Source organism: Mastacembelus armatus, chromosome 21 (genome assembly GCF_900324485.2).
Source record: "Mastacembelus armatus chromosome 21, fMasArm1.2, whole genome shotgun sequence".
Classification (NCBI taxonomy): Eukaryota; Metazoa; Chordata; class Actinopteri; order Synbranchiformes; family Mastacembelidae; genus Mastacembelus; species Mastacembelus armatus.
Window position 1 is genome coordinate 6587 of NC_046653.1, and position 121896 is coordinate 128482.

The 121896-nt window shown below is 41.1% G+C and overlaps 5 protein-coding genes across 8 annotated transcripts; all 5 read right to left on the reverse strand.

Moving 5' to 3' along the window:
• Nucleotides 1-20182: 20182 nt before the first annotated feature.
• Nucleotides 20183-40349, reverse strand: LOC113123730 (interferon alpha/beta receptor 1b-like). The gene is made up of 8 exons (XM_026295977.1): nt 40193-40349; nt 34338-34467; nt 32691-32875; nt 31526-31686; nt 23204-23357; nt 22699-22856; nt 22214-22371; nt 20183-22069 (listed from the first exon to the last, which is right to left on the reverse strand). The coding sequence occupies exons 1-8, from the start codon at nt 40248-40250 to the stop codon at nt 21841-21843; spliced, it is 1233 nt and encodes a 410-aa protein (XP_026151762.1). The 5' UTR covers nt 40251-40349; the 3' UTR covers nt 20183-21840.
• Nucleotides 40350-42641: 2292 nt separating this feature from the next.
• On the reverse strand, nt 42642-73209 carry LOC113124075 (interleukin-10 receptor subunit beta-like). Its single transcript, XM_026296545.1, has 7 exons — nt 73053-73209; nt 72397-72520; nt 70783-70973; nt 67176-67330; nt 61215-61365; nt 60423-60568; nt 42642-44096 (listed from the first exon to the last, which is right to left on the reverse strand). The coding sequence occupies exons 1-7, from the start codon at nt 73162-73164 to the stop codon at nt 43908-43910; spliced, it is 1068 nt and encodes a 355-aa protein (XP_026152330.1). The 5' UTR covers nt 73165-73209; the 3' UTR covers nt 42642-43907.
• Nucleotides 73210-74266: 1057 nt separating this feature from the next.
• On the reverse strand, nt 74267-85684 carry LOC113124074 (interferon alpha/beta receptor 2-like). The gene is made up of 7 exons (XM_026296544.1): nt 83816-85684; nt 83286-83418; nt 82442-82617; nt 82112-82272; nt 78658-78820; nt 75688-75809; nt 74267-74949 (listed from the first exon to the last, which is right to left on the reverse strand). Exons 1-7 carry the CDS (start codon nt 84009-84011, stop codon nt 74761-74763), a joined length of 1140 nt encoding a protein of 379 aa, XP_026152329.1. The 5' UTR covers nt 84012-85684; the 3' UTR covers nt 74267-74760.
• A 1297-nt stretch (nt 85685-86981) lies between these two features.
• Nucleotides 86982-101498, reverse strand: LOC113124073 (interferon alpha/beta receptor 2-like). 2 transcript variants are annotated; one of them, XM_026296542.1, is made up of 8 exons: nt 101017-101498; nt 100482-100626; nt 97878-98007; nt 97055-97230; nt 93556-93701; nt 92557-92704; nt 89601-89716; nt 86982-88008 (listed from the first exon to the last, which is right to left on the reverse strand). In XM_026296542.1, the coding sequence occupies exons 2-8, from the start codon at nt 100528-100530 to the stop codon at nt 87310-87312; spliced, it is 1464 nt and encodes a 487-aa protein (XP_026152327.1). In that variant the 5' UTR covers nt 100531-100626; nt 101017-101498; the 3' UTR covers nt 86982-87309. The 2 variants fall into 2 exon arrangements, with proteins under 2 accessions (XP_026152327.1, XP_026152328.1); XM_026296543.1 differs by having other exon boundaries at nt 101005-101498.
• Nucleotides 101499-104903: 3405 nt separating this feature from the next.
• Nucleotides 104904-119741, reverse strand: crfb1 (cytokine receptor family member b1). 3 transcript variants are annotated; one of them, XM_026295499.1, is made up of 8 exons: nt 119656-119741; nt 119210-119310; nt 118788-118908; nt 111037-111209; nt 109726-109889; nt 109019-109103; nt 108461-108591; nt 104904-105940 (listed from the first exon to the last, which is right to left on the reverse strand). In XM_026295499.1, the coding sequence occupies exons 2-8, from the start codon at nt 119256-119258 to the stop codon at nt 105134-105136; spliced, it is 1530 nt and encodes a 509-aa protein (XP_026151284.1). In that variant the 5' UTR covers nt 119259-119310; nt 119656-119741; the 3' UTR covers nt 104904-105133. The 3 variants fall into 3 exon arrangements, with proteins under 3 accessions (XP_026151284.1, XP_026151281.1, XP_026151283.1); XM_026295496.1 differs by having other exon boundaries at nt 109019-109172; XM_026295498.1 differs by having other exon boundaries at nt 109019-109172; nt 111037-111204; nt 119656-119696.
• Between the last annotated feature and the right edge of the window lie 2155 nt (nt 119742-121896).

Here is a 121896-nt window from a genome sequence, read left to right on the forward strand (position 1 = left end):
CTATTAATATATTGCATTTTCTAAACTGAAAAAGATGCTTCCAAAAATATTCACAGAGGCTTCATTTCAACTCATTTACACTCAAAACATGTGAAATGAACACACTGATTTAAACAGCAGACGCGTCTCTATGGCTTCAGTCTCGTTCAATGAACGCTGACTACAGAGCAGAAGGAGCTGCGACTCTTTTCGTTGCACAGTCATAACTACATGAAGCGGTACAGTGGATACGTTAAGTTGATATTCACTTTGGATATTGACTATCATTTGTTGGGCACGGCACACTAGCAATGCAGTCGTCCTGGTCAGGCGGAGAAACTTTCTGTTCCTGTTAAAACAGTCATGATTGAAAACTGCTGGGGCTCCAGCGAAAATTTCAGGGGGACATCCAGAACGCCGTGCCCAGTCCTACCGCACTCTGCTCGGCTTGCACAGGTGCCAATCCCCGCTCTGATCACATTGTCATTTTTGAGTTCTCTGCGCCACTGCTGCAAAACCACATGTTTTGAATTCAAAAAATCCTCATGATAATGATATAATGCATTTTCTAAAAACAATAAGGTGCTGCCAAAAGTATTCACAGAGGCTTCATTTCAACTCATTTACACTCAAAACATGTGAAATGAACACTGATTTAAACAGCAGACGCTTCTCTCGTCCTATAGGAATTCAGTCTCGTTCAATGAACGAGGACAAATACTGCTCTGAAACAGCTGCGACTCGTTTCTTTGCACAGACATAAATACATGAAGCGGTACACTTGATATTCACTTTGGATATGATTAATGGATTTCTAAACTCAATAAGGTGCTGCCAAAAATATTCACAGAGGCTTCATTTCAACTCATTTACACTCAAAACATGTGAAATGAACACATTGATTTAAACAGCAGACGCGTCTCTCGTTGTCCTATATGGCTTCAGTCTCGTTCAATGAACGCTGACTACAGCGCAGAACGAGCTGCGACTTGAGTCGTTGCACAGTCATAACTACATGAAGCGGTACAATGGATACGTTAAGTTGATATTCACTTTGGATGTTGACTATCATTTGTTGGGCACGGCACACTAGCAATGCAGTCGTCCTGGTCAGGCGGAGAAACTTTCTGTTCCTGTTAAAACAGTCATGATTGAAAACTGCTGGGGCTCCAGCGAAAATTTCAGGGGGACATCCAGAACGCCGTGCCCAGTCCTACCGCACTCTGCTCGGCTTGCACAGGTGCCAATCCCCGCTCTGATCACACTGTCATTTTTGAGTTCTCTGCGCCCCTGCTGCAAAACCACTTGTTTTGAATTAAAAAAAGTCCTCATGATAATGATATAATGCATTTCCTAAAAACAATAAGGTGCAGCCAAAAGTATTCACAGAGGCTTCATTTCAACTCATTTACACTCAAAACATGTGAAATGAACACAGATTTAAACAGCAGACGCTTCTCTCGTCCTATAGGACTTCAGTCTCGTTCAATGAACGAGGACAAATACTGCTCTTAAACAGCTGCGACTCGTTTCTTTGCACAGACATAACTACATGAAGCGGTACACTTGATATTCACTTTGGATATGGATTATGGATTTCTAAACTCAATAAGGTGCTGCCAAAAGTATTCACAGAGGCTTCATTTCAACTCATTTACACTCAAAACATGTGAAATGAACACACTGATTTAAACACAAAAAGCTTCTCTCGTCTTCAGTCTCTTTCAAAAAACGATGACAACCACTGCTCAGTAACAGCTGCGATTCCTTTCGTTGCACAGACATAACTACATGAAGCGGTACACTTGATATTCACTTTGGATATGGATTGTCATGCCCATGCCCAAAAATCATTGTCATATTAATATATTGCATTTTCTAAACTGAAAAAGATGCTTCCAAAAATATTCACAGAGGCTTCATTTCAACTCATTTACACTCAAAACATGTGAAATGAACACATTGATTTAAACAGCAGACGCGTCTATCGTTGTCCTATATGGCTTCAGTCTCGTTCAATGAACGCTGACTACAGCGCAGAACGAGCTGCGACTTGATTCGTTGCACAGTCATAACTACATGAAGCGGTACAATGGATACGTTAAGTTGATATTCACTTTGGATATTGACTATCATTTGTTGGGCACGGCACACTAGCAATGCAGTCGTCCTGGTCAGGCGGAGAAACTTTCTGTTCCTGTTAAAACAGTCATGATTGAAAACTGCTGGGGCTCCAGCGAAAATTTCAGGGGGACATCCAGAACGCCGTGCCCAGTCCTACCGCACTCTGCTCGGCTTGCACAGGTGCCAATCCCCGCTCTGATCACATTGTCATTTTTGAATTCTCTGCGCCACTGCTGCAAAACCACATGTTTTGAATTCAAAAAATCCTCATGATAATGATATAATGCATTTTCTAAAAACAATAAGGTGCTGCCAAAAGTATTCACAGAGGCTTCATTTCAACTCATTTACACTCAAAACATGTGAAATGAACACTGATTTAAACAGCAGACGCTTCTCTCGTCCTATAGGACTTCAGTCTCGTTCAATGAACGAGGACAAATACTGCTCTGAAACAGCTGCGACTCGTTTCTTTGCACAGACATAAATACATGAAGCGGTACACTTGATATTCACTTTGGATATGGATTATGGATTTCTAAACTCAATAAGGTGCTGCCAAAAATATTCACAGAGGCTTCATTTCAACTCATTTACACTCAAAACATGTGAAATGAACACATTGATTTAAACAGAAAACGCTTCTCTCGTCTTATATGGCTTCAGTCTCTTTCAAAAAACGATGACAACCACTGCTCAGTAACAGCTGCGATTCCTTTCGTTGCACAGACATAACTACATGAAGCGGTATACTTGATATTCACTTTGGATATGGATTGTCATGCCCATGCCCAAAAATCATTGTCATATTAATATAATGCATTTTCTAAACTCAATAAGATGCTGCCAAAAATATTCACAGAGGCTTCATTTCAACTCATTTACACTCAAAACATGTGAAATGAACACATTGATTTAAACAGCAGACGCGTCTCTCGTTGTCCTATATGGCTTCAGTCTCGTTCAATGAACGCTGACTACAGCGCAGAACGAGCTGCGACTTGATTCGTTGCACAGTCATAGCTACATGAAGCGGTACAATGGATACGTTAAGTTGATATTCACTTTGGATATTGACTATCATTTGTTGGGCACGGTGTTACAGGCCTCAGGCACGAGTGACCTGTTCACAAATAATGTTTGTATGGTATGATCTGTTTAAGACAGTAAGAAGCAGAGTCAGGAGACGTTAGTTGTGTTTGTTCCGCAGGCTGCTCTCAATCTTTATGAACATACATTTCTCATTTCTCTCATACTCAAAACGAGTGATACGTTTACCTCAATTTTACATATGAATGCACCGTATCTAACAAATATACAGTCTGTAAATTAATTACTCTTCAGTAATCATAGTCCAATACTTTATGTGGAAACATATGTGCAGTTCTATACATATTTAGTATCTGCTACCCCAGTGGTAGAAAAACATTTTCAGTAACTCTCGTACTGGTGAATTCAGCCTATTAACAACTTATATTTACATTTTACACAACAAACTATCAATTACTGACCTAAGTTAGAAAATACAAGACTACTGTAGAACTCAACACATAAGAAATATCGTCCACACTGTGTCTTACATGAACATTTACAAAAGATTTCGAAGATTACAAATGTCCAGGAGCCGTACTGAAAAAGACATACAACACTAAGTTCGCCATTTTGATCATCTTACTCACTCGCATGGTCTGCATCTTAAACTTTGTCAAAACCACTCTTTATCACTTGAAACTTTGTGAAACTGTACCAAAAAGTTTTATACGGTCCTTAACAATAAGTTGTACTGGGGTTACATATGCTACTAACCTGTTTAAGACAGTAAGAAGCAGAGTCAGGAGACGTTAGTTGTGTTTGTTCCGCAGGCTGCTCTCAATCTGAGAGGCGGAAGCCTGGCGACTACACTCTATAACGCTCACTTAAGTGGATACTCCCCCTTGTGGTGTAATTTGGTAATTACATTGAAAAACAGTACTCTAATTGCCATTACTAAAACATAAATTCAGCCTTTCTATACACAAATCAAAACAATTGTGACAATACATTTGTGGGTGTCACAAGGGCACACTAGCAATGCAGTCGTCCTGGTCAGGCGGAGAAACTTTCTGTTCCTGTTAAAACAGTCATGATTGAAAACTGCTGGGGCTCCAGCGAAAACTTCAGGGGGACATCCAGAACGCCGTGCTCAGTCCTACCGCACTCTGCTCGGCTTGCACAGGTGCCAATCCCCGCTCTGATCACACTGTCATTTTTGAATTCTCTGCGCCCCTGCTGATAAACCACATGTTTTGAATTCAAAAAATCCTCATGATAATGATATAATGCATTTTCTAAAAACAATAAGGTGCTGCCAAAAGTATTCACAGAGGCTTCATTTCAACTCATTTACACTCAAAACATGTGAAATGAACACACTGATTTAAACAGAAAACGCTTCTCTCGTCTTATATGGCTTCAGTCTCTTTCAATAAACGATGACAACCACTGCTCAGTAACAGCTGCGATTCCTTTCGTTGCACAGACATAAAAACATGAAGCGGTACACTTGATATTCACTTTGGATATGGATTATGGATTTCTAAACTCAATAAGGTGCTGCCAAAAATATTCACAGAGGCTTCATTTCAACTCATTTACACTCAAAACGTGAAATGAACATATTGATTTAAACAGCAGACTCGTCTCTCGTTGTTCTATATGACTTCAGTCTCGTTCAACGAACGATGACAACTACTGCTCTGAAACAGCTGCGACTCGTTTCGTTGCACAGACATGACTACATGAAGCGGTACAGTTTATTCACTTTGGATATGGATTATCATGCCCATGCCCAAAAATCATCGTGGTATTAATATAATGCATTTTCTAAACTCAATAAGGTGCTGCCAAAAATATTCAAAGAGGCTTCATTTCTACTCATTTACACTCAAAACATGTGAAATGAACACATTGATTTAAATAGCAGACGCGTCTCTCGTTGTCCTATATGGCTTCAGTCTCGTTCAATGAACGCTGACTACAGCGCAGAACGAGCTGCGACTTGATTCGTTGCACAGTCATAATTACATGAAGCGGTACAATGGATGCTTCATGTAGTTATGTCTGTGCAAAGAAACGAGTCGCAGCTGTTTCAGAGCAGTAGTTGTCATCGTTCGTTGAACGAGACTGAAGTCATATAGAACAACGAGAGACGAGTCTGCTGTTTAAATCAATATGTTCATTTCACGTTTTGAGTGTAAATGAGTTGAAATGAAGCCTCTGTGAATATTTTTGGCAGCACCTTTTTGAGTTTAGAAATCCATAATCCATATCCAAAGTGAATATCAAGTGTACCGCTTCATGTTTTTATGTCTGTGCAACGAAAGGAATCGCAGCTGTTACTGAGCAGTGGTTGTCATCGTTTATTGAAAGAGACTGAAGCCATATAAGACGAGAGAAGCGTTTTCTGTTTAAATCAGTGTGTTCATTTCACATGTTTTGAGTGTAAATGAGTTGAAATGAAGCCTCTGTGAATACTTTTGGCAGCACCTTATTGTTTTTAGAAAATGCATTATATCATTATCATGAGGATTTTTTGAATTCAAAACATGTGGTTTATCAGCAGGGGCGCAGAGAATTCAAAAATGACAGTGTGATCAGAGCGGGGATTGGCACCTGTGCAAGCCGAGCAGAGTGCGGTAGGACTGAGCACGGCGTTCTGGATGTCCCCCTGAAGTTTTCGCTGGAGCCCCAGCAGTTTTCAATCATGACTGCGTTAACAGGAACAGAAAGTTTCTCCTCCTGACCAGGACGACTGCATTGCTAGTATGCCGTGCCCAAAAATGATAATCCATATCCACAGTGAATATCAACTTAACGTATCCACTGTACCGCTTCATGTAGTTATGACTGTGCAACGAAAAGAGTCGCAGCTGTTTCAGCGCAGTATTTGTCATCGTTCATTGAACCAGACTGAATCCATATAGGATGAGAAACGCGTCTGCTGTTTAAATCACTGTGTTCATTTCACATGTTTTGAGTATAAATGAGTTGAAATGAAGCCTCTTTGAATATTTTTGGCAGCACCTTATTGATTTTAGAAAATGCATAAGTGCATAAAGTGCATAAAATGTAAAGTGCATAAATGCATAAAGTGTATTATCACGATGATTTTTGGGCATGGGCATGGGCATGATAATCCATATCCAAAGTGAATATCATTTTAACCCTTTGGGGTCTGAGGGGGTTTTGGAGGCCTGGACATGTCCTGACATTTGAGCTTTTTTCAGTGTCTTTTAAACATATTAATGTCTAAAGTCTGATAACACTGTAATCAGCACAAAATTGGCTACAATAATATGTGAGCAGCAAGTTTATACATGATTGTGTTTTTGAGAAAAACGTGTTTATGCATGGTTAGTGAAATAAGACCATAAAACACAAACAGAACATTGGTTCACAAGACTTTGGAGACCAGCATGTTGTAGGATAAAGTGCTTACTTCAGAGTGCTGTGAATGTCATCTTGTTCACACATTCACAGTAAACAATACACTGATTTAAATTTTCTAAGACACTTTTTGTTCAGGCCATATGCAAAAGGGTGTGTCTGAGGATGAATAGTCATGTGATTTACCCGAGAACACAAAAGATGCACTGAACGACCAGACAAAGACGTGCATAATTTCAGTCAATGTAGATGGGACGGATTAGTGCAGCACAATACAAGACAATGAGGAGCCAAACGATCCTCATTTGAGTTAAAATCAGTGTTTGTCTCTGTGTGGAATATAAGGAGCGCTTCATCATGTGCGCCATCATCCAAACGCGCCGAAAAAGTGAGTAAATTCTATGATGAAGTTTGACGTTTTATGTCATTTCTCGGGGGCGTGCACATATTTACCTGGTTCACCTGAGATTATTTACATGTGAACAGTGAACAGTGTACAAGGCGGGACCGCATTACCTGTAATGAGGTGAAACAAGAAAAAACGGACTTCTCCTTACGTTCATACGGCTTAAATAAAAAGTGATGATTTGTTTTCGACTTGAATTGTTTCACTTAAAAGAAAACATTTCAAGCTTTCTAGCCATATAATTCTTATTTTTATGAGGCTGAGATTCTGGTTGTTTTATTTACGCGTCTGTGAAGAGAAATGGCAGAGACAGAAAAGTCCGAGAGCGCACCCTGTCGGCTTTCTTTATTTAAAAAAAGCACAAGGTTTTGTTGTTATTATGATGGTATACCACTAAAACTAAAACCCTTTACAGATTTGAATGATATAATTCTTTTATCTGTACGATCAGAATTGACGGAGTAATTTAAGTTTGTTTCGGCCTTATCAGGAAAAGATGCGTCAAAACACACCGGCGCGTGCGTCAACCCCAGAGGCTTAAATTATCTCTTTTGGTGTAAGTGTTGTATTGAATAAAGCCTGTATTTTGATACAAGAGCTGATTGTCTTGTGGCGTGCATTAAAGTATAATAACAACACAAATCATTAAAGCGACTGTACCAGTTAAAAACAAGATTTATTGTAGATACATCCATATTTTCACATGAAGACAGACGTACACATACACACATGCGCAACTGCAATGATCATTTTAATCCAGAAAGAGCCCATTTCTTCATGGGTTAAGCCTAGTTCGTCATACGAACATCCCTCAAACCGGACGGTCATGGTGAAGTTTAGACTGTCGTCCATTTCCATCACGAGCCACATATTGCCTCGCGTACCCTCCTCGCTTTTACTGCCGCCCTCTACGGTTCATGTTGCCTTCAGAAGCGCAAGGCAGCTCTCGTGTACCCACGCCACATTTCCCCAGTACGCTGTCTGCCGGTGAACGTTCGTATCGTTGCGCAGAGCGTATCTCAACCTTTCGTTACCCTCAACGGAGAACAAGCTTTCGCAGTTCAGCACACCCAGAGCATCTGAGAGCTTAGCTTAGAATGTTGTCCGGAAGCCCGACTCCCGAGCGAGCGTCTCCTTCAAGAGCGAGGTGACATCCATGAGTTGTGAACCAGACTCCCTAATCGACGGGATCGGATGTTCATCCGCATCGTCTCTCCCACAGGCTCTTCTCTCTGCCATCATGAGCTATGCGTGCTGCATGGACGGCCAGTGACCATGTACTTTATAGATAGATATAGAGGTTGAGAAGCGTCAGCCAAAAATAAAAAAAAAAATCATGGAAACCACTTACTCATACATCCAACCCCGCCTTCATACATCCAAACCTGCACCTTCGTAGCTGTCAGGTTTCAGCCCATCCGCTCCAAATGCATCTCCCAAATCTCTCTGCTGCTCTTCGGCCCCATTGTCCTCAACCCTCATGGTGCTCCTGTCTTTTTCGAGCTCTCCTCTCGGCTGCTCTTGGGCCCCATCGTCCTCACCTGCCTCTGCGAGCGCAAGCTCGGAACGCTCAAGTTAACTCACACGAATGTCCGCCCTTTCTAGGACCTTCGTACCCAGAGAAACAAAATTTGCAGGCATAGCTGTATCCCAGAAAGCCCTTGAGATTTTTGATCCTGTAGTATAGCCCATTGTGCCACAGGACAAACAGAGGAGGGCCTTTCGCTGAACTATCGCCCGATGTCACGATGAGCTCACAAGCAGCATCACGATTTTGCGTCCCACGACCTCTTCAAATCTGCCAATGTCCAGAGGTGTTACAGGCTCGCTCTCGCCCTCCTCATCCGAAAACCTGCGACAGTTTCGCAGTTCTTCTCTGAGCTGAGAGGCTCGATGATCGTCTAAACCCGAATCAAGCAGCAGCGCCAGAACGGTCTCGAAACGAGGTTTGAGACACGCACAGTTCACGTCGTTCAGATGACGGGCTTTCTTTCGGATCATTTCGTCATCAGCAAGCGTTTCCAGCTTTCGTTTCTGTCCCATGTGTCTAGCTTATACAGCAACTACAGCGCACCTACACACATATACACTAGCTCTCCTCGGTCGTAAGTAGATCTGCTGCAGTTCACTGTGAAAGATACAATAACAGCAACATTAGCAGTACGTTCATCCACTCGAGCATAGGAGTATATCTGATACCATTCAATGCTTTCTTCCGGCTCTACTCTACGAAACCGCGAGGCTCGAGGATATACGAGGGAGATGTACGATCCGACGGTTCTCAAGTGCTTGCAGCGCATGGGATTGGAAACGTAATGCTCGCCGTTCAGGGGCATGAGCTTCATCAACTTCATCCGTATGCCTTGCGAAACGTACGAAGTCCATGGCGCTCTGTTCTCTAGGCCATACCTGGAGTTGCTGGACAAGATAGCGAAATTATGCAAAAGTGCATTCGACTTGCATAGTGGCACGTCCACACGGGACCCCGCGGGTGCGAGTCCACCTTCGAGTGGACTCAGCACGCCACGATGGGCGCTCTGGATGAGGGAGCTGCGGACAGCACCACGAATCCAGACAGCGACCTTTTCTCTGCTCAGTCGAAGCAACGTGCCCCAAGCCTATCCTTACGCAACAACGGACTCATCCGACCAACCCCTGATACATTTCACAGAAATACCAGAAGACATAAATCCCATGAAGGAGTGCGCTCAGATCTATTGTTCCCATCTGCCGGGTACATGCGATAAGAAAGAAAGTGACTATGTTTGTTACATTCATGTAATACAACAGCAATATAACAACAAGCACATGTGTGAAAGTCTTTATTAATGTTTATTTAAGTCTGCTATGTACAAAATATTTCATTTTGCTGTATACAGTACAAAAGATTTCATTCGACAAAAGTTGTCGACAACAGTATGTACAATTTTATTGCTACAGAAGTCAACGGTATGTACAAAACACAGCCCCGTTCGATGCGTTTCGGTTCGCACCAACGACACGGTCCCTGAGAAAGTCTTTCGTTGCAGAGGACAATTCCATCCGCACAAGCGGGCAAACCAAAAAAAAACAAAAAAACAAAAACCACTATGTACAAAAACACAACCTCAATCTAGGCAATTCAGGCAGGGAGGACACAGATTCCTTTGTGCGGACTTTAGCATTAGCCCTCTTGTATCGCATAAAAAGATACATCACGGGGGTCATAACACAATGCATGTTCGCTATGGCCAGGCTGACGTTGATCACCGTGAACGTAGTCACCGGGCACCGGACTCATAGCTGGGTAAAGGATCTCACGATCCAAGGTATCCAACAGATTAAAAAAAACGCTACGGTGAGCAAGGGAATGATCTGAGCTCCTTTTAGTGACTGTGATGTTATCCCCACAGACGAAACCTTGCGTACATGTCTTCTCACCGCATACATTATGGCGCTGTTGCAAAGCACTAGAACGACAACAGGAATAATGAAACACATGCTAGTTCTGACCCACAACCCTGCGATCTTCACACCAGGGCTTGCCATGTTCAAGCACATTGTGATGTTTCCTCCCACCTCGACCTTCGTGTAGAAGTACATGTCGGTGAGACTCGAGAGCAGCGGCACGCAGGCGCACAGCAGGGATACCAGCTTCCTTTTTGTAACCGCGCTGGGAAAGCACGATAATGTTGTTTTGTTGTATGCCACTTTCAGAAACCTCTCCATGTTGATATAGACCATGATAAGTATGCCGTACTGCAAGCTGAACTGCGGAAGAAAACACAGAAGCACATAAGCGTCGGTATAGCACAGCGAATACAGTGCTAAGGAGAACACAAAGCAATCAATACTCACCATCATCATGCCTTTCACTACTTTGCACGCAACGTAGCCAAAGACCCAACCTCTGCTGAAAACGTTCTGAGTGATCCACGCCGGGATGGTGGTCAGCATGACTATGTCACACGGGCCTATGAGGAAAAAGAAATAGTCGAAATGTGACAGAGCGCCTCCCCGCGTAGACCTTGCTTGATCCAGCGAATCGATAGAGGTCGCGTAGTGGCTACTGCGAAACAGCACTCGTATCATGATCCGACCTCAACAGAAGCGATCCGACCAGCATAGAAATGATCCGACCTCCACAGAAACAATCCGACCTCCATACAAACGATCCGACCAGCGTTCCTATTACAATTCCACCCCTAACATCTTCCCAACTGCGCTCCTGGGACTATGTCTGTGCAAAGAACTTAACGTGACTCGCTAGGCTGGAGTGCCGCTAAGGCGTGTGTAAACGCTTGAGCGGGCCGGACATGTTAGATGAAGCCAATGGCGTGAGCTTTAAAAGAGGGAAAGTCAGAGAGCACTCAGTGCACTCACTCAGCACTCACTCTGCTTATTGGGAGCTACACACTCTGGTATCTCAGAGTCAGAATACTGTAACTCCTAAGATCCCCTTCCGCACTACAAAAGGACTAAAATCAAGATGCTTGCCTGGAGTGTTTTTCTTGTTGTGACCGCGACTTTGGTAGCGGCACATTGTTGTGTCTTGCCACATCACAACACTTCTTGTGCAGGGTTTCCCAGGCCTGTGAGCGAGATACCTGACATTGAAACCATGAAGGATGTGAATACAAAGGTGAAACTCCACGACATTAGCAGCTGTAAGTATACAATACCGTTTGTTATGCATGTATCACCCCTCTCTTATTTTTTGCGTTGTTTAGTAATTGGGTGTGTTGTTTCAGGATATAACTACTCCATATTTCTTCTCCTATATCACAGTGCTAAAGGACATCAACAAAACCTACTATGTACTCAAAAAACAAGCAGATGAATGGAATACATACCGAGGGAGAAACGACGCTCCAGCCCTCGTCCTATCCATGGCACCATACTTTTTATGCTCTGTACCAGTTGTTATGAGAATGTCATGATGCACATGTGCAAAATGCTTGTTTTATTGATGTGACAAAGATCTTGTTTTATTGATATGACAACGATCGCTGAGCTACACAATAAAACTCTTACATAGAATGATGTGTATGTTTCTTTATTCGAGGCACGCGGGATTGGCATCGATTCGGGTTTCGTATCTCATGCTTGGGTCGCATCGAAAGGTGAACCACACGTCAAAGTCTTTGTCAGACATGCCCAAGGGGTCATATTGCCGCAATGTTTTTGCGAGGCCATCCCATGCTCGTGGCACCATCCTGGATCTGAGCGAGTAAACTTCAGGCTCTCTAGGTGCCCCACTCCGTGCTACCTCAAGGTACTCGCTGCAGTGATCGTGTACCTTTTGCATGTATACACCGTAGTCGTAATGCAGGTAAGGTAACTTGTACACGTAGTCCGCGATCTTGTGTATCTTGGAGTTCCCGGTCAACTTCAGCGAGGTAGCGTACGCATACCAATTTGAAATCTTGACTTCAAACGTGACAGCGAACCTTGCGTCCAACGCCTCAAAGCCATCTTGGAGTTCAGCACGTTCGTTCTCGGTAAACAGCCTGTCTTCCTCGAAGAGGGTGTGGATTACGCTATGTGGATCATACGGATCACGAAGGGCATTGGCGAATGCGGTCGACAAAGGCATCTTCGTCGAGTACACTTCTACGCACGTAGTAGAGATTTGAGAGATGTCCAGCGCCTTTGCTCAGCCTCCACTTTACTTTGTTATAAGATAGTGACAAACTTTATCAATGAGCACATCGCCCACCCTCCGTCCAACCGGTTTGCGCACAGACAATACGTAGGTAGTGTATTCTCTGGTCGGACAGTGGTGCGGCTTTCGTATTTTCACCCACCCATTTAACTTACAAGTGTGTCTTTCTGACAGAGTTCATTTTTGTGACACTTGAATCTACCTGCAAGTTCACAATTTCGCCTAAGAGCACCATGCCTAGAGCCGGTACAGACGATTAAATATGCAAAAAAAATTCTAAAAATGCTAAGAGAAAACGATGAAAACCCTGATCTCCCGCCAAAGCAATGCCTTGAAGTAAGCTGTTTAACTACATTTATGAAAAACGTTCGCAGGTTGTACGATGCGATCAACGTGCTCAAGGGTATTGGGATTATAGGTCAGGAATACCCATTTGAATGGATTAACTGCACGCTAAAGACGTATTCTAATAATGTATATTGCTGCATCCATTCTCATTCGGGAGCGTTCGACAACACTGTTCTATGGGAGACGTGTGGGGTGCCCTTGTGGAGACAATACGACGTACTGCCTGTGCTGAAAGGAATTGGGATAATAGAGAAGATAAGTTGCAGAACGTACACTACACTACGACACCGAAAGTCAATACTGGAAAACGTATTTGGACAAGATTTGGAGTGAAGACGGATGGAATAACCGACCCTCTGCTAAACGTTCGCAATTATCATATTGCACCTCGGTTGTATCACTCACCAATGGTCATCGTCTTGAGCTCCTCTACCGAAAGGAAAATTGTCTCCGAGGCATGGCGCCTGCGTCAAAGCGTAAATCTCGGGCCTCTCAGGCCTCTCGGAGCATTGACCAGAGCAACGGAGAACTGAGTGAGCAGAACAGAGAGACAACACTCAACGCAGAGCAAGGAGCGAATGCGGTCCTCCAGCCCGACCTGCTACAAGGTAATGCAGTCCCGCCTTGTACACTGTTCACTGTTCACATGTAAATAATCTCAGGTGAACCAGGTAAATATGTGCACACCCCCGAGAAATGACATAAAACATCAAACTTCATCATAGAATTTACTTACTTTTTCAGCGCGTTTGGATGATGGCGCACGTGATGAAGCGCTCCTTATATTCCACACAGAGACAAATAGTTTAGCTCAGAGTAAAAACACTGATTTTAACTCAAATGAGTTTGGCTCCTCATTGTTTTGTATTGTGCTGCACTAATCCCTCCCATCTACATTGACTGAAAGGCTCATTATGCGCGTCTTTGTCTGGTCGTTCAGTGCGTCTTTTATCTTCTCAGGTAAATCACATGACTATTCTTCCTCAGACACACCCACTGTGAATGGCCTTTCTGGACAAAAAGTGTCTTAGAAAATTTAAATCAGTGTATTGTTTACTGTGAATGTGTGAACAAGATGACATTCACAGCACTCTGAAGTAAACACTTTAGCCTACAACATGCTGGTCTCCAAAGTCTTGTGAACCAATGTTCTGTTTGTGTTTTATGGTCTTATTTCAGTGAGTAAAAAAATTGTAGTTTTTCACTAACCATGCACAAACACTTTTTTCTCAAAAACACAATAATGTATAAACTTGCTGCTCACATATTATTGTAGCCAATTTTGTGCTGATTACAGTGTTATCAGACTTTAGACATTAACATGTTTAAAAGACACTGAAAAAAGCACAAATATCAGGGCATGTCAAAATTTGTCCAGGCCCCAAAAACCCCCTCAGACCCCAGAGGGTTAAAGGACTGCAGAGGTTGTCCTATTCACCCTAGCCTGTGTCCTAGTTAGGACTGCCTGGTCATCCAATCCTGGGACATCCAGATTCAGCAAACCTCCATGCACTTTGACTAAGGGAGCCTGGACAGCTGGAACTGGGTTAACTGAGCTTGATGGAGGTAGATTTGGGGGAGGCAGCTCTGGGTACAGCCGTAGCTTTAAGGGTCTCTTCATATTTGGCTTCTTTATGACACATTAAGTCTGAAATAAACGGATTTTATGTGCAACAAGATTATACATTTTTTAAACTCTTCTTTTTCATCTGATTCACTTCATCTCATGGATTTTATTTACTTCATCTCATTGTAGAGGCCAACAACACATCCCCGCAGTACAACACTGCACACACCCAGTGTATAAATGGGTGGGGAAAATTGATAATACACCAATGTCCCCAGCTTCCTGTCCATTGGATACCTCAACTCCTCTGCCCCAACGAGAGAAAAGAGTCCTCCTGGACCCTTCACAACATGACACCATTGAATAATCAAAAATTACTCCAACCATCACCTACAGACCACACTACACCTACACCAGATCACATTACATTGTCTGCTTTATCTCTACACCAGGACCATGACAAAACTATGTGATCTATACAAATAAAACTGAATTGAATTGAATTGAATTGGTCCCCGAACTGGACTCCCTCCGGCCCCTGGCTGCACCTAGAAATTCTGTCCATAAAAGTAATGAACAGAACCGGTGACAAAGGGCAGCCCTGCCAGAGTCCAAAGTGCACTGGGAACCGGTCTGACTTACTACTGGCAATGCGAACCAAGCTCCTGCTCCGTTCGTACAGAGGCTGGATAGTCCTCAGCAAAGGCCCCCCGGACCCCATACTCCTGGAGCACCTCCCACAGGATGTCGCGAGGGACCCAGTCGAATGCCTTCTCCAAGTCCACAAAGCACATGTGACCTGTTTGGGCAAACTCCCATGAGCCCTCAAGCACCATTGAGAGGGTATAGAGCTGGTCCAGTGTTCCATGACCGGAACGGAAACCGCATTGTTCCTCCTGGATCCGAGGTTCGACCACCGGCCGGATCCTTCTCTCCAGCACCCTGGCATAGACCTTCCCCGGGAGGCTGAGAAGTGTGATGCCTCTGTAATTGGAACACACCCTCTGGTCGGTCCCCTTTCTTAAAAAGAGGAACCACCACCCCTGTCTGCCAATCCAGGGGTACTGTCCCCAAACGCCACGCAATGTTGCACAGGCGTGTCAGCCATGACAGCCCAACAACATCCAGAGACTTGAGGTACTTGTGGCGGATCTCATCCACCCCCGGTGATTTGCCACTGAGGAGCTGCCAAACTACCTCAGTGGCTTCGGCTTGGGTGATGGATGGATCAGCCTCCGGATCCCCAGCCCCTGCTTCCCTTATGGAAGACGTTATGACGGGATTGAGGAGATCCTTGAAGTATTCCTTCCACCGTCCGACAATATTCCCAGTCGAGGTCAGCAGCTCTCCACTTCCACTGTAAACAGTGTTGGTGTTGTTGGAGCACTGTTCCCCCTCCTGAGGCGCTGGATGGTTTGCCAGAATCTCTTCTGGGCCGACAGGTAGTCCTTCTCTATGGCCTCACCAATCTCCTCCCTTTTTTTTGCAGCACGCTTGGCCCGGCGGTACCCGTTAGCTGCTTCAGGAGTCCCACAAGCCAACCAAGCTCAGTAGGACTCCTTCTTCAGCTTGATGGCATCCCTTACCTCCGGTGTTCACCACTGGGTTCGGGGATTACCGCCACGACAGGCACCCGAGACCTTATGGCCACAGCTCCTAGTCAACAATGGAGGTGGAAAACATGGTCCATTCAGACTCAATGTCCCCAGCCTCCCCCGGGATCTGGTTGAAGCTCTCTCGGAGGTGGGAGTTAAAGACCACTCTGACAGCGGGTTTGGCCAAACATTCCTTATGGATCCTCCTGCAGCTGGTGGGTCCACAGAAGGGACCTGTACATACAATTGTCAATTTGTATATTGTCATTCCCTATTTACTTGTTCTATTTTTATTCTTGTATTATCTGTTTTTTGTTCTGTCACTGTCATTCTGTTACACTGTGGAAGCTTCTGTCATGAAAACAAATTCCTTGTACATACATGAACAAAAAGTGAAGACCCCATACCTTCAGACAGCAGATGGCGACATTTATCATCAGTAGACTTAAGGGGTCTACAGTTCATGGGTGTACATGTGGCAGTCATGCTGCAGTGGAGCAGATGCCCCTTCTGTTCTGCATGCTGCCAATAAAGCTCATTCTGATTCTGGGGTGGCTGTGGCTCAGGAGGTAGAGCAATTTGACTATGAACCAGAGGGTTCAATCCTTGGCTTCCCTAGCCTACAGGTTGAAGTGTCCTTGGGCCATGACCACAGAGATTAGAGCCACAGGCCTGTCCATGACACTGAACCCCAAGTTGCCCCTGGTGGCTGTTCCACTGGTGTATGAATGTTTGAGCAAGTGGGTGAATGGATAAACAGGGAAGATTTTTTTTTACACTTTTTGCACTGATACGTTATGTTGAAACCTGACAGGAGGTGATTTGATTAACAAAATTACACAGTGCCAGTGTAATAAAGGGCTGTACAGTGGATAAATTGTACCTGTGAGGAGATATCACTGCCTTTACACTGACTGAATGATCATAAAAACAATTTTGTTAGTAAAGATAATTTATCGGCTATTGTCTAATCGTGATTTTATCTGCTTCTCCTGACACAAACAAATGAGCTCCAATCAGCGCTTTTATATGAACTGTATGAATGAGGAAATATAACTGTCTGACAGCTTCTGTAGACTCAACAGGAGGGAGAAGAAAATCTGCCAGTGAGCTGGTTGTACTTCCTTCACCAACTGAGGAAGTTCAACCTGCCACGGGAGCTGCTGCTGAAACAGTTCTACTTTGCCATCCTTCATCCCTACTCTGCACTCCTATAACTGTCTGGTTCAGCTCAGCTATCAAATCTGACCTCAGAAGACTACATCGGATAGTTTGGACTGCTGAGTGAATCACTGGTACAACCCTCATGGTTGTTTCATGGTTGAGTTTAAATGGTTTCTGTTTCTGGAACAGAAAGAGTTTTAAACCCGCTTTTGGAGTACCTCCCTGCTCTTGTAGGGTTGTCTTGGAAATAGGAAAAGAACAGCAAAAAGTGAAGACCCCATACCTTCAGACAGCAGATGGCGACATTTATCATCAGTAGACTTACGGGGTCTACAGTCATGGGTGTACATGTGGCAGTCATGCTGCAGTGGAGCAGATGCCCCTTCTGTTCTGCATGCTTATTAGTCATATAGTATTTCATTGTGTCATTACTGACCTTAAATTTCTGAGCTGCTCACACCCATAGTGTAACATTCCTTTGTCTTTAGCGTACTGTCATGAGTTCAGCATTTACACAGCCCCCGGAAAGGACCAGTACAACCTGTTTATCCATAACCTCCATTCAGCATGCCAGACATTCTTATGCTTTTCATTTTACTTTCTTCATGACTGGCTGGAGGAGAGCATGCCAGCCAGTACAGCAGTTGTGCCCAGAGTGGCAGAGGAGACTATTGCTCATGCAAAGCAAAATATTTAAAGGATCAGTTCACCCATACCATAGATGGCTATTTCTTTTTTTTCCTTTCAGTGGTATGTAGTTTGGATTTCATAGGTAGGTTTTGAGATTTCTGTATAAACAAAAAACTATTTCTTTGAACATTGCATCCTGGACTGCACATTATGATTGGCATTTCCCTCAAAAAAGACGACTTAAGGTAAGATAAAGGATAAAAAAAGATACAATTTATTAAGCCCTGAAAGGAAATTCAGGTAGTCTTGTAGTGAAAGTAACAAATAGCAGTAAAAGTAGCAACATTCTAGTGCATGTTGGTCAGTCATCTGCATTTGGCTAAGGTGTTGTGGAGCCTGATGGCAGTGGGGATGAAAGATCTCCTGTATCCTTCAGTCCTGCAGCTCAATGAGATTGAGTTTTCCACTGCAGCTGCTTCTCTGCTCCATCAGGATATTGTAAAGGGGATGGTCAGTGTATTCCAGGAAGAACTCTACCTTTGTCTGTTGACTGGATAAGAAAGGGGCTTAGATCTTTGCTAATCCACTACCACCTTCTTGTTTTTTGAGATGTTAATTGGGAACCAGGTCTGTGACTCCAGTCACTGAAGGATTTTATTAGGTCTCTGTACTCCTCTTCCTGTACATTCCTGATATATGCAACAATTACAGTATCACTAAAATGCTTCTGCAGGTGGCAACACTCAGAATTGTCTGCTATGTACAGTGTGTACAGGAATGGAGCCAAAACAGTCCCCTGTGGAGCCCTGTGCTGCTTTAAACTCTACCACAGGCACAGTTCCCCAGCCTGATGAACTGCCCCAGCCTTTCTGTCAGATAATCTGTGATCCAGGAAACAAAGGTGGGGTCCAGCCCCATCTCATCTCTTCCCTGAGGATGATTGGTCGATGGTATTGAATGCACTTGAAAAATCCAAGAACATAATCCTCACATAATTTACGGATTCTTCCAGAGATTACAGAAGGCAGAATATTCAATAATATTACATATTACAAACAAGGTTTGTTCCACCAGTGTATGAATGTGTGAGTGAGTGGGTGAATGGACAGTGTAAAAGTGCTTGGGAGTGTTGAAAAGCGCTATACAAGTATAAGACCATTTGAATTCATATTAAGGCAATGGAGGTTGGAAATTTTGCAACAAGAGTCAAAGTCAAACTGGATCAAGAGTCAAAGTCAAACTGGATCAAGCTTGTACAATTTAGAAAATATTTTTCACATTACATTCTGAGTTTTATTTATCCCTATTTTACACATTTCCTTACAATATGTGCCTCAAAATGTAGATTCTGAAAAGGGCAAGACACATTTGTTGTCATAAAGCACATTAATGAGATTAACGGTTTTTAACTTTGCAAAACGCTAAGGATACACAACCCTTCCCCTGTTGGAGCTATTCATAATGTATGTTTGCTCAGTTTTTTTCTGTCTTCGTTGAATGTCATGTCAGAGTAAATGATATGGATAAATTAATCAGTAAGATATTCTCATGAGACGGCAGTATGGGGGGGTCCTCTGTACCTCGTTTCTCTCTCCCTTTTTCCCTGTGTGTTGTCTTGTCCTGTTGATTGTCTACAGGTGCGTCACCCGAGGCCGTGAGCTCCACCTGTCACTCACCTTGACCTGCTTCCATAAAGCCCTGGCTCTTCACAACCTCGGCGCCAGTTCGTCCGTTTACCCACGTGGTAGTGGAAAGTCTGTCTATTGAGATACTTGCCTTTTGTTGCTAATTACTTACCTGGTCTTTTTCACCCTTTTCCAGATTCCCCGCCTCCCGGTTAAAGCCGGCGTTCCGTGATCTGCGGCTGGAACTTTGCACATACTGAAACCCTGCTCGTTCCTGGAGATCCTTCATTTCTCTTTAAGTTCTCCAGTGATTTTGTGTTAAATAAAACCTTTGTTTTTGAATCTGCACTTGGGTCCGGTTCTGATTCCTGACAGATATAATGTAGTTGTCAGTATAAGAGAGGAGCTGTGACTCAGATGCACTTTTTATTACTTTCTGTCCCCCTTTAATACATCAAATTATATAAGTAGGTATTACCCTTGACTGCTAATGACCAGCACAGCCTGTGGAACATAGTTTATTTAGGTTAATTTACATAGAAGCTGTACATCCACTTTTAAATGGAATGGTCCAAGGAAGGAGGGAATATGTTATATCCCTCCTTCCTTGGACACAGTGAAAACACTGATGACAGGAGTTGGACAACAGTACTCGAAAAATGTTCAATTGTTCAAATTAAAATGAAAAATAGAGGGGGAAGCCTGGACTCCCCTGGTCACCAGGAGAAAATACCAGTGCTGTGAAAGCAGACTCCAAACTTTCATTTGCATGCCACACAACTAAGCTTGTTAAATGATCTCTAACCAACTGAAGAAATATTAGCAACAGTTCAGAAAAATATCCAGTACTTTCCTGTGGAACAAAGGCACTGTTGAAACAGCTCCCAGTCAACAGGCTTGCCAACACAATCTTTCATTGTCTTTCATTGGCTGTCACTCAGTTTGTTTAACAGTGGCTCAGGTTAAGGTCCAACCAGTTCCATACAGATGAAAAATATTTCACATTTTCCAACACACTAGTATTACAGTCCAATGGCTATCTGAAGTCTTCTCTATCCTTGCTTTCTGATGCACAAATATTTTACAAATTCTGGAAAAAAAAAAAAAAAAAATAAAAATAAAAATTATATATATATATACATACATACTCAATGGCCTGAGTGTAGAGATTGTTAGAAGCTTTAAGTATCTTGGCACAATATTAGACTTAACTTTCAGAGCAACGCTGTGTAGATATTAAAAAAATGCTCTCAACAGTTGTATCTTCTGAAAAAGCTCAGCAGCCCTACAGTCTGTCCACAGATTTTAGAACTTGTCTATAAATCAAGTGTTGAGAGTGTTTTAACATTCTATTTTCCTGCATCGTACAACTACCTACAGGTCAAAAAACAAACTGAACAGAATAGTTTCAATGACCTCCAAGATTGGCGCGAAGCCCCCCGAACAACTAAGCAAGCTGTACAGAGAGAAGACACTGAGTAAAGCAAAGGTATTGTTGCAGACAGCTCTTATCCTCTCCACAGTCAGTTTGAGATTGTGTACTTTGGTAAGTGCTACAGGGTCCCACTGGCAACTAAGGTAGTTTATTCAGCTGGGATCTGACACATCTACCAGCTGCAGAAATTGGATGGCGTTATTTTTTTTGTTTTTTTTAAACTGTTTTACTGTGTGTTTTAGTATAGTTATATTGATTGTATTTTATGTTCTGTTGTTTGTCTTTTATTAATAAATGTACTGGTGAGCCAAAGGAAAATTTCTACCATGATGGACAATATATGGACAATACAGAATTCTATTCTATGAAGAATAGTGACACCCATTAACAACTGCAATCTAATCAGGTCCTGTAACATATTCATGCTATATCAATTAAGCAGTGTGACACTGAAAGAGTCAAAATCCATTATTTGCCACACAAAGGACACAAAAACACTCTTAGCAACACTGAATCAGATCACAGAGAGTTAAGACAGTGACTGCTGAAGATCAAGTAAGGGGAATTGTTCAGCATATTTAAATCAGTATTTCCTGATTGGTCACATGTGGATATAGCATTTTTAGAGAGAGATGTCAACATCGAAGTCTTCATTATCATAATGCCCACCATCCTTTGTGGAAGGAAACACAGTGTGACACCACAACAGAACAATTTTGTTCATTTGTGAGTCTGTAACTTGTGATTTTCAACAAGTCCCCCCCTCTACAGTAAACACCTTCTTGTTTCAGAGTGAACAATGGAGAAAAGGCACATTGTACATTTTCCACATACCTCTGTCTTCCTTAATATCCTTATTTTATGCACTAGGAAAACAATGTCTTTTCTATGCATGCATTCAGACACACATGTCTACAATGCCCTCATCTGTGATCAGAAGCTGATTCTTTAGCCCAGAAGCCATCTCCTGCATCTTTACTTTCTCCAGGTCAAAGGAAATCTGCCAGATGTCTTTGGGCCCCATAGAAGATTGACTGCTGTTGGGCTGCTGCAGGTGGGACCTGCCCCCTGTGGAATAAATTCCTGAGTCTCCACTGCTGCTGCTGTTTTGTCGACTGTGCCTACCACTGGAAAGATCAAGAGGATATTACGTTTGATAATTTAGTGATTTTTCTGCCATGCTGTATTAATCTTTAAGCTATATAGGTAATGCACTTTGTAAACATGAACAGAACACATAAGCAGATGTAGCACACAAAACTAAAAATGACCTGCTGTCAGGCTCCAGGACTAGTGGGGGGGCTAGCAGGGCCTCAGGGGGTGGGTTGTGGATTTCCAGGACTGGTAGCTCTGGACAGACAGTCACCTTATCACACAGCAGCTCTCCTTCTGCATCCATGGTGAGGAGGCGAGGAGAGTCACAAAGATACTGGAGCAAAGGGTGAGGAGAAGGGACAGAAGAGAGACTAAGATGAGATATCTTGATTGAGCTGAATATTTTGACTTCAGTGGGATTAATAGCTGCAAGTGATTTGATCCCTTGTAAATAACAATGTAGACAAATGCAACATCAAGGTTAGCTATATATGATTTCACAAGCATCATTTTATTCAACTGACCAGAACTGTGTTAATAAAGCCAAGTTTATCAAAACAAACCCTCTGATCTCAGCTATGTGAACAATAAACTGGACATGCCTGACCACAGTTAAAGCTGTAATGAGAAGAGTAAAAACTGGTGTGCTGTGGTTGCATACCTCCTTGAAGTGGGAAGGCAGTTGGATGGAGGGCCACAGAGTTGTCTTGAGTTTCTTGTAGCAACAAAAGGAGCTGTAGAGTAAGAGCAGCACGAACAGGAAGCACAACAGCAAAGAGCCCAGGAAATAAAGAAAGATCTGCCACCATGGAGTATTACCTGTGTAAACAGACACACACATGGATACATGTACATAAATTAAATTACACTTGCTGGATCTATTTTCACCTCGAAAATCAAAGAACTCATTTGGTTAATTAAATAGCAGTCTGGTCACAATTATTCATTTAAAGCTGAATTTTGTACAGCACCATAGAATTCAAGCCACACAGTATGATTTCTAAATGTCAGTAAACAGTAACAGTTATCACTCAGCACAATGTGTCTGTAAACTTAGGGATCAGTGTAGACCCGGCCCACCATCCATACATCCATGTTTTCTCTTATCAGCAGGCAGATGTTTGCTGTCACTCTTTAGAAAAACTTAGGTCTCAGCAATAAATTACCTTCAGTCTGCATACACTGGGGTATGGTGAAGCTGCTGCTCTTGTTATAGAAGTCGTAGCGTGACTGGATACGCACACAGTACCACGTCCAGGCCCTAAGGTTTGGTAAAGTCACAATGTTGGCACTGCTGTCCAACATCTGGGTTCTTAAGGCCTGAAAAACACATTAGAGAGGTGATTTAAACTTGACTATTTACTTTCAGGTATCTAGATAGATAACTTCTTCATCTCCCATGGGGGAAATTCAGACTGCCCAGCAGCATAGAATTTTCACTAAATACAATATTAACAGTTAACTTTTTCAGTTGCTTTTAAACATATGACATAATGACTGACGTCTGATAACACTGTATTTAAAAGTAAATAAATGTAAATAAAAGTAGACCCTTTACAGATTCGAATGATATATTGCCCTTATCTGTACGATAAAAACGGACAGAGTAATTTAAGTTCGTTTTGGCGTTATCAGGAGAAGATGTCACAAACTGCGCCAGCGCGGTCATCAACCCCTGTGGTTTAAAAAGGGGTTGGCTGTGGGGACAAATGGATCTCCTCAACCTCTCAGTTCTTCAGCGCAGTGGAATCACTTTTGTCTTGCAAGCGTATCGTGTTGTGTGTGTTGTATAGTTCGTCTACAGACTAGCTATAATTTAACACACCTAAAAACTAACTAAACTCTAAACAATTCATTAACTGCTACATTCCGGTACAACTCAAGTACCTGTTTTGACCGGTATTTATTGCTATTTCCTGACTTAGCGTCCGTTAGCCTACCGGTTAGCTTAGCTAGCTAGTTAGTTAGCTTAGCTAACATGGCCTCTCCCTCTCTCTCTCTCTTGCTCGGTGTGCCACATGTTTAGTCATTCCTCTGCCTCCTTTAGCGATAATGATACTTGTAATAAGTGTAAGGTTCTATTAGCCTTGGAGACGAGGATCACTGATTTGGAAGCGCGGCTCCGCACCTTTGAACAAAAGCCAGCTAGCCTAGCCCCGTTAGCTGGTGTGGAGCCACCGAGCTCAGGGTCTGTTAGCGGTCCAAGGGCAGCTCCGGAGCAGCCCGGAGAATTAGCCTGGGCGACGGTCCGACGGAAACGTACTCCTAAGCAGAAGCCCACGGCTCATCACCTGCCTGTTCACGTTTCTAATAGATTTTCCCCGCTCAGCGACACACCCGCTGAGAAACCGACTCTGATAATTGGCGATTCCATAGTCAGGAACGTGAAAATAGTGACACCAGCGACCATAGTCAAATGTTTCCTGGGGCCAGAGCGGGCGACATCGAATCAAATCTGAAGCTGCTGGCTAAGGCTAATCGTAAATATGGAAATATTGTTATTCACGTCGGCAGCAATGACACCCGATTACGCCAATCGGAGGTCACTAAAATTAATGTTGAGTCAGTGTGTAATTTTGCTAAATTAATGTCGGACTCCGTAGTTTTCTCTGGACCCCTCCCCAATCTGACCAGCGATGACATGTTTAGCTGCATGTCGTCGTTCCGTCGCTGGCTGTCTAGGTGGTGTCCAGCAAACGATGTGGGCTTCATAGACAATTGGGCCACTTTCTGGGGAAAACCCGGTCTGGTAGCGAGAGATGGCATCCATCCCATTTTGAATGGTGCAGCTCTCATCTCTAGAAATATGGCCGAGTTTATTAGCCGACCTAAAGCCTGACAATCCAGGGTGGGGACCGGGATGCAGAGACTCAGCCTAAAACGCCTCTCTGCAGTTTCCTTAGAGCCGCCGCCCCCCTCAAACCACATAGAGACTGTGTCTGCCCCTCGAACATATAAATCAAATAAATCAGAAGTTAACAGAAGAGGAGTTATTCATAAAAACTTAATAAAAATTAAGACCACTCCTCTTATTGAACAGAAAAACAACTGTCAAATGTGGACTATTAAATATTAGGTCCCTTTAATCTAAATCTTTGTTAGTAAATGATTTGATAACTGATCACCAAATTGACCTACTTTATCTTACTGGATCCTGGCTACAGCAGGATGAATATGTCAGTCTGAATGAATCAACCCCCCTCAGTCATAAAAATTATCATGTTCCTCGAAGCACAGGTCGAGGTGGAGGAGTAGCTGCAATCTTCCACTCAAACTTATTATTAAACTTTCATCCTAGGAACAGTTATAACTCATTTGAGAGCCTCACTCTTAGTCTCTCGCATCCAAACTGGAAAACACAAAAACCAGTTCTATTTGTCACTGTGTACCGTCCACCTGTTCCTTATTCAGAGTTTTTAAATGAATTCCCTGACTTTCTGTTTGATTTAGTGCTTAGATCAGATAAAGTTATTATAGTGGGAGATTTTAACATTCATGTAGATGTTGAAAATAACGGCCTCAGCATTGCATTTAATTCTATATTAGATTCAATTGGTTTCATTCAAAACGTTAATAAACCCACCCACTGTTTCAATCACACCCTTGATCTTGTTCTGACCTATGGCATCGAAATTGAACATCTAATAGTTTTTCCCCCAAATCCTGTTTTGTCAGATCATTCTTTAACCCTCTGGGGTCTGAGGGGGTTTTTGGGGCCTGGACAAATTTTGACATGTCCTGACATTTCTTTTATCTGTACGATCAGAATTTAAGTTTGTTTCGGCCTTATCAGAAAAAGATGCGTCAAAACGCGCCGGCGCGTGCGTCGACCCCAGAGGGTTAATAACTTTTGAATTTAAAATGATGGCTCATGCAGCATTTGGAAGAAAATTCCACTATAGCAGATGTTTATCGGACAACGCTGTTAATAAATTTAAGAAAATGATTCCATCTTTATTTACATCTATGCCAAGTATAAACATAGTGGAGAGCAGCTGCTTCAATCCCACTCCCTACCAAATTGATCATGTTGTTGACAGCGCTGTTGTTGAAACCCTTGATTCTGTAGCCCCTCTGAAAAAGAAGTTACTGAATCAGAGGAGATTAGCCCCATGGTATAATTTACATATTCGTACCTTAAAGCAGGCATCACGAAGGCTGGAAAGGAAGTGGCGTTCCACAAACTTAGAGGAAATTTTTCTAGCCTGGAAAAACAGTCTACTAACATATAAAAAAGCTCTCCGTAAAGCCAGAACTGCATACTATTCATCACTAATAGAGGAGAACAATCCCAGGTTTCTTTTCAGCACTGTAGCCAGGCTGACAAAAAGTCACAGCTCTGTTGAGCCCAGTGTTCCCTTAGCTCTCAGCAGTGATGAATTTATGAGTTTCTTTACAAATAAAATCACAACTATTAGAGATAAAATTCAGCAGATGCTTCCTATACCTGCAATAAATGAATGTTCTACTACAGTAGCTCTTGAATCATCTGTAGGATCTCAGTTATATTTAGACTGCTTCTTTCCCATAGATCTCTCTGAATTTACATCAGTAGTTGCTTCATCGAAATCATCAACGTGTCTCTTAGACCCCATCCCAACTAGACTGCTTAAAGGCACCCTGCCATTAATGAACTCATCTTTATTATACTTGGTAAATTTATCTCTAGTATCAGGCTACGTTCCACAGGCCTTTAAGACTGCAGTAATCAAACCCCTACTCAAAAAGCCTAGTCTTGATCCAGGAGTCTTGGCTAATTATAGACCAATATCCAACCTGCCATTTATTTCTAAAATCCTAGAAAAAGCTGTTGCTAAGCAGCTATCAGACCACTTACACAGGAATGAACTATTTGAAGATTTTCAATCAGGATTTAGAGCACATCATAGTATAGAAACAGCACTGTTGAAAGTTACCAACGATCTTCTCTTAGCCTCAGATAATGGACTTGTTTCTATACTTGTCCTCCTAGACCTTAGTGCAGCATTCGACACCATTGACCACAACATCTTATTACAGAGACTGGAGCATGTGATTGGTATCAGAGGAACAGCGTTAAAGTGGTTCCAATCCTATTTATCGGACAGATTCCAGTTTGTTCATGTCCATGATGAACCTTCCACACAAACAAAAGTTAGTTATGGAGTTCCACAAGGCTCCGTGCTAGGACCGATTCTGTTCACCCTGTACATGCTTCCTGTACACCCTGTACATGCTTCCTAGTCTAATAACACTGTAATCAGCACAAAATTGGCTACAATAATATGTGAGCAGCAAGTTTATACATTATTGTGTTTTTGAGAAAAAAGTGGTTATGCATGGTTAGTGAAAAACTACAATTTTTTACTCACTGAAATAAGACCATAAAACACAAACAGAACATTGGTTCACAAGACTTTGGAGACCAGCATGTTGTAGGCTAAAGTGTTTACTTCAGAGTGCTGTGAATGTCATGTTGTTCACACATTCACAGTAAACAATACACTGATTTAAATTTTCTAAGACACTTTTTGTCCAGAAAGGCCATATGCAAGAGGGTGTGTCTGAGGATGAATAGTCATGTGATTTACCTGAGAACACAAAAGACGCACTGAACGACCAGACAAAGACGCGCATAATGAGCCTTTCAGTCAATGTAGATGGGACGGATTAGTGCAGCACAATACAACACAATGAGGAGCCAAACGATCCTCATTTGAGTTAAAATCAGTGTTTTTACTCTGAGGACAAGCTAAACTATTTGTCTCTGTGTGGAATGTAAGGAGCGCTGCTTCACGTGCGTAACGTGCCATCATCCAAACGCGCCGAAAAAGTGAGTAAATTCTATGATGAAGTTTGATATTTTGTGTCATTTCTCGGGGGCGTGCACATATTTACCTGGTTCACCTGAGATTATTTACATGTGAACAGTGAACAGTGTACAAGGCGGGACCGCATTACCTGTAATGAGGTGAGACGGGAAAAAACGGACTTCTCCTTACGTTCATACGGATTAAATAAAAAGTGATGATTTGTTTTTGACTTGAATTGTTTCACTCAAAAGAAAACATTTCAAGCTTTCTAGCCATATAATTCTTATTTTTATGAGCCAAGTATTCGCTGAGATTCTGGTTGTTTTATTTACGCGTCTGTGAAGAGAAATGGCAGAGACAGAAAAGTCCGAGAGCGTACCCTGTCGGCTTTCTTTATTTAAAAAAAGCACAAGATTTTGTTGTTATTATGATGGTATACCGCTAAAACTAGACCCTTTACAGATTTGAATGATATACTTCTTTTATCTGTACGATCAGAATTGACGGAGTAATTTAAGTTTGTTTCGGCCTTATCAGAAAAAGATACGTCAAAACGAGCCGGCGCGTGCGTCGACCCCAGAGGGTTAAAGACCTCATAGTACCATATTATCCCAATAGAGCACTTCGCTCTCAGAGTTCAGGTCTACTTGTGGTTCCCAGAGTTTCCAAAAGCAGAATGGGAGGCAGAGCCTTTAGCTATCAAGCTCCTCTCCTGTGGAACCAGTTCCCAGCCTGGGTTCAGGAGGCAGACACTCTCTATACTTTTAAGGCTAGACTTAAAACCTTCCTCTTTGACAAAGCATATAGTTAGGGCTGGCTTCAGGCAACCCTGGACCATCCCTTAGTTATGCTGCTATAGGCCTATACTGCCCGAGGACCATCGGTGCACTGAGCTCCCCTACCCTAACCCCCCCCCCCCCTTCCCTTCCCCTCCCCTCTCTTCTCTCCTCCCACCTCATGTATATACCACCATTGAATGTTACTAACCTTGTGCTCTCTCTCTCCCCTAGTTTGTGCTCTCTCCCTCTCTCTCTGTTCTCTCTGTACCTTCTACAGGTGTCCCTGGTCCTGGAGCTGTATATCGCTGATGTGCAGTTACTGGTCCCACCAACCTGCAGTGTCTATTTGTTGTTTATTGTTGCTGTTCTTTTCTCTCTGCTCTATCCACTCACCCCAACCGGTCGAGGCAGATGGCCGCCCAAACTGAGCCTGGTTCTGCTGGAGGTTTTTTCTTCCGTTAAAGGGAGTTTTTCCTCTCCACTGTCGCCAAGTGCTTGCTCATAAGGGAATTGTTGGGTTTTTAGTTTTAGTTTTTGTAAAGTGCCTTGAGATGATTTGTATTGTGATTTGGCGCTATACAAATAAATTGAAAGGAATTGAAAGATGAGCCTCCCACTGCACCTGCTACTCTGTTTAGTCAGTATATCGTGTAGGGGGTGTTTATTATTGTTACAATAAGGGAAAAAAAAATAAAAAATTACAACCACCCCCCCAAAAAACAGAGCTACTTCTTGCCATTCAGATCTGCGCATTTTACACACGCGTACACTAGACTTTATGCCAAACTTTGGATTTGTGATGGGATGTGGTGCAAACTAAATACTGAAGGAATTCTAATGAGCTTTTTTGATGCAGATGTCAAGAGAATAGGTTAGAAGTTTCAAATAGCTTAGGAGCTTTCAGGCTTTCAAAAAGTTGTAGAATTTGGAATATATAAACTTCTGACCCACTGTTATTCTGATATTGCAAATTAAAAGTGAAATAACTCTGCCTCTAGTCAAATGGTGAAATTGCTTAATTACCTGAATGTTGATAATTTCTATGCCATTATTTAAAATAATGAAAATGTCTAAAACTCATTGTATTAATCACCTACTGTAATTCTATGCATTCTAGTTTGCAGTCTGCTTTCTTCTATTCCTTAACAGTATCTTGAAAACTCTTAGCAAAAACTAACAAGTGTTACAAACTGAATTCATGTCTACTCAGCTGTCCATTAGAGTTACTTTACTGGGTGGTGCATTGACATGACCACAAATGTCGAGACAGGCCTACTGGCATTATTGCAATCCCTTACACCGACAGTTTTCTAACATGAATGCTTTGTTGTTTGAAGCACATTAAAATTTTTTTTTGTGTTTGACTGCTGCTGTCAGGTTTGCAGATCAATCAAATTCCAATAATGACTTTACTGCCAGTAAAGTGAACAACAGTCTGCAAAGAACTTTAAGCAAATACAACTGACAAATGTGGCTCAAATATATGCAGTAAAAAAAACAAAAACAAAACACAACATCCTCCCTGCAGTTGGAAATATTTACATCCATCCATCCATCTTCTATACCCGCTTATTCCTTAACTAGGGTCATGGGGATCAGCTGGAGCCTATCCCAGCTCTCTTTCGAATGGAAGGCAGGGGTACACCCTGGACAGGTCACCAGTCCATCACAGGGCCACACACACACACACACTTTAGAGTCACCAATCAACCTGACATGCATGTTTTTGGACTGTGGGAGGAAACCGGAGTAAACCCACGCAAGCATGGGGAGAACATGCAAACTCCACACAGAAAGGCTAGGTTGCGAACCCATGACCTTCTTGTTGTGAGGCAACAGTGCTAACCACTCATCCACAGTACATTCTAAATAGGGCTGCAACAAATCCTCAAGGAAATAGACAAATTACAAAAAATTCTCAAAATTAATTCTTTGCCTCGAGGATTCAGATGACGTGATAATCTCAATAACTACGTCTAATTCTAAGATTTGAATTTCTGTTTTTTTAACTTCCATTTCCTGACTTTCTCTTGAGAGATGAATGAAGGGCATCTTATTTTACAAATGTAATTTCTTTGCTGAGATCAGTGTTTCAATATGTAGATTTACTGCATGAGTTGTTCAGTGGGAGGAGGGGCTGGTTTCAGTGTTTTGCTCAATTACATGTTCCCTTTTTCAACACAAGGGAGTCCAACATTGTTTTGGCAAAGTTACACACCGAGCATTAGCATTATGTTTCTTATGCATTATGTTTCTTATGGACTATCACCCAGGCTTCTGACTAGTTAGCATAGCATTCAGTTCTGTCTTTTGTGTGCATTGAGGCCTCCGCCCAAATCATGGGACATACTAGTCATATCTGCATCAGCTCCATAGAAACCTGCTTCTTCTGTGTCAAACCAGTTTTAAAACAAACCTGCTTGCTGCGTGACATAAAAGCAGCTGGCAGGAAATCATTGCACCAGACAAGAAAACATGTACTGTCTCATGTGAGATTTAGCCGTCTTGTAGAAAAAACAGGAAACACTTCTTCTAGGTGTTTGGGGCAAAACAAAACCACTAGAATAACACGCCGCTGAACATCCAGGTGCTCTGCTAACACGACTGATCATGCAGCCACAGAGTTTTCACCAGGTGTCTTTAGGGACTGAAGAAAAATGGGAAGTGTGGCAAGCAAAACTGCTGGGTATTTTTCCCTGCTGCAACATGCCTGGGAGGATGTGTCTTGTCATTTTTTGACTCAAACATGTGAGAGATAACATGTAACAAAAGGCTTGTAACACACACTGCACCAGGGTAATTTTAGTCAAAAAGAGCTACAACTAAAAGGCTGTTCAACAATAATTTGATGCTGCATATTAGTACAGTGCAATGCAGTGTTTGTCAGCAGGGTGTGGTTCTTGGGTGCATTCTCTACCTGTGTGTCTACAGGGCGTTCCCAGTAAACAATATGGTAGTACAGCTCGTGAAGATGCTCTTTCATGGAGCTGTTTGTGTTGGTCAGTGGATCAGAGATGACAACATCCAAGCTATTTCCAGCAGGAGCAAGATCCACTTTGCTTGGAGGCCCCACAGCAGCTAGGAGCAACAAGAGAGAGACAAGATGTGAAATCCAAGAGGAAAAAATTAGGAGTTGGTCTGGTGATGACTTTTTCTGCTTCTTTCTTCTAGGAGAGGTTTTTAACAAAATTAGTATTTAATAATAATGAATTATTTAAATATATAATTTACTGCAGAAATAAGTGGAATGAGCAAGACTATGACTGAAACAACCATTTGATTAATTGATTAGTCAGGCAACAGAAAATTAATTGGCAACAATTTTGATAATCAAGTAACTTTTTGAGTCACTTTCCAAACTAATATAATAGTGAGGCTACATTTTAACTGAATTTGAACAGTGTTTAAAGCTAGTATATACTGTATGCCACCTCTTCCGACTATTTTGAATGCAGCACCACAGCACTTATCAGAAGCAACACAGCCCATTTGTTCATAATCTATCACTGGTTGCTTGCCCTACAATCATTAAAATTGTATGCCAGGTTAGGCCTTATATATATATATATCATTATCAATATATCATTGTGTAGGTTGCTGTGTAGGGCACATTACAAAATTAGGGTGTACATTTAGAAACTAATTTGAGAGCTATGAACAAATCAATGTTGCTATTGGGGTAAATTATGAACATTGTAATGTTCAATCCCATGTAATTTAAAAAGCTTGGTAAAACTGTGTTCAACCATGACAATATTTGCTTATGCTGCTTGCATGACCTAGGCTGAACTGCACACTGTGGTTTTGATAGTTCAGATTTGCTCAACTTCCACACAGAGTTACCTACACAAATACTATGCACTGCTCTACCAACATATTTCTGGTTGCACACTTTGTTCAGATGATCTTTCATCTCCTCCTCTGTCTCTGTGTCTGTTTTTGATGGGTTGGTGGTGCACCACATACTACATAGGCGCATGACTAAAATATCTTTCAAGTAAACTGTATGAGCATTTGACTCATTTTCTTCCTTATTGTACTCTCTCAATGTCACTCATCTGTCTCTCATCCAATTCTCTCACCATCTTGATCAGGGCAAAATTCCTTCTCCACCCACTTGGAGTGATGCCCGTTCTCATTGGCTCGTACCCGCAGCATATAAATGCCCAGGTAGTGCAGGTTGAACGCTGTGAGGTCACATGACCTGCGCAACATCTCCTCACATGCTGTAGACCATTTTGGACTCTTCTTGTTAAGTTTGTGGTGCCTTTAAAGAAAAGAAAATAGAATGAGTAAGGTATTACGGTACCTGAAAATACTATTATCCTACTTTGTTATGCTCAATATCCCAAGCATGAAATACTACCATCTGAGGTCCATTTCCTCTGCGTGTTCTGTATTCTGGCAACATAAGAGCAAATTTGCTGGAGCCAGACACACTGTTTGTATGCATGTTTAACCCTCTGGGGTCGACGAACACGCCGGCGCGTTTTGACGCATCTTTTTCTGATAAGGCCGAAACAAACTTAAATTACTCCGTCAATTCTGATCGTACAGATAAAAGAAGTATATCATTCAAATCTGTAAAGGGTCTAGTTTTAGTGGTATACCATCATAATAACAACAAAACGTTGTGCTTTTTTTAAATAAAGAAAGCCGACAGGGTGCGCTCTCGGACTTTTCTGTCTCTGCCATTTCTCTTCACAGACGCGTAAATAAAACAACCAGAATCTCAGCGAATACTTGGCTCCTAAAAATAAGAATTATATGGATAGAAAGCTTGAAATGTTTTCTTTTGAGTGAAACAATTCAAGTCGAAAACAAATCATCACTTTTTATTTAATCCGTATGAACGTAAGGAGAAGTCAGTTTTTTTCCTGTCTCACCTCATTACAGGTAATGCGACCCCGCCTTGTACACTGTCCACTGTTCACATGTAAATAATCTCAGGTGAACCAGGTAAATATGTGCACACCCCCGAGAAATGACACAAAATATCAAACTTCATCATAGAATTTACTCACTTTTTCGGCGCGTTTGGATGATGGCGCGTTACGCACGTAAAGCAGCGCTCCTTACATTCCTCACAGAGACAAATAGTTTAGCTTGTCCTCAGAGTAAAAACACTGATTTTAACTCAAATGAGGATCGTTTGGCTCCTCATTGTGTTGTATTGTACAGCACTAATCCGTCCCATCTACATTGACTGAAAGGCTCATTATGCGCGCCTTTGTCTGGACGTTCAGTGCGTCTTTTGTGTTCTCAGGTAAATCACATGACTATTCATCCTCAGAAACACCCTCTTGCATATGGCCTTTCTGGACAAAAAGTGTCTTAGAAAATTTAAATCAGTGTATTGTTTACTGTGAATGTGTGAACAAGATGACATTCACAGCACTCTGAAGTAAACACTTTAGCCTACAACATGCTGGTCTCCAAAGTCTTGTGAACCAATGTTCTGTTTGTGTTTTATGGTCTTATTTCAGTGAGTAAAAAAATTGTAGTTTTTCACTAACCATGCATAACCACTTTTTCTCAAAAACACAATAATGTATAAACTTGCTGCTCACATATTATTGTAGCCAATTTTGTGCTGATTACAGTGTTATTAGACTTTAGACATTAATATGTTTAAAAAACACTGAAAAAAGCACAAATGTCAGGACATGTCAAAATTTGTCCAGGCCCCAAAAACCCCCTCAGACCCCAGAGGGTTAAATGATACTTGCCCAATATATTGTGTGGTGAAAGTGACATTGTGAACCTTCGCAGAACTCTGGTCCCATTCCCAGGTCAGTATGTAATTGGTGTTCAAGGCAATCATGGTCACGTCCTGTGGTGGGCCCAACTCTGCTCCAACTGAAAGATACAAAAGTAAACCCAAGTAGTAATACAGTGTATATTAACAACTGTTACAACAGTGCAACAAATTCCTGTCAGAGATGTTTTAAATGGAGAGATTAGTCAAGCAGTTGCCAGCTGACAGAAAATTAAAGACCCATGCTGACAAATCAAAATATTCTCAAGCAAAATTTAATAAATTAGCTGGTTCTAGATTCAAAAATGTTTGTTGCACAAAACATCTGACTTGCACACGTATGCACACACAGCAAAACAGGTGAGACAAAAACATTTTTTTTTCTCAAAAAGTGTTGAAAAACATGATGGTGATATTCACTTTTACTCTGTGAGACTACAGTGGATTAAGACGTTTTATACAGTTTTTGCTTTTTGTTTTCAAGAGAACTTACAAATAATATTTAAAAAAAAAAACAGACTTTGCAACTGGGATACTGAGAATTTAGTAAATGCACTCAATACCCAAAAGAAACAGAAACAATGCACAAAGGAGTGCAGTGATATTACTAATGGCAATTAGAAAACGAAAAGGCATTCAAAAAGCGATAGTGATAGATATTGAAAGTCCTTATGCGTAAGTCTTTAGACTTCAAATTCTAAAAGGGCAAGGTCAGTGACACAGTGCATATCGGATGGCAGAGAATTTGGGAGCTGCAACAGCAAAAGTGCAGTCACCCCATTGCTTATATGGTCCTTGGAACCTCCAAGAGTATTTCACCAGAGGTCCCACATTCTCTGTCAAAACTACAAAAATCTAAAAGATCCAGCAAATAACTATGAAACAGGCCGTTAAGTGTTTTAAAAACAAACAGAAGTTAAACTATGGTAAATTCTAAAAGGCACTAGGAGCCAGTGGAGACAGTAAAGAATGGATAATACATTCATGTCTCAGCGTACTCGTGAAAAGATAACACTGCTAATTTTGTCTTTGTTTGATGGAACTTGAGGAAGTTGAATAATGCTGGAAATCTTTGTCACATTGTGAAACAGCGACCTAACGAAAGAGGAACAAATCAAAACACAGCTGAATATTTTTGGTTGTTACAAGCCTCAAACAAGCCTTAGTGTGAACTAAGAAATTTCATTGTGTGAACTGAAGGAACATTGTAAGTTCCTATCAACACCACATGTAGGTTCAAAAAGGAGGAAAAACTGCAAAAAATAAGGTGAACTGTTTTGATCACCGGCAAGATTGACCATATCACAGAGACAAAACAGAATTAGACCAAGGGATAAAGGAAGTTTCAGGGAGAAGCTGGCTCCTCGCAGAGCTGCATGGTTTCCGTATATGTCACAGCTTGCTAGGTCTCAGGGGACTCAGGTTACACAGATTGAGTTACTGTCATTTCTTTTCTTCTACAGTTTTTCTGGCCATCAAAAGTCCTTTTTCTCAGCTAACTCAGTTTATGAGACTGAATTCTCATAAACCATTTTGTCAGCTCGTTTCAGGCCTGCTCGAACAGGGCCCAGTCCCCACCTCTGTAGGGCTCCTCCTTGGCATGGCACCGGAACCATGGTTTATTGTTGCATTCATATAAGGCGGCAGTTTCAAAGACACTCCAATCACTGCAGTCAAATCAGGCCTAAAACTCCAGCTTTGATTGAACTGTCCATTTCTTCACAGTATTAAAGGATTTTATCTTTGGTCTATAGGTCAGGATGAGAGGAAGGAGACATGATCAGAGAGTTATAAAGCAGCATGGAGAACAAAGGAATAAGCATCCAATAAAACTATGTAAACAGTGGTCCAGTGTGTTCGTGTCCATGGAGGAGACAATTAAGTATTTGGGAATGTTCAAGTGAGATTTGCTCTTAAAATCCCCCAGGATGATGAGCAGGAAGTCTGGGTGTTGTTCTCTACATTCGTTACCTGGTCAACCAGCTGTTGTGTTTCCTTGGAGTTGCAGGCTTGGGGTGGAATGTAAACTCTGACCAGCACAAACAAGGTGAACTCCGGCGGCGAATAAATTGGCTTGCCCTTAATGAGAAGGGTCTCCAAGTGAGGACTGCATGGCTGATTCAACACTGTGACATCTGTACACCAACGTTTGTGTACACAGAAGCAGATTCCACCTCCGTTCTTCTTCCCCGTGCACTTCATGCAGCAGTCTGCTTGGAGAAGAAGGAATCCTGGTAGCGTCCGAGACGTGTCCAGTGAGCCAGGTCTCAGTGAAACAGAGGGTGGCAGATCTGCCAAAGTCCGAATTTTTGGTTTTGAGAAACAGCAGTCCATCCATCTAATTTGGCAGGAAGCGGACATTCACTAGGTTGAATAGACAGGAGCGGAGTGCCCAATCCCCACTGTCTGACAAGCACGATTCTATCATCCAAGACTCTGGCGAAATCTACGACGAGCAGCAGCTGCACCTCTGACCAAAACCCCATATATATATATATAAAAAAAAAAAAGCTCTCTGCATTGATGAAAACCAGGAAAAAAAGTACTCAGGGAAGACTGTCTGATGCTCAAAAGTTCATCTTTGTTGTAGGTGATCAAAGAGGGACAGCAGAAAAAAAAAAAACGCCCACAAAAACACACAAAGTACTACAGAGTGAAGGACCGGGACTGCCCTCAGCTGTTGCTGGGAGAAAGGAGGTGGATGAGCAGCACTATGACACCATAGGTGATGAGTTCATACCCAAATCAGCACTGCACCTGCTTGACTCTAACTTTGACTGTGAAGGTAGAAATGAAGAAGAAAATAAAGAAATAAAGGAGAAGCAGAGTGAGAAATAAAATCCTGAATTACTTTGGAGAGAGGCCACTTTCCAAGGATGAAAATGAAAAGATGGTGAAAGAAAATGAGAACAAATATCTAACTCTAGCTATTCTTGTCCCATGTATGCACATCTGGCACGTCAACCCCTCCTGCTGGACACCATCCATAGTCTCATTAGGAGCATGCCTTGACGTACAAGCACGTGGGGGCCATATACAGTGGTGTGAAAAGGTGTTGGCCCCCTTCCTAATTTATTTTTTTGCATGTTTGTCACACTTCAATGTTTCAGATCATCAAACAAATTTAAATATTAGCCGAAGATAACACAAGTAAACACATCATGCAGTTTTTAAATGAAGGTTTTTATTATTAAGGGAAAACAAAATCCAAAACTACATGGCCCTGTGTGAAAAATTGCTTGCCGCCTAAACCTAACAACTGGTTGAGCCACACTTGGCAGCACAACTGCAATCGAGCGTTTGCAATAACTTCCAATGACTCTGTTAGAGTGCTGTGGAAGAATTTTGGCCCACTCATCTTTGCAGAATTGTTGTAATTCAGTCGCATTGGAGGGTTTTCGAGCATGAACCGCCTTTTTAAGATCATGCCACAGCATCTCAATTGGATTCACGTCAGGACTTTGACTAGGCCACTCCAAAGTCTTCATTTTGTTTTTCTTCAGCCATTCAGAGGTGGACTTGCTGGTGTGTTTTGGATCTGAAAACACATTTTGAGTTGCTGCAATGAAATTTCTGCAAAATGGACTAACCTGTTGCATCTTGATTTTCAGTGTGTCCTTGAATTCAGTACTCTGTAGGTTTCCACCACACAATGTGGCATCCTTTCGTTCTTAACACATTACCCAGTCCATATAAGTACAGATATCCAGCTTGAGTTTTTTTTTCCCTTTGAGATCTGATGTGTTTTCAAAGTAGTCCTTTAATTTTTTTGAGCAGTATATATCATCTAATATCTTCATTGTTGTTTTAATGGTGTGCCAGCTGCCATTATCAAGTTTGTCAATCAGGTACAAAGAAAAAAAACAATCATCAAAAAAGCTTTGCGAGTGAAAGTGTGTGACAGTCGCATGTGTGCGTTGATTGCAATGTTATCAGCCTCCAAAGCCAGAGACAGACGCAAATGAACAAAAAAAGCAAAAATGTAAAGACTGGGTCACACAGGTCCATTGGTTGAGGTAAGACAAAATTAGCAATGCAATGCATTGCATATACTGTAAAGAACGTGGCCCAGGCATGGCTGACAACACCCCTTTGCTGCCAGTGCATCAGCACTGAGACACTGACACTTGTCAAAGAAGCGATCTTATTTCATGATCAGTGTAGAGACACCACAGCTTCCCTCCCCACTATTGTAAACGGGGTATTTCAATGCATTGTATGCTCTTTGCCCTGCCTTGACTAATTTCTGAAGGATTGTTAGTTCAAAACTGCCCTGAGGGACAGACTAAAAGGGGAGCACCTGGGTGCATGTCTGCGAATATCAATAAATGGACTAGCACCAGAAGCATTCCCATTCCCATATGCACAGGCCTTGGTGCTCTTCTTGAAAAAAACCCAGGAAGATAGGTGATCTGACAAACAGTGCCATCCGCCTATTCTTATTTTTTTTTTTTAACCTAATCTTAAATCTTCATATCTCAGTAGATGGAAGGGAGGGCTACCAGGGAGGATTTGTGAAAATAAAAAAAAAATTAAAAAAACCAAAATGAAATATTGAATAAACCAAATTATTGTGTTGAAGGTTACATGTACTGGTTATTTGTTGTATAATAGATCCCTTTTGTGCTTGAATATAATGGCTGCCTGTTCTGCTATATATTTCATACCTGTGGTAAACACTGAATTAATATTCAGTGGACACACTATACATACAAAGAATATTCCTTGTTGGTTAATCCCAAATATATGTATTTTGTAAACTAGATCATTTCCACCCAGATGAACATAGTGGCCAAATCAAAATTAGTCCAGTAGCTGTTACATCGGCAAATAGGCTTAATATACAAAGTTAGTAGCTTATTTGTTTGCACTTACAGAGTGGCCTGGAATAGAGTCAAATTCTTGTCCTTTATGGTTTCCTGTTAGGACTACATTACACACTACGTAATTCCTGACAGTACTGAGCACCATAACATCTTAAACTAAACATAAATTAGATTTACATTTTACTTCTATTGCATTTGTACCATGCACTCCAGTACATGGCATATAAATGAATGATTTGTATTAGCTGAATGGCACTGTTTGTATAAATCCAATCCAATCCACTTTATTTATATAGTACATTTACCAACACAGTCTCCAAAGTGCTCTACAAAGAACAAAAAAAACACTAAAAGCATAATAAATTATGACATCAATAAATAAAACATTAAAATTGAAAAAACATAAAATTGATAAACACATTTCTACCATCTATGGAGGAAGCCCTGGCTGCAAATCCCATTGGACAGGGCAAGCAGGCCCTACTTTCTGTTTCTCTGAGCATATTACATGACAATATGTCACAACCTCAACATTTCACCTGTGTTTTGTGCAAGTCTAACTTATGAATATTTGTATTTGGGTCTCACATGTTAGCAAATCTTACCGTTAGTGTAATTAAGCGTGTTTTTGGCCTACTTAAAAATAGAAAAAACTGTTCAGGTTTTTGTGTGATTTCGCCATGGAAATATCAAGTTCCTTCAACTGCTATAACGTAATATTTAGCTTAGCTGGTAGCTACACATCTGTCACTGTAATAACCTGCTGATAAATGCATTCGATGTTTACTAATACGCCACTAGCTAACTTAACGTGAGCTAAAATGGAGAGTTACGGTTTGAATAATTGACTTAGCGTTAGCTCAAGCTATCAGTTAGCATTAGATTAACGTTACATCTATTGGTTATGTGTAAATAGTTACAACTCGTAACTATACCTTCTTTAGAAAAACAGACACAAACACCAGTACGACATACAACCGCCGAAGATTTTCATGCTTACCACGGCTGTTTTGGAGACACCAAAGAACAAGGCAAACATACAAGGTAGTGGACATCATTGTCTCATTACTGACAATAAGCCTTCACACCACTTCTTCCTTGTTTCTATCCAGGCTCGTCTCTGACAGACTTGGGTCGGCCCTCCGCCGCTGAATATGTGCCAACTCCTGCAAAGCGTTCCGGTTGTGCTTTCAAAATAATAGCCTGCTCGACTGAACACGAAAGCAGCTGAAGAATTTGTTTAAAATATTCTGTAAAGAAATGAGATGTCATTGCCGGTTATTCTGTTTAATTTACTGTGGGTAGCTATAATCAAGGTAATTCAGTTACAATAGTTAGTGAGACTTTCCTAACTATAGAGCTAGCATTACAGTGGATGCTAGAAAATAAAGCTAAACAAGTACTGTAGTCATTGCATCTGACCAGATATGAACAGATTGCAATTTTCTTGGCCAGTATACACAGTATACACAAACCTTATTCCTTTTCCTGGGGTGCTGAATAAACTTATAAACAGTCCTTTCATGCACGAGTTCTGGTAAGCCGTCTGAAGTGTTCGTTCTTCATACCTTTTCTCATTACGCTCTTAGCCATGAAAGGCAGATTCCATTCCAAATTGAAGTCCCCCATAAACAACAGAAATAATGCGATCCTTAAATAATCTTTAACATACCAAATATATCAAAGGCAACACAAAACACATAGAGAAATTAAGGATAACTAGTAAAGTCTGTTACATAGACACAGGTAGGAAAAGGAAAAATTGGGGATGGAATCAACAGAAAGAAAACACATTTAAGAATAGGAAATTAAGGATTAAATTACACATTACACAAAATTGGGAAGCATCCAACATGTATGACCATGTATGTCCAAAGCAATGCTTGAAAAAGTCGGAAGGAAGGTGGAAATTATTTGGATGGGATTTTGTGTAAAGGTGCCACAGGGTTTTATTATTTAATTCTACACCTGGTTTGCCGTTTAATATTTTAAAACAGATGATCCGTTAACATTGGTGGGGTGTGAGTTTAGAGTGACTGAAATAGTTTCTTCACCTACTTATTCTGAACATTTTAGAGTCTATTTTAAAATGTTTTTATTTGTTTTTAAATCTTTAAATGGCCTTGCCCCGCCCTACCTCTCTGGGCTCCTTCATGTCCACACTCCCTCCCTTTCGCTCAGGCCAGCTGATCCTGGACATGCCGAGGACTCTGTGGAAGCTCAGGGGGTATCGGGCAATTGCTGTTGCAGGCACAAGGCTGTGGAACGTACTGCCTTTACACACCAGACAGACCTCTTCACTGTCAATCTTTAAAGCTTAAGGCCCACTTTCTCTCCTTGGCTTTAACACAGTATGCGATGTTGATTATTTTATTAGCTTTTATCATTTTTTATTTGCTTTTATAGTTTTTATGTGTACTTTTTTAAAACACTAAACATAGTATAAGATGTTGATTTTATCATTTTATTAGTTTTATTATCATTTTTATTTGATTTTATGGGTTTTCTAAATTCACTTTTTATATTGTTCCTTTTATACTTTTATTAATTTATTTTATATTTATTTTAGGCATTATTATATTATTTTTAAACTGTTCGGCACTTGTGTCAATGGCTACTATATTATAAAGTGCTATATAAATAAAGTTGACATGGCTTGTTCTTAGCATGCCAACATGTATTAGTATCAGTAGATAGTCATATTCTATTGAAATTCTAAATTTATTAACGTATTAAAGAAAGTATATTATCATATGTATGCTACACATGATACGTTCAAACATTTTTGGAATTAAAAGGGATTAAATTAAAATTTAGGTTGAGGTGTTTTCAAAACAGGTGATTCCCTATGGTATCATGATAGATAAAAATCAAAACATCTGAAGTGCCTAAATGTTTGCACAGAACTTTATATGAAAATTATATATATCTTTGCACAATTAATGCTCTATGCATTTCTAGCCATGTGCAGAGCCTATTCTATTCAGTTTATCTTATCAGTCAGGATACTTCAGAGGACACTGTCATACTATGTTCAATTTCAGAGTGGTTGGCCAGATATTTGCAGCAAGTTTGGCTTGAACCTTGAATCTTGTTTCATTCATGAATGGTGCTATAGATACCTCACTTGTGGTGACGTGGATACCATTCCTCTTTCATTCCTCTATCATTCCTCTTTCAGTTATTATATCTCCAATTGTGTTCAAAGGGTTACAATCTTATTTAGCATTTATTCCGCAAAACTTCTCAAAACAATGTAAACCAACCAGAACAGAGCTACTTCAGAGTTTTAAAGATATGTTATGTCTAGATTGCACATGCCACTCAGTGCTTTGGAAGATATGTGACATACTTGCCTGTGGCAATTACATGTGCAGTTTACAGTTAGTGTGTATATCAAGCTCTACTATAAATTGTTGCTATGATGTGAAGGATTGATACTTAAAGGATAAGGCTAAAGGGATTTTTTGTCTTTATTAACAATTCCCACACAGTTACATAGAGACATCTACATCTAGTTGCCTTTGTTACAGTGCAGACAGACAGATCCAAATGCAGTCAGACAGACTTGACGTTTTAGTAAAAATCTTAATTTACAAGGCATCAGTGTCCAACAAGTATTGGCAGAAAACATTCGCAAACAGGCAGTAAATTCTAAAACTAGATGTCAGTCCACCCAAGTAGAGGTATCCAAACAATAGGCAGAATCAGAGTCCCAGAAAACACAGCAGTAGCCATACACAAGACAAACGTAACTATGATAAGGCTGGTAAGTTGACTGGAACACAGATTAAACAAACTGACAGACTGGACAGATTGGGGTTATGTATACTTGTAGACAATAGTCTACAAATGAAATTGATAAACTAGTTGTACGCAGTAAATTGAGAAACAGGAAGCTACTCCTGTTTCTCAATACAACTAGTGTACAACTAGTTTATCATTTTCATTTGTCTTTCATGTAAATACAAAATTGAAAGTAAATTGGTTATAAGGACTGCTTATGACTATTTCACATCTTTTGTAATCACTAAACTCTGCTTTCACTGTAAATGACAGTAGAGCTTAGATTGGTCCCAAAAAATGAAACCCGACCCTACCCGTGCACCTTGTGTCCGGGCAGGGCCCGGTCCAACACATTAACTGCATTATGAGCCCGAGCCCGATTTAAACCCGACAATTTTTTAATACGTGGGCCGTTGTAATAGATGTTCTCAACTACAATTCTGAGTTGTTTATTGTTTCTTCAGAATATTCGTATAATATTTCTAATTATGGCATAGCTCCTCACCCAATTAGACTAATTAAGTAATGATAAAAAAAACAAAACACAAATGCTTGATCACGGCCCGGCCTGAGGATAGTGGCAGGAAATATCGGCCCGACCTGTCGGGTCAAGTCCAGGCTCGGGCTCGGGCAGAGAATCTAAATTCTAAATAACAGCACTGCAGCAACTGGATTTCATGTCTGGCTTTTATATATATCACAGGTCAGAGTAAATCTCAATCACTGACCATTCCTGTATTCCCGCAGTGGTTGACTGGTCAATGCCACTTGCCACTGCTGCCAAAATCAACTGTTCAACTGTGATCTTATTTTACCATTACACAAATAAGATGACAATGATTGAGAGAAAAAATGAGTGAAATACAGAAAAGTACACAAAGTGAGAGAGGTAGGGGGGTGGAGGGAGTAAAATACACTGAGACAAAAAATCATTTCAGTATACTGTCAGCATAACAGAGTGGGAAGGAAAATGTAGCAGAGATTACACTCCCTCCAGAGGGCACCCTTCCACCACAGTCCTTTTCTGCAATGATACTGACCGAGTGGTAGATCTCATCTGGTGGGTGGGAGTTCAGCATGGCCAGGTACATGGATGAGGTTGGGGGCGCCAGAAGGTACTAGGGGCAGGAAGGAGGCAAATTTGTTAATTCATGTTTGTGTCGAATTAACAACACAAATGCAACCACAAGGGGGCACAATCCAGTGTCCTCATGTGCTGGTCCCCGGGTAAATGCAGAGGGGCTGTGTCAGGAAGGGCATCCAACGTAAAATTTAAGCCAATCAAACATGCGAATCACAAATATGACTTCCATACCGGATCAGTCACGGCCCCGGTTAACGACCTTCACTGGTGCTATTTACCTACAGGGTGCCAGTGGAAATTGTACTACTATTGGTCGAAGAAGGAGAGGAGGAAGGCGTGTTCGTAGGCAAAGAGAGAAGAGGAAGGGCAGGAGTGTAGGACACATTTTTCCAGAAAAGGGAGGAGCATAGGGTGACATATAAGAATGGAGTACATTACATCTTGTGCAGACGTTTCAACATGAAAGAGATCAGTGACTGCAAAGTAGTGGTTGTGGAGAGTGTAGCCAGACAGCATAGGATGGTGGTGTGTAGGATGACTGGTGGTGAGGAAGATGAAGAAGAAAAAGTACTTTATTAACCCCCAAGTGGAAAGTCAATTGTTACAGCAGTTATTTTAATTTAAAGTTATTAAATTTGATATTATTTACATTATATGAATTAATAGTAATTAATAAAGTAATTATCTTTTATGTAGAAAAGCAACAAAGTAATTATTTATTTTTGGGGGTTTGTGTGTGTGTGTTCACCATCCTCCTTTCTGCCATAGCCTCCAAACTGTCCAGTTCCAGTCCAACAACAGATTTTGCCTTCCTGATCAGTTTGTTTAGTCTATTGGCCTTACCAGCCTTGACGCTACCTCCCCAGCACACAACTGCAAATAACAGTGCACTCGCTACTACAGACTGATAGAACATCTTCAGTGGCGTGTTGCACACACCAAAGGAACAGTCTCCTGAGGAAGAACAGTCTGCTCTGTCCTTTCTTGAAGAGTGCACCTGTATTGTTTGACCAGTCCAGTTTGTTGTTAATGTGGACTCCAAGGTATTTATAGGAGTCCACAATCTCTACTTTGTTTCCAAGGATGGAGACAGGGACTGGGGTCTTCCTGCTACTTCTAAAGTCCACCACCAGTTCTCTGGTTTTCTTGATGTTGTTACACCAATCAACAAAGCTTTTTATCAAGTGTCTGTATTCCTCATTGTTATCATTATTGATGCATCCAATGATTGAAGAGTCATCAGAGAACCTCGGTGGGTGACAGGTTCCTGAGATGTAGCGAAAGTATGAGGTGTCGAGTGTAAACAGGAATGGTTCATCGGTTCACCGGTTCATCACCACATCAGATATGCAGCCATCTAAGCGAACAAACTGTGGCCGCCCAGTGAGGTAGTCTTTAATCCACTCCACCATGTCTGCGGCAACTTCCACATCCTGCATCTTTGCACTTAGCAGGTGGGCATGTGGAAGGTTCATCATAGACATGAACAAACAGGAATCTGTCCGATAAATAGGATTGGAACCATTTTAATGCCGTTTCTCTGATACCAGTCACATGCTCCAATCTCTGTAATAAGATGTTATGGTCAATAGTGCCGAATGCAGCACTAAGGTCTAGGAGGACAAGTATAGAAACAAGTCCATTATCTGAGGCTAAGAGAAGATCGTTGGTGACTTTTAACAGTGCTGTTTCTGTACTATGATGTGCTCTAAATCTTGATTGAAAATCTTCAACTCGTTCATTCCTGTGTAAGTGGTCTGATAGCTGCTTAGCAACAGCTTTTTCTAGCATTTTAGAAATAAATGGCAGGTTGGGTATTGGTCTATAATTAGCCAAGACTCCTGGATCACGACTAGGCTTTTTGAGTAAGGGTTTGATTACTGCAGTCTTAAAGGCCTGTGGTATGTAGCCTGATACTAGAGATAAATTCACTAAGTCGAATAAAGATTAATGCCAGAGTGTCTTTAAGCAGTCTAGTCGGGATGGGGTCTAAGAGACACGATGATTGGGGGGGCCGCTGGGGGCGTAGTGGTAGCGTGCCCATCCAGATGCCGGTTCGACTCCTGAGCCGGTCGTCATGTATACCTGCATGTCCTCCCCTCCTCTCTACCCTAGCTTCCTGTCTCTCTACACTGTCCTGTCAAAAATAAAGGCAAAAACTGCCCAAAAAAATAGTACTTAAAAAAAAAAGAGAGAGACACAATGATTTAGATGACTAAGATTTAGATTTACTGATGTAAATTCAGAGAGATCTATGGGAGAGAAGCAGTCTAAACATAACTGAGGTCTTACAGATGATTCAAGAGCTACTGTAGTAGAAGATTCATTTATGGGAGCTATACGAAGCACTTGATGAATTTTATTTCTAATAGTTGTGATTTTCTCTGTAAAGAAACTCAAAGTCATCACTGCTGAGAACTAGGAAACACTGGGCTCAACAGAGCTGTGATTTGACTCTTGTCAGCCTGGCTACAGTGCTGAAAAGAAACCTGAGATTGTTTTTATTTTATATATTTTTTATTTTTTATATTAGTGATGAATAGTATGCAGTTCTGGCTCTACGGAGAGCTTTTTTATATGTTAATAGACTGCTTTTCCAGGCTAGAAAAATTTCCTTTCCAAGTCTTCGTGATGCCTGCTTTAAGGTACAAATATGTAAATTATACCATGGGGCTAATCTCCTCTGATTCACTAACTTCTTTTTCAGAGGGGCCACAGTATCAAGCGTTTCACGCAGTGAGGCTACAACACTGTTAACAATATGTACAATACTGCATGATCCATCATCTTAAATTCAAAAGATATTAAAGAATGAACTCACAAAATAGGATTTTGGGGAAAAACTATTAGATGTTCAATTTTGATGCCATAGGTCAGAACAAGATCAAGGGTGTGATTGAAACAATGGGTGGGTTTATTAACATTTTGAGTGAAACCAATTGAATCTAATATTGAATTAAATGCAGTGCTGAGACCATTATTTTCAGCATCTACATTAATGTTAAAATCTCCCACTATAATGACTTTATCTGAACTAAGCACTAAATCAGATATGAAATCTGGAAATTCAACACTCAACACTCTGAGTAAGGTGGACGGTACACAATGACAAGTAGAACTGGTTTTTGTGTTTTCCAGTTTGGATGTGAAAGACTAAGAGTGAGGCTCTCAAATGAGTCATATCTGTTCTGAGGATGAAAGTTTAATAAATTTGAGTGGAAGATTGCAGCTACTCCTCCACCTCGACCTGTGCTTCGAGGAACATGACAATTTTTATGACTGAGGGGGGTTGATTCATTCGTTCATTTTCATCCTGCTGTAGCCAGGTTTCAGTGAGACAGAGTAAGTCAATTTGGTGATCAGTTATCAAATCATTTACTAACAGAGATTTAGATGAAAGAGACCTAATATTTAATAATCCGCATCTGACTGTTCTGTTTTTCTGTTCAATAAGAGGAGTGGTCTTCATTTTTATTAGGTTTTTATGAATAACTCCTCTTCTGTTAACATCTGATTTGATTTATATGTTTGAGGGGAAGACACAATCTCTATGTGGTTTGAGGGGGGTGACAGCTCTAATGAAATTGCAGGGAGGCGTTTTAGACTGAGTCTCTGCGTCCCGGTCCCCACTCTGGATTGTCAAACTTTAGGCTGGCTAATAAACTTGGCCAAATTTCTAGAGATGAGAGCTGCACCATTCAAAGTGGGATGGATTCCGTCCCTCGCTACCAGACTGGATTTTCCCCAGAAAGTGGCAAAATTGTCTATGAAGCCCACATCGTTTTCTGGACACCACCTAGACAGCCTAGATATGCGGCTAAACATGTCGTCGCTGGTCACATTGGGGAGGGGTCCAGTTAAAATTCTGGAGTCCGACATTAATTTGGCAAAGTTACACACCGACTAAACATTAATTTTAGTGACCTCCGATTGGTGTAATGGGGTGTCATTGCTGCTGACGTGAATACAATTTTTCCATATTTACGAATAGCCTTAGTCAGCAGCTTCAGATTTGACTCGATGTCACCCGCTCTAGCCCCAGCCCCATTGCTGGTGTCTCTAGCTTCACATTTCTGACTATGGAATCAGCAATTATCAGAGTCGGTTTCTCAGTGGGTGTGCTGCTGAGCGGGGAAAATCTATTAGCAACATGAACAGGCAGGTGATGAGCCGTGGGTTCTGCTTAGGAGTATGTTTTTGTCGGACCGTCACTCAGGCTAATTCTCCGGGCTGCTCTGGAGCTGCCCTTGGACCGCTAACAGAGCCTGAGCCTGAGCTCGGTGGCTCCACACCACTGGGGGGCTAGGCTAGCTGGCTTTTGTTCGAAGGTGCAGAGCCGTTCTTCCAAATCAGTGATCCTCGTCTCCAAAGCTACCAGAACTTTGCACTTATTACAAGTATCATTATCACTAAAGGAGGCAGAGGAATAACTAAACATGTGGCACACTGAGCAGGAAAGAGAGAGAGAGGGAGAAGCCATGTTACTAGCTAGCTAAGCTAATTGATAGGCTAACGAACACCAGGTCTGGGAATAGCAATAAATACCGGTCAAAATTGAAAGGTACTTGACTAGTACCGGAATGTCTAGCGGTTAATGAATTGTTTAGAGTTTATTTAGTTTTTAGGTGTGTTAGACTATAGCTAGTCTGTTGCTAATCTGTAGACAAACTATACAGTACACACAGCACGACACGCTTGCAATAGGAAGTGATTCACTTACAGGTGGGGCTGAATAGTGTTGAAATCACTTAAAAAGTGATGACTCTCACAGTGTTGCCCTGCCTCTCCAGATGGGCGTATGCTCTAAGAAGATGATGGCATCTTCCACTCCGATGTGTTCCTGATATGCAAACTGCATGGGGTCCAGAAATTCAGACACTTGAGACCTCAGGTGTTGCAGGACCAGTCTCTCAAACACTTTCATGACATGTGATGTTAGCGCTACTGGTCTGAAGTCACTAAGGGTACTGGGACGGACGCTTTTTGGTAATGGGACAATACAGGATGTTTTCCATAACTTTTTGAGCCTTAGACAGAGATTGAAGAGTTGCTGAAAACCCTGTGCAAGCTGTCCAGCACACACCTTAAGTACTCTGGGACTGATCTCATCTGGTCCTTTTGCTCTGTTGGTCTTTAGTTTAGCTAGTTCCTTCCTCACCTGTTCTGTGGCAAAGGCTGGGCCTATGCATTGTGTTGATGAGAAGTCAGATGGTGAGGGCAGGGGAGGAGGTATTGGAGGTGAGGTATACTTCCAATGTTTTATGGCTGCTGATAGAGGAGATGGCAACAGTGGGCAATTGGGAGGCAGCATTGGCAGAGATGTTGGGTGGAGGGATGTGAAGAGACCCCAAGGCATCAGCTAAGTTGGTGGAGGGATGGTGTGTAAAGGACACTGGGTCAGAGTAAGAAGCAGAGGTGGTGACAAATCTATTAAAGAACAGGTTAAGTTCATTAGCAAACTTTGAGTCTCCTTCCACAGCAGTGTGTGACTTCTTAGAGCCAGTCATTATTTTCATCCCATTCCACACCTGTTTGATATTATTCTGTCTCAACTTGTGCTCTACTCTGTCTGTATAGAGCTGCTTTGCTTCGATGCCTTCGATGTCCTCACCATGAGCATCCATGAAAAGGTCCCAGTTTGTAACCCTGAAGCACTCCTGTAGGGCCTCCTCAGCATCCTTTGACCAAACCTTCACATACCTCTTAGTAGCAGACTGTTGTCTTACTACAGGCTTGTATGTTGGTACTAGATATATTAAGTTGTTGTCTGATCCACCAAGTGGGGAGAGGACTGAAGAGCTGTATGCCTCCTTCACATTGACATAAAAGAGATCAAGAATCTTATTTTCTCATGTTGCATAGTCCACATACTGTTTGAAGTTGGTCAGAGTTCCCGAAATACTGACATGGTTAAAATCCCCATTAAAATCCTCCACCTCCCTGAAACCTCACTGTTCTACTTGAGTACCTCTCATTTACACACATGTACTCTGTTTTACTGTGGCTAACCTTCATTCCTCTCCTTTCCAACGCCGAAACAAACTTAACCCTCTGGGGTCTGAGGGGGTTTTTGGGGCCTGGACAAATTTTGACATGTCCTGACATTTGTGCTTTTTTCAGTGTTTTTTAAACATATTAATGTCTAAAGTCTAATAACACTGTAATCAGCACAATTGGCTACAATAATATGTGAGCAGCAAGTTTATACATTATTGTGTTTTTGAGAAAAAAAGGGTTTATGCATGGCTAGTGAAAAACTACAATTTTTTACTCACTGAAATAAGACCATAAAACACAAACAGAACATTGGTTCACAAGACTTTGGAGACCTGCATGTTGTAGGCTAAAGTGTTTACTTCAGAGTGCTGTGAATGTCATCTTGTTCACACATTCACAGTAAACAATACAATTTGAATTTTCTAAGACACTTTTTGTCCAGAAAGGCCATATGCAAGAGGGTGTGTCTGAGGATGAATAGTCATGTGATTTACCTGAGAACACAAAAGACGCACTGAACGACCAGACAAAGACGCGCATAATGAGCCTTTCAGTCAGTGTAGATGGGACGGATTAGTGCAGTACAATACAAAACAATGAGGAGCCAAACGATCCTCATTTGAGTTAAAATCAGTGTTTTTACTCTGAGGACAAGCTAAACTATTTGTCTCTGTGTGGAATGTAAGGAGCGCCGCTTCACGTGCGTAACGCGCCATCATCCAAACGCGCCGAAAAAGTGAGTAAATTCTATGATGAAGTTTGATATTTTGTGTCATTTCTCGGGGGTGTGCACATATTTACCTGGTTCACCTGAGATTATTTACATGTGAACAGTGAACAGTGTACAAGGCGGGACCGCATTACCTGTAATGAGGTGAGCCGGGAAAAAACGGACTTCTCCTTACGTTCATACGGATTAAATAAAAAGTGATGATTTGTTTTCGACGTGAATTGTTTCATTTAAAAGAAAACATTTCAAGCTTTCTAGCCATATAATTCTTATTTTTATGAGGCAAGTATTCGCTGAGATTCTGGTTGTTTTATTTACGCGTCTGTGAAGAGAAATGACAGAAAGAAATGAGACAGAAAAGTCAGAGAGCGCACCCTGTCGGCTTTCTTTATTTAAAAAAAAGCACAACGTTTTGTTGTTATTATGATGGTATACAACTAAAAGTAGACCTGTTAGAATAAGGGCATTGTAAATTGCTAACTGTGTTATGAGAATTGTCATTTTGCAGACAGATTTATGTAAAGGGTGTAACCAGGCATGTCATAGTTGAGGAAACCCAGATTTTCTGTGCAAATCACCAAGACATGTAAATGTATGGATGTGAACTCTGTATGAACTTTGAAGTTAACCTATGTTTCAACTCTCCCCTATTGTGTAAAGTGAGACGGTGCCTGGAAGTCATGTAACCACCTCCAGATATAAATTAAAGTGTTCTGAGCGAGCTCGGAGCTGCAGCCGGGGACAGCACAGAGTGTGCGTCTCCTAAAAGTCACGAGCTCAACCTAGAACAAAGAAAAGAAAGTCTCTGTGTAAATGTTTGATTAGAACCAACATTTATTGGTGTTTCCGCCCGGTTTCCAATACAGCATCAACGGTGAAGAGGAGGACGAGGACGCTGGAAAACTGTGCACAGTCGGTCCCATAGGGGATCGAGGAAAATCCACCCTCGTGAATTCGACGGGAGGTCGGTGTCTACTCGCCTGAAAAGATCCTCTTCACTTCTGCTGCTTGACGGAAGCCGGACAAGAGACGTATCTGCAGAAATAGGTGAGCTGCGTTGACTTCTATGTCTGGGACATAGCAGTGTCAGGGACACTAGAAAGCAGCTGTAAGTTCGTCAGGGACGAAACCTATGTCAGGGATATAGCAGTGTCAGGGACACTAGAAAGCAGCTGTAAGTTCGTCAAGGACGAAACCTATGTCAGGGACATAGTAGTGTCAGGGACACTTGAAAAGTAAAAGCGCTATTCGTCAGGGACGAAAAGAAAGTATCAGGGATACTGAAACACGTGTGAGTGAATGAGAACGTGTGATTGATGGTAGTTGACGGACTATTGTCGGCTGAATAGAGCAGTGTCACTACCTTTTAAAACTGTGTATTTTGTTGGGCACAAGTAAAAATTGAAAAGTTGAGTGTGGTGGACGGCTGTATCTGCAGGTAATTAGTACCTGTAGAAGCCTGATACAGTGGACGATCCCCGCGCTGTTGTGACTGATCGTTTGCTTGTGCCAAAGTTGCAACTATGGGAAAGGGGAACAGTAAACCCCAATTAATGGGGGATCCTAAATTTATGAACACTTATTCTCCTGGATCAGCGAGATATTTAGGAGAATGGGAGAAAAAGTATGAGTTTCCTGGAAAATGGGAAACCTGCGCATACGATAAATTGGTAACTCAGTTAAAAGCAGAAATGGCCATAGTAGAACCTAGGAAAATTGATAAATTTAAACTTCAGCTCATTGAGGCAGTAAAATGGCAAGAGCAAGCTGAAAAGAGAAGGCAGAAGAGAAGAGATAAAAAGTCCCTCATAGCAGCCCTCCAAGAGGACCCAGCTGATTTTGTAGGGCACCCACAAGCATTAATTCAACAAGAAGAAGCGGCTGCTGCGGCTGCCGCACCTGTGATGGGGGCAGCGAGGACAGCTGCGACCCCGCCTCCTACGGCTGGACCTGCTCTAATCAGTCCTAGCCACACTAGATCAGGAAATCTGTATGGTCCTTTAATTGATGAGGTCCAAGGACTGGCAGAGGCCATGTCAAAATTAAGCCCGTTTAGGGACCTCCAGGGCGATGGGTCAAGGATGGGGCCCCGTCCTGATCCGCCGCCCTGGCCACCATTGATCGACCCAGCCAGCATCTTTCCAGCCATAGAGGTGCCTAACCCTCATTTTGGAGTAGGGAATGATAACAGGCCCCTTCTCCTGGTAAGGAGACCGTGGTCTTGTAAGGAGCTAGAGGATGCAGTAAAAGGGCTAGGGGACCCCTTCGCTAATGTTCGTCAATGGATTGAAAATCTGCAACAACTTAGACAAACTTACAATTTGGACGGGCAGGAGATTGACTCAGTGTGCAGGAAAGCTTTAGGACACAGATATGGAGGAGTGAGGGGAGGATATACAGGGCGGACTCCGGCGGGGGAGGTTTTGGCCCCCGGAGACCCAGTCTTAGACAACCAAGTTGCATTACTGACAGACAGAGTAAAAAAAATGCATTTGTTAAACCTCCTGATTACCAAGCTATTGCCCAATGTAAACAGAAAGAAGGTGAGGATGTGCAGGACTATAGAGGACGGCTAGAGGAAGTGTTTAAGACAAACAGTGGTTTGGATCCCTCTGACACTGTTGCTTCCCCCTATCAGCAACAACTGAAACAGGCCTTGCTGAGTGGGTTTCTTCCGTCCATCACCCACCACATCCGAAAGCTAAATATTAGTACACCCACAGATGGAGTGACTCGAATAATGAATTACGCACAGCATGCCCAAGACTTACAGAAACATAAATCAGAACAACAATCAAAAGCTGCAGTGTTTGCACTACTGAATGTCATGAGTGACAGGGGAGGAGGAGGTCCTTCACAGTACAGCAGGAGAGGATTCAGAGGAAGAGGCAGAGGGAGAGGGAGCTCAGGAAGAGGTTCTGGAAATAGGAAATGGAAGGATGATGTATGCTATAATTGTGGTAGACCAGGACACTTTGCCCGTGATTGTGATAAGCAGAACCAGAGCTCAGGGAGAGATGAAGGTAGACGATCAGAAGAGTATAGGAGACCAGGATCCTTTAACCCCCAAGCATGACTAGGCCCCACTGTAGATGAAATGCTGGACCTTGAAGAAATTGTAGACACTTATTATAGTGCAGAAGGGAATAAGGTACTGCCCATTAGAATGCTAAAAATTAATGGAGTGAAAATAAAGTTTTTGTGTGACACAGGAGCAGACAGAACAGTTTTGAAGGATAAAATTCCTGGAGTGACAAAAGGTGATAAGAATATTTTTGTAAAATCAGCAAATGGACAGGTCACCCCTTGCAGTTTCTCCCAAAGTTTTGTGATTGAGGATGAGGCATCTGGCTTTCGGGAAAAGGTAATGGCAGTTTTGTGTCCTAACTGTCCTGTGAATTTATTGGGCAGAGATTTGTTGAGCAAATTAAAAATATCTCTAGTACCTACTACAAACGGGATGGCAGCCATAGGCCCGGGGGAGGAGATCCCCTCTTATGTAGTGTTGAAACAAGGGGCACCACATTACTGGTGGTCCCTAGATCTGCCCATGCCTGACCCTGGACGCACAGGAGAGCAGCTCCTGCGCCTGCTGCCTGATCCTCAACCACCACACTCAGAAAGCCTCTCCCCAGAGCAGATGCATGTCACTCTCTATTATAAACACACTCCAGGTCCAGATTTTGATTATGTACGGAAGTTTGAGAAGTTAGGGCCACAGAGACTGACGCTTAAGACCCTTTATACTGATAGGAAAGGAAAGGCAGTCTGCTCTGTTAGTCTTCCTCCAGAAGCTAAGCGCCTCTTGATGGGATGGTCACCTAATCCTCATTTGTCAGTGTCTAAGACGAATGACATGCACTGGGAGGAGTTAAAGCAGTTTTTGAATAAAGCTGAGAGTATTTGTGATTGGCATGAAGAAGAAGGAGGCTGGTTTAGTAATAGTGTGGGAAGCTGTTTTTACAAAAACTTAAATTGGGTTGTAACGGCCACTCCCCGTGCTCACATGGGGGAGGATGACCGAGAATGAGTGTTACTTCTGTAGGAGTTAGATCCGTGTTTGGCTGAGGTGCCTGACAGTTTCTGGTCTCGAAGCAAAACTGATGTAGGCTTAATGACCACAGCTCCAGAAGTTATTATTAAACCTAAATCTGACTATAGACCTAGGATAAAGCAGTATCCCCTTAAACCAGACGCGCTTCAGGGAATCAGGCCTGTAGTACAAGAGATGCTTGATGCAGGGATCCTGGTGAGAGCACCAGAGGCTCAGTGTAACACCCCTATATTCCCAGTGAAAAAAGCTGATGGGAGGAGTTGGAGGATGATTCAAGACTTAAGGGAAGTAAATAAAGCAGTTGAAAGTAGGGCCCCGTGTGTCCCAGATCCTCACACTTTGTTGAACCATATAAAACCTGAGATGAAGTGGTTCACGGTTGTGGATCTCAGTAATGCTTTTTTCTCTATCCCAATACATCCAGACTCACAGGGATGGTTTGGGTTCACCTTTGAGGGAAAGAAACTTACCTACACCAGGTTGCCACAGGGTTATGTTGATAGCCCCACTATATTTGCATCAGAATTGGAAAATTGCTTATCTACATTCCATGTGCCTACACATAGCCAAATTTTGACCTATGTAGATGATATTTTAATTACATCAGACACTCAGCAGCACAACAAAGACACGGCGATAGCACTGTTCAAACATTTAGAAAGAACAGGTAACAAAGCATCTCCAAAAAAGCTACAGTGGGCTACCTCTGAAGTTGTATTCATGGGTCATAAATTTACACCAGAAGGCAGAGCCCTGACTGAATCCAGGAAAGCAGCTATTCAACAAGCCTGTAAGCCTATCACTAAGCAACAGATGATGCAATTCTTAGGGCTGTGTAACTACTGTCGACAGTGGATTCCAGATTATGCTCAAGTAACACAACTGCTGTTAGACTTGATTTATGAAATACCGATGGCCATGAAGCAGGAAATACAATGGGCTCGCAGAGGAATGAAGACAGCTGGAGGACAGTCAGTTAGACATGCCCCACTCTTAAAAGAGTTATTACAAGCTGTCATGTTACCAAAACGACTCGCTGTCTGTATATGTGCCGCACATACGAGGAAATTAAATCCAATATCCAAAGGAAACAATAGAGCGGATGCTATAGCAAAAGCAGCGGCGCAGGGACAGTTTGGGAAATGTAACCTGTACCTCATGGAAGACGTGAAACAGCCTATAGATCATGAAGTACTTGCAGATATGCAGAAAAGAGCTCCACCGGCTGAACAGCAACTTTGGCTCAAAGAAGGTGCCATAATTGAGCAAGACCTTTTTAAGATTAAAGACAAATTTTGTCTGCCTAGAAGTCTCTATCATACGGCAGCTATTTTGACGCATGGGCCTTGCCATGTGTCAACAGGAGGGATGGTATATGCAGTGGAAAAGTATTTTCACGCACCAGGTTTCAATAACTACTCAAAAAATTTTTGTAAATCCTGTTTGACTTGCTGTAAGCATAACCCACAGGGAAATCTCAGACCAAAGAGAGGGAGATTCCCCAATCCGGACTATCCATTCCAAGTTATTCACATGGATTTCATAGAGTTGTCACAATGTCAGACATACAAGTATTGTCTTGTTTTGATAGATGCATACTCTAAGTGGGTTGAGATTGTGCCTAGCAAAAGTGCTGATGCACTGACAGTAGCCAAAGCGCTATGCAAAAGTATAATCCCAGATCATGGGATCCCACAGCGAGTCTACAGTGATAATGGTCCACATTTTGTAAATGAAGTAGTTACGCAGATGTCTAAATATCTGTGGGTTTTGAGTTGAAGAACCACTGTTCATACCATCCCCAAAGTGCAGGCCTGGTAGAAAGAACTAATGGCACTATAAAGATGAGACTGAGGAAAACTATGGAGCAAACGGGAAGGACATGGGTGGAATGTCTCCCCCTGGTGAAAATGTATATGAGGGTCACGCCAACAGACAGAGGCCTGACCCCGTTTGAAATCCTTTATGGAAGATCTTTTACACTTCCCATTTGTGAAAATGTGTGTGAAAAACCTCAAGGAGAAACTACTCTAGCTGAATGGATGAGCAAGATGTTGCAAACTAGAGAAGTCATGAGTGCAAATAATCTGCCAAGAGATGTTTTGTCTCCACAGGTGCAGAGAGTCAAACCTGGTGACCAAGTCCTGATAAAGGTCATCAAGAGGAAGACCTGGTCCACTCCCAAGTGGGAGGGGCCCTATACAGTGATCCTGACCACTCCCACTCCAGTGAAGATTCAGGAGAGACCTACGTGGATTCATCAGAGCCACTGCAAGATACTACAGCCACTAGGAGCCGAGTAAGGTGGAAGTCAGCCGGTATCAAAACCCTTGGCTGCTGAAGAGACCATCTGATCCTTACTCCCAGCTATGGCTCTCCATCGGCTGATTTTGTGTCTAGGGACACTAAGTATTGTCTGTTATGCAAGCACAGACTGTAAATATTTACAAGACTGTAAATACCACTTGCTCCCAACAAAGGGGTTTCCAATTTGGCATACAGCTACAAAAACTACGGATCAGGACCTACCAAGTATCCTCTTGCAGACATGCTACAGGTTGTGTAAATACTGATTATGTGTGAACTGTTTGTGCTCTGATAGAGGACCAGAGGTGGTCGCCCAGGAGCCTGGGGGCCGGTTGGGAATTTTTCCTTTACAGAAGGTTTTCGCCCAACCCCTCACAGAGCCTTGCTTCTCCAAATCTTGTTTAGTCATAATGACGAGTTTCCAGAAAATCCCAAAAGGAAGATGGAAAACTCTGATACTATGGTGAAAATGACAAACAGGAGGGAAATGTTAGAATAAGGGCATTGTAAATTGCTAACTGTGTTATGAGAATTGTCATTTTGCAGACAGATTTATGTAAAGGGTGTAACCAGGCATGTCATAGTTGAGGAAACCCAGATTTTCTGTGCAAATCACCAAGACATGTAAATGTATGGATGTGAACTCTGTATGAACTTTGAAGTTAACCTATGTTTCAACTCTCCCCTATTGTGTAAAGTGAGACGGTGCCTGGAAGTCATGTAACCACCTCCAGATATAAATTAAAGTGTTCTGAGCGAGCTCGGAGCTGCAGCCGGGGACAGCACAGAGTGTGCGTCTCCTAAAAGTCACGAGCTCAACCTAGAACAAAGAAAAGAAAGTCTCTGTGTAAATGTTTGATTAGAACCAACAAGACCCTTTACAGATTTGAATGATATATTTCTTTTATCTATACGATCAGAATTGACGGAGTAATTTAAGTTTGGCCTTATCAGAAAAAGATGCGTCAAAACGCGCCGGCGCGTTCGTCGACCCCAGAGGGTTAAATTACTCCATCAATTCTGATCGTATAGATAAAAGAAATATATCATTCAAATCTGTAAAGGGTCTACTTTTAGTTGTATACCATCATAATAACAACAAAACGTTGTGCTTTTTTTTTAATAAAGAAAGCCGACAGGGTGCGCTGTCTGTCTTTTCTGTCTCATTTCTTTCTGTCATTTCTCTTCACAGAGGCGTAAATAAAACAACCAGAATCTCAGCGAATGCTTGCCTCATAAAAATAAGAATTATATGGCTAGAAAGCTTGAAATGTTTTCTTTTAAATGAAACAATTCACGTCGAAAACAAATCATCACTTTTTATTTAATCCGTATGAACGTAAGGAGAAGTCTGTTTTTTCCCGTCTCACCTCATTACAGGTAATGCGGTCCCGCCTTGTACACTGTCCACTGTTCACATGTAAATAATCTCAGGTGAACCAGGTAAATATGTGCACACCCCCGAGAAATGACACAAAATATCAAACTTCATCATAGAATTTACTCACTTTTTCGGCGCGTTTGGATGATGGCGCGTTACGCACGTGAAGCGGCGCTCCTTACATTCCACACAGAGACAAATAGTTTAGCTTGTCCTCAGAGTAAAAACACTGATTTTAACTCAAATGAGGATCGTTTGGATCCTCATTGTTTTGTATTGTACTGCACTAATCCGTCCCATCTACATTGACTGAAAGGCTCATTATGCGCGTCTTTGTCTGGTCGTTCAGTGCGTCTTTTGTGTTCTCAGGTAAATCACATGACTATTCATCCTCAGACACACCCTCTTGCATATGGCCTTTCTGGACAAAAAGTGTCTTAGAAAATTTAAATCAGTGTATTGTTTACTGTGAATGTGTGAACAAGATGACATTCACATCACTCTGAAGTAAACACTTTAGCCTACAACATGCTGGTCTCCAAAGTCTTGTGAACCTATGTTCTGTTTGTGTTTTATGTTCTTATTTCAGTGTGTGAAATTCGGGAAATTACTTTCCCGAATCCTGTATTTTATTGTGAAGGGTCATTGGGGAAGTGGATGTCACTCAGTGTTGGTGCCTTGTGATTGCTGATTCACTTCACCTGTGGACCTTGTAGACTTACTGCTCTTATAGCAGAGACCGTGCCGTCACTACCCGCCGGGTTGTCTGCTACCTCGCCTTGGAGGGACGTTTTGGATTGTCTGGAGTAAGGAACCTCACCCCGTGTGGCTGCTAGAAGGATCAGAGGGATCTTCCTGGTCGCAGCAAGTATTTATGTTTGGCTTATTGACTATTTGGGACTCTTTTTAGAAGAGGAAAACCTCCCCGGTGTAGGGAGGATCCCGCGAAGGAGAGAACCTCGACGAGGGGGACGCTTTCTCTGTTTTGGATTTTAAGTTAGTTGCGGACTACGTCGGTCAAGACCTCACCAGTTGTGCGAGAAGGAAGAGGAACGCACTGGACTCTCCGTGTGCCAGAGAAGCGCAGGTGCGTCACCTCAGTCATTGAAGGATTCTTTCTACTAACCCATGTCCTTACCTTCCTACAGTTTCGAGTGGCTGCTCGCCTGGATCCCTGTTCGACCACAGGGAGGCCCGTTACCCGTCAGATGTTGCTCTGCGGACATCCATCGGATCTAGCACACCATCTCTGAGGACCGTCCCGGCAGTACCGCGTTCCGGCCCTCAGAGGAACCCTCCACTCCATACTCCTCATCCGGTCCTGGACCCACACCCGCTGGTCACCCACTCACTGACTCTCCCACTCCTTGTAATCTCACAATGAACATTCCTTTTTTTGTCTTCATACTCGGACTCCAGTGGTTGGTGTTTTCGAAGTCAAGGTCCACATAAAACTAGCTAGAAGCATGACACAGTGAGTAAAAAAATTGTAGTTTTTCACTAAGCATGCATAAACACTTTTTTCTCAAAAACACAAATATTGTATAAACTTGCTGCTCACATATTATTGTAGCCAATTTTGTGCTGATTACAGTGTTATCAGACTTTAGACATTAATATGTTTAAAAGACTGAAAAAAGCACAAATGTCAGGACATGTCAAAATTTGTCCAGGCCCCAAAAACCCCCTCAGACCCCAGAGGGTTAACTACCTAGGGTCCAGAACATTGGAGAGTGTGGAAAATAAGTGAAGAGATGTGTGCAAGCAAATTGGAATGGGTGGAGGAAAGTGTCAGGTGTGATGTGTGACAAAAGAGTGTTGTGAAAGAAAAAAGGTGAATCATTCATAAACAACCATGTACATACATAACCCCATGTATGAACATACACACCTCTTTAAAGTGCTGAGGCAGTGCATCTTTGGGACAAAGAAAGTGGGATATCATTTTCCGATACACCACCGCAACCACCACCAAAGCCACTGCCGTTGCCATGACCACGAATGTCACCATGGCTCCTACCCAGGGAACTTCTTCATCTGCAGAGGAGGTCAGACCAAGAACAGAAGCAGAAATCAATATTGTTTTAATTTTAATTTATTGTAACTTGGAGAATTTGAATGTGCCACTATTAGCCCCATTAATTGTTGGAATGTTGGAATTAATGTTTATTATTTTATATTAATGTTATACCATTGTAAATGAAACTTGTTACTTTTCACAGTCATGTTTGAAATGAATCCTTACAGAGAAGAGATGGTGTGGATTAAATGTGAGAAATAGCTCTCAATTTAATACAGTTTGTTATGCAGATGTCATTATGGTCTCAAAGAGAACCATAAAAATTAGCACACAGGAATGACCGAACATTATAAAATTCACAGAAGTAATATAGTTGCTGTATATGAATGAAAACAGATTTGCCAAGATACTCCAAGCAACTCCATCTGCTTGCTGTATGGTAATCAGCTTGTTAGTACACTAACACTGTACTACCTTATCACTTGGCTCATGCAACATATCACATGTTGAGAGAAGAGTTGACTGAGAAAATGTCACTGCAGAAATGATTACTGCTCAGAAGAATGGCAAAGAAATACAAAGTTCTTCTGACAGCCCTTAAAGCGTAACAGAGATGAGCGAACAAGTCCTGTGGCAGTACCAAATGTACTTTCAGATACTAACCATTGGTGGTGCTCTCACAGACAATTTCACTTGGCTTGTTGTGGTTGGGGTTCCGGTCTGTTTTGATCTGCACTTGAAAGCAGTACTTCGTCCATGGGTCCATGTCATCCAGAACCACATGGTTTTGTTGTATCTTGCTGATGTGTTTGGCCTGCAGGAAGCAACAGAGAAGTGGTTCGATGTGTGGTCTACTCCATAAACAATGGCCTGAGCACTAGCTAGGTCTATTTATCCACATAGACTGAATCCTTCAGTGGTGATGGTTCAGGTCGTAACCTCACTGCTGTGTTCTGTGTGTGTAAAAATTAATGCACTATGTAACCCACTCAAGTTTAGCCTGTGAGAGAGGATAAGTTATTTCTAGTTTTCCATCTAATTTGGAGGTTGCTTTTAGTATATTTTCTCCTGCATATCATTTTTTGGCCAGTAGATGGAAGTCATATGGCTGCTGAGAAGGGAAATTACTACCGTGTTGACTGGTGATGGAAGAAGAGAATTGTGAACACAACATTAGTGAGCTGAGAACGAAACTACAAGGTACTCACAAAGATAAAAAGAAAAAAACGAAGGATTAAGAGATAGCTAAAAGGGTTTTCTATCACAAAACCCTTTTCCAAGCAAGCACTAAGCATAGCACAGGTGGGAAAAGGATATTGAGAAAATTGTTTCCTTTTTCTCAGGTGAGTGTTTTACTTAATGTTTGCATTGCACAAACTATGTAAGCTAAAAGAAAAAAAAACAACAAAAAACCAAATTGGAGTTGAATTTGAGTTTAGTGAGCCAACGTACTACTGGAAGTAATGTTGAAACCATGTCAGTGTGGTGTGCTAGTGCCTGAATTTCACATGTACATTGAATGAGGTTAAATGAATGAAAACTTTAAGCATCTGTATGTTTGTGAACACAGATTTTCAAGTGATACTATTTCCTGCCTGTTCTCCTAAGCAGAAGCCCCACGGCTTATCACCTGCCTGTTCACGTTTCCAATGAACCAATTCTAATAATTGGCGATTTCATAGTCAGAAACGTGAAGCTAGAGACACCAGCGACCATAGTCAAATGTACTCCTGGGGCCAGAGCATGTGTGGGCTTCATAGACAATTGGGCCACTTTCTGGAGAAAACCCGGTCTGGTAGCGAGAGACGGCATCCATCCCACTTTGAATGGTGCAGCTCTCATCTCTAGAAATCTGGCTGAGTTTATTAGCCAACCTAAAACTTGACAATCCAGAGTGGGGACCGGGACGCAGAGAATCAGTCTAAAACGCCTCTCTGCAGTTTCCTTGGAGCCGTCGCACCCCTCATACCACAAATAAATCAGAAGTTAACACAAGAGGAGTTATTCATAAAAACCTCATAGAAATTAAGTCCACCCCTCTTATTGAACAGAAAAACAGAACAGTCAGATGTGGATTATTAAATATTAGGTCTCTTTGATCTAAATCTCTGTTAGTAAATGATTTGATAACTGATCACCAAATTGACTTACTCTTTCTTACTGAAACCTGGCTACAGCAGGATGAATATGTCAGTCTGAATGAATCAACCCCCTCAGTCATAAAAATTATCATGTTCCTTGAAGCACAGGTCGAGGTGGAGGAGTAGCTGCAATCTTCCACTCAAACCTATTATTAAACTTTCATTCACAGAACAGTTATGACTCATTTGAGAGCCTCACTCTTAGTCTTTCACATCCAAACTGGAAAACACAAAAGCCAGTTCTACTTGTCATTGTGTACTGTCCACCTGTCCCTTACTCAGAGTTTTTAACTGAATTTCCTGACTTCCTATCTGATTTAGTGCTTAGTTCAGATAAAGTCATTACAGTGGGAGATTTTAACATTCATGTAGATGTTGAAAATAACAGCCTCAGCACTGCATTTAATTCTATATTAGATTCAATTAGTTTCACTCAAAATGTTAATAAACCCACCCAGTGTTTCAATCACACCCTTGATCTTGTTCTGACCTATGGCATCGGAATTGAACATCTAATAGTTTTTCCCCAAAATCCTATTTTGTCAGTTCATTCTTTGATAACTTTTGAATTTAAGATGATGGATCATGCAGCGTTTGGACAAAAATTCCACTACAGCAGATGTTTATCTGACTACACTGTTAATACTTTTAAGAAAATGATTCCCTCTTCATTTACATCTATGCCAAGTACCAACACAGTGGAGGGCAGCTGCCTCAATCCCACTCCCTACCAAATTGATCATGTTGTTGACAGTGCTGTAGCCTCACTGTGTGAAACACTTGATATTGTGCCCCTCTGAAAAAGAAGTTAGTGAATCAGAGGAGATTACCTTATTATGGTATAATTTAGATATTCCTACCTTAAAGCAGGCATCACGAAGGCTGGCGTTCCACAAATTTAGAGGAAATTTTTTTAGCCTGGAAAAAGTCTATTAACATATAAAAAAGCTCTGTGTAAATCCAGAACTGCATACTATTCATCACTAATAGAGGAAAATAAGAACTATCCCAGGTTTCTTTTCAGCACTGTAGCCAGGCTGACAAAAAGTCACAGCTCTGTTGAGCCCAGTGTTCCCTTAGCTCTCAGCAGTGATGAATTTATGAGTTTCTTTACAAATAAAATCACAACTATTTGAGATAAAATTCAGCAGATGCTTCCTATGCCTGCAATAAATGAATCTTCTACTACAGTAGCTCTTGAATCATCTGTAAGACCTCAGTTATATTTAGACTGCTTCTTTCCCATAGATCTCTCTGAATTTACATCAGTAGTTGCTTCATCGAAATCATCAACGTGTCTCTTAGACCCCATCCCGACTAGACTGCTTAAAGACACCCTGCCATTAATGAACTCATCTTTATTAGACTTAATACATTTATTTCTAGTATCAGGCTACGTACCACACATTATAGACCAAAATCCAACCTACCATTTATTTCTAAAATCCTAGAAAAAGCTGTTGCTAAGCAGCTATCAGACCACTTACACAGGAATGAACGATTTGAAGATTTTCAATCAGGATTTAGAGCACATCATAGTACAGAAACAGCACTGTTAAAAGTCACCAACGATCTTCTCTTAGCCTCAGATAATGGACTTGTTTTACTTGTCCTCCTAGACCTTACTGCTGCATTCGGCACTATTGACCATAACATCTTATTACAGAGATTGGAGCATGTGACTGGTATCAGAGGAACAGCATTAAAATGGTTCCAATCCTATTTATCGGACAGATTCCAGTTTGCTCACGTCCATGATGAACCTTCCACACGAACAAAAGTTAGTTATGGAGTTCCACAAGGCTCTGTGCTAGGACCGATTCTGTTCACCCTGTACATGCTTCTTTTAGGCTATGTCATTAGGAAGCACTCTATTAATTACCACTGCTATGCAAATGACACTCAGTTATATCTATCTTTTAAACCTGTTAACACAACCCAGTTAACCAGGCTTCAAGCGTGTCTAAGTGACATAAAGGCCTGAATGACCAGTAACTTTCTACTTTTAAATTCAAAGAGTACTGTATTTGGGCCTAATAACCTCAGAAATAACTTTTCTAAAATTATAGCTACTTTTGATGGCATAGCCCTGGCCTCCAGCATTACTGTGAAAAACCTTGGAGCTATTTTTGACCAGGATATGTCCTTTAACTCACACATAAAACAAATCTCTAGAACTGCCTTCTTTCACCTGCGCAACATTGCCAAAATTAGGAACATCCTCTCTCAAAATGATGCAGAAAAACTAGTCCATGCATTTGTTACCTCAAGGCTAGATTACTGTAACTTATTACTATCTGGATGTCCCAGTATCTCCATAAAAAGACTCCAGTTAATCCAGAATGCCGCAGCCAGAGTCCTGACAGGAACTAGCAAGAGAGATCATATTTCTCCTATATTAGCTTCTCTTCATTGGCTCCCTGTAAAATACAGAATAGAATTTAAAATCCTTCTTCTCACATACAAATCCCTTCATGATCAAGCTCCTTCATACCTTAAAGACCTCATAGTACCATATTATCCCAATAGACCACTTCGCTCTCAGAGTGCAGGTCTACTTGTGGTTCCCAGAGTTTCCAAAAGCAGAATGGGAGGCAGAGCCTTTAGCTATCAAGCTCCTCTCCTGTGGAACCAGTTCCCAGCCTGGGTTCAGGAGGCAGACACTCTCTGTACTTTTAAAACCTTCCTCTTTGACAAAGCGCATAGTTAGGGCTGGCTTCAGGCAACCCTGAACCATCCTTAGTTATGCTGCTATAGGCCTAGACAGCCCGAGGACCATTGGTGCACTAAGCTCCCCTACCCTAACCTTAAACTTCCCTTCCCCTCTCTTCCCTTCCCTTCCCTTCCCTTCCCCTCTCTTCTTCTCCTCCCACCTCACGTATATTCCACCATTGAATGTCACTAACCCTGTGCTCATTCAGGTGTGATGTGTGACAAAGTAGTGTCAGCAAGACTGAAAGCAAAGGTGTACAAGACAGTGGTGAGACCAGCAATGTTGTATGGTTTAGAGACAGTGCCACTGAGAAAAAGACAGGAGGCAGAGCTGGAGGTAGCAGAGCTGAAGATGTTGAGGTTCTCTTTGGGAGTGACGAGGATGGATAGGATCAGGAATGAGTACATCAGAGGGACAGCTCATGTTAGATGTTATAGAGAAAAAAACCAGGGAAGCCAGATTGAGATTTAGACATGTTCAGAGGAGGGACAGTCAATACATTGGTAAAAGGATGCTGAGGTTAGAGCTGCCAAGAAGGAGGTCTAGAGGAAGACCAAAGAGGAGGTTCATGGATGTAGTGAAGGAGGACATGAGTATAGTTGGTGTGGGTGAGGAGGATACAGAGGATAAGGATAAATGGAGGCGGATGATTCGCTGTGGTGACCCCTGAAGGGAGCAGCCGAAAGTAAAGGAAGAAGAAGATAACCTATACACTCACTCTATTTCCCTCTCCAGTTAGTTATGACTTTTATGTTGTGACGTCATCTGAAGTCAACGCGTTATGCCGAAATGTAAAGCTTACCTATAGTTTATGCATTGTGTATAATGATGTGGGTTAGATAGAAAATTAAAAACTTTAGAAATAATTCGACTGAATCTGCATTTTTTTGCTGTAGACTATAAACCATCTAGTGTCATGTTTGGGTATAAATTAAACAGATTCATTGAGGACCCAAGTTTGCACACAAAAGACCTTAATAACACAAAAGGTACAACTCAGAAGAACCAAAGTATTTACAAAAGGATTCAAGGAATGCAGAGGCTGAACTAGGGGAGACGGAAACCGGGAAGTCTGAGGGAAAATGTGAACCAGGAGACTGGACAAGGAATGAGAGAAGCTGGAATCCAGCGATGTAGAACACAGGAAAAGTGAGAAATGAGACTCAGGAGAGTGTGACCTACTCACAGTGAACCTGAAGCCAGGGAAACAGGAACCAGGAGATGTGGAAACTGGAATCCAGTGACAGAACACTGGAACCAGGAAAAGTGGCCAAGGGGACTCAGGAGAGTAGTCACTCACAAGGAAACAGGAGGTAAGAGTCACAGGACTCAGGAACTGAGAGGAGACCGAGAAGGCTTGGCGGAGCATGGCCTACTCACAGGGAAGATGGAATCCAGACACATGGAACACGGGCACAGGGAGAGACCCAGGAGAGTGTGGCAGGGAAACTGGAGTCCAGTGATACAGAAAACAGGAACAGAGAGAGACCAAGGAGACCCAGGAGAGCATGCTCTCTGTCAGAAACTGAATCAGGAAATATCATGCTCAGGAACCAGCATGAAGCCAAGGAAATTCAGGAAAAGGTATCCACACACAGGGAAACTGGAGCCAGGGAAGCAGAAACCAGGAAGACTCAGAGGAGCGTGGTAACTCACAAGTAAACTTTATGTGAGTATCATAGATTTTTGTCATCCTCAAGTGTAATGACTTGTCATTCTGCAGTCTGTCACAAGGATCATAATTCAAAATAAATAAAAAAAGTAACCCACCTTTTCCTTCTGGCCGTCCTTCCAGTAGGTGATGATGTAGGTGGCGAACATGTATACATCCCTGAGTGTTGAGATCGTGAACACTGGATCTTTAATAGTAACTTCAATGGTAGCCCCATTGGACATGAGAGAAACATTAGGTGAACCAATGATGGCTGATGAGAGAAGAAAGGGAAATACAACACTTTACTTAAGACATGAGGAGGAAGTTGTATTTCAGAGCTGACAAAGTTAAGGCATTCTGGCAGAAACAAATAGCTTGAAATAAAAACAAAGAAAAAGATGAATTTTGTGCAAACTGAAAAAAATACTTTCTTGAAATTTTAAAATATTTTTTTACATAGCAGGTTTTATATAAAAACAACTAAAACTAAAAATATATATTTTTATGAAACAACTGATATAAAAAACATTTCAAATTGTAATATGCTGTGCGCGTAAATGATTCACGTTTTTAAATAAATCATGAGAGCGATCTGTAGTTCATTTGCACGTTTTAAGTAAATCATTCTCACATTTTGATTTTCAGTTAATTTCAGTGTTTTAACATGAGACATTGATTCATTCATTCCTGGACCTTATGGATAGGGATACTCGCTTTGCATGGTTTCACTATTAGTAAAAGATATTTGAAAAGAATACTGAAAGCTTTAGCATTCATTGGTACATTGGCGGCAATATGCCAACTCAAACTACTGCTGCCTTGCATGGGCTGGAAAATAACTATCATCTAATGGTCTGTATCTCATTGTATGTAAACATGAAAATCCACCATGTCCCCCCGAGGGATCCATACATTTTTGCTCTGTTTCGCTTTATTCTCTACCAACTCTTGACAGAATTACCTGGCTCTTTAGATGCTAAATCCTATGTCCACCAGCTAGTTGCAGCTTTCTCTGTTTTTAGCAGGCAGGTAGAGTTCACTGGGTTTTTAAAGACTGTTTGCTAGAAATGAGGCTGATGAGAGTGCTAGTTATAAAATTAAACCAATGAACTGGAAAATACTACAATGCTTTGTGAGGAACTTAGAACATTGTTATTTTATGTGGATTTGTTTTTAACTGAATTTCCAGATTTCCTATCTGATTTAGTGCTTAGTTCAGATAAAGTCATTATAGTAGGAGATTTTAACATTCATGTAGATGTTGAAAATAATAGTCTCAGCACTGCATTTAATTCAATATTAGATTCAATTGGTTTCACTCAAAATGTTAATAAACCCACCCATTGTTTCAATCACACTCTTGATCTTGTTCTGACTTATGGCAACGAAATTGAACATTTAATAGTTTTCCCCGATAATCCTATTTTGTCAGTTCATTCTTTAATAACTTCTGAATTTAAGATGATAGATCATGCAGCATTTGGAAGAAAATTCCACTACAACAGATGTTTATCTGACTACGCTGTTAATAAATTTAAGAAAATGTACTGAAACAGTACTATCTGTCTATCCTATTACAGAGGCTGGAGCATGTGACTGGTATCAGAGGAACAGCATTAAAATGGTTCCAGTCCTATTTAATCCAGAATGCCACAGCCAGAGTCCTGACAGAAACTAGCAAGAGATCATATTTCTCCTATATTAGCTTCTCTTCATTGGCTCCCTGTAAAATATAGAATAGAATTTAAAATCCTTCTCCTCACATACAAATCCCTTCATGATCAAGCTCCTACATACCTTAAAGACCTCATAGCACCATATTATCCCAACAGAGCACTTCGCTTTCAGAGTGCAGGTCTACTTGTGGTTCCCAGAGTTTCCAAAAGCAGAATGGGAGGCAAAGCCCTTAGCTATCAAGCTCCTCTCCTGTGGAACCAGCTCCCAGTCAGGGTTCAGGAGGCAGACACTCTTTTACTTTACTTTTAAGGCTAGACTTAAAACCTTCCTCTTTAACAAAGCGTATAGTTAGGGCTGGCTTCAGGTAACCCTGAACCATCCCTTAGTTATGCTGCTATAGGCCTAGACAGCCCGAGAACCACCGGTGCACTGAGCTCCCCTACCCTAACCTTAACCTTCCCTTCCCCTCTCTTCCTTTCCTCCCCCCTCACATGTATATTCCACCAATGAATGTCACTAACCTTGTGCTCTCTCCCTCTCTCTCTGTTCTCTCTCTGTACCTTCTGCAGGTGTCCTGGTCCTGGAGCTGTATACTGCTGATGTGCAGTTACTGGCGCCACCAACCTGCAGTGTCTATTTGTTGTTTATTGTTGCTGTTCTTTTCTCTCTCCTCTATCCACTCACCCTAACCGGTTAAAGCAGATGGCCATCCAAACTGAGCCTGGTTCTACTGGAGGTTTTTTCTTCCATTAAAGGGAGTTTTTCATCTCCACTGTCGCCAAGCGCTTGCTCATAAGGGCTTTGTTGGGTTTCTGTTTGGTTCTTGTAAAGTGCGAGAAAGCATCCTGAATTTTGCTCTGCTTTGAGGAATCCTGACCTTTTTTTTTTTTTTTTTGCTGTGGTTATCATAGAATGATAAAAGGAGGGATGTGTGAGGGAAATTTACACCTTGACAGACATCACGTCTGTCAACTCCCTGTGTAAATGCAACAGACAGTACGCCTGCTACCTCCCTGTGTTACCTGTGTGAATTCAACAAAGACTTTTGACACTGCTTTGTATTTCATTAGGAAGCAGACAAAAAGACAGGTAGTCACATGGACACGATAATCAAATTACATATGTTGCCATGCTGGCATGATTTACAAGTGAGTGACTCTGATGTGTAAATTAATACTGCTGAGCAGATATAAAAGTTGATCATTTTCTGTGTCCGGGGTCAATTGGTATTGACCCATTCTGCAGATCGTATGCTCTGCTCTGACTCAGCTGTTTTTGCCTATTAAACTTGCCATCCTATAACCTGAGATTTGCCTTCTAGTACTTTTTGCCACGTCAGACGAGACCTCAGGAAGGGAAATCACACACAGGGAATAGGCCGATAACAGTAAGCCATACAGACATACAGACACAGACACACACACACACACAGACACACACACACACACACACGCCTTACAAAATGAAGGGAACTGGACAAAGCCACAAGGTGGAACAGGTCAGGAAAAGATGGAACAGCAGCACTACAGTGGAACAACAGTATATTCCAGCACCTAGCTGAGGCAAAGAGCAGGTATACATACACCTGCTACTGACTACTGATTTGCATCATGTGAGGCCAATCACCTAGTTGCCTAGAAAACCACATACACACACAGAGGAAGACCGACGCAAAGGCAGAGACAACCAAGGCAGAGCAGACACAGGTGAAACTAATCAACATAAAGGAACATAAAACCAACTGGGATAACTGCAGGCGACACAAATACAACCAAAATAAAAGTCCCAAACTTGGAAGTCCAGGACAGGGGTCCTGACATCCAGCACTGTGTGTTAACTGTATGGAAGCAACAATAAAGATCCAGAGGTTTACTGACATCACCTTGTGTACCTGATTTAACACCATTGCAACTACCCAAGCAATGTTAAAATTCCATCTTATATTTTTTTACAGATATGTTTTTAATGACAGACCATCTGCCACTGTGTAGTTTTGTAATAAAAATAAACATGCAAAAAGCCATGAAACAGGGAGGTTCTACTCACTATCCTTGTCCAAGGTGATCTGATTACTTTCCACCCAAGCAGAGCTTTCTGACCCCAGTTGTGCCCGCACTCTTCCGGTATACTTTCCATACTCAATGATGGATGACCTCATAGAGGTGTCGGGGTAAGTGAAGTCACATTCCAGGCTGAAGATATTTACACATCCTACACTGTAGGATGTCACAGAGGTTCTGTGGACAAACCAACATACTGATATTACAAATTCACCAGTAACGATTTCAATTTTCAGTCTGTTTGTGATGACAACATAAAAAGTTGGCATAGCAGTGATTTTGCCATACCTTTACTCTCTTTGTAAATAAAGGCTCAAAGAATTGCTCCTCTTCTGACTGGCTGGGGACTTGTTGCCTAGATTTGTCAAGCTTCTTGGCACATTTGAATGAAGAGACCAAAATCCCAATATCATGTGCAACTGATTTTGCTTTTATTTAAAATTCTAACCAAAATAATTAAAATTGAACTGAATATTGAATTACCAAATTGCATATTGAACTGCCAATTGTAAAATGAATTGCAAATTGCATAAAGAAGCCAAAAACCTTCCACACATCACAATCTATTTTAAATTTAAAATGAGTTACAACAATAATATATTATATATTATTTGATTAATAATGAAGACCCAATTTGCACTTGCAAGCCATTAGGTAAACTGTAAATGGTGGACAAATAATGAAGAACACTAAGCTCATGATTCTTATTACACTTGTGTCAACAGTGTAATGTGTGCATCGTGACATAACAATGTGTATTCTCATTAATGAGAGTCAGTCGCAGTGCACTGGGTGTATCATTACTCTTTCCCAGAATAGAAAGTAATTTTGTACAACACTGTTCATATTGTTGATAAAAGGAAAGTCTTTCTAGTCACACTGGATGAGTAGAGTCGGGCTCTACAGCTACAGCATTTTAAGCTGTCATGCTGTCAGTTACTGTAAGTTAATTTTAAGTTATTTCCAATTCAACTGCCCCTGAGAATACTTATGGTAAACTACTTGTTAAACACAACAACATTTTCCAGTCATTATGTTGAATGTACAGTCATTTGTACACAGAACATGTAGCAACAGATAAGCATGACATGCAAATTCTGTGATTATAAGTGACATGATTATACCACTTCAGAGGACTGGAATTGCTTAAATGGTGAAGCAGACAGTCTATTCATATGCAAAACAACATTTCTCTGGCCTGTAGCTATTGCACTTTGTGGAAGATTGATATTAGACAACCTAACATTTTATTTTGCTCTTAGTTGTGTTGCTCCACATTAACTGAGAGTAAAATTAGATGTTTTGGATGTTGCTGGTGCAACTTTATATACATGCTCACCCCTGGCTGAATGACCTTTGGTTTAATAGATACAGTAATCAATAAAGATGAAACAAATAGTTGATTACTTTTGTCAAGTTCCAGTTTTTACAATAGGATTGTTTTTTCACTATGACGTTTAATAAACTAAATGATTATTTTGGTGATAAGAACAATAGGACATGGTGTAACCCTATAAATCTGCGTTGGCCTTAACATAAAGAGGTTTTGATGGTTGTGCAGTAAACAGCAGCAGAGAGGTAGAGGATGGTACTGACTCACTTGTACTCAGCAGTGTAGACCAGGCTGCTTTCTGCTCCTTCAGGTGGATCCCACCTCAGCACCAGATTCATGTTGTAGGAGGTCAAGCGGACATTTGTGGGTGTGCTGAAGACTCCCAGTACCCCTGCACAGGTCCAGTGCAAAAATGATGTGAAACAAATGTAGTATTCACACAGCCTGACTTTGTCCATAGTGTGATGATGGAAACAAGCATTTGATCTTGGCTACTGTACTTCTAAATAAGGTTAAGGTAAATAAGGTTATAGTAATAGTACTGCATGTACTTGCATGCACACTTGATGTTCTTCTGATCTTTGTGTTTGAGGATAAAGTTCACGTTTACACTTCAGCTTATCCTTTAATAGATATCTGAAACAGGATTAGCTCCACGTTTTTTCTGAATATTCATAACACAGACTAAAGGTAGGTTACATCTCGTACTAGCTGATCAACCCTTTATGTTTCCACTCAGGCCATCAAAGCTCTTGTTTCTCAGTCAGTGAGAAACTTTAATAAAGTCCCCCTCAATACTCCATCTTCCTTATGCTTTTCAAGCACTGGCCTGGTTGCCGTTCTTAAACAGTTCCTCCTGAACTACAGGTACAGTAAGGCATAATGTGGAAAATGTACAAAGCCTACCTGTCTCACAGTCTTACCTGTGGTTCCGCATAGTGTTAAAAATGTCACGATAAAGGCACAAATAGTTGCCGACATGTTCTTCGGACAGTTTAAAATGTAGTCCAGTTCAGTAGTGTGTGTGTGTGTCATTTACAAACGCTGTATTTCCTGTTAGCTTTCGCTAAGAAGAAACGGGGAAGTCCACGGAAACGAAACCCCAACGCGTTTCTGCGCAGAAACGTCTAAGCTTCGTGGAAGCAGCCTGTTGGAGTGTCAGTCATGTTCCCGTGGTGTAAACATTTAATGTTGTCCACTGCCAGTCAACTCATAATCAGCTGTGTTTTATTTGTGTTGTATAGTCTGAAGGGTTAGTTAGATATTATAGCATAAGCTACAAAGAACAAATCAAATGTAAAGTCATGTTCACGGCACCTGTGGTTTGGATTCAGGGAAACAGCCTCACATGGTGCTGCTGATCTAAAAATCTTCCCAAGGAGCTTCCTGACAGCTTTTGTAACAGATGTCTCACCTCATAAATGGGACCACGGACTGGAACATGGAAAATGGAACAAGGGTCAGTACAGTGCTGCTGTCAGGCTGAGTGTGCTGTTTAGTTTGGACAGAGAGTATTTCTCAGCCAGTAAATGCAGTATCAGAGTTTTCAGCCTGAGCTATGGAACTTCAACTTTTCAACAAAAGCCTTTTGTTACAAAGCAGGAGCTGATGCGTTCGTGCATTTAGCTGCCAGACAAAGCTCCAATCAGAAGTTTTTTCTACCTTATTTAAATTTCAATTGTTCAGTCAAAGCCACTTCCAACCACTGGTCAAGAGCTATTGTTCTGACAGCCCAGTCAAACATTTATTACAGAGCAGCTGTAAAAGTAGCTTGGATGGAATGATCCAAGGTAGACTTTTATAAGAGAGCATGAACTGAGTATCAGGAGCACTGTTATTAAATTTCCATACTATCTGCATTTATGGATTTCAGTTTTATTTATTGTAAAAATTATCATGAAAGAACTGTAATCACATTATGCCTCCCTGAAACTGTTTCCAGTATGGGAATATATAAACAACAAGGTACAGACCTGTTTCAGTGGTAACAACACTAACAAGTCACACTCTTTTCCAGTACAATATGCTTCAGGGTGGTTACCAAATGTTTTTCATGTCTTGCACACATCAGGGTGGCGTACCACCTTAATAAAAGCATCACCACACTGACCTAGTGAATTACACATGGTGCACTGGAGAAGAGTTTGCAATGTGTTTTAATTTTATTGAAAAGTATTCAACACAACACACAAAAAGCAGGACTGTGAAATGCCAAAAAAATCGAAGGTCACATTATCTTGTCAGTAAGAGCACTAACAGCATGAAGGATTATACATAGGATAGCAGAGCAGACAGTAGCATTTAGAAATGTAAGGAGAATACTTTACTATAAAAGCATAGTAATAATACTCAAACTAAAGCATGAAGTATGCTGAATTTTAATGGTTATTCCTGTATGAGTTGGTTGCTCAGGCCAAGTTTCATGTGTATTTCCAAAGCTCACTTTCAGTTACTGTTTTCAAAGAGGCAAGGTTATAGTCAGAGGAAACTAGAAATCATGCCATAAAAACACGGTTATAAGAATTTACAAACACATTCATGCTGTTACTAAGCCAATGGCTTTACCCTTAATTAACTTCCTCCCATTCTCAGGACCACTCACCAAACTCAATGCCACATAGACAAGCTCTTTCAAACTCTTCCATTTTTGATTTCAGTGTTAGTCCCTAGTCTTCCTCCCCCCCTTCGCAGTCTCTCTTCAGTGGTTGTAGTTAGCCATGCACAGTCTTGAGGCAGCTGGCAGAACTGTGAGGCTGAGACCTGGTGTGAGAGTTCAGGCAGTGCATTTCCATGATTTTGGCCTTGGAGGAGGATGTACGACTGGAGATAACAGAGACAATGACATAGCCACTCATGCTTACATACTACTAATAATATAATATTCCACTTAAAGCCTTATTAGGATTATTTATCTTATTTATTTCTTATTTTTCTTATTTATCTTGTTATGGAAGAGTTGTTTTTTATGTGCTTATGAATTTACATTTTTGACTGGACAGTAGTGGATTCATCATTTATACACATTGGGGAAGAATTGCGGAATATTACTATGGAGATTCTGATAAATGACCTGACACAGTATAGGTTACTTATATAGTATATATTTATACTGTGATATGCAAGTTTACCTGATAATGAAGCTAATATTGAAGGGAAGATGGTTTCATCTAAAACAGTGGGTTAATGAAGGGCCAAAACCAATGACGATTTTCATGATTCACTGATTAAATAATTAATCGATAGGAAGATCCTAGCAAAGATGTGAAAAAAGGGTGAATTTTGTTGAACAACCATGAAGTTTTCATGAAACTGCTGTAAAAAGACATCCATGGTTGTTAAAAGAAGAATCCTACAAATTTTGGTGGCCCTCTGATTTCACCCAGCATATATTTCATATTTCCATATTAAGTAATATCTTAATTAGCTTAGTTAGTTCGGAAACCAACTAGGACAAAATAATCCATTCGATTACCATCTGGGCTGAGGAGATTCGTAATGTATTTAAATGAAGTAAAAATGAACAACTGAAGTCTCAGAGCATGGAGTTGGATCACTCACCAGAATTCTGGGTAGGTGTCGTCTCAGTAGCTTAGGGGTCAGATGACTACAATAAACAAATGATGCAACAAGGAGAAGCCCCAGCACACCGAATGCACCAAGCAGGCCAAAAACCAAATACACTGTGAAAAGGGGTAGAGAAATACATCACATTCCCCAAATTTGCAACTTTTACATTTGGTATGTACACTTCCCACTATACTAGAGATCCCATTATTACACTGCACATTATCATTAGGCCCGAGCACTGAGGTCTCGGCGCAGGAACTATTATAATTGCTCAATGGGCAAGGGCGTTTTCAGGCAGCGTCTAGCGTTGACCCACACCCCACCATGACGTGGCAAGGCGCGAGACCTTTCGGAAAATGTATATGATGCGGTTGCCGGGCGGACGTGGGCCTGGAAATCGTTAGTGTGAGGGGTCAAAGATAAAAGATTGAATTATTGTAATCACTGGTGTAAAGACCATATATGGGAAGTGAAATATTACTGAGCATATACTAGTGTAGAGACCATATATAGGAGGTGAAATATTATTGAGCATACACTGATGTAAAGGCCATATATGGGAACGAGCTGAGAAGCAAGAGTTTCAGTTGAGAAGGGCATAATCAGACTATATAACCACTGTGTGTTTCCTTGTTTTCAGTTCTGTGGCTGCATGCATTAGAAATAGTGTCACAGAACTCCAGATATATCTGACTGTTTGCGCTCATGTAACCTGTTTTGCTGTGGAAACAATGAAAGTATAGAATCTTCAATAGGCTACTGACTGATCTCTTCAAATAAACCAACTCGGGGGGGGACACAGGTGTAGTTCATGTCCCAACATTAGAAATATTCTTATTTCAAAAGTGAAAATACATTGCGCCAATGGGAGCCCCACTGACATTTTTTTCATTGCACAGTCTCCAGCTTTGGCATATTTATTCTTCATGTTGGGCCAAGCAAAAATGCCGACATGTCGAGGTTGTGCGACCACGAGGAAGTCCACCAGTTGGGAGTTTAACTTGAGATCATTGAGTTTGCTGTTTTTGCTCACCTCGAACTTGAACAAACTCGTCCTTGGGCTTTTGACCGAATGAGCTCATTATTGGCCAGTCTCATCTACACAAGAGGGGCAGCTGAAGTTATCCAAATTTCGGCATTCAATTTTACGGTTTTCCTTTGGCGGACCGGCCCAGTTGACGTACGTTTTTGGCACTTTTGAGTTGTTATAACTCGCACACAGATTTGAACCTGACCAGTGGATGAATTTTAGGCCCCGGGGTCTGAATCCAGGTGATTGAACAAAATCACAGTAGGCGTTATAGCGCCCCGTGTATAACAATTTGAAAATTTGCAAAAATTGAATGGAGAGACAAAATTTAAATTGTCAGAAATGCACCAAATTTGGCACAAAAATCTTTTAGGGCATCCTGATGGAAAAAGTCAATGAAACCCATGCTCTATTTTCCACGCTGTTGCTTTTGTGATGGCAACAGCCACCATTGTTTTTCAATGAGAGATCTACACTGTGAGATGTAAATGCATGCAGAGCCAAAATTTAGTTTGCCAGAACTGTACCAAACCTGGCTTAAAAATCCATTAGGGCATCCGTGGCGATGACTGAGATCCACCATTGTTTTCCATTGGGAGTTTTAAACTTAAAGGTGCAATAGCTGTATAAAATGTTTTTTGCTGCTGCCATCCTGCATTTCTGTGTGGCTGTATGTGTCTGTATCACTGTGGCCACAGAAATGTGTCTTTTTCGGTCCCAACTGTGGCCTCTGGAGTGATTTACAAAATCCCCCACCTCAACTTTAGCAGTCCTGTCAAATGAAAATTTACAATGATAAATGTGTAAACCTACACATCAATACATGGTCTGTATGTGTCCACGGGTGTGTGCAATGGTGTGTGTGACTGAATGTATTTATTAATGTCTTAATATGTGTGTCTGTGTGTTTTTGTGTCTCAGTACATCTGGATATGTGTGTCTGATTACAACTCCTGCTTTGGTTACCATAGAGATGTAAAGTGTTTCAGTGCCTGTCTGTTAGACAAACAGTAACCTGAAAAAATCCCCCACCTCAGCTTTTCGGCTCTGAATACTGCTCTCGTTTGAAGGGCTCCCGGTGAGCCGCTTCATGCAGGAGGAGCAGTTCAACCTCTCACCGGCCGAGGGTCGCTCGCACCGGAGGTTCGCTGAGGGTGGCGGTCCGCTGGGGGACGCGGTATGCTCGAGGTGAGGGCCACTCATCGCGGCTTGTGGCTATATTTACCTATTATTATCGTTATTTGCACTGGAAATTCAGTGAGCCTTCAGTTTTCAATGCTACACAGGGACACAGGGTATATAATGTTAACAGCTTCATGCATTTAGTAAAAGCACAGCACCAGCCACACAGGTGAATATGCTACAATTAGCCTACATGAGCTCATGTAGGTTCATGTGCAAATGAAAAAATTGTAAAAGTGTAGGTTGGGCAGATATGGAGTGAACCAATCCAAAGCCACATCATTAATACCAAGATAATTTTGGCTGATAAAGACATTGTGTGTGAAAGACAGAGCAGTTCTTGTCACAACATCAAACTGAACAATTATTTTTGTCATGGTAGTTATAGGCTGCCACACTTACTTTTTTCAGACATGAGACCGATGTAAAACTGATATAATTTCATAAGGTGCATGTACTGTTTCTTATTGTGTCTTTCTCCTCTTAAACTCTTTTCTGCCATTTAAAGCCCCATGAGACAAATGTTTGAATATTTTTTGATATTGGGCTACAGTATATAAATACGATTTGACATGACTTCTGTTTTAAAAAGGTCTTGAAAAAGTTGAGGAAACCTAGCAGACAGGTGGTGAATAGAGAAATGCCTCATCAACACTTTGTTGATTGTACTAAGAAAATAATCAGATTGCACCGTCTGTGTCTTTTCTTTGGGGCATGCTGCATAGTCCAGTAAAACTGCAGTAACTTACATGAGCTTCTGGGTGGAGGAGGACTGGTGAAGGCACAGTAAGGTTTACTGGAGACAGGGTTGGAGTTGAAGAGTCCAGTCACAGAGACGGTCACACAGTATTCCACACCTGTCTGCAGGTATGTGATTGCATTCTCCTCGTTGTAAGGCAGCTTCAATTTGAACTGAAACACAACAGACATAGAAACAGAAAAGAAACACCCACAATATATTGTCACGATTTGTGGGTTTTATTTTAAAAGACCAAAAATACGCTCCAGAGACTGGTACTCAGTGCAAGGATGACTTTATTAAGGAACTCAAAACAGAAGAAAGAACTGAACAATACAAACACAGAACACAGAGGTGCCGAAACACGAACATAGAACTCAGAGGTGCCGAAGCACGAACACAGAACTCAGAGGTGCCGAAGCACGAACACAGAAACTACGGTCTGGTCACTCACACTCTCGGGGACACAGACTCGTAACACAGAACACGGGGCATCACCTGGGTCACGCACTCATTCGGGGACACAGCAGGGGACGCTAACAAAAACACATGCTGGGGGATACCACAGGCAGACAGAAACATACACACACAGGACTCGGAACACAGCCTGGGTCACACACACAAACGGGGACGCATCAGGCTAATAGACATACAGACACAGACTCGGAGGGAAAACTCAAAGAGATGAAAAAGGGTACTTAACACACAAGGAGTCCACAGACAAAATCCAGATGGGAAAAAAATCAGGCAGGGCTGGAAACAGGGCTGGGTGTTGTCTAAACGAATTATGAATTCTATGACGGGAACGAAACCACAAATGACAACTGACAAACAACCTGGCAAAGACTGAGGGAGACAAAGGGGTATTTAACTAAGAGGGAGAAAACAAGCCACAGGTGAAAACAATCCAAATTAAATCAAGGTGAAACGAACAGAAAAAGTGGATCCTGTCTGATCCTTCAAACTAAAAGTCCATAACAGGAAACTAAAAAGTGCGAATCATGACAATATACATACTGTATATTTGCTGAGTATTTGGAAAAGAGAGTATATGTTATTTGTCGAGATAATCTTTAAATGAATAAACATAATAGTGAGTAATTGTTCTTGTCGCTACTGTGAGTATACAACACTTTATTTCTGTTTATAAGGTTTAATTATCATTTAATGTTTACTAACTACTTTTTTAAGCAGATTGTCACCTTTTCTGTCACCTGTGATTTATTGTAAAATTTTGTCTTTTGCATTATTGATAATATATTTTAGGGTATTGTGTATTATTTGAGATGGAAAGTTCATAGAAATTCTGTGCATCTTTCTGTAGGTGGTACTCTTTTCTTTTTTTGTTCATGTGCAACTACTGATTTCTTGTAATTCCAAAGAAGTAGTTGCTGCTTCTGTAGTAAATGTGATGCATGTCACATTCTATGTCAACATACTACATTTTTCCCAAGAGCTGCAGCACACCAGTTCTTCAGAACAGGAAATGCAAAATAACAAGGCTAGATATGTGAAACAAAGAAGTTAGTCTGTTTTTTATCTCCATGACTTCAGTGTGTAATGCCATGTGCATTTGGTAAAGAAAATAAAATGCCTTGATGTCACACTTAAACTTCTGTACTGGTCAAGACTTGTTTTATGTTTTGAACCCTAAGCAGCAACAGATAACAGGTAATTGTATTCTCACATTTTTGCATATGACTTTCTCCAGTAATGATTTAGAATACTACTATTTGGTCTGGCCTACTGTAATGAGCAAAAATGCAGGATGATAAGATTGATGCTATAGATGAATGAAGGTCAACGTCCATTTAAATATTGAGTTGCTGTTTCAGGGCTTTTCTGTTGAGAAAATGCTATTTCAGGGCTTTTATTTTGAAAAGAAAAACTTCTATTGGAGACTCATGGGACCTTATACAAGAATCTGGACTTTATTTTGAATATTCTTTATAATTTACAAATATGTAATATTTTCCTATAAATGACTGTAGGCTTTTATTGTGAAAGTCTGACCATGTCCTGGTAGCAGACACCATGGCTGATATTGAAAATGGCCTCACTTGGTACCTGAAGCTGTATGCTAATGGGCAACGTCCATTTTAATACTGAGTTGGTGTTTCAGGGCTTTTCTGTTGAGAAAATGCTATTTCAATGGCTTTTATTTTGAAAGAACAAAGTGCTTCAGGAGACTCTTGGGACCTTATACTAGAATTAGGACCTTATTTTGAATGTTCCTTATACTTTACAAATATGTAATATCTTCCTATTAATGACTGTAGACTTTTATTGTGAAAGTCCGAACATCGCCTGCTGGGAGACAACACCATGGCTGACATTTAAAACAGCAGAGTCACTTGCTCTAAATAACTGAGAATGGTCCCCATGTGTAACAGCAGTGGACATTAGGCAGCCAGTCATTCTTAATTAACCAACCACAGACAGCTGCTACTGCTTTGTGAGCTGTTGCTATGGTGACCTGAGCCCTCCCAGGGGGAGTGACAGTGACACAGCAGTTTAAGCACGCAGAATAGAGAAACCGAGAAAACTTTACCTCACAAAATGGAGGACTACAGAAAAACTATAAGACCTGTCTAAATAATTCTTTCACTAACAGTGCCAGGAGGCTTCAACAAAGAGACTGATCCACTTTTGTGAAGACTTTCCAAAACATGAAGGATTGATGGAGAGTTAGAAACAGCCTTCATTTGTGTTTTTCACCAGAACTTCTGGAGCTCTTTTTTAATGGGAGTGAATGAGAGATTGAGCAGTCACTCTCTGTGGGTTTGGCCATCTGGTGGAAAAACCGTAGGTCCTATCAAAATGAGAACAGCATTACCTGAAAGACGACAAAAATCTCTACTACTTTGATATATATATTTGTTTATACAGCTGAAAATTGTCACAAGAAGAGAAGAAAAGAGACAAAATAGTTGAAAAGAGCCGAAGAGCAAAAACTAGTGTGTGAGATGTCACTGATGACATCATGCACTCTAGCTCTCTCCCATACACACCGATGTAAAATTCAGAAAAAGCCTAAAAAAACCATAAAACATAAACTGTGATTAAAGAAAAACCGTAAAAGATATCAAAAAGCTGAATACAATGTTAATAGATAATGCCTTCTTACCCGTTTAAAGGTCAAATGGTGTTTCTAGCTGAAAGTATGCTGACAGTTAAAGCTGAAAGAGGACAAAGTTGAAGAGGATTTGAACATTCCCCTCATTCATTTCTATGGGAAAATTTTCCAACAAAACCTGGAATATCTCGGAAAATATAAAAAATATTGCCGAAAAAATCATCGAGCTGAACGCGACGGTGTTTTACGTTTCTACATCAAACGGTGTAGGACTAGATAGCAACCGAAAACAGGCGGAATAATAAAAATAAAGAGAAAAAACTTGCTTGCTGTTTGGACAACAGTCCCAACAACTATTAAATAAAGAAGCTGTATGTCTGACACACACCTGTGCCCCATCTCTGGTCCTCTGCACATGGAAGATGACTTCCCTGTAGAGGTACTTCAGCTGTATGTTCTGCTGGATCCCCCTTGTTGTAGGAGCTCTGAGCTGCAGGATCAAACAGTTCCCACAGCCAGACACAGACACGTCAGGAGGTCCCAACACAGCTATGGTAGGAAATGAATTCACTTTCAGTGAACTGGGGGGAGACTTATTACAGCATGAGTAACTACAATGCCTCAATTTTTGTGATTTCTCACAAAATCAAAAAAAAAAAAAAAAAAAAAAAAAAAAAAAATTAATCTTATACGTGTAATTGTGTCTGTGATGCCTCACTGTCTGACAGGGGCTGGAACCACTCTGATAGAGTCCAGTTGGATGTCTGGGTAGGTGTGAAGGCCTGGACGCGGGCTTGGTACTGATCATACGGGTCCTTGAACACTCTGGTTAGGTTACACCTCTGCCCAGCTTTCAGCTTCAAACACCCTCCCACTGGTCTCCATGAGTTCTTCCTCCAAAGTAAAAGAAAAGACAGCATGAACAGAATGAATACTGCAAAGGTTAAAAACATACCAAAACATAAACTTTGACCACAGCCGGTGAAGGCAATGCAGACTATTGATATACCGATTAAAACTCAGACCATCACAAAAAGTCAACATAATGGGCTTTCTGTGTCACCCTAACTCAAGTAACTCGCTCTAGTCATTATACATGTAAACTCAAAGTTTACTCAAAGAAGAAAGTAGCCACAGGGTGTCCAAATGCTTCAGAAACAAAAATGAAACAGGGCAACCGCCTGCTGTGCAGAACAGGGCAGAAGCCAACTTTTAGATATTCAGTGCCTGTATATCACAAAATGTAATTCTTTGATCCAGCAAGCCAGAAAACATTTGATAAAAAGCTTAATTTTAGGGTTCACCAAATCAGATTTTTATCATCTTAAAAATTTTGTTAAAGTATGTCCATATCTTTCTCTGAGTGACACAGATGGACTTTTTTATCCAGGAGAGTGGATTGTTGTTAAAAAAAAGTTAGTGGGACTTTTTTCATGAAGCACTCTGATCTGCATGGGCTCTATGAAGTTTGCCATCTAAAAGTTTTGATTGATCAAAAAATAATGGTTTTCTGTCTGTCTCATCACTACTCTCTTTATTTGTGGTGCCTGTGCACTCAATACCTGGGATGGATGATTTGGACAGTGAAGTGGGTGTTGGAAGGAGTCCGGGGGTCTGGCAGGAAACCGAGAATGTGCTCCATGTTGAAGGACGAGATGGAGACACTGGAAGGTGCAGGGAGGGAAACACACACCACTGCAGAAGGGAGAGAATGGCAACATAAACTTCAAAGAGACTGAGAATTTTTGGTGATACTCTTTGGTTTTTACTCATAACACTGCATCCCTCCCCATTGCTAAATCTACAGTCAAATTAAAGAAACATTTCTTAGAGTTAAATGACTTCCAAACTAAGCTCACACTGAACTCACACATTGCTCAGTATTTACTTGCCCACAATATATGTAATAATATTAGTCCAAAGGTATAAAAGAAGAAGCAGCTGCTTTAAAAAAACCACACACACAATATACTTATACAACACTGATAAAGCTCACGAACACAGGGACAGTTCAGGGCTAACATGTATTTATCTGGCATATTCACCATTTAAGCCCCCTAATTCTTTTCTACCTTCAGCCAAGGAGCATTACCAAGGTGTAAATGTAGAAGAAGCAGCATCCACAACCCCATCATCCCTCCATGGACTGTGTTATGGCTTGCAGTTGAATGTTTTACGCAAGGTGATGAGGCTCTTGTTTTCAGGGTTAGAGCACACAACATATAGTGAGATATGGGAGGGAGCTGAGGATATGTGTGGGGGTTGGGACACAAACCGTTTGTTACCATGTGCAGGGCTGAGTTTCTATTTCCCCAGAAGTCCCTCCCTGTGCAATCTACCTTTCAGCTCCTATATTTAACTTTCAGCCACTGGACAGAAACTGGTTCACACTGGACTCGGTAAACGCGATTTTACATTTACCTATATTCTGATCTCTGTGAGTTTGATTTACTGTGTTGATACACCTGTCTGAGGTTAAGTATCTAATGATCTAATACTGTCTGAAATAAACTTCAACAATTCACACACATGGAAAACTTGCCAGTGATACACCTGCAATAATACAAATAACAGAGCAAGACCTACTGTTTAAAATGCTGCTTTGTTATTGTGAAACATACATGTCTATAGCTGAACAGCATGTAATACAAATATTTTCAATAGTGAGTTAAATTGCAAGATTAATATACAAATAAAAAAACATCACAAATTTGGAAATGTTTAAATAAAGTTGGCTTCATGCACTTGTCTTGTCGTAACTTCAGATATGCATGGCACATGATTGTCCATTGACCATGACAAGGCAGAAAAATACAGAAATACAAAAACATGATGGCATCCATGTAAGTATATAGGGTATGGGCTAATAATCCTAATTAACATTGTTATATTATGCATAGTTGTCTCGTTTTGTCTGACATACAGTCCAAACTCAGATATTCAGTTCATTAACATAAGACAAACACAAGCAGAAAACCAGCAAACATCTAGAAAATAACTCAAAACAATCTATTCAAAATGAATAAAAATACTCATGCATTTTCTGGTGATCAACTCATCGAGCAGTAGTAGCTCAGCACTATGTGCATTAGAGCATATTCAGGTTCAAGAGCTGAAGTAAGTAAATTCTCTAATAAGGACAAGTATAAAAATGTATTTATAAAAAGTAATACAGTAATCATCATGTACACTGTTTTACTGCTAGTTTTCAATATTCAGTACATGTTAAAGGAGAATCTGAAGTTAAAACATCACCTTAAGATGCATACAAACTTGTAAACATCATCAGTGATATTCTATAATGTATTGTAGAAATGTGACATGCCCCTCTGTATTGTCTATTGTCTACTACTTTAGAGCTACCTCCCAAAAAACACTCGTCACTGCTGGATGGATGCCATACAAAATTCATATCAAAACCCAACTTCCTAATGCCCTGAAATTCCAGAGGTGCAATCCATGCATGTACTTGAGAATGTAAAAAACGTAGTCCCTAGCAAGTAGTCCCACATCCTGAGCCCGGTTCTGCTGGAGGTTTTTTCTTCTGTTAAAGGGAGTTTTGCCTCTCCACTGTCGCCAAGTGCTTGCTCATAAGGGAATTGTTGGGTTTTTAGTTTTAGTTTTTGTAAAGTGCCTTGAGATGATTTGTATTGTGATTTAGCGCTATACAAATAAAATTGAATTGAATTGAATTGAATTGAATTGAACAGTTATTAATCAAACTATGAGGTATAAATTTTCAGCATCTGTCTAATGGACTGTGGTGTATCTGGCTGCCTGGAAGCAGCACTATGATAAGAAGCAGATAAATACAGAAACAGTCTAGGAGGCTATATGTAAGACCTTATTGTGTGAACCTAAAAAAAAAAAAGTGGTGTGAAAAAGTGTTGGCCCCGTTCCTGATTTCTTATTTTTTTGCATGTTTGTCATACTTTGTTTCAGATCATAAAACAAATTTAAATATTACTCAAAGATAACACAAGTAAACACATCATGCAGTTTTTAAATGAAGGTTTTTATTATTAAGGGAAAACAAAATCCAAAACTACATGGCCCTGTGTGAAAAAGTGTTTGCCCTCCCTGTTAAAACATGGCCTGATTACTGCCACACCTGTTCACAATCAAGAAATCACTTAAATAGAACCTGCCTGACAAAGTGAAGTAGACCAAAAGATCCTCAAAAGCTACACATCATGCTGAAATCCAAAGAAATTCAAAAACAAATGAGAAAGAAAGTAATTGAGATCTGTTATAAAGCAATTTCTAAAGCTTTGGAACTGCAGCAAACCACAGTGAGAGCCATTATCCACAAATGGCGAAAACATGGAACAGTGGAGAACCTTCCCAGGAGTGGCCAGCCGACCAAAATTACCCCAAGAGTGCAGCGACGAGTCATCCAAGAGATCACAAAAGACCACACAACAACATCCAAAGAACTGCAGGCCTCACTTGCCTCAGTTAAGGTCACTGCTCATGACTGGGCAAAAATGGTGTGCATGGCAGAGTTCCAAGATGAAAACCACTGCCGAGGAAAAAGAACATAAAGGCTCATCTTGGTTTTGCCAGAAAACATCTTGATGATCCCGAAGACTTTTGGGAAAATACTCTGTGGACTGATGAGACAAAAACTGAACTTTTTGGAAGGTGTGTGTCCCATTACATCTGGCGTAAAAGTAACACCTCACTTCAGGACCTGGAAGCTGCTTCCGGATCTGGAAGACTTGCTGTGATAAATGGAACCATGAATTGTGCTGTCTACCAAAAAATCCTGAAGGGGAATGTCCGGCCATCTGTCCGTGACCTCAAACTGAAGCAAACTTGGGTTCTGCAGAAGGACAATGATCCAAAACACACCAGCAAGTCCACCTCTGAATGGCTTAAGAAAAACAAAACGAAGACTTTGGAGTGCCCTAGTCAAAGTCCTGACCTGAATCCGACTGAGATGCTGTGGCATGACCTTAAAAAGGTAGTTCATGCTCGAAAACCCTCCAATGTGGCTGAATTACAACAATTCTGCAAAGATGAGTGGACCAAAATTCCTCCACAGCACTGTAACAGACTCAATGGAAGTTATCGCAAATGCTTGATTGCAGTTGTTGCTGCTAAGGGTGGCCCAACCATTTATTAGGTTTAGGGGGGAAATACTTTTTTACACAGGTCCATGTAGTTTTGGATTTTGTTTTCCCTTAATAATAAAAACCTTCATTCAAAAACTGCATGATGTGTTTACTTGTGTTATCTTTGACTAATATTTAAATTAGTTTGATGATCTGAAACAAAGTGTGACAAAAATCTGGAAGGGGGCCTTGTGTATATATATATATATATAACCCAAAGAAATCCCTCAGCATATATAAAACACATTTTTTGTTTGAGTGAATTGAACTAAAACTTTTAGATTGTGAAAACATAAAATAATTTAAAAAAATTTCAAACTGAAATTTGTGTATCCTTGGCACAGTGCTAGTACAGTACGTTCACTACATAAAAACTCATCAAATTGTCAGTTCAGTGTGTAGACAGTTGATGGAAATGAATGTAGACAAGTTGTACACTGTAAACACATTCAGACATTTTCCCAAGACATCAAAGGTCTCGCTGGAATAACATTATTAAGACATCTGTACGTGGACGCCCCATATATCCAGACAGTTCTTCTTCCTCTTCCTCATCATCAGCAGAGTATGAAGCTGTTTCCAGGGCATTTTCCCTGGTATCCGAAGTTTGGGAGGGTTGAACTGGAGTGATGATGTGCTCCTCTGAAGCAGAAGTAAAATCTGTGACAACCTGTGACACATCAAGATATGACTGCTGCTCTTCCTCCTCATGCCTGCCGAAGATTAATGTGAGAAGGTTCACATCCTGGCCGCTTCCCTCTCCCACCACCTGCTCCCCCTTCTTATCTGGCTCAATTCCTACAGTCCAACCGTCTGTGTTTTCACTCAGTCCAGCGGGGGAATGTGTCTCTACTGAAACTGGGGTTTCAGGCCTGAAGAAGATCGATGTTTGGTTTACAGAGAAGTCTGGCCGAGGTTCTGATTCAGGGGATAAAGGAGCTGACAAAGATGATGAAGAGGAGGAAGTCAGGAGGTTAGTGCCCACCTGCAGTTTATAACCTCTTCCTGTGCTCTCTGTTTCACTTTCCCTGTCGCTGTCATCTGACAATAATGGGTTACTCCTCCTTTTACCTGGAGAGGGCAGTGCTGGTTTAACATTCAAAAGGGGAGACAAAGACGTGATGGAGGGCACAGTAACTAGAACCTCTTCAATGTGGTGGACATATGCCTGATGGGGGGGGGAAAAAGACATACAGAGAAGTCAGACAAAAAGTAAAATGATATGTTACAAGCAGTGGATCATATGCATAGCAGTCCAGCGGGAACAATGGAACAATGCACTGCCAGTCCTGTCAGCTAGTCCTGTAGGTCCTTTGCTTATTAGATTTGAACCTCCAAAATTATGAAGATAAAGACAAATGTCCATCACAAATTCTCAGAGCCAAATGGATTGTCTGTCTAGTTGTTTGGTTCACATGTATGTACATTTAAAGAAATATGCTGCACAATTCTGAATTTTTTCCTCACTGTTCTTAACCGTTGAAATGTTTTTCATATTTTGCTTGCCATTTTTTACATTATGTCAGAAGCAACAAGATCTTTATGACATTGCTCATATTGTACTGTACCTAATAGGGTTGGAAACATTTGTTTAATCTTTCTACATTCTCTTCTTTAGCCTGACTCCCATCTGTCAGCATAGATATGTTTTTTTAGGTCAGTCTGTGTCTGCTCATCATTTGATATAGTGCGTTCCAGTTATTGGTAAACACAACTTAGCAAAGAAAAGGGAGCCCTAATCCAATCAGATATCTGCAACAATGCAAATGTGACAAACCGCTGTCACTTGAGAATAAGATCACTAATACAATACAATAAGATAGGGGAGACCGAGAATGAAAAATGATTAATTGCAAAGCCCTAACATGAATAAAGTGTGTGGTATTTTACTCTCCAATTCCTTACTTTGGCTAACATTTACTAAAGTACAAATGGTATATTTACCAAGCTCCTATTATTTAATCTAATTTTTGGCAGCTCTCAGAAACAATATCTAATGAAACAATTAGTGCCATATTGTTGTATACAAAACAGTGAAATTGCTTGCAGCTGTCTACCTTTGTCTTCTTAGTAAGACCACAGAGCAACCACAACTATGCCACATTTCATGAGTTATGTGTTAAATGTGTGTGTTTGGATTTTGCTCAAATATGTTTTTGTCTACTGTTCTTTCCTGTTATGTAGGAAAAGTTAGGTGCAAGCTGCTTTGCAGTTAAACCACAAAACATTTACCATAGGGTAAACAAATAATGGCAACACAGCAAATTTGATTATGCTGAATTAGGTAAAATTATGATGAGTAGTTTAAAACCCCTTTGGCTTCCAATTTAATTTTAATGTTCCATATAATTGATGATTGATTTAGTAATTTTATAATCAATATTTGTTAAAAAGTAAAAATTAACAAAAATGCTTCCATGCTTTCCCTGACAATTGCGGCCTTTGCAGACATTTGTGCTTTAGCAGGAATTACTAATGCTATTATATGTCGTAAAGGGAATAAAAATATTAACCTCAAAAAGAGACATGGTTTTTAAAATTCACTTTAAGGAATAACCTGAATAACACTATTTATGGCTTTTGTCCCTCATCACAGCTGGAAGTTTTCAGGAAGAATCTGTTAATGGCCAGTAAATAGGCATAGATTTGTCTACAGCTGGAGTTATCCACCAGTACTTCCAAGTACTGCCAAGATTACTAATGCTTGTACTTCACTATTGCGTTCTACAATATAATTAAATGCAATTAAGTTTTACTTACTAGTACTGCTGGCAGTGGTCTCCTCTTCAGATTGATGAAACCAGTGCAGACGAGAAGAGCAACAACCACCACACCAATCACCACCAAAAAACACAACACAGCTGAGATCCATTTGTCTGCAGAAAAAAGAGGAGGGGGTGAGATATGCTATTCACGCAAAACCACATGCTGGTAGCAGAGCAAGCTTCAATTTCTTTGTCAGCAACATCACTGACAACCTATACCACTAGTTCCTGAAGTTATAGGGGTAGCATTAAAAAGCACCTCAGGTTTCTAACTGCCTATTTTTTAGGCAGCTGAACCAAAGTACAAAAACACCACAGCAATAAAAACGTTTTATTAATTTGAATTCATTAAAGGTAAGTGTGCCTTAACTATCTTGTTATTACATGAAAGGCACCCACAAATGTCATATTTATGTGGGAAAAAAAGATGATTCATTCAAGAATAACAGTTATTATTGTTAATAGTTCAAAACTGATCGACAAATGCCAAAAATTATTTTAATAATGAAGTTATGATGATGGAACTCAACAAGTATCCTGTTGGCACATTTTGGATTGAATGACTCACTAATTCCATCCATCCATCCATTTCCGCTTCTCCGGGGCCGGGTCGCGGGGGCAGTAGCCGAATCAGGGATACCCAGACTTCATTCTCTCTGGACACTTCCTCCAGCTCTTACGGGGGGACACCGAGGCGTTCCCAGGCCAGCCGGGAGACATAGTCCCTCCAGCGTGTCCTGGGTCTTCCCCGGGGCCTCCTCCCGGTGGGACATGCCCGGAACACCCCCCCCAGGTGCCGCCCAGGAGGCATCCAAAACAGATGCCCAAGCCACCTCAACTGACTCCTCTCAATGTGGAGGAGCAGCGGCTCTACTCCGAGCTCCTCCCGGGTGACCGAGCTCCTCACCCTATCTCTAAAGGAGAGCCCGGCCACCCTGCGGAGAATGCTCATTTCAGCCGCTTGTATCCGCGATCTTGTTCTTTCGGTCATGACCCAGAGCTCATGACCATAGGTGAGAGTAGGAACGTAGATGGACCGGTAAATCGAGAGCTTCGCCTTCCGGCTCAGATCCTTCTTCACCACAACGGACCGGTACACTGACTGCATTACTGCTGCCGATACCCGAATCCATCTGTCAATCTCACGTTCCGTCCTTCCCTCACTCATGAACAAGACCCTGAGATATTTAAACTCCTCCACTTGAGGCAGGATCTCACCCCTGGCCTGGAGTTGGCAAGCCACCTTTTTCCGGTTGAGTACCATGGCCTCGGACTTGGAGGTGCTGATTCTCATCCCAGTCGCTTAACACTCGGTTGCAAACCGCCCCAGCGCATGCTGGAGACCCTGGCTCAATGGAGCCAACAGGACAACATCATCTGCAAAAAGCAGAGATGAAATCCTGTGGTCCCCGAACTGGACTCCCTCTGGCCCCTGGCTGCGCCTAGAAATTCTGTTCATAAAAGTAATGAACAGAACCGGTGACAAAGGGCAGACCTGCCGGAATCCAACGTGCACTGGGAACAGGTCTGACTTACTACCGGCAATGCGAACCGAGATCCTGCTCCGTTTGTACAGAGACCGGACAGCCCTCAGCAAAGGGCCCCGGACCCCATACTCCTGGAGCACCTCCCACAGGATGTCCTCCCGGTCAAATGCCTTCTCCAAGTCCACAAAACACATGTGGACTGGTTGGGCAAACTCCCATGAACCCTCGAGCACCCTCGAGAGTGTGTAGAGCTGGTTCAGTGTTCCACGGCCAGGACGGAAACCGCATTGTTCCTCCTGGAGCCGAGGTTCGACCACCGGCCGGATCCTCCTCTTCAGCATCCTGGCATAGACCTTCCCTGGGAGGCTGAGGAGTGTGATCCCTCTGTAGTTGGAACACCAGCTCACCGCCGCTCACCACGAGCAACTCCAGAGTAGAAGAGAGTCCAGCCCCTCTCATGGAACTGGGTTCCAGAGCCCAGGCTGTGCGTGGAGGTGAGCCCGACTATCTCTAGTCGGTACCGCTCGACCTCACGCACAAGCTCAGGCTCCTTCTCCCCCAGTGAGGTGACATTCCATGTCCCTAGAGCCAGTTTCAGCATCCAGGGATCGGGTCGCCAAGGTCCCCGTCCTCGACCACTGCCTGATCCACTATGCACCGGCCCCTTATGGATCCTCCTGTGGGTGGTGGGTCCACAGAAGGGCGGCCCCACTTCGCTCTTTTGGACTTTGCCCGGCTGGGCCCCATGGGGGGAGACCCAGCCACCAGGCGCTTGCCAACAGGGCCCCAACCCCAGGCCTGACTCCAGGGTGGGGTCCCGGCTTCGCCATGCCGGGCGACGTCACGGCCCTCAGTTTTCGCTCCATAAGAGGTCACTGAACTGCTCTTAGTCTGGTCTGTCACCTAGGACCTGTTTGCCTTGGGAAACCATCACAATACCCTGCCAGGGGCATATAGGAATAAGGGGGTATAGATGATGGATGGATGTCATCATCTATACCCATGGCATCAGCTGTTCTCTTTTTTTTAAAAACAGAAACATGGCATTGAAAAACCCTGACATTGCCTGAAAATCACCAAAACACCTGCATAAAAAAAAAAAACTGAGAAAAGAATTTTTTCAGTATTACTGCTTTTTTTCTCAGTACAAATGCTCCACACCAATGTTTTACTTTTCAGTTCCGATTTTGTTTTCAGTGCCAAGTGTTACTGTTCTGGTTCTGTAAGAAATGTCAAATTTCAATAACATTTTGTTGATTACTGTTCATGATTTGTTTCATATTGTTCTTTTCCACCATTTTTGATTTGCCTGATACCCTTGAAGTTGCAGCTTCTCATTGTGTCCTCTACTTCAGCAACTGTTTAATGAAGCCCACCTGGATCAGCACCATCACAGGACTAGAAGAATGAACATACTGACTAGAAAGGTAACTGAAAACACCTGTCAGCGTGCAAGACTGATACCTGCAGGATCGATGCGAGGGATGAAAGCACATATGGGCTGGCTGTAGTGAGACTTCGGCCTGTCAGAGAAGCAGACTGAGACACAGTACTGTCTGCCAGGGGCCAGATCCTTTAAAATCTGTCTTTGCATAAGATCGGTGTCCTTAACCTGGAAACTCATATATCATGGACAACATTAGACTAATACAAAATACAGAGGAAACAAGACAGACAACTTTACTCCCTGTGGATTTTCCCAGGACTTCATTTCCTGTGGATTAAGTGAAGTCAGATACTGTTTTGATAATGTATGCAATAGCTACAATATGGATGAATTCATTATATACAGTTGTGCTCATAAATTTACATACCCTTAATATAATTTGACAAATACTTGCTATTTTAAAACAAAATTTCCACACAGAAAAAAACATTTATAAAGAAAGTGACTAGAGAGTATCTTTAATAATTGCAGTTCTCATTTTGATTTTAAAACGGCAGTTTTATATGTATGTTAAGTTATATTTTCCAACAAATGGCCAATATTTCTCAAATTGTGCCAAGGGAATGTAAACGTATATGAACAACTGTACATCATTTTACACCAGTTCTACACTTGTCACAATTCCAATGTATACACAGGCATAGGTGAAATTTACAAGTTATGGAGTGAAACCAATTATTTTACCCCAAAATACCTTAATACCCTCAGAGGTAATGTTTTTAAGCTCACAAGGGGATTCTTACTATGGTCGTGGGGCGCATTTTTTGATGCTAAACAGCGAAACTGAATGCATTATTATTTACTAAGCAGTTGTAATGGGGTTTTGTGATGGAAAAAAGAAAAAAGTGGCAATGGTGTAAGTTGCATGTTTTGGTCTCAAGCATTCAAGTATTTAAAGGCATTTCAGAATTTTCTGATTTTTAAAACAATGTGCCACTTACACTTCACAGTTGGATAAATCAGCTTTAAATCAGTATTAAAATGCATTATTAAAATACCCTGCACATGTAAAGTACCTGGACAATGACACTGTTGCTCTGAATTTTTAGTCTGTAATTATGACTGGCATAGATTGTCCTTAAATGTTCCACGGGAGGGTGAAGGTCCACACACAGGTTTCCGCTACAGGGTGTCACAGTCAGAAGTGGCAGGTCCAGCTGAGCTGGAAAACACAGATAAAAACAATACCGGTTTAAAAACTGTCAAATGATTTACAAGGAACAAGGGACTGAATTTAACATCACAATGAAAACGATCATCTTCATATACAGTGGTGTGAAAAGGGGTTGGCCCCCTTCCTGATTTCTTATTTTTTTTCATGTTTGTCACACTTTAATGTTTCAGGTCATCAAACAAATTTACAGTGGGTACGGAAAGTATTCAGACCCCTTTAAATTTTTCACTCTTTGTGTCATTGCAGCCATTTGTCAAAATCAAAAAAGTTCATTTTATTTCTCATTAATGTACACTCAGCACCCCATCTTGACAGAAAAAAACAAATTCATTAAAAAAGAAAAACTGAAATATCACATGGTCATAAGTATTCAGACCCTGTGCTCAGTATTGAGTAGAAGCACCATTTTGAGCTAGTACAGCCATGAGTCTTCTTGGGAATGATGCAACAAGTTTTTCACACCTGGATTTGAGGATCTTCTTCCATTCTTTCTTGCAGATCCTCTCCAGTTCTGTCAGGTTGGATGGTGAACGTTGGTGGACAGCCATTTTCAGGTCTCTCCAGAGATGCTCAATTGGGTTTAGGTCAGGGCTCTGGCTGGGCCAGTCAAGAACGGTCACAGAGTTGTTCCAAAGCCACTCGTTTGTTATTTTAGCTGTGTGTTTAGAGTCATTGTCCTGTTGAAAGGTGAACCTTCGGCCCAGTCTGAGGTCCTGAGCACTCTGGAAGAGGTTTTCTTCCAGGATATCTCTGTACTTGGCCGCATTCATCTTTCCTTCAATTGCAACCAGTCGTCCTGTCCCTGCAGCTGAAAAACACCCCCACAACATGATGCTCCCACCACCATGTTTCACTGTAGGGATTGTATTGGGCAGGTGATGAGCAGTGCCTGGTTTTCTCCACACATACCGCTTAGAATTAACACCAAAAAGTTCAATCTTGGTCTCATCAGACCAGAGCATCTTATTTCTCATAGTCTGGGAGTCCTTCATGTGTTTTTTGGCAAACTCTGTGCGGGCTTTCATGTGTCTTGCACTGAGGAGAGGCTTCCGTCGGGCCACTCTGCCATAAAGCCCCGACTGGTGGAGGGCTGCAGTGATAGTTGACTTTGTGGAACTTTCTCCCTACTGCATCTCTGGAGCTCAGCCACAGTGATCTTTGGGTTCTTCTTTACCTCTCTCACCAAGGCTCTTCTCCCACGATTGCTCAGTTTGGCTGGACGGCCAGGTCTAGGACGAGTTCTGGTCGTCCCACACTTTTTCCATTTGAGGATTATGGAGGCCACTGTGCTCTTAGGAACCTTAAGTGCTGCAGAAATTCTTTTGTAACTTTGGCCAGATCTGTGTCTTGCCACAATTCTGTCTCTGAGCTCCTTGGGCAGTTCCTTCGACCTCATGATTCTCATTTGCTCTAACATGCACTGTGAGCTGTAAGGTCTTATATAGACAGGTGTGTGCCTTTCCTAATCAAGTCCAATCAGTTTAATTAAACACAGCAGGACTCCAATGAAGGAGCAGAACCATCTCAAGGAGGATCAGAAGAAATGGACAGCATGTGAGTTAAATATGAGTGTCACTGCAAAGGGTCTGAATACTTATGACCATGTGATATTTCAGTTTTTCTTTTTTTAATAAATTTGCAAGAATTTCTACATTTCTGTTTTTTTCTGTCAAGATGGGGTGCTGAGTGTACATTAATGAGAAATAAAATGAATTTTTTTGATTTTGGCAAATGGCTGCAATGACACAAAGAGTGAAAAATTTAAAGGGGTCTGAATACTTTCCGTACCCACTGTAAGAACCTTTCAGACAAGGATCTCTCACAAGCAGAGCGAGATCTCCTAGCCAAGGGGCTTAACTTAGAGGTCACTCCCAAACATGTTCCTCCTGTGGACTTTATTACAGCCACAGAATCTGCCATTCGTAACAATGGCCTATCTAATACAGAAGCAGAGGAACTCCAGATAAAAGTCACTACAGCATTCTCTAGTTCTAAGCCACCACCATCCAACCTCACCACCCAGGAGAGCAGGGCCCTGTCATCCCTGTCCAAGGACGAGACTATTACCATCCTTCCTGCAGACAAAGGGAGATGCAGAGTGGTCCTAAACACAGCAGACTATCATGGAAAAGTAACCTCTCTCTTGGAAGACCAGCAAACCTACGAAAAGTTAAGAAGGGACCCCACCAGCACCTACAAGAAAAAGGTGACTGACTGTTTAAAACACCTGTAAAAGGACAAGGCCACTGACAGCACCACCTACTACAGGCTGTATCCAGGGGAGATCACCCCCTGTTCTCTATGGGCTGTGGAAAAGAAAGCTCTCAGCTCCTTCACAGGGATGGCACCCACCCATTGGTTCAGATATGTGGATGACACGTGGGTGAAAATCAAGACCCAGGAAGTTCAAGCCTTCACAGATCACACCAATGCTGTCTGCAAACATCAAATTCACCAGAGAGGATGCGAAAGAGAACAGGCTAGCCTTTTTGGACTAAGGTCGTCATCGGGTCTGATGGTAACCTAGAGATAGAAGTCAACCCACACACAGTGACCAATACCTTCTTTTTGACTCCCATCACCCACTGGAGCACAAATTAGGAGTCATCAGCACTTTATGCCACAGAGCAAACAACATCCCTACCTAAATACACTTTTAATGAGGAAAGTTAATGTACACATTTTAGCCAGACGCTTTGTATGAATTGCACGCATTTCTACTTTCACATGCAAATGACTAGTAGCACTTTTTACAACTTTTTATTCCTTGTGAGATAAATGGGAAAAATTAAAATCGGCATCATATATCGGCTATCAGCTGCCCTGATTTCTAAACATCGGCATCGGCCAGAGAAAACCCGTAACGGTCGACCTCTAATTAATATTATGGAAGAGAAGGTGCTGTGCTGCCAATCAAAATACATAACTGATCATTGGAAACTTAAGCTTGCATATGCACACTCACTGTTTCTGCCAGCAGGGGAGCAGTTGACTTGACTCGCTACTCCCGTCTCGCACTTACTGACTGGAGTAGACACCGAGAGGGATGTTCTTTATGACAGGCAACTCACAGGACGTCTCTTCTGAAGAAAGTCTATCCAAAAGTCACTAGATTTATTGCTAGTCACTTTTATAATAAATAAATAGTCACTAAACGGGTCTTAAAAGTCAATATTTTCCAAGAAGGTCACTAAGTTGGCAACACTTGAGTGAGGAGAGGACAGGAGGCGGGAGTATTTGGGCACTGCAGCAGCCTGCTGCAGCCTCTCACCGTCTGAGAGAAGACAATGAGAAAAAATCTATATTTTTAAAAACACTACTTTCACTACAGTGCTACTTACTGTCTTCAATGGGTGTAAATTGTTGGGAGGTGGCTGGTAGTGATTCCTGATATTCCAACAGTGCTGTAATCTGGGCAAAGTAGGAATCTTGTATTATGGAGAAGGCCTCTGTCAGGTTGCAAACCAGCGGGTGATGGACATGCACACAGCCTGCCACTGGCACCCAAGATTTTCCCCTTCAGGACCAGAGAAGATGGAAAAAAAAACAAGTTTCAAGAGGTTACATCAACCATCGAGTTTTTGTTTTGTTTCTTTTATTCATTCGCACAAAAAGCACAGGGGATTGAAATTTGGCAGAGGAGTAAGATTTTGATAATGTTAGATAATGCCGAAAGTAAGAATCAGAACTTGTGGTTTCACTTTAAAGTCTTCCTTGACGTTATAATGTATTTTTTATGAAGAACATGTAGGACTTGGTCAGAAATAATCTGTAACTTTACAACAACCAGAGTAAATAAATTGAGCCGAAAACTATAATCTGTGATGTGTAGGTCATATCTGATCCATGTCATTAATGATTGTACTATGGTTATCTACGACATGGTGCTTTGTGCATTACCATTTATTCTAGCCTGCCTGGAGCACCATATGCAGAGACAGATTTACAAGTGCATCTTGATGTCATCTCTGTGACTGACAGCTCTTTCAAAAGTCTTTGGGACTGTGTGTCTTTCAGCAAACATATCTGTAAGCCGTTATTATTACAACCAAAACAAAAAGTCCCTGCAGCAAAGAGGCTACAATTGACTGATTCTATAAAATTTTCAATTGGCACTGTTGGTGTACACACAATATAAGTAAAACAAATACAGATTAAACTCACCTGTCTGTTGTAACAGTGACATTGTAATGGACTCCTGTGGGTGTCCCTGGTCCAGGCTCCCATTTCAACAAATGTTTGAAGTTGCTTGAGATCAGGGTAAGGTTGACAGGCTGGGGCAGTTTACTCATAGCTGGAAAGCAAACATGACATTAAATGGAAAGGTAATGACAGTAGATTTCAATATATCATGTAGGACAGTTACGTCTATTTTTCAAGTGTTTGCCTAGAGGCAAAATCAAGATTTGTTAAAGACTAATTGTCACTGTAAATACAAATGATTTCATGATAAACCAAAGAAATGTCATGAGGAACCCCATCATGTTTACACATGTGTGTTTACATGTGTTGGGGAGTACTACTGTTGTTAAGGTCAATATGTGTTATTACTGAGTGATAACTAGTGTGCCACTATGTTTGGTGGATGTATCTGAATCGCTCTAATGTTACCTGTTGTAATGTCAGAACTGTCAGCTTGCCCTCACTTTAAAATCTACCTTTATTTAACCATTTATGGAACAAAAATTGAGTATCAAATCATGTATTTAAATTTACGGTGGCCGAGAAGGGCAAATGCGCTGCAAAACAGAAACGCTGCAAAACAGAAACGCTGCAAAAGAGAAACGCTGCAAAACAGAAACGCTGCAAAAGAGAAACGCTGCAAAAGAGAAACGCTGCAAAAGAGAAACGCTGCAAAAGAGAAACGCTGCAAAACAGAAACGCTGCAAAACAGAAACACTGCAAAAGAGAAACGCTGCAAAACAAAAACGCTGCAAAACAGAAACGCTGCAAAACAGAAACGCTGCAAAACAGAAATGCTGCAAAAGAGAGAACACAACGGAAGTGCGCCAGGCCGATAGGGGGACCCCGAACTGAGGGGTGCAATGAACAAAGAACTTTTACAGAGGCGAGAGAGACACATGTAGTGCCATAAGTCACGTCTCATTTTGGAGGCTGCGTAATGACGCAGGTTATAGTGTTGAATTGCAAAAGAATTGAATGAGCGACCTCTGATGATTGTTCTCATGTGCTAATATGTGCTAACAATGTTCTGTTACATTTGTTTACTTGATCAAAATGTCATACAACGTCGGGAGACGTGGCGGGGGGGGGGTGTTGCAGGGTGGGAGATCTGAAGGTGCTGTAATGACTATAGGTTGTTGTCTTGTTCAGGGTGTTCTTTGGGGAGTCGGTAGGGTGAGCTAGAGGGAGATGGGTCAGGGAGGAGGGAGAAGTGTGTGTGGAGGGAAGAGAGGGAGGGTGAGAGAGAGCTGTTCGGTGAGGGGAGTTAGCGTTACTGATGGGCGATACCACAGAATTTGGTATCGATCCGATACCAAGTAACTACAGGGTCAGTATTGACGATACCGATACCTTCTGCACCTTAAAGGAAAATCATTATTGCACAGTGTTGATTAATATCTTTATTGCAATGGCAACATGAATAATGCTCATGAACATAAATACTTGTTTAAATGCTAATAATAAAATGATAATAAATAAATAGCATTTCCCCTCGTAGTGGGTGAAAAATAGCACCACACAATGCTTCTTTTTCTATCTCTCTTCATGCTGCCGTGCCTGTCAGCACTGAGACGGAGGAGGTCCCTCCACGCTGCAGAGTGGAGAGAGTAATACTTCCTTCTGCAGTGCATGACTGGCTCTGGAAAGCTCTGACATCTGATTGGCTGCCATAATCATGTGATACGGAAGACCATTTAAAATACGCTTGGGCTGGTTTTCACACATCCAAAACTCTCAGAAGTGAAAACTAATTGCACGTTTTTTATTAGGGGTGGTATTGAGCGATACTTAAGAAAGTATCGACTCCAAAGTATGGAAGTATCGATTCCAGAGAGTCGATATTCCCATCCCTACTTAGCGTGGCTACGGCTGAAACAGTAGCCTGTTACCTGTTACCTGTTCTGACTAAAAACTTAATAAAGCAAAGTGACAAAAGAACGTCTGCTGGCTGTGAATTTAGCGGGCATTAGAGTACGTTTTACATTTATTATTTTTTAAACACTTGGCCGTCATGTTTTACAGTATTATAAAAGTACAATGTTGTAAAAGATGACGGCCAAGTGTTAAGTAACAAATGGAAAACGCACCTTCAGATCTCCCAACCCCCCCACGTTGTATGACATTTTGATCAAGTAAACAAATGTAACAGAACATTGTTAGCACATATTAGCACATGAGAACAATCATCAGAGGTCGCTCATTCAATTCTTTTGCAATTCAACACTATAACCTGCGTCATTACGCAACCTCCAAAATGAGACGTGACTCATGTCACTACATGTGTCTCTCTCGCCTCTGTAAAAGTTCTTTGTTCATTGCACCCCTCAGTTCGGGGTCCCCCTATCGGCCTGGCGCACTTCCGTTGTGTTCTCTCTTTTGCAGCGTTTCTGTTTTGCAGCGTTTCTCTTTTGCAGCGTTTCTCTTTTGCAGCGTTTCTCTTTTGCAGCGCGTTTGCCCTTGTCGGCCACCGTATAAATTAGACCTCACATTAAAGATAAACTTAAAATGACAACATGTGTTGCCCTCAGAAGAGGCACCTCCCAGGTGTAGCTGTGTTGCAGAATTATTAGACTGTGTACTCACCTGGCAGAACCAGAGGCAGCCATGTGAGCGTCCAAATGACAGCAGTCATGACAACTTAAATCGTCCCTGATGTGCTGTCAGCCAATCACCATCCCTCTGGACCCTGCTTTCACTTTCCATATGAACAATGTCTGTCCTAATACACCTGGAATGTCAAGAAACATTTTGTACCGACATCAGGTCTGAAGGTTATTGCCCATACTGCGAAAACGTCAACCCGTTATCTAGCAGCGTGTTAGTTAGCATTTATTGTATGTATTATATGTGCTTACTGTGGCCTGTTGCTAACCAGGCTAGCAACATACGTCCATTCGTAAACAATTTACACACAATACCACGATAAAATCAAGCAGCACTATGTAAAGTGACGAAAATGACAAGTAGCTAGCTATTAAGACGCCCACATCCCGGAAATACATCTAACGTTAGCTAGTGATTAGCATCGACTAACGTTAGGCCAACATGTAAACTAAACTGACAAGCCAGTTTTTTTACAAACTAAAACGTGTTATATTAAGTATACCACTGGATGAACCTGATGGAGGAAGTCATGTGGATCCAGCATTTCCAGCAGCCAACAGAGCCAGGCACACACCAGCCCTGGCACAGTTAGCGACAACCAGCTCCTCCTGCTTTCAAGGACCTCTGGTAAAGCTGGGCTGCTGGTTGGAGGTGGAGCGACGAATCCTCGGTTTGTACGGGTAGATTTTAGCACACTGAAGGTTTTAAGAGACACATCGCTGGCCTGTAATATCTCCCGAGCGCCTGATAGGAAATCATGTGACCTAGTAGGGACGGGAGGTATGGAGCCAGAACAGGGACAAAACTTTGGCACTGAAAAATAACACTGGAACATAAACTGAACTGAAACATAAAACATTGGCATTGAAGCATTTGTACTGAAAAACGTATTAATACCGAAAATCTTCTGTTTTGTTGATGTAGGTTTTTTCAATGCCAAAGTTGTTCTTTGATTCAATTTCAATTCATTTTCAGTTTATTTGTATAGCGCCAAATCACAATTCAGTCATCTCAAGGCACTTTACAAAAAAATCAAAAAAACCCAACAAATCCTTTATGAGGAAGCACTTGGCAACAGTGGAGAGGAAAAACTCCCTTTAACGGAAGAAAAAACCTCCAGCAGAACCGGGCAGAGTTTGGGCGGCCATCTGCCTCGACCGGTTGGGGTGAGTGGATAGAGGAGAGAGAAAAGAATAGCAACAATAAACAACAAATAGGCACTACAGGTTGGTGGGGCCAGTAACTGCACATCAGCAATATACAGCTCCAGGACCAGGGACACCTGCAGAGGGTGCAGAGAGAGAGAGAACAGAAGGCTAGACTTAAAACCTTCCTCTTTGGGGGGCCACAGGTGGCGTAGCGGTAGTGTGCCCATCCATATACGTAGGAGACGCCGGCTCAACACCCAAGCCGGCCATCATAGGGAGGGGGAGCTCAGTGCACCGATTGTCCTCGGGCAGTCTAGGCCTATAGCAGCATAACTAAGGGATGGTTCAGGGTTGCCTGAAGCCAGCCCTAACTATATACTTTGTCAAAGAAGAAGGTGTTTTTGTTTTTTTTTGTTTTTTTATAGATTATTTTTTGGGCAGTTTTTTTGCCTTTATTTGACAGGACAGTGGAGAGAGAGAGGAAACTAGGGCAAAGAGAGGAAGGGAAGACATGCAGGCATACATGATGGCTGGCTTGGGAGTCGATCCAAGTGCTTGTTCATAAGGGATTTGTTGGGTTTTTTCTGTTTTTTTTGTAAAGTGCCTTGAGATGATCTGTATTGTGATTTGGCATTATACAAATGAATTGAATTGAATTGAATGAGCTGAATCTGTCCTGTAGTGAAAATGTTCTGACCCAAAGGACAACAAAGCCCACCAAAAGCCATGGGTGACTGGGACTATGAGAGCACTCCTGAGAGAGAGGGATACAGCTTTCATGTTGGGTGACAAGCAGACCTACAGTGAGGCAAGGAGGAAGCTCTGAAAAGGCATTAAAGATGCAAATAACGCATTGAAGAGGAGTTCAACGATAACATCCCCCGCACCACGTGGAAAGGCATTAAGGAATTGACAGACTATAAAACAGACAATCTGCTGCCCAGTGAGGGTGCTACTGAACTGAACCTCATGCACTGAACTGCTTTTTTGCCCACTTTGACACCCAGGAGGAGAGGCCTGCTCCAAACATCAACATACCAGTGGATGTGACAACACTGGCTATACACCAACACCAGGTGAGGGCAACTCTCAAAAAAAAAAGTCAATCCACACAAAGCAGCTGGCTCGGATGAAGTGGCAGGGTGGGTACTTAAGATATGCATGGAACAGTTAGCGGGAGTGTTTTCCAGCATTTTTAATCTCTCACTGCAACATGCTGCTGTTCCCACATTTCACGTCAACAACCATTGTGCCTAAATGACAACCGCCCAATGGCTCTGATACCCTTTGCCATGAAATGTTTTGAAAGCCTAGTGGATAGGTCACTAACAGGCGGACCGCGGTCCGGGTGCGGACCCAGAAGAAATACGGACCCGGACCTACAGCCAAAACAGAAGATTGTGATTTAAAACCTAACGAGCGCTTCTATTTCCACCAGCGCAGCTTTTTTAGACTTTACAGTAGTGGAAACGCACAGACCAATTGCATGCGAGTTAAGCCATCCCACGTGATACCACTCATCCAATCAAGTGTGTGCATCCCAGGCGGTAACCATGACTCTTAAGTGTACACAGCGCTAGAGGCAAGTTACACATTAAAACAGTGCTGCCAACTTAGCGATTTTGTCGCTATATTTAGCGAGTATTCAGACCCCTCTAGCCACACATTTTTTTAAAAAAGCGACTAGCGACAAATCTGGCGATTTTTTTCTGGTGTTACTGGAGACTTTTGGAGACTCTGATGTGTCTGTATTGCACCGTTCTTACACTTCTCAATTGGCTGCAGTAAGACGGAAAATCAGCTGCAGCCGCGGGCCCCTCCCCCGTCCCAAAGCCTTCACAGGCGGCCCAGTCCTCTCGCAGCAGTTCCTCCCTCCCAGCTGCAGTCACAGCAGGAATTGTTCACACCTCCGCGTCCCGACTGCAAATGAATCGCGCGTGCGATCATGTATATGCGTGATCTGTACTGATGCATGGCATAATAAAAAAATTTAATTAAATTTAAAAAAGTAAAATGTTCTTTGTCAGAAAGGTTTTGAATTGTACTGAACTCATTTGATTTGACAGTCAGGTATTGATTACATGCAGATGTTGATAAAACTACTAGGCTAATTAAATACATATCACACTAACTAGTTAGACATTATGATCTTCCGAACCTTTGCTTCAAGAAATTTTCTCTAACTGGACCTCTTTAAATTTTAGTTGAATAACCCTGGCCTAGTGTTTAGTCACATCAAAACCATCATCCTGCCAGCCTTGGACAGATCCCAGTTCGCATAAAGGGCAAATCGCTCCACAGCTATGGGAGGATGCTCTTTGTGGATTTCAGCTCAGCTTCTAATACCGTCATCCTATTTAAACTGATCAACAAACTGACCTTGGGCTCAACCCCCTCTCTGTATGACTGGATCATGGACTTTCTCACAGGCAGAGCCCAGCAGATGAGAACAGGCAATCACATCTCCTCCACGATCTTAATTAATACAGGCACCCCACAGGGCTGTGTGTTGAGCCCCATCCTCTTCACAATATTCACCCACAACTGTACTCCGATTCACACTTCCAATGCCAAGGAGGAATGAGCATAGCACCCTCCACATACATGGTAAGGCAGTGGAATGTGTGAAGGACAAAGTAACTCACAGTCAATGTGCCTGACCAGTTGGCATGGACCACCAACACTTCGAACCTCATTCCCAAAGCACAACAGACTTCTTCCTCGGGAAGGTGACGAAGGCCCAGTTCCCACAGAAGCTGATGCTCAACTTTTGTAGGAGCACTATTAAGAGCATCCTCACTAGCTCCATCACTGTGAGGTATACTAGCTGCACAGGTGTGGAGCGTAAAGGACTGCAGTGGGTGGTGAGGACGTCCCAGCACATCACTGGGCTACAACTCCTGAGCATTAACTCTGGTGTTGAGGCAGACACATATTTTGTGTCAGTACATTTATGAGACCTTGTGCAGCAGCAGCAACATTGTCTCTGAACTGAAGCAAGAAAGTCACCAAAGTATGGGAGATTTTGTTACCGGTTATCTGACTGACATCAACAGAAAATCAGAAGACTGTCACTAAAAAAAAAGCAACTTTGGCATTGAAAAAATGCTTGTTGACACTTAAAACTTTTCCTATAACAAACCAAAGAATGTAACATTTTCTTCTTCCACATAAATAAGATATAAAAATTTTGTTTTTCTTCATCTGCTGCTGTTGTGCTGGTGTTATTTACTCACACAAAAATGTACTGATCTTGAAAAACTATTTGTATCTGTATTTATTTGTTGCATAATAAAACATACACACTATAATACAGTTTAGAAGAACAGGAAAATGGACAACTGAAATGACAAAAGCAACTTCATCATCATTCATCATTTAAATATCTTGGTGGGATTTATTAAAAAGCAATATATTTGCTGCTAAGAAATTCTTTAATAATATTTATACACATATAGTAACATACATGCCAGCACCAACACATCATCTGTGTGCCATATAGCCAGAAAATTCCTCCTCTTCCTCTTCCTCCTCCTCACAGGCTTTGATGCTGCCAGACAAAGTGTCCGCATCCCTAACTTCATAACCAGTCTCAGCAAACTTTTCATGAGTAGTCTGCATTAATGCCATAGTTGTCTGATCATCTGACTCTGTTTGAGAGTCTGTGTGGCTCAAAGTGGACTTTGAGACTGTGGACAGTTCAGGCTCCTGATCATAATGTTTCAAAAAGTCTCTGGTATTCTGCTCCCCTTCCTCACATGCAGCCAGTGCGGCAAGGGTAACTGAGAACAAATTGACGTTGCCAGAGCTGTCACACACATCCTCGTTCTCCTCCTCCTTAACTGTAACTTGTTCCTGGACTCCAGTTTGACCTTCATCAAGAATAAAAGAAACTGTTCCTCCTTCAGTTTTGGCCTCATCTTGATCAAGCTCACCATCTACAACCCCAAACTCAAACTCTGTGTCTGGCACCTCCACCTCAGCTGACAACCTCTCTTTCAAACTTGCACAGTCCCCTGATACAGATGGCTTGCCATTCCCTAGCTTATTACCAGTGCATTGGCAGGAGCTGTCACCTGAAGAAAGCCCTGGGTCTCTGTCCATATAGACCTTTAGCCCTTCCACTTCCTCCTCATCTTCATCCTCTTCCTCTGAGTTGGTGACCCTGTTGGCCTGACATGGTGGTGTGGTTTTATTGTGCTTGCTCTGTTTCTGCATCTCTGAGTTGATGGAGATCAGGTCTAGGATTGTGTTCTCTGGTGTCAGGGTGTAGCCTTGACTCAGAGCCATCTTGAGTTGCAAAGAAGAGAAGACAGTGACTAACAAGTATAACTCCTCCTGATGACAAGTGACATATGTGAACTCAAAGATATACCATCTCTGTAAAATATAGCCTAGTACCAATGACTCTTCATCCAATAACCCAAATTATGATGCTGGATGTGGGCCAAGATTGCAAATCCTCAGTGTGAACCTTTAGGGGTAAATGTAAATTCTGGTGCTCTCAACAGAAAGCTGATCTTCCTGATACTAAATAAAATCACTGTGAGCACAGGGTGCCCACAGGGTTGTGTTCTATCACCTGTTCTGTTTAGTCTCTTCACTAATGAATATAAGTTAAATGATAGATATTTCAAATTATTTAAATATGCTGACGATATGGCTCTGATTGGTCTCCTGCAACAAAACAATTCTTCAGCCGAGACCACACCAAGGCGCTCCTTTAGGAAGCTTGTGTAACACAAGCCAGCTTCAAATAAATGTAGCCAAAACAAAGGAATTGGTTATTTGTTCCAGTGGTACAAACCTACGGCCTGTCACACTCTACACTGAGTGTAGAGATTGTCAGTAGCTTTAAATATCATGGCACGATATTAGACTCTCAGCTCAACTTTCAGAGCAATACTGAGTACATATTCAAAAAATACTCTCAGCGGTTGTGTCTCCTGAGAAAGCTTGGCAGTCTTAGGGTTTGTCCACAGATTCTGGAGGTGGTCTACAAATCAATTGGTGAGTGTTCTAACATTTCACTTTCTTGCATGGTACAACCACCTGACCTGCAAGTCAAAAAACAAGCTGTAAAGAATAGTTTCAATGGCCTCTAAGATTGTTGGGAAGCCCCAAAAACAACTGAACAAGCTGTATAGAGAGAGGACATTGAGTAAAGCCAAAAGTATTGTTGCAGATAGTTCTCATCCTCACCAGTCAGTTTGAGCTCCTGCACTCTGGGAAGCACTACAGGGTCCCACTGGCAACTAAGGCGGTTTTTAAAAAGTCACTTGTCCCATTTGCTATGGATATTATTAATTCAGATGGGATTTGACACGTTTGTCAGCCCCCGATTTAATGTTTTGTAGTGTAGTGTAGTTTTCATTTATTTTTTTAACATATTTATACTGATCATATTTTATGTTCTCTCTTGTATGTTTGTTTCATATTTATGTATGCATCGGTGAGCCAAAGAAAAATTTCCACCACAGTGGACAATAGTAGTCTATTCTATTCCTTCTATCTTTTTGGTTTTCCTTTTTCCTTTCCTACTCACATCACATGATTTTTTTATTCCCTAAAGATTTCATTGTAATTGGAACTATATCCAGATACAGACCTGTTCATACTGAGTTTAAATGTCCAATCTAACTACCGTCTCCAACCCATAAATTCCATTGACTTCCACTGTACTGGAGCAGTAGCAAAGAAATTATTGTGACAGATACCTCATATCCTACCTGGACTGTTAAGATTAACTGCAGGGCTAGTTACAATTACATGTAAGAAAATATGTTTAGCTTTTCAGTTACCACTGGTGCCTCATTTTCCCATACAGTTCCACCCTCCTTGAGTTTTCTGCAGGGGTAAGTTCTTAGTCCTACTCTATTCTAATTATATATCCTGTCATTAGGTTGTACTTTCAACAAGTACAACAGTTTTTCATTCCATAGTTATGCTCATGACATTCACATCTATGTTTCTATAAAAGCAAGAAAGCAAAATTTGTTACTTTTTTTCCCTCTCAAATTCAAAACTGGCTCTCAAGTTGTTTTTTTGCATCTGACAAAAAGCAAAGCAGAATGTATTTTACTTGGTGATGCTGATTATTTCACATACTGATCTGGAACCATTAGCTGCATGTGTAAAATTCTCAGTTAAAAATCTGGGAGTGATATTTGACACTGGGATTAAGTTTGATAAACTCTGAAGAATAACTCTGTTGTAGAACTAGGTTACTCTCTTGGGTCAAATCTTTTTGATTACCAAGAGATTTGATGACTGCTATACATGCTTTTATTAATTAATGTGCTCTACATTCGACTAAACAAAGCATCTTTTATTCTTTAAAAAAAATGCTGGTTTAAAACGCTGCTGCTCGCTTGCAAACTCATATTTTTGTTTTTGAGGCCTTAAACTGTCTTGCACCAGTGTACCTCAGTAGGTTTTTGAAATGGCATACTCCACCAAAAATCTTAAGATCAGCGAACCATTTCTTGCTTGAAATATCAACATCCAGAAGTAAGTGCTAGGTTGATCTGGCCTTTTGTATTGCAGACCTACAGCTATGGAGCGTCCTACCCTTCTCTCGTACACTTTTCAACATTCACCTTAAGACACATGTTTTCTTTAGAATTTAACACAAACTAGATGCTTTATTCCATCTGTTGATAAATACTTTGGATTGTCTATGTCTTTTTTTTTTATATTGTTTGACTTTCTAATGAGTGCTACAAATGCTGTACAAATCTTTGATTGATGAATAGATTGACTGATATTCATTCAAAAACCAAGTTGTAAAAACAGAGATATTTTCCTTACAATTAGTACTCTGGGTAGAGTTGTCTTCAGTTTACAGAGGAATCCAGTGTAGTATAGAAAATATGTGAAGGTCATCAGGACACTGATAACTACAATCAGAAGAACAGCAACTGCACCTAGAACAACAGAGTCTGAAGACACACACAACCATTAACAATAAACAATGATAAAGCCTTCAATCTAGTAGTGGTAGTTCTTTGCTATGGCTATTTCTTTGGACTACCTAACAAAAAGTGACCAACAAATAGGGCTTTATTCTTTCTTCTGCAGGAGGTGAAAGGTGAGAAGTCCACCTCTGCAAATAGGAAAACTTTAAATATAATCAATATTATGACACCATATTTTCAATTGTACTTTTATACTCTTTAAAAGCAAATGGTATCATTACCTATAATCTATAACAATGACAGTAATCCATGGCAATGCAATTATCAAAGATGCGCTATGTTTCAAAGTTATTTGTTCACAAAAGCATAGCCTACAAACTCAGTTTTGTTTGTTTAATAAGACCTTAACAGTCACAACATCATAAACATTGGCTCTAAAAGTAAAGCTCACCTCTGCGTGGTTCCACAATGCTGGTGAAGATGCACTTCCAAACAGATGGCTTTGTGTTTTTGTTTGTACGAATCTCTGTATGCACCTGTATACAGTACTCTGTATCAGTTTCTAAGTTCTGAAGAGTATAAGTTTTGTTTGATGTTTTGATCTCCTGCAGGTCAAATAAGAAGAAAAAAAAAAAAAAAAACTTAAAATGATCTCCATTTAACCTACATTCATGAATTAGTGGCAGCACTCTATGCAGTACATTACTGCACCATTGGGCCACATTTTTATGCTTTATCTATTAGTGGGTAGCTCTGATGTTACTGAATCACAAAGTAATCACACAAAGTAATCAACAGGGCAGAGTGCTGGTGGGGCAGATCTCAGTATTAAACAGACAAACAATAGAAAAGATGTGACTTTAAATTTGGAAAGGTTTGAAGAAAGTGCAATACTTCAATAAATAAATATAAATATTCAGTATATATTATCAGGTCGAAAAGAGTTAACTAAACCAATGACAGTATTTCCCCCACCAGAGAAGCTCTGCCTCATGAAAATGGTTGGTTAACCAGTTCTGTCTATATTAAATATACATGTTTAGAAGAATTAAATTAAATGTAATACTCCATGTGAACAGAGTCATCATACACAGCACAACCATTTGAAGAATTGCCTAGCTTGCCTGGCTTGAATTGGGAATATAATGCATTTCTTACAGCTGCTGATTTTCCCTTCTTCTGAAATGAGATTCTGAAATCAGCATCGTAGTGTTTCTGGATATCACGGATTCCTGAGCTCCTTTCAGCCTCTGGCAGTGAAATGTTTATCTGGATGCAGTTGCCACATCCAGCCAGTAAGAGTTCTGGAGGACCTATTATCGCTTGTTGCAACAAGAAGACACATTCTTTAAATGTGGGACATTTATCCTAGACATTCAAATGTGAAACTGCTTTCTTCTTTTTACATACCATTTGTGCATGATTGGTAAAGTTTCCACAACTGTTTTGTCATTGCTATACTGCTCATGTGGTGCTGCATCTTCCCAGTGGTTTCAGTTTTGACTGTTTATCATTTCATGATTGTAATATATAAAATTGTAATATATATAAAAGCAGACGTGTCTTATATGCATTTCACTGTCATGCATTATGCTTAAAACTACGACAAGCATCAAGTTCAATTGACAGTAACCTGAGATGGAGATGTGCATTCAGTGCAACATTAAAGGCTGCGCTACAAAGCTAACATGGACAAACATAAAGAGCAGAATGAAAATCAGGCCAATCAGAATTAATCAGAAATATAAAAGAAGATACAAGGTTGAGTGACATCTGGCTGTAGGAGGCATAATGTTTACCATATTCACCTTCTCTTCTTAGTTCATACAAACTGCAACTAATGATGTTGGAAATGCCTTTAGTTTTGCAGTTATTAAACCTAAAATCATGGCCATCCATCCTGTTGTTGCTGATATACCTTAGACTGGACTAAAGAGTTGGACAGGGTTAGGGCACTCAGTCACTCAGCTACAACTAATGCATTCTACAACATAGAACAGGTCTGCAATAGATGTTCAGGTTTTTTGAAGCTAGGATTAACATTTTTAGGGTTCCAAGTAATAATTTCCATTATTAATTAATTCTAAATGTATAAAAATAATGAAAAAGTCCAATCACAAATGCCAGTTTCCCTAGAGCCTAAATGCTTGTTTAGGTTTTGTTTTCCAGGTCAAAAATCCAAATGTTTTTTAATATACAGCTGAAACACCTAAAAACCAGCAGCCATTTTTTTTAATGAATGACAAACATTAATAGCTTAAAAAAACCTGGTCAACCGACTTACTGACTGACTAATCATTCAATATTAGTAAACAGCTCAACTCAAGAACTGCTGTTTGACCACTTAACAGATAAAGAAGGTCAAAATAGCTAAATTTCAAATTAAAAAATGTTTTCTTTGCCTAACCAACACTACTTTGCTGTTGTAGTGACTAAACATGCATGCAACTCAAAAAACACTTAACATACTGTCGCTGTAGGGTGCAAAGGTGAATTTCTCAGACCCTGGAGACACAGTTTGGTTGTAGGATGCCCAGACAAACAGGTGGTATGTCTTTGGTGGAATGTGTTCTTTTAGCTTCAGCTGAAATGATGTCATCGGTGTTGAGTTCAGTAGCTGTTCCCGTTTCTTTCCAACTACACTGCACAAAGGAAAATTTAGTTCACACATTTTATTCAATGTTCACAAGTACTCTGAAGACGCCAGGAAAATTGCTCTTACTTAGCTAACTGACAACTGTCACATGTCAATTAATAAGAAACCAGAGTATAGAAATGTCAGTATTCTAGGTCATTTTTCAGTAGTTTGTCCAAGACAGAGCAGTGGAATTTATTCTGCCACTGTCAAACATCTCGCTCCGGGCACATCTTGGTCACAGTTCTTTACTATCTAAATAATTGGGATCTCGCACTGAAATCTTGATCCTAATTGTTTTCAAACATACTCATTAAGAGATTCCCAACATTACTGTATTTAAATAAAGACTGGTTACCTGATTTCTTAGTTAACCCCTCAAAGTGTACAATATTTTTTCCAGTCCCATGTGTCATATTTTAACCCTGAAATTCAGCATTTTTATCTACCTCAGAGTAATAAGCTGTTTGGATATACATATATCTCAAAAAATATATAAAAATATCTTATGTTCTAAGTCCAATACCAACACAGGTCATATGAATATATTATTGACTTTCTTCCAAAAAGCTCTCAGGAGTCTGACTGTGATGTGCATTGGTATGAAATGATATGTAAGAAATGCACTCTACAACATAGAACAGATCTGCAATAGTTTTTCAGGTTTGGTTAAAACAGACATGCTGTAGTTTGTGCTGCTGTTGAGCTGTTAAACACCCAAATATTTAGTCTACTATTATTTATATAAGATGAGTAGACAAAATATTAGAAACACTTCACCTAGCTAGGTAGGTGTAGTAGTATACAATATATGATATATAGCAATAATTTGTAATAATACAATTGTTTACATTGACAAAACGCGACTGGGTTAAACAGCAAATAGATGGATTGACTAATTAATTAACAGTGATTATTCAAATTAGGTTTTGATGAAACAGTTTAACACCCATTATGAGAAAGTGCTCCAGGGTGTCCTTGTAGATACAGTGCAGTGCATTTTGAAATGTCAGGATACCCACATGATACCAGGAAGACGAATACATTTAATCAAACCCTTTAAAAAAGTGTGAGTGAAAGAACTTTGACCAACCACTGAGATGGAAATAAGTATCACCCCTCTACTACCCTCCAAGAGAAAGAAAAATACTGTCTCCCCTACATACATTGTAGATGACATATGTTGTACATTTCTGTAAGTTTGCTCTGCCCAGTGTAATGATTTATTTTTTAAGTACATACATTTTGCTTAACACAGTAAAATTATCGCAACAATAGTTTTTACTCAGAGAACACAAACATTCTTCAGGGACTCTTTAGTACAGCAAGGCATAAAGGTGAATTAAAAGCTTTTATTTAGTCAGCCATAAAATCCTATCTGATGTAATCAGATAAACTATAATAAAACACTATTTCAGCAAAAATCTTGTGCTACTAGTACAACCTTATATATATATATAATATATATATATAAAATATATATACACACAGTATTGTTCAAAAATAATAGCAGTACAATGTGACTAACCAGAATAATCCAGGTTTTTAGTATATTTCTTATTGCTACATGGCAAACAAGTTACCAGTAGGTGCAATAGATTCTCAGAAAACAAACAAGACCCAGCATTCATGATATGCACGCTCTTAAGGCTGTGCAATTGGGCAATTAGATGAAAGGGGTGTGTTCAAAAAAATAGCAGTGTGGCATTCAATCAGTGAGGTCATCAATTTTGTGAAAAAACAGGTGTGAATCAGGTGGCCCTTATTTAAGGATGAAGCCAGCACTTGTTGAACATGCATTTGAAAGCCTGAGGAAAATGGGTCGTTCAAGACATTGTTCAGAAGAACAGCGTACTTTGATTAAAAAGTTGATTGGAGAGGGGAAAACCTATAAAGAGGTGTAAAAATTTATAGGCTGTTCAGCTAAAATGATCTCTAATGCCTTAAAATGGACGGCAAAACCAAAGAGACGTGGAAGAAAACGGAAGACAACCATAAAAATGGATCGAAAAATAACCAGAATGGCAAAGGCTCAGCCAATGATCAGCTCCAGGATGATCAAAGACAGTCTGGAGTTACCTGTAAGTACTGTGACAGTTAGAAGTTGTGAAGCTGATCTATTTTCAAGAATCCCCCACAAAGTCCTAAAGAGAAATGGAGGAACATTTTGTGGACTGATGAGAGTAAAATTGTTCTTTTTGGGTCCAAGGGCCATAGACAGTTTGTGAGACGACCCCCAAACTCTGAATTCAAGCCACAGTACACAGTGAAGACAGTGAAGCATGGTGGTGCAAGCATCATGATATCGGCATGTTTCTCCTACTATGGTGTTGGGCCTCACTAAACTAATATTTAGTTGTATGCCCACAGTTTTTTATAGCTGCTTCACATCTGTGTGGCATGGAGTCAACCAACTTGTGGCACCTTTCAGCTGTTATTCCACTCTATGATTCTTTAACAACATTCCACAATTCATTTACATATCTTGGTTTTGCTTCAGAAACAGCATTTTTGATATCACCCCACAAATTCTCGATTGGATTAAGGTCCGGGGATTGGGCTGGCCCCTGCATAACATTAATTTTGTTGGTTTGGAACCAAGACTTTGCTCGTGTGTTTGGGGTCATTGTCTTGTTGAAACAACCATTTCAAGGGCATGTCCTCAGCATAAGGCAACATGACCTCTTCAAGTATTTTGACATATCCTTTTGGTCACCCACGGAGCGGATCCGCTCTAAAAATTGTATGTTTATATTTTGTCACAAAAAGATCGGCGAAAAATGTGGATATGGTATAATACATTTTATGTCTAATAAAACCTTAAAGTCTCACGCTTAAAATGGCATAAAGCAATTTAGGATCGAATAATCACAGCGACTACAGTTTCTTAATATTTAACAAGAGTAAACATACAGTACAAAACGCCGCTTTTTACCTTTCTCTCGTGTAACTTCATATGTGTAGTCAAACATGGAGTGCCGCATATCGTTCTGTTCGTTAGAATCCATAGAACAAAGTGCACCCATGTTTTAGTCCAAAAAGACGTAATATTGTACAGTAAATCCATAAATCCATCGTCCTCCTCATAGTAAGCCGTAAACCGCTTCGTTTTACGGCTGTTTTGTCCGTTTATTCAATAAAGTTTGACATAGCAAGCTTCTGTGAATCACATGAGGCCTCAATCAAACGTGTTGTTACGTTTCACAGCGTAACTAACGGTGAAACCAATAGAATTCACATCCTCAGAGAAAATCCCAGTCAGGGGGCATATTCTAACTTCGATTGACAGGAGAATTAGCCAGTCAAATTGTTCGTAAATGGTGACTGACGCATCTTGTAGCCAATGATGAGACCTATCCAACAACATATGGGAAGTAGAGCCAGATGATGCAACAGTGGGCTTTAACGCAGCCCCTCCTTACTGTAAATGTAGCCTTGACAACGCTGGGCAGGCAGCGCTCGACGCTAGAGGGGGAGGGGAGTCATGTTTCACATTTACAGTGCGCCGATAGAAAACTGGGATGCTTTTGCTTCAATCGGCACCAAGGCCGTCAATATAACTCTTAAAATGTAAGAACAACAGCTAGTTTAATTTAGCTACGTGTTGTCGGCCATTTGCAAAAAAGGGGGCGGGGTGACTAAGAGGATATGCAAACTGATCCATGATCACTGGTATGCAATAAATAGGCCCAACACCATAGTAGGAGAAACATGCCCATATCATGATGCTTGCACCACCATGCTTCACTGTCTTCACTGTGTACTGTGGCTTGAATTCAGAGTTTGGGGGTCATCTCACAAACTGTCTATGGCCCTTGGACCAAAAAAGAACAATTTTACTCTCATCAGTCCACAAAATGTTCCTCCATTTCTCTTTAGGACTTTGCGGGGGATTCTTGAAAATAGATCAGCTTCACAACTTCTAACTGTCACAGTACTTACAGGTAACTCCAGACTGTCTTTGATCATCCTGGAGCTGATCATTGGCTGAGCCTTTGCCATTCTGGTTATTTTTCGATCCATTTTTATGGTTGTCTTCCGTTTTCTTCCACGTCTCTTTGGTTTTGCCGTCCATTTTAAGGCATTGGAGATCATTTTAGCTGAACAGCCTATAAATTTTTACACCTCTTTATAGGTTTTCCCCTCTCCAATCAACTTTTTAATCAAAGTACGCTGTTCTTCTGAACAATGTCTTGAACGACCCATTTTCCTCAGGCTTTCAAATGCATGTTCAACAAGTGCTGGCTTCATCCTTAAATAAGGGCCACCTGATTCACACCTGTTTTTTCACAAAATTGATGACCTCACTGATTGAATGCCACACTGCTATTTTTTTGAACACACCCCTTTCAACTAATTGCCCAATTGCATAGCCTTAAGAGCGTGCATATCATGAATGCTGGGTCTTGTTTGTTTTCTGAGAATCTACTGCACCTACTGGTAACTTGTTTGCCATGTAGCAATAAGAAATATACTAAAAATCTGGACTATTCTGATTAGTCACATTGTACTGCTATTATTGTGAACAATACTGTACTTATTTCCCTTCTCACCCCTACTGGTGGTGTGTGTCTCTTCAGGTCAGGCCCTCTACCAGAGGCCTGGGAGTTTGAGGGTTCTTCCCAGTATCTTAGCTGTTCCTAGCACTGCACTCTTCTGAACTGAGAGCTCTGATGTTGTCCCTGGGATCTGTTGGAGCCACTCTCCCAGTTAGGGTGTCACAGCCCCGAGGGTGCCGATTACCACGGGGACCACTGTTGCCTTCACCTTCCACATCCTTTCTAGCTCTTCTTACAGTCCTTGGTATTTCTCAAGCTTCTCATGTTCCTTCTTTCTGATGTTGCTATCACTTGGGATTGCTACATCTACCACTACGGCTTTCTTCTGCTGTTTGTCCACCACCACTACGCCCAGTTGGTTAGCCATCACCTGTTTTTTCTGTATCTGGAAGACCCACAGGATCTTAGCTCGGTCATTCTCAGTCAATTCTCGGTCAATGTCCCATTTTGACTTTGGGACCTCCAGCCCATACTCAGCACAGATGTTCCTGTACACTATGCCAGCCAGTTGGTTATGGCGTTCCATGTATGCCCTGCCTGCTTATATACACACCACGCGCGCACACACACAAATAGTTTAAATAAATTATGTTGTCATGTTGTTGATTTCACTGTTAAAGCGAAATGTATTTTCATTCCTGCAAATGCAGGCAAGGACAGTAAAATTCAAGGTTAATTTTAATCACTGTCAAAACAAAAGATTTTGCCATGTGAAACTGAAAGACACAAAAAGGAACATTCAAGTCTCATCTCTATTTTTATAAGAGCACTTCAATCGTCAGTTCTTTCAAAAGTATCAGCCAGCCTCTCTGTGGTCACAGCTGGATTGCATGCACAATGAGCTACCACACTAAATGCATGGAAACAAACATCACTGTGACAAATGCCTGAGCTACAATCAGAGAAGCTGAGGTTAAAGTCAGAAAAAGCACCCTGCAGTCAGATATTCCATCAAAGACGACACTCAAGTAAACCACAAATTGTCAGAGAAAATGTTCTGACTGAAAATGTGACCAAATTAAATGTCATGGTTGATGTTGGGGTTCTTAGAGACTGATAAAAACCAGTAAGAATGATATGAATGATGGTAATGAATTCAAACTGATTCAGATTTGAATCATGCAGATTTATGCAGAAAAAGCCATATATCCTAACACTGTAAACATCAAGTCTGTTATATTCACTACATATTAACCACGAGACAAGACAAAACACTATGAACCACTATAACATAAGACTAGACTGAGTCCAGCCATGTTGTTCCCCACCTCTTTCCTCTCACTTCCTGTTATCTCTTTACCGTCTATATTAAAAGGCACACAAACGGTACAGAAGCAGTATGTGTCCATGTTAAAATTCTCAGTACTTTTTTTCCTTGAAGGAAAAATTTCAGTACACCTCATCAGCAGATTCAGCTGACATGGAAATTTAGACGATGAAACTCTCCATTATACTGAAGACTTTTGATTCTCTGCTTGTATTGGGTTAATTTTCAGTAATACTGAATTGTGGGTTATATCAATTAAAAACTACAATATGAATTTCAGTTTTTTTTCATCAAAAATAATGTAAAGGACAACTGTTAAATGTCCAGAAAGCTAATTAGCTAATTATAGGCTTTCCAATGAGAAATAATGAAAATCCATTAACTAAACCAAAAATTTGTTCTTTCACGGCTCAACTTTCAATTGTTTTCTTCTACACAGTTTATCTACCACGATGCAAAGGATGTCTAAAGTATTTGTAATGGTGCTCATAACAACCCATTATCTCTAAACACAGAAAGTAACAGAACAAACACTCTGTTAATACTAATACTTGTCATATATAAGGTCTAATTTAAAGACTTTTTGAATGTTTTTTTGCATAAAAGTTTTTTCATTTAATACTAACAGTAAAAATGGCAGATGGAAGTTGAGTTCAATTAATTAACTTCTTAGAGGCAAAACAATGCAATGCCTTATAATCTTAAACAAAGAATGCAGAGGAATTTCCCAGTGGTATGAGATGAAGAAAGAGCCCTCTCTGTTGTGTCTCAAAACTCTGGCAGTGGACAGTATGAAAGAATAAACTGAAGAGACACTTAGAGGCCTTACACCTCTGTCACGTCAATAAGAGTCTGACTGCAGCCACTCCTACCCAGATACAGTGACATGACCCTTCATTATTATATTTTCATATTTGCACTTGTTTTTGCCCAGTTTGTAGAGTTTGTTCAAAAAATATGTGCAATGTATAACGGGCTCATTGCAGCCACTGATACTGTTAAAATATTCTTCTTTATTTGCTAAAAATCTTTTTGTTTTTGAAAATGTTACACTTTCTTTTTATAATCATAACAAAATTGCACTTTTCATACTTTTAGTTATACAAGTATTGTCTCAGGGAACAATCAGTTTTTTTTGTATTGAATAGGCAAAATTTTTTAATTTGCACAACAAATTATTCACAGAAAAGGTAATTATAATATTGATGTTTCTTTCAATAAGTTAGATTTGAGCCATTGCTGCAATTTTGCTGGGGGGCCCGGAAATTCTTTTTAGTCCGACTTTGTCAAAAGGGGGGCCAGAGAGAAAAAGATTTGAGAACCACTGCCCTAGAGTCTCCCCTGTGCTTTCCAACCACATTCTGGAGGCTGAACCAGAAAAGGATAACAACAATCACAGAATGTGTGTGCAGTAATTGCAAAACAAAAATTAGTGGCATTAAAGGAATTTGCGTCAACTTGTTATTATCATATTAATCTTGACAGCCTTAGTTTTCTTCATTTATTTATTCTCATTTTGTAGTTTAACTACTCAAGTTTATAAGTGAGATTTGCATTTGACCAGAATTTCCATATCAACTTTGGGTTAATTTATAGACCTGCTCATCTATAGACATGTTACAGACATGTGTTGGCCTGGGAAACACTGGAGTTCTGGTGGCTATCAAATGTACACAATACTGATAAGACATATGTGCAGTAGGACAGCATGAAAGCAGAGGGCAGAAACACCCAACAAGATGGTGGACGGGGAAATTACCTCTTGAAGATCTTGTACTGCGTTCCTGGTGGAGTGCCGGGCCCAGGGTCCCAGTGCAGGACGTGGTGGAAGTTGACAGATTCGACAGAAAGATTGGTCGGAGCAGGAAGGGAACTGAGCACTGCGTGTGTGTGTGCGTGTGTGTGAGAACAACAGGTTAGTATGTGATGCAGTCTAAGTCATAAATACAAAGACACACCTGGCAGGGCACTTTAACAAACCATCAGCAGTGACCTCATTATGTGGGTGTGTGAAGAAAAATGGTATGTTTGCTATCAGGTAATTTACCACTTGCTGTAAAAAGTTTAATTGTATCTCGTTGTACAATGACAATAAAACTTCTTCTAAAAACTGAGCTAACTTTTCTTGGGGAAAATGGTAAAAAATGAATTAACTTCTCTCGGTGAAATTAGGTTACTCACCATAAAGAAAATGCAACACAAGATAAAGAAGAAGAGACAAACAGTTCATCGTTTCATACTCATAGAGCACCAGGTAATATGTGTCTGTCCATCACTGTACTCTGCAAAGAAAAAGGGCAAATACTTCTTAGGGCCAGAGTTCAGCATTCAGAATACCATATGCTGTCAGTTCATCTTCTTGCTATATCAGTTCTTCATACCTTTTCTAAAGTGATAATTTAACCTAGACTAAAACACAGACACTAACAGGGTAACTAGCTACTTGTTTTACCACACTTGATTTCCATAAGAGGTAACAACAAATGCGGGTATAGGTGACGCATATTTAACATTTTGTATCGTTAACGTTGTTTCTTACAACATAGCCCTCAGTTTAGAAAAACAACTCAGCTTTATAACTCAGCTAACAACTAAAACATCTCCTTTTATGACTATGAGTTACTTACCAGCGTAGACTACGTGCTATACTGTCAAATGTTTCGACGCCGAGAAGGAAAAACGAAATCGTCGCAGTCAGGAAGCTTCGTCTGCAATAACAGCTTTACAAACCCCTTCCTGTGTCGCTTTCAAAGTAAAAGTCTGTTCCAAAGATTAATGAGGTACCAGAAAGTATTTCAATTATGTGAACACTCACTATGTACAAATTTCTTTTACAGTCGTAGCTTTTTTGACTGGTGATAGACCGCTCTAATTTTGCTGTTTGGCAGTTTTTACAAAATGATGGACTTATTGACTGGTGACCTGTCCAGGGTGTACCCCTGCCTTTCACCTAAAGAGAGCTGGGATATGCTCCAGCAGATCCCTGTGACCCTGCTTAGGAATAAGAGGGTATAGAAAATGGATGGATGGGTATAGAAAATGGATGGATGGATGGATGGATGTACTTATTGCTTATAAACAGTGACAAATGCTGAGGTGTGGCACCGCAGCCAAAGAGGGGAAAACATGGCACATAGTGGTTTGCTGCTGAATGAACAATGGGAAAAACACGTTTTTAGAGAATGTGGTCAACTGTTTAAAACATACAGCAAATTGTCAAATATTTTCATTTATTATAGCTCTGGATCTGCCTTGAGAGTTTATGAAACTCAGTGGTTTGTTCAACATTGCTGTGTGGGGGCTTTCACAGCCACATGGACTCATCTTCATCTTTAACTCCATTCACAGACATACCCGTTATGGTACCTCACTGACAGGATATGAGGTAACCGCATCTTGCTTGCTATTAAACCTGCTAAACCTGCTGTGATGCATACAAGGACAGGACACCTTCTTATGGAAAATCAAGGACACAGACCAAGGGACCATGCATCGCCCCTGTCCCTTATTTTATTAGAAGTTATACTCATGTTTACCCAGCCTTACCTTGTTACCAGTGCATCAAAACACACAGGGCTTTCAACAGTGTTCACATCTCTGCCTAAACCTAAACCTCATCTGTTTTGTGCCTAAATGTACCCAGGGAATTTTTGTGCCTAACCACAGTTTTTTTCCCCTAAACCTAACTTCATTTAAATGCGCCTAAACCTAATCATATAGGTATAGTTAGTAAACTAACAGCATATAATGTTTGTGCCTAACCCTAAGCATGTGCTTTTTGTGAGGTAATTTTCATGTCTCATACACCAAAGGTGCCCTTAAGCCTTAGTTTGATACACAAAAGGATGCTAACAAAGGGTGCTGCCAGAGGGTACCTTACTGATCTGAATATTGTAGACTAACATTTAATTTTGATGCTCCGAGTGAGGCTTGCTATTGCACGTACAGTTGGGTTATAGAAGTCAGTGATGGAAATCATGTCCAGTATTCCATCTCTTTGGAAAGCATAAAAAGATATCCAGGCCTTTAAGACTGCAGTAATCAAACCTTTACTCAAAAAGCCTAGTCTTGATCCAGGAGTCTTGGCTAATTATAGACCAATATCCAACCTGCCATTTATTTCTAAAATCCTAGAAAAAGCTGTTGCTAAGCAGCTATCAGACCACTTACACAGGAATGAACTATTTGAAGATTTCCAATCAGGATTTAGAGTACATCATAGTACAGAAACAGCACTGTTGAAAGTTACCAACGATCTTCTCTTAGCCTCAGATAATGGACTTGTTTCTATACTTGTCCTCCTAGACCTTAGTGCAGCATTCGACACCATTGACCACAACATCTTATTACAGAGACTGGAGCATGTGATTGGTATCAGAGGAACAGCGTTAAAGTGGTTCCAATCCTATTTATCGGACAGATTCCAGTTTGTTCATGTCCATGATGAACCTTCCACACGAACAAAAGTTAGTTATGGAGTTCCACAAGGTTCTGTGCTAGGACCGATTCTGTTCACCCTGTACATGCTTCCTTTAGGATATATCATTAGGAAGCACTCTATTAATTACCACTGCTATGCGGATGACACTCAGTTATATCTATCTATTAAACCTGTTAGCACAAACCAGTTAACCAGACTTCAAGCCTGTCTAGCTGACATAAAGGCTTGGATGACCAGTAACTTTTTACTTTTAAACTCGGAGAAAACAGAAGTCATTATATTTGGGCCTAAAAATCTCAGAAATAACTTTTCTAAAATTATAGCTACTCTAGATGGCATAGCCCTGGCCTCCAGCACTACTGTAAAAAACCTTGGAGTTATTTTTGACCAGGACATGTCCTTTAACTCACACATAAAACACATTTCT

Coding starts and splice junctions, on each gene's coding strand:
- LOC113123730 (XM_026295977.1), bottom strand. CDS start 40,250: ATGATGTCCACTACCTTGTATGTTTGCCTTGTTCTTTGGTGTCTCCAA. Junction 34,468..40,192: donor GTGTCTCCAAAACAGCCGTG/GTAAGCATGAAA, acceptor TGTATCTTTCAG/TTGGAGCAGAGTTGGGCCCA. Junction 22,372..22,698: donor TGCCTTCCCACTTCAAGGAG/GTATGCAACCAC, acceptor CCTTTGCTCCAG/TATCTTTGTGACTCTCCTCG.
- LOC113124075 (XM_026296545.1), bottom strand. CDS start 73,164: ATGACACACACACACACTACTGAACTGGACTACATTTTAAACTGTCCG. Junction 61,366..67,175: donor AGGACGGCCAGAAGGAAAAG/GTGGGTTACTTT, acceptor TGCTTCCTGCAG/GCCAAACACATCAGCAAGAT. Junction 44,097..60,422: donor TGCCTCAGCACTTTAAAGAG/GTGTGTATGTTC, acceptor TCCTGCCCCTAG/TACCTTCTGGCGCCCCCAAC.
- LOC113124074 (XM_026296544.1), bottom strand. CDS start 84,011: ATGGTAACAAACGGTTTGTGTCCCAACCCCCACACATATCCTCAGCTC. Junction 82,618..83,285: donor GTCCAAATCATCCATCCCAG/GTATTGAGTGCA, acceptor TTTACTTTGGAG/GAAGAACTCATGGAGACCAG. Junction 82,273..82,441: donor GTTCCAGCCCCTGTCAGACA/GTGAGGCATCAC, acceptor TTCCTACCATAG/CTGTGTTGGGACCTCCTGAC.
- LOC113124073 (XM_026296542.1), bottom strand. CDS start 100,530: ATGACTGCTGTCATTTGGACGCTCACATGGCTGCCTCTGGTTCTGCCA. Junction 93,702..97,054: donor ATTTACACCCATTGAAGACA/GTAAGTAGCACT, acceptor TGTGTTTTCCAG/CTCAGCTGGACCTGCCACTT. Junction 92,705..93,555: donor GCAACAGTGTCATTGTCCAG/GTACTTTACATG, acceptor ATGAGTTTCCAG/GTTAAGGACACCGATCTTAT.
- crfb1 (XM_026295496.1), bottom strand. CDS start 119,258: ATGAACTGTTTGTCTCTTCTTCTTTATCTTGTGTTGCATTTTCTTTAT. Junction 109,890..111,036: donor CTTTGCACCCTACAGCGACA/GTATGTTAAGTG, acceptor TGTTGCAACAAG/CGATAATAGGTCCTCCAGAA. Junction 105,941..108,460: donor CTCTACCCAGAGTACTAATT/GTAAGGAAAATA, acceptor TTGCAACTCAAG/ATGGCTCTGAGTCAAGGCTA.